Raw genomic sequence first — 144179 nt, forward strand, 5'->3', positions numbered from 1 at the left:
AGAGTCCAATGAAGAAAGGAAGGTGAACCTAGATCTGATAGACGAAGCCAGAGAAGAGGCGAAAATCAAGGCTGAGGCTGTGAAAAGAAGAGTGGAGCGTCAGTACAGCTCTAAGGTGAAGCTGCGAGAATTCCAAGTTGGTGACCTGGTCATGAGGAAGGCTCACCCTTACGAGTTACAAAACAAGTTGTCTCCCAAGTGGACTGGACCGTTCAGGGTAACCGAAGCCAAAGGGAATGCTTCGTATAAGTTAGAGACTCTAGAAGGGGGCCCCATCCCACGTAGTTGGAAAGCGGCGAATTTAAAGTTTTATTTCAGTTGAAATTTTGTAAAGGGGACACTCTTTTTCCCTCCCGGGGGTTTTTTAACGAGGTCACCCAAATAAAGAAAAGAAAAGTTTAAGATATTCCTGCCTTAGTTTTTCCCTTTCATGTAAGATCAAAGATCAAAGATCAAAGAAACAAAGACAAAGATAAGGTGTCCCCAATGATAAGGCATCCCCAAGATGAGGCGTCGCCAAGATAAGGCGTCGCCAAGGCAAGGCGCCGTCAAAGATGAAGCGCCGCCAAGATAAGGCGTCGCCCAGATAGCGTCGCCAAGATAAGGCGTCACCGGAACAAGGCGTCGCCAGAAATAGGCGTCGCCAGATAAAGAAGCGGAGGTCAGATGCAAAGCAAAATAACAGGTATGTTGAGTGTAAGTTAAAAATCCGGGCGCCTAGTCCTTGAGCAGGGGTTAAGGGATTCCTTCGGGACTACCCTTCCTCAAGTATGAATAGCTAGCCCTGGTACCAGATGTTAGTGTAAGTTAAAAATCCGGGTGCCTAGTCCTTGAGCAGGGGTTAAGGGATTCCTTCGAGACGCCCCCTCCTCAAGTATGAATAACTAGCCCTGGTACCAGATGTCAGTGTAAGTTAAAAATCCGGGTGCCTAGTCCTTGAGCAGGGGTTAAGGGATTCCTTCGGGACGCCCCCTCCTCAAGTATGAATAGCTAGCCCCGGTACCAGATGTCAGTGTAAGTTAAAAATTCGGGCGTCTAGCCCTTGAGCAAGGGTTAGGGGATTCCTTCGGGACGCCCCCTCCTCAGGTATGAATAGCTAGCCCCGGTGTTCGGTGTTTTAGAACGATACGGCGCTGCTGTAGTAGGCCTCTCCTCAGGTGTGGACACCAAACGCAAAGAGATAAGGGCTCAGTTGCCCTGGTATTTTAGACACTCCATGGATGATACGGTGCTATCGTATAGGCCTCTCCATGGGTGTGGGCACCAGAGCGCGACTTTTGTCCCAAGTGTCTAGATACGCTGAGGACACCCAGAGCAGGTCCCTCCTCGAGCATGGGCACCCAGTATAGTTGAGATAAGTCCTCCTCGCCCTCGAGCGATGTCGAGGCCACAGGAGAACAGATAAGCCCTCCTCGCCCTTAAGCGATGTCGAGGCCAAAAAGGAAAGATGAGACCCCTTTCATCCTAAATGATGGTAAAGCCAGTGATGCCTTTGGTAGTAAGCGCTTGGGGGCTCAAGAACAAGTAAGTGAAGAGCAAGGAGGAGATGAAGGATGGAAGCACGAGTTACCGAAGATAGGAGAAATATGCGAAGTTAAATCCTCCTTTACCTTTGGGCAATGACGAAAGAGGCGACGCCTTCATGGGGAGGAATAAGTTTCTTAATGGAGAGATCAAGGGAAAGGTACGTGTCACGACGTAGAAAGGGAGAGTAAAAGAGGAAGTTACGTGCTACCTAAAGGGTTAGAAGCAAAGTGGTGAATCACGCATCGGAAGTAGGTACCAATTACGCCTTTGACATGATAAAGAAAACAGGGACAGATAAAGAGTAAGAGAAGCTAAAAGATACAAGAGAAGTTAAAGCAAACAAGGATGCAAAAGTCGAATGAGTATTTAAACAAGAGCCAATTGTCGGAGTTACAAGTAAATTCAAATATATATATACCAAGTTACAGGGAAGGGGTTCAAGATATGCATAAGTTCACTCCCCAAGGTCGAGGGGGACGACCTTCCCATTGACAATATGGTTAAAAGGGCTGCAGTTGGAGGTGTCAATCCCCGGGTTTTCACAGGTGGCCTGAGCTAGGGCCTCCTTGAAACCCACTGCAAAGGTATCGACCATATCGTCGATAAGTTTCCCTTTGGCCTGCTCCAGCTTTTTGATTGTGGAGTCCTGAATCTCCCTCTCCGCAATAAGCCCTTTCTTGGCCCTCTCCAGCTCCTCGATCGCGGAGTCCCCGGAGGCTAGCTGCTTCTCAAGAACCTCCTTCTCCACCTGGAGTCTGTTCAACTCGGTCTGGAACTGGCCATGCTCAGTTTGGAGAAGGTTGAGCTTTTCCATTTTTTCAGCTAGCTTCCCCTCAGTCTTCTCCAACGATTGCTCCCAGGCAGCACATTGGTCGGGAAGTCGTTTTGGTTGTGCCTCGGAAGTTCGCATCGCCGCTTCAAGAGCAGTGATTTTAGATTGTAGGGACGCCACCTGGGTAAGAAGCTCAGTGCCAGCTTGTCCTACGTCATGTAGACGTTTGCAGGCTTCTGCATTGATCTCTCTAGCACTCCTCAAGGAGGCTTTATAGACCTCCTCTTGGCACGCCCAGCCTCGGGATAGGCTCTCCTTCTCCTCCTTCAGGGTAGCTACTTCCCGTTGGAGGGCTTGGATGGCGCCTGCCTCTTCGAATTTAGATTTGGCCTGAGCGCGCCACTCAAGGGCGATGGCCAAGAAGGCACCCAAGTAATAGGGCAATGCCCTCCCTCCTTTCATTAAAGGAGCTCCCCAGTGACGACCTATCGTTGAAGCCCCTCATCAGCTGCTTGATTGGCGGAGGGATCTCCAAGAGCTCTAGAGCGGACGCTGGGGCGGCGGGGGGCGGTGTTGGTGTTGGTAAGGGCGCGGACTCTACCACCCTCTCCTCTTGGACTGTTTGGCGTGGGGGAGATGTGGCGCTGGGGGGGTTGTCACTCATAGACCCCCCATGTGGAGGTGAAGAGGAGCGCGAGTAGACGACCCGGTTGGTCCTTCTTCTTTTATAGGCAGGCCCCGCATCCGAGTCGTCATCCTCGGAGGAAACGGTAAGCACCCTCTTGCCTTTGTCAAGAGGGGCTATGGAAGGAACGCTAGGTACAACCAGTGGGACTGCAGCGATGGAAGGGGTGAGTTAGGTGTTTGGAGTGTTGGAGGAGAGTTGGGTGTTTGGGTTGTGGAAGGTGTTTGCGACGTAAGAAGGGAGTTTGGTGTTTGGTGTTTGGTGGGAATGGGTAGAGCTGGGTGTTTCGGTAGTATGGGGTAGTAGTGATGGTGGCGATGGATTGGACTTGAGGGGGGAGGTGCTGGAGGCGCCAGCCTTTGCGGACGTCGTGCCAAGACGAGCCTTCAAGGACCTGGCCAACTCAATTCGTGTTGCGGAATCCATCACTGATGCTGCACCAAGACAAACCAAGCAATAAAAGTTAGTTAGGTGAGAAGTGTCAAATACGTATGGCGATGCATAGAAACATAGAGTTAAGATTTGAACTCAGGACCAAGTACTGGATGTCAACTCTCCTACTGAGGTAAATTCATAGAGCAACAACACGTGTGGAGATTAGAGAAGATAAACATTGCTTACGATAATTAGAGAAAGCACGACTAAGAATCAGATATGAAGAAGACAAGCAAAGGGCGAGACTCCCTACCAAAATATGCAGAAAGGGCGTTGGCCTTAAATTCACAAGATATAAGTGTCGGGGTGTGGAAAACGACTTTCAGGCCAGCTAACGCCACGCACACCTCCCTATCCGCAGAGGATAACTCGTCCAAAGATTTGGGCTTGGTCGGATTGGGCTTCTTCGTCCAGTACAGAGGAAAGCCATCTAGGGCTGCAGGGTCGTGCTTGGCGCAACACACCCTGAAGAAATTACCTTTCCAAGGGTGAGGAGAATTCTGCTAGCAACCCCGGAAAAGCTCACCCAGAGACTTTTCCCTTGCTTTTTTCACTTCAAAGAAATGAAGGAAAACGTCCACTGACGGTGGGATGCCCAGGTGCCTACACAGGATCTGGAAAGCCCTGACGAAGGCCCAGCCATTGGGGTGTAGTTGGGCAGGGGCTACATTGACCTCGTGAGCAGCTCCCTTTCGAAGGTCGTGAAGGGGAGGCGCAGACCGATGCGCTTAAATACCGCTTTGTAAAGGAAAAAGAAGGGTTTTCCCCCATTGGACCTGTCGTCCATGCAAACTGGCTCCCCAGGGGTGCCATGACGGATGGAGATATGAGAATCATGGGTTTTGCAGAAGGCGTTGAAGTTGTACAACCGCAAGTCACCCAGATGTTTCTCTATGTCTTCAACAGTAGTTAAAGTGGTGCATTCGTCCAAGAGCTCATTAGAAGCCCATGAATAAAGGGCCTTGTAGTGAACCCTTGGGGGAGGGGCATTGGGCGTTGTTTTCGTACGCGCCATAGGTTGGTAGAGAAGCTAGAGAAGGAAGAAAAAGCAAAGGCTTAGTGAAGGAGTTCTGAAGAAGCAAATGGGACAAAACCCTAAGAAAACCCCCACCCACGCGGGAAACCCAGAAAAAGGGGAGAGCGAAAAAATGGGGAGAGAAGGAGAAGAACACAGAGCAATACAAGAAAATGAACAGTCCCAGGCAGTGATGAGATCAATACAATAAAATGTAAGGAAGGTCGGAGTAGAAAAAAGATACCTTTGTGGATGGAAGTGGGAAAGACGCGAGCTTTCGCAGGGAGGAAGAGCGCAAGAGATGCAGAGGAGATGAACAGTAAGAAGAGATGCAAAGAGTGAATGGAACAGTAGTCGAAGCGTGGGATTTCGAAGACTTAAACGTTACGACTGAAGCGCAAGAGGCGCTAGATGGAGACTGTGTGATTGGGCCACGTGGCGAAGGATTAAGCGCTAACTTGAAGCGCAAGAGGCACCAAGCGCTGGTCGTGCAATTGAGCCACGTGCCAAGAGATTAGAGCATGACCCAAAGTGTCACCTTTCCCGCTCAGAGAATGTCACATCGTCAGAACACTCGAGGGAATGTCACATCAGCAGTACGGAGAATGTCACGTCAGCTGATCAGAGAATGACACGCCATCAGAGTGCCACGTAGACAAGAGGGCGAGGCCTTAGTCTTTTCGCTAAGAACAAGTTATCAGCTCAAGACTGGGGGCTTGTGAACCGTCCCGTCCCCGGGTGTTGACCAAAGTCAAAGTCAACATAGGGTGGGACCACTCGAGGGCCCCAAAGAAGGGAAGTCAACAGATTGACCACTGAAGGCGTCGCCAGGACAAGGCGTCGCCAAGATGAGGCGTCGCCCGGGTAAGGCGTCACCAGGAGAGGGCGTCGCCAAGATGAGGCGTCGCCAAGATGAGGCGTCGCCAAGATGAGGCGTCGCCCGGGCAAGGCGTCACCAGGACAAGGCTGATGGAAGAGGCCCAAGCACAAGCCCACATGCAAGCCCACCAAAGGGTAGATTTGGGCCAACCATAGAGTTATGGCCAAGAGGATCCAAGAAGACGTTCTTTTACATGTTCAAATGCCATAAACTCTAGTGTAGAGTAGACTTTAATTTCTTGTCAAAATTAGCATAGGAACTTTATTTGTAATTTTCTTAGAATTAATTTTGGCACCTAAAACACCAACCTAGGTAAACTTAGAGTTTCTAAAAAAACCTCTAAATTTACCAAGGCCGGTCTAGAAAGCCCATGGAGGGGGTAAGCATAAAAACTAGACACACCCCTCCCCATGTGCTCATTTGTGCACCCATGTGCCATGTGCACCCATGTGCTTCACATTTACATTTCATTTGGCTAGCATTAGGGTTGCATTATGGTGCTCCTTAGCCTATAAAAGGAGGAGCCTACACCTTGTATTTTCAAGTTTATTGTGAGTAAAGTTATGCTGCCATTTTGTGCCAAGCTTTGCTTCTCCTAGAATTCTAGGCTCTAAACTTCACTTCCTTCACATCTCCTTGGGCTGGCCGAACCTCCCTATAATCATACCTATCATGCACCTTCAAGATCAACACCAGTCTTAGGAGGATCTTGCACACACACCTTCATAGCTTCCGCACCACTTTCTTACATGATTCAAGAAGACTTTCATGAGAATGCCATCATTTGGTATCATGAGCTTGGGTTCTTCAAGATGAGTTGCTTTTGGTCTTTTCATTTTTAGTTCTTCTTTGTTTTCATGTTGTTCATCTTATTTCCATAATTGTCTTGCTGTTTTTTACATTTTAATTTGTTTTGGTGTGCTATTTGGAAGATCCAACCGAAGCACTTTTGTTCAATTGATCTTGAACAATTTCTTGCGCAAATTGTGATAGGATTCCATACACCTTTGAGTTGCTGTTTTCTTTTAGGCTTTTGAGTCTTTATTGCACTTTTATTTTGGTTCATATTATGCTTTTGAGTCTTTAATTTCTGAATCCATATATGTTTTGTCAAGTCATGTTCATCCACAATGTCAACAATTCTTAGTAGTCCTTTTATTTGGCTTGATTGTTTCTTATTTTGGGTATCTTTAATTACTTTGAATCTGCTGTTCTTTGATATTTTGGTGCCTTTTTAATTTTAGTTTGAGTTCCTATTTGTGTTTAGATCCTACACAAATTCTATTTCACAAATTCCATTGTGTTTAAATTTTGGTATCTTTCTGTTTTTTGTTTCCAGTTTCCAGAATCCCCTGTTTCACATTTTCTGTGCTGGCTGTTTTGTTCCAGAAAAATATTTTCACTCATAGGAAAATTTTGATTCTCTCGAATATGTAAGTTTGAAGTGTTATAGAAAGGACAAAAAAAGAATTAGTCCAAAAGAATCAACAGAAAAAAAATGATAAATCTTTTAAAATCAGTGTGCAAATCTGAGGCGCTACAGCTGGCGTAACTGAACACCAAAATTGCAAAATTTATTAAAAAAATTGGTGCATGCGTTTTGAGTGATTCCATAGCCAGATTTTAGCTAAGATCTTGAATATCTTGCATATCTTAAAAACACAGCTCAGCATAAATTGGGGAAAAACACGTTTCTGGCCCACAACATTTTCCAGTGGTGCTGTTTTTTTATTTGGTCATCTAATTCTAGTGCCATTCTTAGGATTCTTTTGTGTGCCTACCTTTATTTTGGTACCTTTTATTTGCTTGCTTAATATTTCTTGGACCTCTTTCTAGTTGTCATAATCTAACTCCTTTTGGTGGTACTGTTTTATTCAATTAAATTGTTTCTTGCTTTTGTTCCTTGACCTCTAATTTGGTGCTGGAATTTATTTCTCCTTTGGTGCTTAATTGAATGGAAACTTGACTTGGGTAAGGTCTAGTCTTTTGATAGGTGCTGGAATTGGAGAATTAAAACCTTCATTCTAAGGGGAAACAAAGCCAAGGCCGAAACAAGCTTTCTTGAAAAACACTACAAACACTTGGAGGGCCAACAAGCAAAGACAACAAGAAAGTGGATTTAGCAAAAAGAGGATCAACAAAGGGAGTTTTCTTAATTTCCTAGCAACTTAATTTGTGTTAATTACCTCTTAATTACGATTTAGACGGTGAGTGTGTCTTCAAGGGCTCAAAGTGTCCAAGAAGCCTCACCTAGGGCCGACTAATGTAGAACTCTTTAATTAGCAATTGTTAATTGTTTTTAGTTGCTTTTCTATTGTCTAATTAGTGATGCTTTGTATGTGTGGTTTTTCTTTGTTTAAGCTTTTGTTAAAACCGTCTAGCTTTGTTAATTAATTAGCTTGCATTATTTTCTTGCATTAAAATCTGATTTCTCAACTTAATTGTGTCCTAAGTGGTTTACTAAGAGAAAGCTTTGTGTGAAGACATTGGGGGATAGTTTTTGGCTGAGGAAAAGGCTTGGTATTTAAGTATTCCTTTGTGACTCACCTCCCTTACCTGGAAAACTACCTTCTTTGACTTTCCTAAGTTTTCTCAAGGTAAAATACTTGTATACACAAAGCTTTAGCCATGTCTTCTTCTTCTCATTCTACAAAGTCTATTGGAAGTGAATTAAAATCTTTAAAAACTCTTTTGAAAGAAGTTTCACAAACTGTGCAATCAATTGCATATAGACAATTGGAGAGTGAGACTAAACTTAATGTTTTGACTAAAGCAAAGGATGAGAAGTCTCACATTCTAAAAAAATTACCTTCTCATGCATATATCTCTAAAGATCATGATTCTTTTGGGGAGGGAAGCATTAGAGTAAATGATTATTATCAAGCACCCCCTAGAAGACATAGAAGAGATAGAAAAGAACAAGAAAACCCAAGAGAGGTTAGGGTAGAACAACCCCATTTCCATGGAAAAGAAAATATAGAAGCTTGCCTAGATTGGGAAATGAGGGTAGAAAAATTGTTTGCTTCCCATAAAGAAAGAAAGGAAAGAAAAATACAAAAGAAGAGAGGGGAAGTCGAAAGGGAAGCTAAAGAAAAAGAAGAAAAAGAAAAGCATGAGAAGACCCTTGAAGAACAAAAGGCGTGGGAGAAGAGTGTTCCTTCCCACAAGGTCATTCAACAAGACCAAAGATTTAAAGATACCTTTGAAAATATGTGTCTTGTTGAACAACCTCAAAGCCTTACCTTTTGTAAAGGAACACTTGCAAGCCTAAGTGAAAAAGAAGAGTCTTTAAAAGAAGCTTGCATAGATAAAAATGAAATAGATTATTTCTCATATGTGCTAGGATATCACCAAGTGAATGTCAAGTTTTTTATAAGCATCTACAAAAAATTTTATTTGAAGTAGGGCCTAAAGAAACTTGTCATGTCTTATTGAGACAACAATTGCAAAGTGTACAAATCCTTAGAAACAATGGTTGTCACAATGAGACTATCCTTACACATAAGAGAAAAAGTCTTCATGAAGTAGAACTCATGGGACAAATTAGAGTTGATAAAACTCTAGAGCTTTTAAAAGGAAAACTTTTGTCCCCCATGAGAAAAGAAGTTCAAAGACATTACCTTAGGTACAATTCTTGTTTTCAAACTACACCCAAGGCAATGTCTCATGAACTCTATACTCCTTCACCTTTTGCAAATGATCCTTGGGAAGATACAAATTTCATATTAAAACTCCCTAGGACAACAAAAGGTTTTGATTCAATTTTCATGGTTATGGATAAACTCTTCTTTAGAGAAGTGATACATCTTCATGGTTTATCCTCAAGCATAGTGTTGAATAGAGCTTCAAATTTTGCAAACCATGATTTGAGGATTTCCTTTGGAAAACTTGCAACTAAGTTGCACACTTTAAATTCTTATCATCCTCAAATGCATGGTCAAAATACAATTGAAAATCTAGCTCTTTCTATTATGCCTAGAATAATCATAAAGGACAAACACAAGTCTAGAGATGAGCATACATACCATAAAGTAGTTCACAAAACTACTTGTATTTCTACTTTTGAGGTTGTGGGCTAAATCATCTTTCTCCTTTTAAGTTGTTACCATCTCCTATAGGATTTATGCCTAAAGAGAAAGTAACCACAAATGCACATTTCAAAATGCATAAGATGATTAGAGAACACATACAACAATCAAAAGAGAAACATTGTCCAAAGTTGCCAAAAACAAAAGAAAAACAAAAATGGCAACTTCATAAAATTGATTTGTATATAACTGCTTCAACTAACTCATTTGATAATTCCCCTAGGTGGACGTTTGATCCGGGAGGGCAAGCATAGTTGAAGAAGCAAGAGGCTGCTATCCGAGATCAAATCTCTAGATCTGAGGATAGATCTTCTCAAGGAGAAGGAGATGATGGACACCATCCAGCCACATCCATTCCCCTAGCCATGAAGAAGAAGAAGCAATGGATTTGAGGACAAATCCTTTTCAAGAGGGAGGGGATGATGGAAGAGGCCCAAGCACAAGCCCACATGCAAGCCCACCAAAGGGTAGATTTGGGCCAACCATAGAGTTATGGCCAAGAGGATCCAAGAAGACGTTCTTTTACATGTTCAAATGCCATAAACTCTAGTGTAGAGTAGACTTTAATTTCTTGTCAAAATTAGCATAGGAACTTTATTTGTAATTTTCTTAGAATTAATTTTGGCACCTAAAACACCAACCTAGGTAAACTTAGAGTTTCTAAAAAAACCTCTAAATTTACCAAGGCCGGTCTAGAAAGCCCATGGAGGGGGTAAGCATAAAAACTAGACACACCCCTCCCCATGTGCTCATTTGTGCACCCATGTGCCATGTGCACCCATGTGCTTCACATTTACATTTCATTTGGCTAGCATTAGGGTTGCATTATGGTGCTCCTTAGCCTATAAAAGGAGGAGCCTACACCTTGTATTTTCAAGTTTATTGTGAGTAAAGTTATGCTGCCATTTTGTGCCAAGCTTTGCTTCTCCTAGAATTCTAGGCTCTAAACATCACTTCCTTCACATCTCCTTGGGCTGGCCGAACCTCCCTATAATCATACCTATCATGCACCTTCAAGATCAACACCACTCTTAGGAGGATCTTGCACACACACCTTCATAGCTTCCGCACCACTTTCTTACATGATTCAAGAAGACCTTCATGAAAATGCCATCAATAACGATCAAGTCAGAAGAACACGTGGCAATAAGCACGTGTTCATCAATGTTTTAGGGAAAGTTTGCTAAGGTACGCGTTAATTTAGTTTACGTATCAAATGTTTCAAGGCACATTTTTATACGCTTTCAATGCGCTTTAACGCGCTTTAAATGCAGAAGGTGTATAAAAAGAGACCTTGAGGCATTTGAAAAGGATCCGAGTTTTGACCTAATTCTCACAGTTTACATAGGGCACAAACCCTAGTTGTTTCGCAGCGCACCCACTGTGCCCACAAGACAATTAGGGCAACACAGTTTTAGCCACTCAGTCATTTTCGACCACCTTCAGAGCATCCAGTCACGGTGTTCGATACGGGGGTGCGTCACCTTTGATGTTTCTCGCTAGTTGACTTGATCGTCGGAGTGCAAACGGCCGCGAGGGCGCCCCTTTGTTCACTTCTTTCCAGGTACTCACAGACGGACAAGCCACGCATAAAGACGACCCAGGTCAACCGGCGGGAACAATACTTGTTTCAAAGTGATACCTTTCAATCAATTCATTATCTCCTGAAATCCAGCCCTCACAGCCCTAGTTTTAATCTTCTTTGATGTAGAAGAAGTGGAATCCATGAAAGCATAATGAGGAAAAGGCACATACACAAGGAGAAAAAGAGATGTTGCAAGAGATGAGCCAATGGGTTGTTTTTGTGAAGAAAAACAGCTGCAACAGATTTTATAGCAAAGCAGAAACCTTCTTTGATCCTTTGGTGAAAGTGGGTTTCAGTCTTCAAGATAGAAAAACTGGTCCAAGCCTTGCACATAATACGCCTGCCCAGAGCAGAAAATCACATGGTCAGCACATGTGATTTTGACTAGTCATAAAGACACTTGAATTTCCAAGATATGGAATATATTCCTTTTATGACATGATACAACTGCCTCCAGAACCAGATCAGACTTTCAAGATAACTTTATTGACTCAAGATCCCTTTATAATTGAAATCTGTAAAAGACAGAATGCATAGAGAAATTAAATCAATTCTTTATAGTGTTGTCAGAGGAGAAACAAACGGTTGTTTCGAGGAAACAATCGGTTATTTTTCTACAGCAGTTAACAGAATGTGAATTCCAAGCATAAACTGAGAAAGGTTCAAAACAAATGCAATTGCTCATTTGTAAATGAAGAATTTAATCATGAATTAGTAATTTAAAAGCAAAGACAAGGAAGGTCTTATCCTTTTGTTATAAAGTCCCTTCAATGAGTCATTGTTTGTGATCAAGAATGCTTCTTTTGGCTTTTGAAACAACTTGGACTGGTATCAATTTTTAATTCAGTTCCAGACACACTACTTTTCTTCCAAAAGCTTGATCAGCTAACTCAGGACTTCACACTTTACTTAGTATCCTTGCATCATAATGAGTTCAAGCAACAAGATTTGGTCCCTTTAAAAATGTGGATCCTTTTGATTTACCTTTATCATTTGAAACCTCACAACCTTTGGGAATCCATTTCATGATACCTTTAGGAACAAAATATTTCTTAATTTTACAGAATTTGACATAATGGCTTATCTACATGCAGTAAAAGCATGTAACAACTGGTTGTTTCGATTTAACAATCAGTTGTTTTCCTAGCAGTTTTGAAAATGACTTTGAAAATTTATCTTGCTTGTTCTGTGGATTAAAACCTAATCCCGCTTTTCCAAAAACACAATTTTGAGATGCCAAGACATTCTCAAAGTTGGATTTACCCTTTGAAAGCTTGTCCACAGTTCTAACAAGATAATGAACTTTCTTTTCAAGATTTTCACAATTTTCACACACAAGAGAGTCACACACATGAGAAGAGTTTTTGCAATGGTTTTCAAGATTTTCAAAATCATTTTTTGACTTTTCCAGTCCTTCTTCAAGTGTCTTGACCCTTTTTTCAAGCCAGTTGTTCAACCCTTTCAATCGGTTGTTTCAGAGAGCCAATCAGTTAGCTTCTTCATGAGTTTCTTTAAAAGCTTGAAGTAATTTACTATAATTTTCAGCACTTAAGGAAGCACATGAACTTACACTGCTTGAGCTGCTTGAATCATCATCTCCTTCTTCCATTAAATATAGGTTGGCTTTTTCATCTTCACTTGATGAGGAGCTTGATGAAGAGACTTCATTTTCATCCCAAGTAATATATGCTCTTTTTGATTTTCCCTTCTTTTCCTTGTAGCTTGACCTCTTCTCCTTGCCTTCTTTATTTGGGCAATCAGCTTTTATATGCCCTTATTCACCACAACCAAAGCAAGTATAATTGTTAGAATTGAAATCACTAGTTTTCTTGTTTCCGTACCTTTCTTTGTTGGAAGCTTTGTTGCGATTTCTTTTCAAGAACTTACTAAACTTTTTGGACAGCAAGCTAAGGTTTTCTTCCTCACTTTCATCACATGAATCTTGTTTACTTTTGTGCTTGGCAACTTTCAAGGAATTGCTCCTCTCATGCTTGTCTTTACTTTCTTGAAAATTAAGTCTATTTATCCCCAACTCATGTTCTCTAAGCTTACCAAACAATGAGGCCGTAGTCAAGGATGTTAAGTCTTTTGATTCATAGATTGTTGTTACCTTAGGTTGCCAAGATCTATCAAGGCATTTGAGAAACTTGATGTTTAGTTCCTCTTTATCAAAGGTTTTCCCAAGGCTCATTAGATGGCTGATGATGTGAGTGAACCTCTTTTGCACTTCAGCAATAGATTCTCCCTTGAGCATTCTAAAAATCTCATACTCTTGTATTAGAGTATGTTTCCTTGCTCTCTTCACATCATTTGTGTTGAACCAAGTGGTGTTCAAGCTTTGAAGAATCCAAACCCTTTGAAGGATGTTGAAGGCTAGGCTGTGCTTGCTGTTGCTGAGTTGTCTTAGATAGGATCTGGGGTAGATTGAGTTTTGTAATCCACTCTTGATTGAATCCAAAGCATAGGCATTCTCAATCTTTTTAAAAGAAAAGTGTTTTTCAAACTAAGTGAAAAACAACCGATTGTTTTGTCGAAACAACCGATTGTTTTATACTTAGGTGTTTTTAGAAAAGGTTGAAAACTGTTTTTCAAATGGTTGAGCTATTAAAACCAAAAACAACCGATTGATTCGAGGAAACAACCGATTGTTTGTTTTGGTACCATAACAGAAAAATGGTTTGTGCTTTGAGTGAGCATTAAATGATTTTCTAACTGTTTACGCTCCAGTTTTTAATGCTTTGACCAATCTTTAAAGACAATTAATAGTTTGTTAAGATTTGATAACAAACAAAAACTTTGATATAAAACAGTAAAACAGATTTGGGTTTTACAAGAACACAGTTTTTGAGTTTTGAAAGAGTTGAGATTGCTTAGAGATTGAGATTGATCAAAGAGTGTGAGATAGGATTTTTGCTTGTATTGATTTCAGATTTGCTTCTGTAACAAGTGTAATGCTTGTATGTGTTGAAAGGAACTTTGTGTGTTTGCTGAAAAGTGTTGTGTGTTATTGAGGGGATCAAGATCAGCATTCTTAGTGTTGGTGTGTTGACCAAGAGAAGTGTGTGTCTTGAGCGGATCAAGGTCACTTTCTTCGTTGTGTTGTAAGTCATCTAGGTTTGATTGCTTAGTGGAATTCCTCAGTGGTTTCTGAGAAGACTGGATGTAGCTCTAGGTTTAGAGTGAACCAGTATAAACATCTGTGTGCATTCTCTCTCTCCTTAATCTCTTTAAATTCGGTTTTAATATTTGCAAATTGGTATAAACAACTGATTGTTTCTGCGAAACAACCGATTGTTTTTCTGGTGCTGTTGTTTTTGCTTTGTGTTTTGGCAAACTGAATTTCTTATCATTTGTTTCTTGAAGAAATTTTCATTCTTGGCTTAAAAGTTTGCGAAAACCCTCTTTAAACAATTCACCCCCCTCTAGTTTAAAGCCATCCATTCTAACAATTGACATCAAGAGCTTGGTTCTTGAAATTTATTCAAGTGTGATCCTAAAACTGTTTTTAATGGTTGATAGACTACCTTTTGGGGAAGGTGCTTCAATCAAAAGACCACCTCTGTTTTGTGGTTTGAACTACCATTTTTGGAAAGTGAGAATGAAAATCTTTGTAGAATCACTTGACAAAGGAATTTGGGATGCAATTGAAAATGGTCTTTTTGTCCCAAAGTTTGAAAAAGATGGATCTTCCATTGAAAAGCCTTGGTCTCAATGGACTGATTCAGAAAGCAAGAAGGCCAAATTTGATTGCATTGCTAAAAACATAATAACCTCTGGTTTGAATTCAGATGAGTTTTTCAGGGTCTCTCAATGCAAATCTGCAAAAGAAATGTGGGATACCTTGGAGGTAACTCATGAAGGTACAAATGAGGTGTAGTTTTAGGAGGTGCCAAAGAAAGAAACCAAGTCACACCTCCCTTGTGACATGTAATAGGCGCCAAATTCAAATGCTTCTCATTTGAATTTTCTCAATTTAATTTCAGCCCTCTCACACTATAAATAGAGGTGCTATGCTCATGTAAATTCAGATTTGGAATTTTAAGAAAAGTTACTCTACTCAAACTGAGAGAGAATTGTGTGAGATTTGTTCTCCTTCTACTAGTCTTATCTTGTGAGTTTTGGGAGCTCCAAGTGGCGGCATTCATGCACTTATCTTGGATCAATCACCTTCCAAGTAGCGTGTTCTTCCCTTCCATGGATTCAACCACATAAGTCCTTCTTGCTTCATCTTCCATTTCCATTTTCCGCACCATAGAATCAATTGTCATTCGGTTGTTTGTTTTGTTCTTCAATTCTAATCGGTTGATTGTGTTCTTTGTCCATTCTAATTGATTCAATTGCTTTATAATGTGTTTCTATTCAGTTTAATGTCTTGTTCTTGTCTTCTTTAAGCTTACACATCCTTACCTTGTTTTCTTGTTCTTATTTTGTGTTTTTACTATTTTTGTTGTGTAAGGAGATGACACTCATGTTCATGAGTTTGGTTCTTCATTTGGAAGGCATTGAACTCCATTGATGTTTCCTTAAGTCTCCTTGTTGTGCCGCACCTAGTCAATTCATCATCCTGTGGTATCATGAGCTATGGTGTTGTTTTGTTCATCTTATTGAGTTGAATTGACACTTTTATTTCTAGCAATTTATTTTCCAGTACCTTATTTTTGTGCAAAATTTTTTTTTAGGTTCCTTTTTGTGTGTGTTGTTCTGTTTTCATTTTATTTGAGTCTTATTGATCTTTTAATCGGTGCAAATTATTTGTGTTTGAGTCATTTTGATTTTTTAATCCATATAAGTTTCTTCAAGTCATGTTTCTCCTAAAATGTCAACAATTCTATGTAGTACTTTTATTCATAATTTTGGTTGATTGATTTTATTTGTGTAGAGTTTTATAATTCTGTTATTGAAGCCTTTGGTGCATTTTTCTTTTTAGATTTGATTTCATGCTTTTTTGCTAGATCCATACAAGTTCCTATACATCACTTCCATTGTGTCTTTGAAGTTTCAATTCATTTTTTCTTTAAATTCCAGAATAAGTTTCCTCTGCTTTTCCTGAATCTGTGCTGACTGAAATTGTTTATGAAAATTAATTCTGTTGGAGAAAAATTATGACGTTCTGGATCTGAGTAGTTTGAAGTGTTATAAAAACAGTGAATCAAAATTCAAAATACAAAAAAAAATGATAAATCAAACACAATCAGTGTGCAATTCTGGTGCGGAAAAAACGGTGAAGTGGCAGTGATTTTAAAAATTTTATCACAATTAATTAGCGCACTATTTTTATGTGATTCTAGTGCCTATTTTGAGATAATACATTGAGTTTTATGTGGTTTAAATTTCACTTTCACCTTTGCAGTATTTAGTTTATCATAAATCTTTAAAGTCACGCACACTTTATACAACAATTCCAATAGTACTGTTTTTTGTTTTTCTTCATCCAATTCTAGTACTATTCTCTAGGTTCCACTTGTGTGCTATCTTTTATTGAGTGCCTTATTTTCTTTATTGTCTTTTTAATTTGATATTCTTTTCCAAGTTTTGTCATATCTTTTACTTCTATTTTGGTTTAGCTATTTCTTGTTTACACCTTTTCTTGCTTGTCTTTTCTTGTTTCCTCAAGTTTTGTGGTGATTTGTTCTTTGAGTAAGTGTAGTTTGCTTTGGAATCTTTCACTTCAGGCTCATCCAATTCACAAAAGAGGTTTTGTTAAGGAAAGAAAATTTTCTTGGAGTGGTATGAGTGCTCGTTTATTCCTCTTTGCCGCAAGCTTTCTTTGTATTCTAACACGTTTTCTTTAATTGTTTTCTCTTTGTGTTTTGTGTTTCTTTGATATAATGGCTAATCTTTCTAGTGGAGAATCCTCTAATCCTCATTCTCCTAAAAAAGCTTTCCTCATTGGTGAATTAAAGGAACCTAAAAGTGTTGAATAAAGTGTGTTCAAGCTTTGAAGAATCCAAACCATTTGAAGGTTGATGAAAGGCTAGATGTGCTTGTTGTTGCTGAGTTGTCTTTAGATAGGATTTGGGGTAGATTTTATGTGTAAATTCACTCTTGATTGAATCCAAAGCATAAGCATTCTCAAACCTTTTAATTGAAAAGTGTTTTTCAAACTAAGTGAAAAACAACCTGTTGTTTTATCGAAACAACCGATTGTTTTATACTTAGGTGTTTTTAGAAAGGTTGAAAACTATTTTTAATGGTTGACTTGCTGTCAAACCAAAACAACCGATTGATTCGAGCATTCAACCGATTGTTTGTTTTGGGACCATAACAGAAAACTATTTTGTGCTTTGACTGAGCATTAAATGATTTTATAACTGAATATGCTCCAGTTTTAAATGCTTTAACCAAGCTTTGAATCCAATAAATAGTTTGTTAAGATTGAGTAACAAACAACAATTGAGATTTGATAAAAGAAAAACAGATTTGAGTTTTTCACTGATTTTGCTTTTGAAAGAGTTAGAGATTGCTTTGAGGTTGCTTGGATCAAAGAGAGTGTGATATATGATTATCATCTTATATTGATTTCAGATCTTTTTTGTAACAAGTGTAATCCTTTGTACCTTGAAGAAATTATGTGTCTGAAGCTGAGAAGTGTTGTGTGTTCTTGAGGTTGTCAAGATCAACATTCTTAGTGGTGTTGTGCTGAGCCAAAGGAAGTGTGTGTCTTGAGGGGATCAAGGTAACTTCTTTGGTGGTGTTGTAAGTAATCTAGGGTTGATTGCTTAGTGGATTCCCCAGTGATTTCTATGAAGACTGGATGTAGCTCTTGATTAAGAGTGAACCAATATAAACATGTGTGTTCAATCTCTCTATCCCTTAAACTCTTTAATTTCAGTTTGTATTTGTGAACTGGTATAAACAACCGATTGTTTTTCTGGTGTTGTGCTTGTTTGCTTTGTGTTTTGGCAAACTGATTTCTTAATCAAGTTTTTCTCAAAGTAATTTCATTCTAGATTTAAAAGTTTGCGAAAACCCTCTTTAAACCATTCACCCCCCCCCCCCTCTAGTTTAAAGCCATACATTCTTACAATTGGCATCAAGAGCTTGGTACTTGAAAGTTAATCAAGTTTGATCCGAAAATCTTTTTCTATGGCTGGAAAATTATCTTTTGAGGAAGGTGCTTCAATCTACAAACCACCTTTATTCTGTGGATTGAATTGCAAGTATTGGGAAGCTAGAATGAAAATCTTTGTGGAATCTATTGATAAAGGAATTTGGGATTCAATCGAGAATGGTCCTTTCATTCCAAAGCTTAAAAAGAATGGTTCTTTTATTGCAAAACCTTGGTCCCAATGGACCAATGAAGAATGTATGATGGCCAAGCTTGATTGTACTGCTCAAAACATAATAGCTTCTGCACTAGATACTAATGAGTTTTTCAGGATATCAAAATGCAAAACTTCTAAAAAGACGTGGGACACACTCAAAGCTACTCATGGGAACATCAATGAATCAAAGTAAGTAAGGTCAAGAAGTCAAGCACGAAGGAAAAGAAGGCAAAACAGAAAAAAGCCTCAACCTCTGCTTCATGGCCAAAAAGGAAGATGACTCAAGTAGTGTAAGTTCTTCTAACTCCTCAAACTCTAAAAATTACAGTCAATTGCTTCAAGCCTTTCAAGAAACACATGAAGAAGCCAATCAATTGGCCCTCTTGAACAACCGATTAAAGGGAATGAATAGCTGGCTTGAAAACAGAGTCAAAACACTGGAAGAGGAATTGGAAGATTCAAAAACAGATTTTGAAAACCTTGAAATAGTTTACAAAAACTCCTCTTGCAAGTGTGATACTCTTATTTGTGAAAATTGCAAAAATCTTGAAAAGAAAGTCCATTATCTTGTTAAAACTGTGGACAAGCTTTCTAAAGGTCAATTCAACTTTGAGAATGTCTTGGCATCTCAAAACTGTGTTCTTGGAAAAGCTGGATTGGGTTTTAACCCACAGAACAAGCAAGATAGATTTTCAAAGTCATTTTCGAAACTGCCAGAAAAACAACCGATTGGACCATCGAAACAACCGGTTGTTACATGCTTCTATCGCATGAAAAGAGGCCATTCTGTCATATTCTGTAAAATCAGAAAATATGTTGTTCCTAGGGGCTTTATGAAGTGGATTCCTAAGTGTAGTAAAGGTTCAAATGATGAATGTAAACCAAATGGACCCACATTCATAAGGGGACCAAATCTTTGTACTTGAAAATCTTCTTTGTAGGAAAACTTGGAGGAGAGCATGCAATAATGGTACTTGGACAGTGGGTGCTCCAAGCACATGACTGGGAACAAATCAAAGTTTCTGAGCATCTCCTTTAAGCAAGAAGGGCACGTTACCTATGGGGACAACAACAAGGGGAGGATTCTTGGGAGAGGATCCATAGGAGACAAAGATATCTTGGTCATCCATGATGTTCTCTATGTAGAAGGATTAAAGCACAATCTGTTGAGCATTAGTCAATTGTGTAACAAGGGATATCAGGTTATCTTCAAAACAAACACATGTGAAATCTGTCTCCCCAACACTAAAGAGGTAATGTTGATAGGTAAGAGAATCAATAATGTTTATCTTCTAGATATCTCTTCACCATGTTCAATTGGTTGTCTTCTATCCAAGCAAGATGAGTCTTGGCTTTGGCATAGAAGAATTGCCACATTCACATGAATCACTTGAACAAGTTAATTTCAAGAGATCTTGTGATTGGGCTACCAAAGCTCAAGTTTGAGAAGGATCATATTTGTGAAGCTTGCCAAAAGGGGAAACAAGTGAAAAATTCTTTTAAAATAAAAAATGTTGTTTCTTCTTTAAAACCTTTTGAGCTACTTCACATGGATCTTTTTGGACCTTCAAGAACCATGAGGCTTGGTGGAAATTACTATGCTCTTGTTATTGTGGATGATTTTTCTAGGTTCACTTGGACTCTCTTCTTGGAATAAAAAAGTGATGCCTTTTCTGCATTCAAGAAGCTTGCAAGAAGATTGCAAAATATAAAGAACAACAACATAGGCTCAATAAGAGGTGATCATGGAGGTGAATTCCAAAATGAAAAGTTCAGCAAGTTCTGTGAAAAGATGGGGACTCTGCATAATTTCTCTGCTCCAGGAACTCCACAACAAAATGGTGTGGTGGAGAGGAAGAACAGGTCCCTTGAAGAGCTAGCTAGAACAATGCTAAGTGAATCTTCTCTTCCTAAGTATTTTTGGGCTGATGCAGTTAACACTTCTTGTTATGTGATTAATAGAGTGCAAATTAGGCCAATTCTGAAGAAGACTCCTTATGAACTCTTCAATGGAAGGAAGCCAAACATCAATCATCTCAAAGTTTTCGGTTGCAGCAGTTTTGTCCTCAATAATGGAAAGGAAAACCTAGGGAAGTTTGATGAAAAAGCTGATCTTGGTATCTTCATAGGCTATTCATTAACAAGTCATGCATACAGAATCTACAACAAGAGGCTAATGACTGTAGAAGAGTTTGTTCATGTTGTCTTTGATGAGGTAGATCGCAAAAGCATTCAAATCCCGAAGACCAGTGCTGAAGAGGATGAGCAGAACATCAGTTTGGAGAAGCTGGACATCAGTGCAGAAAAACAACCGGTTGATTCCTCGAAACAACCGATTGAAATTATGCAACAGAGTGAGTTGCCCAAAGAATGGAGGATTCCTAGAGATCTGTCAGTGGAAAACATCATTGGGCAGATAAAGGAAGGTGCCTCAACATGTAGCTCCATCTCAAACTTCTGCAGGCACACTGCTTTTGTCTCTCAAATTGAACCAAAGTCAATTGATGAAGCTCTCAAGGATGAAAAATGGGTTGAAGCTATGCATGAAGAGCTGAATCAGTTTGCAAGGAATGAGGTATGGTTTCTTGTCCCTAAAACAGTTGAGATGAACATCATTGGTTCGAAGTGGGTGTTCAGAAACAAACTGGATGAGGATGGTGTGATCACAAGTAACAAAGCAAGGCTAGTTGCCAAAGGCTACAATCAAGAGGAGGATATTGATTATGGTGAAACCTTTGCTCCTGTTGCAAGATTGGAGGTTGTGAGGTTGCTGTTGGCTTTTGCATGTATGAGTGGTTTCAAACTCTTTCAAATGGATGTCAAGAGTGCTTTTTTGAATGGCTACATCAATGAGGAAGTGTATGTGGATCAACCATCGGGCTTTGAAGATCATCAACATCCCAATCATGTTTTCAAGCTGAAAAAGGCTTTGTATGGGCTGAAGCAAGCCCCAAGGCAGTGGTATGAAAGGCTTAGCAACTTCTTGTTGTCTCATGGCTATGAAAGGGGAATGGTTGACAAGACTCTCTTCATCAAAAAGTCAAATTCTGAAATTATCCTTGTGCAAATCTATGTGGATGACATCATCTTTGGTGCTACACAAGATAGTTTGTGTGAAGAATTTGTTGTTACTATGAAAGGTGAGTTTGAAATGTCTATGATGGGAGAATTATCTTTCTTTCTTGGATTGCAGGTTAAGCAAACAAAGGATGGAATCTTTCTATGCCAATCAAAGTATTGTAACGAGATTCTCAAGAAATATGAAATGGAGAGTTGCAAGGAAGCAAGCACACCTATGCCATCAAGTTGCTACATGGATGCAGATGCTGCTGGAAAAGGGGTAGATCAAACTAAATACAGAGGGTTGATTGGCTCTTTGGTATATCTAACAGCAAGTAGACCGGACATTATGTTTGCGGTATGTCTTTGTGCAAGATATCAAGCAAATCCTAAGGAGTCACACTTCAAACTGCAAAGAGAATTCTGAAATATCTCAAAGGAACTTCAACTGTTGGGTTATGGTATCCTTCTCACTCTCCCAATCATTTAATTGGTTATTCAGATTCTGATTTTTCAGGATGCAAGCTAGATAGGAAAAACACAAATGGCACTTGCCACCTTCTTGGTTCAAGCCTCATCTCATGGCATAGCAAGAAGCAAGCATGTGTAGCTCTCTCTACTGCTAATGCTGAGTACATAGTTGCTGGAAGCTGTTGTGCACAAATTCTATGGCTCAAACAGCAACTTGCAGACTTTGGATTGCAAATCAGCAAGGTCCCTTTGATGTGTGATAATACAAGTGCTATCAATCTTACCAAAAATCAGATTCAACACTCAAGAACTAAGCATATTGAGATACGTCATCATTTCATCAGGGATCATGTAAGCAATGGGGATTGTGAAGTGAAGTTTGTTGAGACTAAACTGCAGCTAGCTGATATCTTCACAAAACCATTACCCAAAGAGAGGTTCTTCCTTCTAAGAAATGAGTTAGGTATCCTTGACCTTCATAATCTTTCCTAAATCTATTTTAATACCTGTTAGAGTCTATTTGTGAAGACAAATAGGGGGGAAAATTGATTGGTTCTTGTGTATCTTTCTCTGAAACTATTTAAAACTGCAAAAATCTCTGATATCAAAATTGTTTCTGCTTCTGCTGATAGAAACAACCGATTGTTTCGTGTAAACAACCGATTGCTTTCAATATGTGAAAATCTAACTTGCTGTTGTAGGAAACATTGGATTGTATATATGCTATTTTTGCAGGAACTGCTTCAGATTCAATCAAAACCAACACAAGCAACCAGGGATTTGTCTTCATCAAATAGGGGGAGATTGTTGAATAAAGTGTGTTCAAGCTTTGAAGAATCCAAACCCTTTGAAAGTTGATGAAAGGCTGGATGTGCTTGCTGTTGTTGAGCTGTCTTTAGATAGGATCTGGGGTACATTTTATGTGAAGAGAAATGAGTGAAGAGAACGTTCAAAAGAGTTGAAAAGAAAGCACGAAGAAGAAGAAAGAAAACGCAGTGAACGAAAGTGTAAGAGGCTCGGGGCTTCGAATTAGGGTACTATAACGAGGGTATAGATAGTGGTTGTTAGAGGAACCACTGTCTATTTAAATCACAGAGGGAATTGATAGCGATTGTTGGGTTAGAACAATTTGAACCGGAATGTTCAAGAACAATTTGAACAAAATAAACAGAACAACACTTTCAAAACAACATTATGAACTAAAATTGAAATAAAAAAAAAGACAAATCAAAAATCAAATGAACAACACGGAAATAAAAATAACACAAAAATTAAAAGAAGAGAAGACACTTAGCTCTTGAAGAACCAAAGCTCTATATACCAAATGATGGTGCCTTCATCCACATAGCTTGTTTTTCTTGGAGTTTTTGAATAGGTTGGCGGAGGCTTGGTGTAGGAAATTAAAAACGGATGACTCCAATGGAGCTATGGATTCCTTGAAGGTGCGTGAAGAGTAGGGAAAGGGATTGGTTAGGCCATATCACTTGAAGAGACGAAGAAGAAAACCAAAGGTATCTATCCTAGAGAAGTTTCGACAAGGGAGTGTAAGAGATAACAACTTGGCAGCATAACACTCAAAATTGATCTTATTAATTCATGAGCCAAGCACCTCAATTTATAGGAGAGAGGGCTAAACATTTTGGATCCAGAATTTGAAAATTCAAAATAAAACTCTCCAATGAGAAGGTGTCATGTGGACTCATGCTTTCCATGTTTAACTTACACCTTCCATGCTAAATCATCTCCACTCCTAGGTTGCCATGTGGACGTTGATGTGCTCCATGCCAAGGTAAATTTCATCCTCTAATATACCCTAGATGTTTTAGGGTTACATTGGGCTCAAAGAAACCCAATTGTTACCCTAACTAGTCACTTTTAATCCTAACTAGACTTATTTTATTATTGGCCCAAATACAACCACAAAAACCTATGCTACTTGGCCCAAATATTTGGTCCACTTATTTTATGCTACTAGGCCCAATACATGACCCATGAAATCCTAAACAACTTTATACAATTTATTTAAGCTAAAGCTTGACCCAAAAATAATGTTGACTAGTCAACCAAAACTCATTCTTCTTATGTTCTTCTGGTCAAAGCTCTAGTTTATAGTTTGATGAGTTGGAGGTCTTCTTGGATATGTTTGTACATTCCTTCATCCTAGAGTTGGCCTCTTGATTGGGCCTACAAAAATAAACAAAAGCCCAATTAGACTCATATTTGCAAATAAATCCATAAACAACCTCTAGGTCTTCTTCCTCATTATTATGTGGTTGTGTGTGGCTGGGGGCTCTACCATCATACTAGATGTTGGTAGTAGTGATCCATCACCAAACCAAAACATTGTAGGATCAAGCAGAGGTTGTAAGACAAATTAGGATGTGCTTGTACTGTGCCAAATATGGAACAATTGTTACTTTGAAAATTTTGAGTTATCATTTTCATGAACTTGTAGTTTCATATACTTTTGACATGACATATGAACTTTGATACTTCGATGAATGAATGAAGTCTTTTTTTATTATAAATTTGTGTATATGTTATTCAATTATTACTATTTATGAAGTTTAATTATATTAAGAAATTAATTTGTTTATGAAACCAATTAGTGTTATGAAATTAACCTATGTAAACAAAGTTAATTATATGAAAACACGTTTAATTATATCAAGAACACACAACAGATTTAATTAAATTATAAAAACAATTTTAATAAAAAATAAAAAATTATAATATTTAAACTCGAATTATGATAGTTGTAACTAAGGTACAATAATTGACAATTTAATATAATGATGATTACAAACATCGTAATATAACGTATAAAGTGATGTTTAAAGCGTCATTATTTGTGCTAAAATTGTTTTACCCATTTAGAAAATTATGACATTTATAACTAATATAAATTAAACGCTTAAAATCATCCGTTTATACAAAATATTATATGACGCGTGCTACGACGATTCGTAATAAACTGTCACATTATACTTTGTGGCGGCCAAATCTATAGTGGTACGCGGAACCGCCGCACACTTATATTGTGGCATTTATAAATGCAACTTTATAGAAAAATAATTGTCACCACATATTAATTTTTTATACTGACTCTTGCATTTATAACTAACCACCACAACAAGCACAACAATATTTCATTCCTCCTTCTTCAAGTATTTAACACTTTAATAAAGGTTCACCAACACCCTTTACCAACACCAAAGATCCAGTAAAAAAAAGCTCATGCATGAATCTTACTATTCATCTGCATGCATGGCCAAGAACTCTTGCTTAGGAATCTGTAGTATGGTCACACGACTTTGCTCACTGAAAAGTAAGGGCACCAATGTAAATTATTATTGGTCTACGTGGCTTTCTACTCACTACTTCACACATATGCGCGAATCATATTTTCGATTTTACTCACTTTTATTTGCTCCCAAATTAGCGCAAATCACTGGATTTGAACAACTCAAATCATCACAAATCCATTTGGGTGAATAGTATGTTAGAATGTATAGGCTAAACAAGAGGTGGGTGAATTGTTTTCACAAGACTTTCGCAAAGATTGGAAGTAGAGTGAAAAGATTTGTAAAATCAATTAATTGATCTTTCTATTCAACTAGATTATTTTACATATTAATAGTTCTTTAAGAAATATCAATCAGTTGTTTTATCGAAACAACTGACTGTTTAATACAGTAGAAAACACAAAACTATATAAAGCAGTTTAACCGTGTAAGGAAATAAAGATTCACAAAAAGAAATTTATACTAGTTCATTCATAACCAAGAGTTACATCCATTCCTCAGCTAACCACTGAGAATTTACTATGCAGTCAAAACTAGATTACAAAACCACACAAAGAATGTTGATCTTGAACCCCTCAAGAATACACAACACTCTTGAACAACACCACAGTTTCCATAACCATTTTCTGAAACTGTCATACACACAATTACAATATCAAAAAAAGAAAATAGAATACACCTGAATTTTACAAAGCAGTGGAACAATTGAATAGAAACAGATATTTCAAGTCTTTGATCAACATAGTACTCAACTGGTTGCAAACATAGTGTAAGACATGTTCTTCGTAGTATTGCAAAGACAATGTAAGACAACGTTCTTCCTAGACTGGCAACCTTGAAGTCTGCATCCTGTAACCATCTGTCAAATACTTGATATAATCCAAAATTACACGGACAACCAAACTATAGAACTCTTGGTAAACGAAATAAACAATCAAAGCCAAAACACCCATCCATGCCATGACACTAAACCAAGCAAGGAGTGAAGATATAGTGCTGAAAACCAAAACTGAAGAAACACTTGCAATCACAACCATAAGGCAGACTAAGATTATTAGGAAGTTGACACTACGCTGTGGCAGCATTGTTCCCAGCAACCACAGTAAGAAGTAGAGCACAATCATGAAAATCATAACGATCATCACATTGGGGTGTGCTGTGAATAAAGCTTCTTCCTGTAGTGTAGCTTTGAAGGCTAAAACTCCAAACAACCACACGAAGAATTTTTCAAAGATCTCTCGTAACTCCCTGAATCGATTCACCTCATCATCTCTGAAACATCAGAGAACAATGTTAGAACACCACAACAACAGAAAGTAGAACAGTGTGTGATCAATAACTTACCTCATCGGAATTGGATTCACAGGACTAGAATTCATAGCATCCGTGTATGCCATCCTTTGTTTCTCCTCTAAACGGATATTGTAATAACGGGGCTCTTCTTGTGCTTGGAGAACTTTGATACGAAGAAGTGTAAATATGTACATATATATAAGATATATTAGAATAATTTATGAAACAGATGGGAGAGAAGCTCTTTGCAAATTTGCAATTGCGTGCCAAAACTTAAGTTACTGCACCAATAGTTGAACGTATTAAACGTATAGTACGTATTAATTAACTTGTCAAACTGGGTCCAGTTTATCTGTTGAAAAAGAAAAAGAAATAATAAGAATATGAACAAAAAAAATTATGGGAAAGAGAAATTAAGAACACCCTTTTGTTTTGAAGATGGTTGAAATGCCATGCCACATGACCCGTATTAATTATAGTTAGAAGTATAAAACGCGCGTTGAAATGGAACAACATTGTGTTAATTAAGGTAGAATGAAGGAAGTTCAAGAGTTCTTCTTACTTGTGTTTGGTACCTAGGAATTTCGGTCTTGCAAGTTTAAAACGTGAGTGCATGAAACAATTATTTCGGACTTGCAAGTATAAAACGTGAGTGCGTGAAACAATTGAGCTATTGAATTGGATTACGTACAAATTGAAACCTGAAACAATTTTATACTCATTTTCAATTTTGTGTTAACAAGAATGAGAACTTTTAAATTAATACACCAGAAAATAAAATTTAATGAGTTGATTAGGGTTATATAATGAACATTGAGGGAAAAAAAGCTTTCATGAATTATGGGAGGTTTCTTTGGTTTCTATATATAAAAAAAAAAGGTTTTTTATATTTATTTAAGAATATCATCTAAAAATAGTTAAGTCTGAAAACAAAATTGAATTAAGTATAAATTTAAAATATTTTGTAAATTTATAAGTTTTCTTAGGAAAAAATTGAAATAATTATTTAATAAACAACAAAACGTTTTTATTACAGTTTATTAGTAAAAAAACTTGACTTCCGGCTATCATCAGAGTGAAACGCTTTTAATAAAAAGAAAAGATGAGAAGGGGGAAAGCGAATAATTTAATTAGAATGTAATTATAGTGTGCATATATTTTACATTTTTATTAATAGTAAATTATCACTGTGAGATTCTTCTTATTTTTTTAAAATTATTTTAGATTCATATAGAATCATTTAATATGAACTGAAAGTATAAAATTCTTTGCACTTTCAAAATATAATAAAAATAAAGGAAACACAATTGCTTTCGATTTTCGTTCAATTTAAAACAAAAAAAAAAAAGTAAGAAAATAAAATATACGAGATAAGAAATGGATATTTGTTATCCATAATGCTAAACTAATTTTACTTGAATGTTTCGTAATTGATGAAATACTTGTTTTAATTAATGTGGAAAAATTAGGTTTAGGGTTACTCATATTTTTTGTGAAAGAAATGCGTGTGCTGATAAGTTGGCTAATTTAGAATTTATTTATAAAGAATTTTTTCATTAGTATAATAGGCTACTATGTAGTTTATTTTTAGAATTTTTTATGAATAGATATGGTCTACCTATGTATCGATTTTGTTAACATATGAGTTTTGGTCTATTCCCCCATATTTTTGTATTCTTTTTTTTAATAATATTTTTTTCATGTGATGACAAATGATTGTTGTTACTTGATGTGTGAGCATAACTGAGATGTCAAGTTGTATATTGATGCCTAACATGAAAACTTATATTTAAAAGAATATTATAATCAAGTCATTCAAAGAAAAAGTTTAATTAAATAAAATTACTCTAATAACTATTTGAATATATATTAAATTTTACAAACTCCATAATTAAATATTTATACATAAACTTAACAATCTTGAGCATCAAATTTTACTACCGAAAAATAATTTTTGTGACCGTGTCTATGGCATAAACAAATTCATTAATAGTATGTTTATATAAAAAAACAGAGAAAATAATTATTTTTATAAATAATTTAAAATATTTTATAATAAAATATGTTATCATTGAAATTTTTCAATTTTACAATAGAGAATAAATTACTCAAATTTCTATTAGAATATATGGCTTTAAACTAGAGGGGGAGTGAATTGTTTAAAGAGAGTTTTCGCAAACTTTTAAGCCTTGAATGAAATTACTTCGAGAATACCTTGATTGAGAAATCAGTTTTTCAAAACACAAAGCTAAAAGCACAACACCAGTAAAACAGTCGGTTGTTTCGCAGAAACAATCGGTTGCTTATACCAGTAAACAAATATCAAAACTAAATTTAAAGAGTTAAGGATAGAGAGAATGCACACAGATGTTTATACTGGTTCACTCTAAACCCAGAGCTACATCCAGTCTTCTCAGAAACCACTGAGGAATTCCACTAAGCAATCAAACCTAGATCACTTACAACACAACCAAGAAAGTGACCTTGATCCCCTCAAGACACACACTTCTCTTGGCCAACACACCAACACTAAGAATGCTAATCTTGATCCCCTCAAGAACACACAACACTTCTCAGCAAACACACAAATAATCTTGTTCAACAGAATACAAGGATTACACTTGTTAAAGAAGCAAATTTGAAATCAATACAAGCAAAAATCCTATCTCACACTCTTTTATCAATCTCAATCTCTAAGCAATCTCAACTCTTTGAAAAACTGAAAAACTTGTGTTAAAATCTTATTCCTCAAATATGTTTTTCTGAATATATTCAAAGATATTGTTTGTTATCAAATCTTAACAAACTTATTCATTGCATTTAAAATATTAGTCAAAGCATTAAAGACTGGAGCGTAAATAGTCAAAACATTTAATGCTCAGTCAAAGCACAAAACAGTTTTTTTGTTATGGTACCAAAACAAACAATCGGTTGTTTCTTCGAATCAATCGGTTGTTTTGGTTTTAACAGCTCAACCATTTGAAAAACAGTTTTCAATCTTTTCTAAAAACACCTAAGTATAAAACAATCAGTTGTTTCGACAAAACAATCGATTGTTTTTCACTTAGTTTGAAAAACACTTTTCTTTTAAAAGATTGAGAATGCCTATGCTTTGGATTCAATCTAGAGTGGATTACAAAACTCAAACTACCCCAGATCCTAACTAAGACAGCTCAGCAACAACAAGCACAGCCTAGCCTTCAACATCCTTCAAAGGGTTTGGATTCTTTAAAACTTGAACACCACTTGGTTCAACAATCTCCCCCTATTTGATGAAGACAAATCCCTGGTGCTTGTGTTTGATCTGATTGAATCTGAAGCAGTACCTGCAAAACTAGCATATATACAGTTTAATGCTTCTTACAGCAGCAGGTTAGATTTTCACACAATTAAAGTATAAAACCTGAAAAACAATCAGTTGTTTACTCGAAACAATCGGTTGTTTCTATCAGCAGCAGCAGAAAACATTTTTATATCAAAGATTTTAACATGTTACACAGTTTCAGATAAAGATATACGAACCAATTAATTCTCCCCCTATTTGTCTTCACAAATAAACTTTAGCATGTATCAAAACAGATTTAGGATAGATTATTAAGATCAAGAATACCTAACAAATTTCTTAGGAAGAAAAACCTCTCTTTTGGTAATGGTTTCGTGATGATGTCAGCTAACTGCAGTTTGGTCTCCACAAACTTCACTTCACAGTTCCCATTGTTTACATGATCCCTGATGAAATGATGCCTTATCTCAATATGTTTGGTCCTTGAGTGTTGAATCTGATTTTTGGTAAGATTGATGGCACTTGTGTTATCACACATCAAATGGACCTTGCTGATTTGTAATCCAAAGTCTGCAAGTTATTGTTTGAGCCACCGAATCTGTGCACAACAGCTCTAGCAGCAATATACTCAGCCTCAGCAGTAGAGAGAGCAACACATGCTTGCTTCTTGCTATGCCATGAGATTAGGCTTGAGCCAAGAAGGTGGCAAGTGCCACTTGTGCTCTTTCTATCTAGCTTGCAACCTGCAAAGTCAGAATCTGAATAACCAATTAAATGAATGGGAGAGTGAGAAGGATACCATAACCCAACAGACGATGTTCCTTTGAGATATTTCATAATTCTTTTTGCATCTTTGAAGTGTGACTCTTTAGGATTTGCTTGATATCTTGCACATAGACACACCACAAACATGATGTCCAGCCTACTAGTTGTTAGATAAAGCAAAGAGCCAATCAATTCTCTGTATTTTGTTTGATCTACATTCTTTCCAGCAGCATTAGCATCCATGTAACAGCTTAATGGTATTGGAGTGCTTGCTTCTTTGTAACTCTCCATTTCAAATTTCTTGAGAACTTCCTTGAAATACTTTGATTGACATAGAAAGATCCCATCCGTTGTTTGCTTAACCTGCAATCCAAGAAAGAAAGACAGTTCTCCCATCATAGACATTTTAAACTCACCTTTCATTGCAGCCACAAATTCTTCACACAAACTATCTTGTGTAGCACCAAAGATGATGTCATCAACATATGAGATAGCAGAAAGTTGCTAAGCCTCTCATACCACTGTCTTGGAGCTTGCTTCAGTCCATACAAAGCTTTCTTCAACTTGAAGACATGGTTGGGATACTTATGATCTTCAAAGCCCAGTGGTTGATCTACATAGACTTTCTCATTGATGTATCCATTCAAGAAGGCACTCTTAACATCCATTTGGAAGAGTTTGAAACCATTCATACAAGCAAATGCCAGCAGCAGCCTTACAGCCTCCAATCTAGCAACAGGGGCAAAGGTTTCACCATAATCTATGCCCTCCTCTTGATTGTAGCCCTTGGCAACTAGCCTTGCTTTGTTCCTTGTGATCACACCATCTTCATCTAACTTGTTCCTGAAAACCCATTTCGAACCAATAATGTTCATTTCATCAGTTCTAGGGACAAGAAATCATACCTCATTCCTTGCAAACTGATTCAACTCCTCATGCATAGCTTCAACCCATTTCTCATTCTTGAGAGCTTCATCAATTGACTTTGGCTCAATTTGAGAGACGAAAGTTGTGTGCCTGCAGAAGTTTGAGATGGAGCTACGTGTGGAGACACCTTCCTTTATTTGCCCTATGATGTTTTCCACTAACAGATCTCTAGGAATCCTCCACTCTTTGGGCAGCTCACTCTGTTGCAGAATTTCAATCGGTTGTTTCTGCGAATCAACCGATTGTTTTTCTGCACAGATTTCCAGCTTCTCCAAACTGATGCTTTGTTCATCTTCTTCAGCACTGGTCTTCGGGATTTGGATGTTTTTGTGATCTACCTCATCAAAGACAACGTGAACTAACTCTTCTACTGTCATCAACCTCTTGTTGTAGATTCTGTATGCATGACTTGTGAGAGAATACCCTATGAAGATGCCAAGATCCGCTTTCTCATCAAACTTTCCCAAGTTTTCTTTTCCATTGTTGAGAACGAAGCAACTGCACCCAAAAACTCTGAGATGGTTGATGTTAGGCTTCTTTCCATTGAAGAGTTCATATGGAGTCTTCTTCAGTATAGGCCTAATAAGCACTCTATTCATCACATAACACGAAGTGCTCACTGCATCCGCCCAAAAGTACTTAGGAAGAGATGATTCACTAAGCATTGTCCTTGCTAGCTCTTCAAGAGACCTGTTCTTCCTCTCTACCACACCATTCTGTTGTGGAGTTCTTGGTGTAGAGAAATTGTGCATGATCCCCATCTTCTCACAGAACTTGCTAAACTTCTCATTTTGGAATTCTCCTCCATGATCACTTCTAATTGAGCCTATGTTGCAGTTCTTTGTATTTTGCAGCCTTCTTGCTAGCTTCTTGAATGCAGAAAAGGAATCACTCTTTGATTCCAAGAAAAGAGTCCAAGTGAACCTGGAAAAGTCATCAACAATAACAAGAGCATAATAATTTCCACTAAGGCTCATAGTTCTTGAGGGACCAAAGAGATCCATGTGAAGTAGCTCAAGGGGTTTTAAAGAGGAAACAACATTTTTTATTTTAAAAGAGCTTTTCACTTGTTTCCCTTTTTGGCAAGCTTCACAAACGTCATCCTTCTCAAACTTGAGCTTTGGTAGCCCAATCACAAGATCCTTTGAAATTAACTTGTTCAAGTGATTCATGTGAATATGAGCAATTCTTCTATGCCAAAGCCAAGATTCATCTTGCTTGGATAGAAGACATCCAATTGAACATGGTGAAGAGATAACTAGAAGATACACATTATTGACTCTCTTACCTACCAACATTACCTCTTTGGTGTTGGGTAGACAGATTTCACATGTGTTTGACTTGAACATCACTTGATATCCCTTGTCACATAGTTGGCTAATGCTCAGTAGATTATGCTTTAGGCCTTCTACATAGAGCACATCATGGATGACCAAGATGTCTTTGTCTCCTATGGATCCTCTCCCAAGAATCCATAGGTGACATGTCCTTCTTGCTTAAAGGAGATGCTCAGGAACTTTAATTTATCTCCTATCATGTGCTTGGAACATCCACTGTCCAAGTACCATTGTTGCTTGCTCTCCTCCAAGATTTCCTACAAAGAAAATTTTCAAGTACAAAGATTTGGTCCCTTTATGAATATGGGTCCATTTGGTTTACACTCATCAATAGAACCTTTACTGCATTTAGGAATCCACTTCATAAAGCCCCTAGGAACAACATATTTTCTAATTTTACAGAACCTCACAGAATGGCCTCTTTTCATGCAATAGAAGCATGTAACAATCGGTTGTTTCGATGGTCCAATCGATTGTTTTTCTGGCATTTTCGAAAATGATTTTGAAAATCTATCTTGTTTGTTTTGTGGGTTAAAACCCAATCCAACTTTTCAAAAAACACAGTTTTGAGATGCCAAGACATTCTCAAAGTTGGATTGGCCTTTAGAAAGTTTATCCACAGTTTTAACAAGATAGTGGACCTTCTTTTCAAGATTTTAGCAATTTTCACAAACTAGAGCATCACACTTGCAAGAGGAGTTTGTGTAAATAATTTCAAGGTTTTCAAAATCTGTTTTTGAATTATCTAATTCCTCTTCTAGTGATTTGACTCTGTTTTCAAGCCAGCTATTCTTTTCTTTTAACCGATTGTTCAAGAGGGCCAATCGGTTGGCTTCTTCATGCGTTTCTTGAAAGGCTTGAAGCAATTGACCATAATTTTCAGAGTTTGATGAGTTAGATGAACTTACCCTACTTGAGTCATCTTCCTTTCTGACCATGAAGCAGAGGTTGAGGCTTTTCTTGTTTTGCCTTCTTTTCCTTCTTGCTTGGCTTTTTGACCTTGCCTCCTTTGGTTCATTGTTTCCATGAGCAGCCTTGAGTGTGTCCCACATCTCTTTAGCAGTTTGGTATTTTGACACCCTGAAAAACTCATTAGTATCAAGTGCAGAAGCTATTATGTTTTGAGCAGAACAATCAAGCTTGGCCATTTTACATTCATCATTGGTCCATTGAGACCAAGGTTTTGCAATGAAAGAACCATTCTTTTTAAACTTTGGAATGTAAGGACCATTCTCAATTGAATCCCAAATTCCTTGATCAATAGATTCCACAAAGATTTTCATTATGACTTCTCAATACTTGTAATTCAATCCACAGAATAAAGGTGTTTTGTAGATTGAAGCACCTTCCTCAAAAGATTGTTTTCCAACCATAGAAAAAAGGATTTTTTTTTTATCAACTTGAATAACTTTCAAGAACCAAGCTCTTGATGCCAATTGTTAGAATGTATGGCTTTAAACTAGAGGGGGGTGAGTTGTTTAAAGAGAGTTTTCGCAAACTTTTAAGCCTTGAATGAAATTACTTCGAGAATACCTTGATTGAGAAATCAATTTTTCAAAACACAAAGCTAAAAGCACAACACCAGTAAAACAATCGGTTGTTTCGCAAAAACAATCAGTTGTTTATACCAGTAAACAAATATTAAAACTAAATTTAAAGAGTTAAGGATAGAGAGAATGCACACAGATGTTTATACTGGTTCACTCTAAACTCAGAGCTACATCCAGTCTTCTCAGAAACCATTGAGGAATTCCACTAAGCAATCAAACCTAGATCACTTACAACACAACCAAGAAAGTGACCTTGATCCCCTCAAGACACACAACATAATACAAGGACACACAACACTTCTCAGCAAACACACAAATAATCTTGTTCAACAGAATACAAGGATTACACTTGTTAAAGAAGCAAATTTGAAATCAATACAAGCAAAAATCCTATCTCACACTCTTTTATCAATCTCAATCTCTAAGCAATCTCAACTCTTTGAAAAACTGAAAAACTTGTGTTAAAATCTTATTCCTCAAATCTGTTTTTCTGAATATATTCAAAGATATTGTTTGTTATAAAATCTTAACAAACTTATTCATTGCATTTAAAAGATTAGTCAAAGCATTAAAGACTGGAGCGTAAACAGTCAAAACATTTAATGCTCAGTCAAAGCACAACACAGTTTTTTTGTTATGGTACCAAAACAAACAATCGGTTGTTTCTTCGAATCAATCGGTTGTTTTGGTTTTAACAGCTCAACCATTTGAAAAACAGTTTTCAATCTTTTCTAAAAACACCTAAGTATAAAACAATCGGTTGTTTCGACTTAGTTTGAAAAACACTTTTCTTTTAAAAGATTGAGAATGCCTATGCTTTGGATTCAATCTAGAGTGGATTACAAAACTCAAACTACCCGAGATCCTAACTAAGACAACTCAGCAACAGCAAACACAGCCTAGCCTTCAACATCCTTCAAAGAGTTTGGATTCTTCAAAGCTTGAACACCACTTGATTCAACAATCTCATCTTTTTACAAATTTAAAATTATTTATATTTTTAAATTTCTTCTCCTTCTATTCTCTTATCAACTTTATTTTGGCTGGAATTATTTTATTTGATTAAAATTCAACAGTATTATGATGACTATTTTTTTTATGTTATTAACAAATTTTGTGTGTGATAAAAATAGATTGAGTTCTCATCATAGTTTATTTTAGAAAAATATAAATAAAAAAAATTGCAAAAATGGATTTAAAGTATTTATTTTTTCTTGAAAATAGAAAAAAAAATGTTAATAATACTTTTGAAATTTTTTATTTAGATCCAACAATGATTAGTTTTACTCCTACTTATTATCATTCATAAATGGAATATCAGGGTTTAACATAATTGTAAAAGTCAGATATTTTTCAAAAAAATGAAGTTTGTTTCATTGCGAGCTGGTTTTCCCCGTTGAAACTAAGTTTTTTTTAAGTGAATCCAAAAAGAATTGATATTTCTCCTACCCATTTGAACCCATAATGAAAAAATAGTGATCACATAGTTTTAATAATAAAAAAATATGTTTATGTTGATACTTTTTAATTTTTTAATTTTATATTTTTTAAGATTTTAATTTTTTATAATTCACGTTAATTTAAATATAAGATAGTGGAGTGACTATGCTGTTCTTACGAATCACACATTAAGTGGAGATAGTGTAAGTATACATTGATACTATAAATTGTTTACGTGAATCTATTTAAAAGAAAACTTGTTTTTAATTTTTTCAAAAAGAATATAAAAGTGATATGATCATAGAAATACTCATAGTATTAAATATACAAATATCTAAAATTTATTTGGTAGCGTCAAAAATATATTTGTACTCAATTTTATTTTACTTTTCAAAATATCATTGGTGATTGTGTATAAAAAAAGGTGCAAATAGCAGAAAAATTGGGCCAAACGAACTAGCCCAAGCTTCTTAAAGAAAATAAAAGCTTGTAGGTGTATAAATAATAAGGCAAATTCTTCCTGCACCATATCAATTTTAACCTTCACCATATCAATTTTTTAAATTTCCAAAACTACCCTCCTGCAACATATCAATTTTTTAAATTTCCAAAACTACCCTCCTGCAACATATCAATTTTAACCTTCACCATATAAATTTTTTAAATTTCCAAAACTACCCTTATTCCAAATTAAAAAATCCAAAATAATAATTGTAATTGAGAAATAAAAAAATACATGCTGGAAAAAAATTCTGAACACAAAACTAAAAATACATTCCGGATAAAAAATTTCAGAATTCAAAAATATGTTCCGAAAATTGAAATCTAAAATATTTCACATAAAAGATTCAAAAATAAATTTTCCCATTTTTGTGTAAGGTTATTTTCGTCATTTAGGAGGAGTATTTTTGTCATTTTCTAGAGCTGATTGGGTGCATGCTGAAATTGATATGGTGGAGGGAGAAATTGCCAAATAATAATAGGAGTGGCTAATAGTAAACATGTTCTGCCAGAAGAATAAGCCCACTCTTCCAAACAATATGATGCATATAGAAAAATCGGGCTGCAAATAATAAAATGTTGGGGGGAATGAATGAGCCCGGATTAGAAAAACTGGTGGTGCATGTATAAAAAGCAGAGCTGCAAATAATATTAATGATGGGCTGAATGAACGGGTCCATCCTTTTCAAAAGGGACTGTTTCTTCCTGCACCTCCATACCTTCTTCTCTCACGTCCATAATTTTTCAAATTTCCAAAAATGCCCCTTTATAATATTCCAGATTACGTAATCCGAAAGTCATTTTTCAAATTTGTAATTAGCTACAGGATTACATAATCTGGAAGCCATCTTTCAGATGCATGATTATTCTCCAGATTACATAATCCAGAAGTCTTATTTAACTTCCGGATTATGTAATCTGGAAATCTTTTTTCAAATGAGTTTCCAAATTACATAATCCGGAAACTACTCTAGGGGCGTGACACAAGAAGGACAAAAATGTATTTTCATGTTGTGTATGGAGGTTGCAGAAGAAGATATCGAGGTGCAGGAAGAAACAGTCTTCTAAAGGACATAGTGCCGACATAAAAAACGTTGGCAAATAGGAAATATTATGGGTCAGCCAAATGGGCCTAAATCCTTTTATTTAAAAAAAGGAAAACAGAATTGTAGGTGTGAATATAAAAACAGGTGGTATGAAATTGTTGGGGGTGGATATAGCGGAGGGAGGGGCCCGAAAAGAAAAACCGAACCAAAACTGAAGCAAATAAAAAATAAAAATGTAACTAAAGGGCTTAGTCAGAAACAGGAAATGCATCCTCATATTGTGACAATAGATTTGCAATTTCAGAAGGCAATTTCTCCCTCCACCGTATCATACACCCAATCTACTATTGAAAATGACAAAAATATCCTTTTTAAATGACGAAAATAACCTTACACAAAAGAAGAGTGTAAATAAAAATTACTTCCAAAACCTTTTATTCGAAAATATTCCAGATTTCAATTTCCGAAACACATTTTTTAATTCTGAAAATTTTTATCCAGAATGAATTTTTAACTTTGTGTTCCGGATTTTTTATCGGATATTTTTCTATTTTGAATTTTATTTACCTTTTGGATTTTCAAATTCGAAATAAGAGTAATTTTGGAATTTTAGAAAAATGATAGGGTGGAGTCAAAATTGATATTGATATGGTGGAGGAAGAAATTGTCTTTCAGAATAGTAACACCCAAAGTAATGAACCCCGACTTTTTTTTATATTTTTTGAGATGCCGTGAAACTTGAGTCAATTGATATGGTAGAAAATGGTGAAGCTTTTCAGATTGACCAGAGTGGTTGAAACGAAAAACCAATAAAAGTTCTCTCTAAGATCCACAACACAACATTCTTATCCATGACCAAGCACCCAATTCCAACTTTTCTCTCTGTAAATGTAGTAATACACGATAACATCTCTTCCAATCCCTTTTCTCTCCAATGACGAGTGCGGTAGTATATGGGTGCTAGTAATACAATTAATGTTAAGAAAAATTACCTCTCTAGATCATTATTTTTTTATTATATGAAATATATTAATATTTTTTTACTAAATCAACTATTTATTTTAATTTTTATATTAAATCTGAAAATTAAGGTTTACTCAACACAATATAAAACTAATTTACACATGTTAAATAAAATAAACTAAATTTACCCATTTAACAAATCAATATACAAGTAATTATATTTTACAAAATATTGGTTTCACCTCACTAAACGATCATGACTTTACAAAATTAAAAAACTATTTTGAGATTCATAATTTTAAGATTACATTTTCCTTTCTGAATTTTTCGCACTAAAATATGAATTTCTAAAAATTAAGAAAATTTAATTTGTCCTACTAATATATTCAAGAGTTCACAAATAAAAAAAACACAGTATAGTCAAAATACAAATAAGAGCATATAATTAAAAACAAGCATAACAATATTTATAAAATATAAAATTTTAGAATATAGAATACACCAATTTGGATTTTAAAGTGGAAGGAGGGGTGTTGGTGGCAAGTGGTGGTAGCAACAACAACAAGAGAGAAGTAGATGGCAACAATGATTAAAATAACAATACCCAATTGACAATTACTGATCAGGGCTAATGCAGGAGACGCAAGCAAAGGGATCACCAATAATAGTGGTGAAACCGTAGAGAGCAATTGCAACGAAGAAGAGATGACAAAAACGAGTGCACCCTCAAATAGGGGAAACAACAACAATTCTATGAAAAGTTGGTGTCGTTTCTCACTTTGGATGATAATCCTCGGCCAACCATAGTCAAAGAAGAGATTCTCTCATTGTGATTATAGTAATGCAATGGGTTGGCTTTTTAAGAAGCATTCTCACCAATAACAACTCTCCTTTACAAGAATAATGCCATTTTTCAACACTTTTGAAACATTGAATATTTTTCGTTTTAGGCTCTTTAGAAGAAGACTCTATAATTATATTTTTCAATTTCTTTTTTTCGTTCTCTCTCCCTCTTTTATACTTTTAGATTTGGAGGAATAACCCTCCCTCTTTAGCTCTCTCCTAGAATAGAATGTGTTGGGATAATCTTTCCTAGTGGTAGACCTTCTTCCAATTTGTGGTTCTATCCTAACACACAGTTGAACTAAATTATTTAAATCATTATATGACAAAAGTTCAACTCTATCTAGGATCTCATGATTGAGGTCACCTTGGAACCTCTCCATGGTTATTCTTATTGTTCTCTTATTCCTATCCTCATTAAAAGTAACTCCATTTTCTGCCTCTATATTCCTTTACAATCATGTTCTTTTATTGGATTCTTTGGAGTTGGTACATCAACTCCATATCATAGTAGGAGGGTGATGCAAGAGTGCCTTAATCCTTTGAAGAATTGTTGGTGGAGTTTGCAGAAGCTCAATGAATGCTCACGGTCAAGGCTCTCCTAGGAGATGATGGATGCCTTGGAGCATCTTTGTAAAGTTCTCTTATGTTGTCAAATCCAAGAATTTGGGCTCCAAGTTTTGAAAAGAGCACATGTCTCCTTGAAAGAGCATCGACCACTATGTTTGTACTAAAGATACACATGCTTTAGTACAAAGATGTGACATGTGCCAAAGAATAGAAAGTACTTCTAGAAGACATGAGATGCCATTACAAAATATTCAAGAAATTGAGGTTTTTTATTGTTGGAGCATTCATTTTATAGGGCCCTTGCCATCTTCTTTTTCAAATGAATATATATTAGTGGCAATTGAGTATGTTTCTAGATGGGTGGAAGCAATTCCATCACAGCATGCAGATTCCAAGACAATCATTAAATTTCTTAAAAGAAATATTTTTTGTAGGTTTGGCACTCCAAGAGTATTGATAAGTGATGGTGGGTCTCATTTTTGTAATACTCAGTTAAAGAAAGTGTTAGAGCATTATGGGGTTAGTCATAAGGTGGCATCAGTTTACCCACAAACAAATGAGCAAGCAGAAGTTTCTAATAGAGAAATAAAGAAAATATTATAGAAAATGGTGGTTGCATCAAGGAAAAATTGCTCAATCAAGCTTGATGAAGCTCTGTGGGCATATAGGACTGCATATGAAACTCCTACTGCCCTTTGTCCATTTCTGCTAATTTATTGGAAAGTTTGCCATCTTCCGGTGGAATTGGAGTACAAAGCATATTGGGCATTAAAGACACTAAATTTAAATGCTAAAGTAGCCGGGGAAAAGAGAAAACTTCAAATCCAAGAACTTGAAGAGATGAGATGAAATGCATACAGTTCTTCAAAACTTTATAAAGAACACACAAAGAAACATCTTGACAAGAAGATTGTGGAAAGAAATTTTCACCCTGGTCAATCTATGCTTTTACTCAATTCTAGATTGAGACTTTTTCCTGGGAAGTTAAAATCTAAATGGTCAGGCCCTTATGTTGTGAAAGAGGTAAATCTTTATGGAGCAATAGAGTTAGAAGACCCAATATCACATAGAAGCTTGATTGTAAATGGTTAAAGGGTAAAGCCCTACTTGGGTAATGAACGGGAAAACCTCACTACGGTAATCCTTTTAAATGACCTCTAAAGACACAGGCGTCAAGCTATAGGACGTTAAATGAGCGCTTACTGGGAGGCAACCCATTACAAATTTAAGTTTATGTTGATATTTTATCTTTATTTTGCTTTTATCTTTCAAAACATCATGTTTTCTTGCAGGAATTCTCGCCCAGACGAGCAAATTCTCACTTAAACGAGAAAAAATTTCTAAAAATAAATAAATAAATAAAATTTTCAAAGGCAACCAATCCCTACATGCCTTTTAATCAGTTTGTAGCTTTTATATCTTGGCCTAGGTACATGTACTATTATTCTGGGGGAACAGATCCAACTAATGAAGCAGGACAATCTACGGCTGGTGTAGATGATGAATTTAACACAGAGCTGGATGACTTTTTAAGGGACAACTAATATGGTTATTTCTTTTCAATTTTTATTTTATTTTATTTTATTTTTTTCTTATTTATTTTGTTAGCATTTGTTGGTTACTTGTCTATTTGTATTGGGTTTTGGAATATTTTTTTTGTTTATTTGCTAGTTGCTAGTTTTATTCTTTTCTTGAATTATTGTTAATTTTAATTAAGTTATTTTCTAGTTTATTTTTCTCAAATAAAAAATAACTGGAATATTAATTTGTGGGAAAAAAATTGTGTTTAAATATTAAATAGTGAGATGAATTAGACACATGTTAGAAAAGAAAATATGATTGAATCCCTATTCAAATGTAGTTGAAATTGTGATACATGAAAATTTAACAGGATGATTGATTAGAATAGAGAATGACAAAACAAAAAAGAAATGAGACCAATTAAACCAAGTGAGTGTGTGAACCTTAAACAGTTTTGAGAGTTTTACTCATGAATTGACAGTTGTGGTTGCTTAATTTTTATTTTTTGTTACATCATAAAATAGGATGAAGGTGATTGAGGCATTTGCGTTAATTAGGAACCCAGGGCCAAATAACCAACCTTTATTTTATTAGAATTCCACTTTTTTATATATCCCCTTTGTGCTAAGAATTTTTGTTATTATTGCACCCTAACCTTTGATGATATATTTTCCTACCTTTTAGCATGTTCAAGGAAAGAAAACATAAATACAATATATATAGAAAAGGGAATGGTTGGTTCTAAATATTGAAAGCTCAAAAAGTTGAAAATAGGAATAATCTATACCTATTAATGAAAAAAAAAATGAGAAAAAGAAAAATTCATGTTGAAAATCATGAAAAGATGGAAAAGAAAAATGAGGAAAAGTGTGAACTCAAAAGAAAATGGTGATTAGATAACGTGCCTTATTTCATATTTATTTTTGCGTTCATCCTCATTCCGTGTTGTTCTTTAAGTTTTCCATATTGTCTTGCTGTTTTTTAAATTTTAAATTGATTTAGGTGCTGTTTGGAGAAATCCAATCGGTGCAGTGTTCAAATTGTTCTTGAGCTTCTAATTTTCAGATTTGTTTAGGATTCCATATAGATTTGTGTTGTTGTTCTGTTTTTGGTTTATTTGAGTCTTTATTGCAATTTTAATCGGTTCATATTGTGTTGATTTGAATCATTTTGATTTTTGAATCCAATTGTTTTTGTCAAGTCATGTTTCTCCTAAATTGTTATCAATTCAATGTAGTGTTTTTTATAATTTTGGTTGCTTGATTTACTTTGAGTCCAGTTTTAATCTGAAATTGTTTGATCCTTTGGTGCTTTTTCCTTTTAGATTTGAGTTCATATTTGTGTGTTAGATCCATATAAATTCTTATACATAAATTCCATTGTGTTCTTGAAGTTTCTTCAAACTGTTTTTAATTCCAGGATTAGGATCACTCTGTTTTAATTCTGTTCTGGCTGTTTTTACTTATCAAATTAAAATCTGTTGAAGAAAAATTGTGAAATTATGGATTTACACAGATTGATGTGTTAGAAAACCAAGAAAAACAAGAATCAAGTCAAAATAAAAAATAGAAAAACAATGATAAATCAAATGAAAAAGTGTACATCCTGACGCGAACAGAGACGGTAATTTGATAACATATTTGAAAAATTTATCACAATTAATTGGTGCATTGTTTTGGTGTAATTCCAGCGCCAACATTTTGCTAAGATCGTGAAATTTTTGTGGTTAAAATTTCAAATATCCAGCTCAGCATAAATTTTCTAAGTCACGCATTTTGTGCCTAAAATTTCCAGTAGTACTGTTTTGGTTTTTTTTAATCAATTCTAGTGCCATTCCTTAGGTTCCATCTGTGTGCCACCTTTTATTGAGTGCCTTATTTGATTGCTTGTCAAATTCATTCAACACTCTTTCAAGTTGTGTAATACAAACTACTCCTTTGCTGTTGTCCTATTTTTTAAATTGAATTGTTCTTTGCATTAAATTTATTGACCTCTAATTGTTGGTGAAAGAATTTCGAAGTGGTGCTTGTTAAGTTTGGAATTAACCATTGTGGTGAATCCATCCCTACTTAATAGGTACTGTTTTGAAGATTTAAATCGACTAACCTTAAGAGGTTAAGGCAAAGGGCTGCAGCAAATAAGATTACAAAAACATACAAAGTGTGGAACACAACAAGAAAGAGTACCAAAAGCAAAGGAGTGCATAGTATAGGAAATATGAGTTTTACTTTTGTAATTCAAGTTCTATTGTATTTCCTTTGAATTGTAATTACATTCAACTTTGATTAATTAGTGAAATAATTACGTATTAGGCGGTGAGTGTATCTTCAATGGCTCTAAGTGTCTAGAAGCCTCACCTAAGGATTCGTCTAGTTTTAAAGCTTTTTAGTTAAGTAATCTTTAATTGTGCTTAGTTACTTGTTTTGCTTTAATTACTTGTTTTGTATTGCTAATTGCTTTGAATTGTTTTCTTTGCATAAAAATTGTGTTTTTCATTCCAACTTGTGATCTAAGTAAATTACTTAGAAAAAGGTTTGTGACAAGTCTTGAGGGATAGATTTTGGCAAGGAAAAACTTGGTACTTAAGAGATCCTAGTGATCCACCTCTCTTTCCTGGAAAACTATCTTCATTTCTATCCTTATCTTTTTTGGGGTAAATTACTTATAACACAAAACTTTAGCCATGTCTTCTCCATCTCGTAATTCTATTGAAAGTGAGGTTACAATCCTTAAATCTCTTTTGGAAAAAATTGCACAAGATGTTCAAGCACTTTCATATAGACAATTGCAACATGAGGCCCAACTTAAAGAAAAGGATGCTCAATTTGCTTTGATGCAAGATGAGTTGAAAGTGGTTAAAGAAAGAGATGAATACACCAAATCCAAAAAAAGTTCACATGCATCTAGCTTTAGGGGCAATGAGTCATATGGGGAACAAAGTCTTCAATTCAATGAATACTACCAACCACCCCCTAGGAGAGTTAGAAAGGAAAAGAAAGAAAGCCCAAGAGAGGTTAGGGTAGATCTACCTCATTTCCATGGCAAAGAAAATGTAGAGATCTATCTAGATTGGAAGATGAAAGTAGAACAATTGTTTGCTTGTCACAAAGTGAGTGAAGAAAACAAAGTACCCTTAGCCACTCAAAGTTTTCAAGGCAATGCTATGTATTGGTGGACGAACCTTGAGAGAGATAGGCGTCTTCATAAGAATCCTCCCATAGAATACTGGAATGATCTTAGGGAGCCTTAAGACGCCGCCATATTCCTTCATATTACAATAGGGAGTTAATGGATAAGCTTTAAAGACTCCAACAAAAGTCCATGAGTGTAGAGGAATATAGACAGAAAATGGAACTATACATGGTGAGAGCCTCCATTAGGGAATCCGAATCCACTACCATAGCAAGATTCTTAAGTGGGCTTAATCTTGAGATTAGAGATAGAGTTGAACTCTTACCTTACCAAGACTTGAATGATTTAATTCAATTATGTATCAAGGTTGAACAACAAAATTTGAGGAAAACTTCAAGTCATAGGGAAGGTTCATACCCTAGTTCTTATCCAAGAATAAAGTGTACCTAAGGAAAAACCAAGAGAAACTCCCAATAGTGTAGGAAAAGATATGCTCACTCCACCTATCAGCGCTAGGGATGTCAAGTGATTTAAATGTTATGGAAGAGGTCATGTACAAGCTCAATGCCCAAATCAAAGAACTTTGTTTTTAAGAGGGGTAGATGAGTATAGTAGTTGTGATCATGCACCTAGTGGGAAAGAAGAGGAGAACAATGAGAGAGTATATCAATGTGAGGGGGAATTAATGATGATTAGAAGAACCCTCAGTAACCAAACTAGCGTGAACCTAGAAACACAAAAAGAGAACATCTTTCATACAAGATGCAAAGTTTTCGAAAACATATGTTCTCTCATTGTGGATAGTGGTTCTTGCTGCAATTACTATAGCGCTAGGATGGTTGAAAAGCTAAATCTACAATTAGTCCCTCATCCAAAACCTTACAAACTTCAATGGATCAATGAAGATGGGGAACTAATTGTAGACAAGCAAGTGAAAATCGAGTTTTCTGTGGGTAACATTTTATGTGATGTAGTTCCTATGGAAGCTTGTCACATCTTATTGGGTAGACCTTGGCAATTTGATAAGAAAACTATGCACAATGGTCTAACCAACGAGATTACCTTCACCCATAACGAAAAGAAGTTTATACTTAATCCTTTATCACATTCACAAGTGGGAAAAGATCAAGTACAAATGAAACAAAAGAAAGATGAAGAGAAAAAAAAATATTAGAAAAACAAAAAGGCCTTAGGGAGCCAAAGACGTGGGAGAAGAGTGTTTCTTCCCACAAGGTCATTCAACAAGAAGAAAGAACTTAAAACACATTTGAAAATATGATTCTTGTTGAACAACCTTCAAGCCTTTTAAAAGGAACACATAGAAAAATTCCTAAAGAGGTTAATAACAAAAATTTAGAACAAAAGAGGAAACACTTAGAAAAGAAAATTTTGTACTTTTCTTTAAAGAAATCTTGTGAAAAGTTGCCAAAAACAATAGAAAAACAAGAGGAATGGCAACTTAATAAAATTTATTTTTATACAACTGCTCAAACTAACACATTTGCTTTGTTTGATGATTCCCATAGATGGACATTTGATCCGGGAGGACGAGCATAGTTGTCAAAGCAAGAAAAAGGCTGCTATTCTAGATCGAGCCTGTAGATCTGAGGAGGAGATGATGGACACCATCCAGCCACATACATTCCCCTACTAATGACGAGGACGAAGCCTTGGATTTGAGGACAAATCCTTTTCAAGAGGGAGGGGATGATGGAAGAGGCTCCAGCACCAACTCTATTGAAAGGCCACTAACAAGTCAAATGGAGTCAACCCCTAGAGTTATGGTCAAGAGGATCCAAGAGGACGCATTTTACATGCCATAAACTCTAGTGTAGAGTAGCACTTTAATTCTTGTCCAAATTAGCATAGAATATTTCTTTTGTAATTTTGGTAAAATGAAGATTGGTACCTAAAATGATGACTTTGAGCTCTTGATCTTGTAGTTTTTGTGGTGGAATTTGCGGAAGCTTCAATGGATTGTTGGTGGAACAAGGCTCTTCTAAGAGTTGTGGTAGCCTTGAAGGTGCATGAGAAGTAGGAGAGTGAGAGAGGTTCAGCCAACTCTCTTTGTAGGTGAAAGGTTTGAAGATTAAGACCGAAATCCTAAGAGATTTTAGGCAAGGGAGTAAGAATGGCACATTTTTGCAGCATTTCATTACTCAAAATAATCTTGTGAAAACATGAACCAAGAACCTCCTTATATAGGCTTGGAGGGCTGGAATTGGAAGAGCCAAATACAAATGAAATGAGAGTCAAATTCAAAGTGTTGGCACATGTGAAAAGTGACGCCTATTTTCAGCCCATGTGAGGTAAGATTCTAGAATGCTTCCATGTGCTAATTCATCTAGAACTTACGCTCATCTAGGGTCAAATTGGGCCAGTCCTAAGTTTAATTAGAATTTAGGAAATTCTAATTAAACTTAGGTTAGCTCCTTAGGTACCACTTTGCATGTTTCAACAAAAATACAAAAAGAATTAAACTATGTTAATTTTCACAAAAAATGTAAAAACTATTCTTTACTAGAGTTTATGGCATGAAGAATATGTCCTCTTGGCCCCTCTTTGACCATAACTCTAGTGGTTGCCTCATTTTGATATTTAGGTGGCCTTTCCATGGATTGGTGTTGGGGCCTCTTCCATCATCCCCTTCCTCTTGAAAAGGATTTGTCCTCAAATCCATTGCTTCTTCTTCTTCATGGCTAGGGGGATGGATGTGGCTGGATGGTGTCCATCATCTCCTCCTTCTTGAGAAGATCTATCCTCAGATCTACAAATTTGATCTCGGATAGCAGCCTTTTGCTTCTTCAACTGTGCTTGTCCTCTCGTGTCAAACGTTCATCTAGGGGAATTATCAAATAAAGCAAATGAGTTAGTTCAAGCAGTTATATAAAAATCAATTTTATGAAATTGCCATTTTTGTTTTTGGAAACTTTTTACAATATTTCTCTTTTGGTCGTTGTATGTGTTCTCTAGTCCTCTTATGCATTTTAAAATTTTCAATTTTTGTTACTTTTTCCTTAGGCACAAATCCTTTAGGAAATGGTAACAACTCAAAAAGAGAAAGAGGACTAAGCCCACATACAACCTCAAATGTAGAAATATAAGTAGTTTTGTGAACTACTTTATTGTATGCATGCTTATCTCTAGAGTTGTGTTTGCCTTTTATGATTACTCTAGGCATAGTAGAAAGAGCTATGTTTTCAATTTCATTTTGACCATTCTTTTGAGGATGATAAGAATTTGAGGAGTACAACTTAGTTCCAAGTTTTTCTAAAAGTATCCTCAAAAAATGGTTTTCAAATTTTGGAGCTCTTTTCAATACTATGCTTTGAGATAAACTATGAAGACTTATCACTTCTCTAAAGAAGAGTTTATCCATATCCATAAAAATGGAATCAAAACCTTTTGCTTTCCTAGGAAGCTCTAATATAAAATCTAGGCTTATGTCTTCCCATGGGTCATTTGCAAAAGGTAAATGAGTATAGAGTTCATGAGACATTGCCTTAGATGTATTTTTAAAACAAGAAATGTATCTAGGGTAATGTCTTTGAACATCTTTTCTCATGGGTGACCAAAAAAATTTTCCTTTTAAAAGCTCTAGAGTTTTATCAACTCTAATTTGGCCCATGAGTTCTCCTTCACGAAAAATTTCTCTTTTATATGTGAAGGTAGTCTCGTTGATACGACCATTGATCATGGAAATTTTAACATTTTGCAATGGTTGTCTCAATAAGACATGACAAGTTTCTTTAGGCACTACCTCACGTAAAAAATTATCTTTGTAGATGCCTATAGATAACTTGACCTTCACATAATCAAAATAATCTACTAATAATCTTGCATGTGTTCCTTTACAAAAGGTAAGACTTTGAGGTTGTTCAATAAGAAACATATTTTCAAAGGTATTTTCAACTTTTCCTTCTTGTTGAATGACTTTGTGGAAAGGAACACTCTTCTCCCACGCCTTTTGCTTCCCAAGAGTTTTCTCTTGATTTTCTATTTTTACATTTTCATCAGTCTCACTAGTTTCTTTTTCTTGGCTACTATTCTTATCTTTGTCCCTTAAGATCATAGATCTTTCATTGGGACATTGAGATGCTAATTGATCATTACCAAGGTATGTAAAACATGGAATTTTTCTAGCTTGAGTGTGTGAGATATGCTTTGATAGGTTTTGGGAAAGTTCGAGAGATGTTTCTTTTATATGTTCTTCCCCTCTATGGAACTCATCCTTGTCATAAGATACATAGTATGAACTTTGTTTTCGACTTGATTGTTTTCTCAAAATTTGTTTTTCAACTTTAATGCTAAGTTGAATCAAGTCATTTAAATCTCTATAAGGTAAAAGTTCAACTTTGTTTCTTATCTCAAGTTTGAGACCACTTAAAAACCTAGATATGGTGGTATGCTTTGCTTCATTAATCCTTGCCCTCTTAATATATGACATCATCTTTTGCCAATATTCTTCTACACTCTTATTTCTTTGATGAAGTCTTTGGAGCTTGTCCATTAACTTCCTATTGTAAAGTGAGGGAATATGGCGACATCTCAAGGCTCCCCTAAGGTTAGTGATGGAAAAGTACCTTCATGATTCAGACCAAAGGAAAAATGCACCAAAGGAACAAATAAATTCAGAATTCAAATTAAACACTCAAATCAAAACAAGAAACAAATGAATCAAGAAAAGTACTACTAAGATTTGTTGACATTCTTTGGGATTACATGACTAGACAAAACATATAGATTCAGAAAATAAAATGACTCAAGAACATCATATGAACCGAACAAAAATTCAAACAAGACTCAAGTAACCTAAAATCAAAACAGCAACACAATTCACCATAGATTCCTACACAAAAATTGAAAATAAGGTGTTCAAGAACAAATTGAACAATTTCTACCGATTGAAATGCTTAGAATAGCATCTAAATCAAATTAAAAATGTAAAAACAACAAGACAACATGAACAAGATCCAATACTTCTTCCATCATCCCCTCCCTCTTGAAAAGGATTTGTCCTCAAATCCAATACTTCTTCTTCATCATCATTATGTGGATGTATGTGGTTAGATGGTTTCCATCATCGCCTTCTTCTTGAGTTGATCTGTCCTCAGATTTACAGGTTTGATCTCGAACAACAGCCTTATTCCTGTTTTGAAAACTAGGCTCGTCCTCCAAGATCAAATGTCCATCTTTGGGAGTCATCAAAACAAAGCAAATGAGTTAGTTTGAGCAGTTGTATAAAAATCAGTCTTATTAAGTTGTCATTCTTCTTGTTTTTCTATTGTTTTTGGCAACTTATGATATTTCTCTGTTTGTTGTTGTATTTGTTCTTTAATCCCCTCATGCATTTTTTTTAACAAATTCAGTTTTTGTTACTCTTTCCTTAGGCACAAATTCTTGTGGATTAGGAAGTGGTAACAAGTCTAAAGGAGAAAGAGGATTAAACCCATATACAACTTTAAATGGAGAAATATTAGTAGTCTTGTGAACTACTCTATTGTATGCATACTCATCCCTAGAGTTGTGTTTGTCTCTCATGATTACTCTAGGCATAATAGAAAGAGCTATATTTTCAACTTCATTTTGACCATTCGTTTGAGGATGATAAGAATTTGAAGAGTTCAACTTAGTTCCAAGTTTTTCCAAAAGAATCCTCAAAAAATGGTCTTCAAATTTTGGATCTCTATCTAACACTATGCTTGGAGATAAACCATGAAGTCTTACCACTTCTCTAAAGAAGAGCCTATCCACTACCATAAAAATGGAATCAAAAGCTTTTGTTGTCATAGGAAGTTCTAATATAAAATCTATGCTTATGTCTTCCCATGGAGCACTTGCAAAAGGTGAAGGAGCATAGAGTTCATGAGACATTGCCTTAGAGTTAGTTTTAAAATAAGAAATGCATCTAGGGTAATGTCTTTGAACATCTTTCCTCATGGGTGACCAAAAGAATTTTCCTTTTAAAATCTCTAGAGTTTTTATCAACTCTAAATTGGCCCACGAGTTCTCCTTCATGAAGAATTTCTTTTTTATGTGTGAAGGTAGTCTCGTTGGTACGACCATTAAGCATGGACATTTTAACACTTTGCAATGGTGGTCTCAATAAGTCATGACAAATTTCTTTAGGCACTACCTCACATAAAAAATTATCTTTGTAGATGCCTATAGATAACTTGACCTTCACTTGTTGGTGATATCTTAGCACATGCTCAAAATAATCTATTACATATTGAGACCATTTTTTCACTATGCTTGTAAAGGATTCTTTCTATTTTCACTATGCTTGTAAAGGATGTTGTAGGATATTCCTCATTCTTTCTAGATTCATTTTCTTCTTTTTCAAACAACCCTTCACTTGGCTTTTCTATTTCTTTCTTCTTCTTTTTCTCATTTTCTTCACACTCACTAGTTTCTTTTTCTTAGCTACTATATTCATCTTTGTTCCTTAAGATCATAGATCTTTCATTGGAACAATTAGATGCTAAATGACCCTTACCAAGACATTCTAAACATTGAATTTCTCTAGCTTGAGTGTGTGAGATATGCTTGGCTAGGTTTTGGGAAAGTTTTAGAGATGTTTATTTTATATGTTCTTCCCCTCTTTGGAACTCATCCTTGTCATAAGATACAGAGTATGAACTTTGTTTTTGACTTGATTGTTTTCTCAAAACTTGTTTTTCAACTTTAATGCTAAGTTGAATCAAGTCATTTAAATCTCTATAAGGTAAAAGTTAAACTTTGTTTCTTATCTCAAGTATGAGACCACTTAAAAACCTAGATATGATGGTATGGTTTTCTTCATTAATCCCTGCCCTTTTCATATATAACATCATTTGTTGCCAATATTCTTCTACACTCAGATTTCTTTGATGAAGTCTTTGGAGCTTGTCCATCAATTTCCTATTGTAATGATATGGCGACATCTCAAGACTCCCCTAAGGTCATTCCAATATGTAATGGGAGGGTCCTTGTGGAGATGTCTCTATCTTTTTAGGGCAGTCCACCAATACATAGCATTACTTTGAAAACTTAAGGTGGCTAAGGGTACTTTCTGTTCTTCACTCACATGGTTGCAAGAAAACAATTGTTCGACCTTCATCTCCCAATCTAGATATGTTTCTACATCTTCTTTTCCATAGAAATGAGGTTGCTCTACCCTAACCTCCTTTGGGTTTTCTTTTCTTTCCTTTCTAGCTTTCTTAGGGGATGGTTTGATATGATTCCAATAGCACAATATGAATGATTCTTGACATTCTTAGGAATCATCTTGAGTTGGATATGAGATAGGCACTTTAAGATAGAATTGGATCAAGGTTCTATGATCAAGAACTCACCAAGACTAGTACCAAAACCCAAAATCATATGGAAGTTCCATGTATTGTCAAATTGAACCGAACAAAATGAGTGAAAAGGCAAAGGAACCGAACAAACAAGCTAGAAAATGAAGAAGAAGCAAAGATGAACGGTAGAAAAAGAAAAGAACCGAAGCACAACATAAAGGAATAGAAAATGCCGAATTGAAAATCAAAGGAAGCAAGCTAAGACATGAACATAAAAAGAGAAGGAAGGAAGGAGAAGAGAAAGCTCATGAAGATGGAGGAATGGTTGGATGATCACGCCACTTAGAGGATGGTGACTCCAAGATGAGTGTGCAAGCCGCCACTTGAGGTAACCATAGAACTCTCAAGATAAGACTAAGTGAGGAAGGCACAAAGCTCTCCAATGCTCTCTCAAAAATTGAGTATAGTTTCTCTAATCAAAAATTCAGATCTCCAAAATACAAAGGCAACACCTTAATTTATAGCCTAGAGGTATTGAAATGCAAAGCTAATTAAATTCAAAATTGCCCCCAAATACAAATGAAAGTGGCGCCAATCTAAGTCATGAGGAAGGTGTGACCTCCTCTCTCACTTTGGCACCTCCCTATTACTCCTACACCTATCTACTAACGCACCCCCCCTAAGACTCCTAACTAAAGACCTAAAGATGCTTTAACAAAAGAGGTTTCTAATGTTTCCCTCTAAGCACCTTCAAACAAAGAAATTACAAAAAGAGAAAATAAACGTCCATTAGCTCCTAAAGCTTTGAACATGCTTCTTGTAAGCCTTTGAGGTGGGCTTTGACCTCCATGAGCATCCTCTAGTTGAGCCTCAACCTCTTCTTGCTCTTGATGAATGGCCTCCATGTCCACTTGAGCTTGATCTCCATCATGGTTGATAGTATTCGCTAATTTTAAGGCTTTGTTCCCCAAAAGAATTATCTACCTAGACCTAGATGCATGAGAACTTCTTTTTGATTTGTTGTATTCATCTCTTTCTTTAACCATTTTCCACTCATCTTGTATCAAAGCAAATTGAGCATCCCCTTCTTTGAGTTGGACCTCATGTTGCAATTGTCTATATGAAAGTTCTTGAACATCTTGTGCTATTTTTTCCAAAAGAGATTTGATAGATGTTCCCTCACTTTCATTAGAATTACGAGAATGAGAATACATGGTTAAAGTTTTGTGTTATAAGTATTTTAACTCAAAAAAGATAAGTAGAATAATGAAGGTAGCTTTTCAGGAAAGAGAGATGGATCACTAGGATCTCTTTCACCAACAATTAGAGGTCAACAAATTTAAAGCAAGGAACAATTCAATTTAGAAATAGGACAACAACAAATGGAGTAATTGTATGACACAACATGAAAGAATATTGAATAAATTTGACAAGCAATCAAATAAGGCACTCAATAAAAGGTGGCACACAAATTGAACCTAAGGAATGACACTAGAATTGATTAAGAAAACCAAAACAGTACTAATGGAAATTTTAGGCACAAAATGCGTGACATAGAAAATTTATGTTGAGCTGAATATTTCAAAATTTGAAATTGAAATTTTAACCACAAGCAGTTCAAGATTTTAGCAAATTTTTGGCGCTGGAATCACACGAAAAAAATGCACCAATTAATTGTGATAAACTTTTCAAATATGTTATCAAATTATCGTATCTGTTTGTGTCACAATGCACACTTTTTTCATTTGATTTATCATTTTTTTTTCTATTTTGTATTTTGACTTACTTTTTTTTTTTCTTGTTTATCTAACACATCAACCTGTGTAAATCCAGAATTTCACAATTTTTCTTCAACGAATTTTAATTTGATAAGTAAAAAAAGCCAGTACAGAATTAAAACAGAGTAATCCTAATCCTGGAATTAAAACTAGTTTGAAAAAACTTCAAGAACACAATGTAATTGATGTATAAGAATTTGTATGGATCTAACACACAAATATGAACTCAAATCTAAAAGAAAAATGCACCAAAGGATCAAACAATTTCAGATTAAAATTGGACCCAAAGCAAATCAAGCAACCAAAATTATCAAAAACAGCACTACATAGAATTGATGGCAATTTAGGAGAAACATGACTTGACAAAACATAATTGGATTCAAAAATCAAAATGACTCAAATCAACACAATCTAAACCGATTAAAATTGCAATAAAGACTCAAATAAACCAAAAATAGAACAACAACACAAATCTATATGGAATCCTACACAAATTTGAAAATTAGAAACTCAAGAACAATTTGAACACAATGCACCAATTGGATTTCTCCAAACAGCACCTAAATCAAATTAAAATGTAAAAAAAACAGCAAGACAATATGGAAAACTTGAAGAACAACACAGAATTAGAATGAACACAAAATTAAAAACGAAATAAGGCACTTATCTCTTAAAGACCATGGCTCTGATACCAAATGATGGAGAAGTGCCTTCATCATTTGTGGTGACCTTAAAGGTGCATGCTAGGTAGGGAATGAGAGTGGTGAGGCCATCTCTCTTTGGTAAGGTGAGAATTGAAGATCAATAGCCTAACCTAAGAGGTTTTGGGCAAGAAGTGAAATTGGCTCAAATTTGGCAACAATTCACTATTATATTAATCTTTCAAATACATGAGCCAAACCCTCTTATTTATAGTGTTTAGAGGGATGGAAATTCAAAATAAAGTGGAGGGAAATTCAAATGAGAAGCATTTGAATTTGGAGCCAATTCCTAGTCACAAGGGAAGCGTGACTTGGTTTCTTTTCTTGGTACCTCCTAAATCTACACCTACACTGATGGAGGAGGGCCAAGCACATCCCACCATGAAAGCCAAGACCCAAAGCTAGACCATGATGAGCGTCTAGACCCAAGGAAGGAGCGTCTAGGACGTGAAGATGGGAGGCTACACATGGAGCGTCTAGGGGGAGACCTAGACCGTCTAGGCCCAATTACAAGATCAATGGCTAAGCACATTCATGCCCAATTGAATGAAGCCACGGATGGAAGAGAGAAAGCCTTGTACATGTTACATGGAGGCCCATTAGGGGTGCTTAGTAATTAGAGTAGTGTAGAAAGCATATTTGAGTGAACTTTCTAGAAACTCTTGGTTTTTGGCCGATCATGAGCACATGTGCCATGTGCTTGGTGATTTGCATTTCATTTGGCTTTCATTTCATTAGCTATTAGCTTAGTTTCCACGGCCATGTAGCTTATAAATAGGAAGGCCTACACCTTGTATTTGCAAGTTTATTGTGAGTAAAGTTATGCTGCCATTTTGTGCCAAGCTTTGCTTCTCCTAGAATTCTAGGCTCTAAACTTCACATCCTTCACCTTTCCTTGGGCTGGCCGAACCTCCCTATAATCATACCTATCATGCACCTTCAAGATCAACATCACTCTTAGGAGGATCTTGCACACACACCTTCATAGCTTCCGCACCATTTTCTTACATGATTCAAGAAGACCTTCATGAAAATGCCATCATTTGGTATCATGAGCTTGAGTTCTTCAAGATGAGTTGCTTTTGGTCTTTTCATTTCTAGTTCTTCTTTATTTCATATTGTTCATCTTATTTCCATAATTGTCTTGCTGTTTTTTGCATTTTAATTTGTTTTGGTGTGCTTTGTGGAAGATCCAACCGAAGCACTTTTGTTCAATTGATCTTGAACAATTTCTTGTGCAATTTGTGATAGGATTCCATACACCTTTGAGTTGCTGTTTTCTTTTAGGCTTTTGAGTCTTTATTGCTTTCTTATTTGGTTCATATTATGCTTTTGAGTCTTTAATTTCTGAATCCATACATGTTTTGTCAAGTCATGTTCATCCACATTGTCAACAATTCTTAGTAGTCCTTTTATTTGGCTTGATTGTTTCTTGATTTTGGGTATCTTTAATTGCTTTGAATCTGCTGTTCTTTGATCTTTTGGTGCCTTTTTAATTTTAGTTTGAGTTCCATTTGTGTTTAGATCCTACACAAATTCTATTTCACAAATTCCATTGTGTTTAAATTTTGGTATCTTGCTGTTTTTGTTTCCAGTTTCCAGAATCCCCTGTTTCAAATTTTCTGTGCTGGCTGTTTTGTTCCAGAAAAATATTTTCACTCCTAGGAAAATTTTGATTCTCTGGAATATGCAAGTTTGAAGTGTTATATAAAGGAAAAAAAAAAGAATTAGTCCAAAAGAATCAACAGAAAAAAAATGATAAATCTTTTAAAACCAGTGTGCAAATCTGAGGTGCTACAGCTGGCGTAACTGAACACCAAAATTGCAAAATTTATTAAAAAACATTGGTGCATGCGTTTTGAGTGATTCCAAAGCCAGATTTTAGCTAAGATCTTTAATATCTTGCATATCAAATTTCAGAATCATATCTTAAAAACACAGCTCAGCATAAATTGGGGAAAAACACGTTTCTGGCCCACAACATTTTCCAGTGGTGCTGTTTTTTTTATTTGGTCATCTAATTCTAGTGCCATTCTTAGGATTCTATTGTGTGCCTACCTTTATTTTGGTACCTTTTATTTGCTTGCTTAATATTTCTTGGACCTCTTTCTAGTTGTCATTTTCTAACTCCTTTTGGTGGTACTGTTTTATTCAATTAAATTGTTTCTTGCTTTTGTTCTTTGACCTCCAATTTGGTGTTGGAATTTATTTCTCCTTTGGTGCTTAATTGAATGAAAACTTGACTTGGGTAAGGTCTAGTCTTTTGTTAGGTGCTGGAATTGGAGAATTAAACCTTCATTCTAAGGGGAAACAAAGCCAAGGCCGAAACAAGCATTCTTGAAAAACACTACAAACATTTGGAGGGTCAACAAGCAAAGACAACAAGGAAGTGCATTTAGCAAAAAGAGGGTCAACAAAGGAAGTTTTTCTTAATTTCCTTGCAACTTGATTTGTGTTAATTACCTCTTAATTACGCATTAGACGGTGAGTGTGTCTTCAAGGGCTCCAAGTGTCCAAGAAGCCTCACCTAGGGCCGACTAGTATAGAACTCTTTAATTAGCAATTGTTAATTGTTTTTAGTTGTTTCTATATTGCTTAATTAGTAAAGTTTGGTATGTGTGGTTGATTTAAGCTTTGATAAAACTTGTTAATTAGTAGCATACATTGTTTTCTTCTTGCATTTGTTTTCTCAACTTACTTGTGTTCTAAGTGCTTTACTAAGAGAAAGTTTTGTGTAAAGACATTGGGGGATAGTTTTTGGCAAGGAAAAGGCTTGGTACTTAAGTAGTCCTTTGTGACTCACCTCCCTTACCTGGAAAACTACCTTATTTAACTTTCCTAAAGTTTCTCAAGGTAAAACACCTATATACACAAAGTTTTAGCCATGTCTTCTTCTCCTCACTCTCCAAAGTTTATTGAAAGTGAAGTAAAATCTTTGAAAACTCTTTTGAAAGAAGTATCACAAGCGGTACAATTAATTTCTTTTAGAAAATTGGAGAATGAGAACAAAATCAATGAGTTGGCTAAAGCTCAAGAAGAGAAATCACAAAAATCACAAAAATAAAAAAAAACTCATACTCATGCATCTAGGAGTAATGAGTCTCTAGGGGAGGGAAGCCTTAGAATTAATGATTATTACCAACCACCCCCTAGAAGAAATAGGCAAAGGGAGCAAGAGGTGCCAAGGGAAACTAGAGTAGACCTACCTCACTTTCATGGTAAGGAAAACGTAGAAATCTACCTAGATTGGTAGATGAAGGTAGAACAACTCTTTGCTTGCCATAGGGTGAGTGAAGAACGTAAGGTACCCTTAGCCACCCTTAGCTTCCAAGGGAACGCCATGTATTGGTGGACCTCTCTCGAAAGAGAAAGGCGTCTTCATAGGGAACCTCCCATTACATATTGGAATGACCTTAGGGGAGCCCTAAGACGCCGACACATACCTTCCTACTACCATAGGGAGTTGATGGACAAACTCCAAAGACTCCAACAAAAAAACATGAGTGTGGAAGAGTATAGACAAAAAATGGAGCTCTACATGATGAGAGCATCCATTAGAGAAGAGGAGGAAACCACAATAGCTAGGTTCCTTAGTGGCCTATCACTTGAGATAAGAGATAGAGTGGAGCTCTTACCTTACCAAGACTTGAATGACTTGGTTCAACTTTGCATTAAAGTTGAGCAACAAAATTTACGCGAAACGTCAAGTCAAAAGGTGAGCCCTTACTCTACCTTTTATCCCAAGAAAGAGTTTAGAAGGGAGGGTAGTACATCCAAAGAAAAATCAAAAGAACCTACCAAACCTTTCACCAAAGAAACCTCCACCCCACCCATCCGAGCTAGGGATGTTAAGTGTTTCAAGTGCTATGGTAGAGGGCATGTGCAAGCACAATGTCCAAACCAAAGGACTTTGTTTCTTAAAGGTGTAGATGAGTACACTAGTGGCGAGGATGAGCCTAGTGAGAGAGAGGAGGGGGGAGAGGATGAGAGGGTAGCTCCACTAGAGGGAGAATTGCTTATGATTAGGAGAACCCTCAACAATCACCCTAGCACATCCATTGAAACACAAAGAGAGAACATATTTCATACAAGATGCAATGTTTTAGAAAACATATGCTCTCTCATTGTGGATAGTGGATCTAGTTGCAATTGTTGTAGTGCTAGGATGGTGGAGAAGCTTAAGCTACAAGTAGTTCCTCACCCAAAACCTTATAAACTTCAATGGCTTAATGAAAATGGGGAACTACATGTAGACAAGCAAGTGGAAATCAAGTTTTCCATAGGGAACTACAAAGATAAGGTTTTATGTGATGTAGTACCTATGGAAGTTTGTCATATCTTATTAGGGAGACCATGGCAATTTGATAAGAAAACCTTGCATGATGGTCTCACTAACGAGATTTCCTTCACCCACAAGTATAAAAAGTTTGTACTTAGTCCTTTACCACATTCTCAAGTGGTAAAAGACCAAATACAAATGAAGCAAAAGAGGGATGAGGAAAACAAAAAAAAAGAGCGCTAGAAAAAGAGAAAATCCTTAGGGATAGAAAGGCGTGGGAGAAGAGTGTTCCTTCCCACAAAGTTGGTCAACAAGAAAAGCCTCTTGAAAACGTTTTTGAAAATTTGCTTCTTGTTGAACAACCAAGCCTTATCTTTTGTAAAGGAGCACTTACATGCACTGCCACTAGTAGTGAACTTATGAATTTACCTCCTCAAATCGAAAACCTTTTAAGTGAATTTGAAGATCTATTCTCTAATGAGGGTCCCATTGGGCTTCCTCCCCTTAAAGGTATAGAACATCAAATTGACTTCATTCCGAGGGCAAGCCTACCAAATAGGCCTGCTTATAGAACCAACCCCGAGGAAACAAAGGAGATAGAATCACAAGTTCAAGACTTGTTGGAGAAGGGTTGGGTTCAAAAGAGCCTAAGCCCTTGTGTTGTACCTGTCTTGTTGGTGCCCAAAAAGGATGGAAAATGGCGCATGTGTTGTGATTGTCGAGCAATCAACAACATCACCATCAAGTATAGGCATCCAATCCCAAGGCTTGACGATATGCTTGATGAATTGCATGGGTCAACTCTATTCTCCAAAATTGACCTTAAAAGTGGATATCACCAAATTCGAATCAAGGAAGGTGATGAGTGGAAAACCACTTTTAAGACCAAATTTGGATTATATGAGTGGTTGGTGATGCCCTTTGGGCTTACTAATGCCCCAAGTACATTCATGAGGCTTATGAATCACACCTTGAGGGATTGTATAGGTAAATATGTAGTAGTTTATTTTGATGATATCTTAGTATATAGTAAAACCCTAGAAGACCATCTAAGTCACCTTAGGGAAGTTCTTCTAGTGCTTAGAAAAAATAGTCTTTTTGCAAATAGGGATAAGTGTACCTTTTGTGTAGATAGTGTAGTTTTCTTAGGCTTCATAGTAAACATAAAGGGGGTGCATGTAGATCCCGAGAAAATCAAAGCCATCCGCGAGTGGCCCACTCCACAAAATGTAAGTGATGTAAGAAGTTTTCATGGGTTAGCTAGCTTCTATAGAAGGTTTGTGCCTAATTTTTCTAGTCTAGCTTCTCCTTTGAATGAACTTGTTAAAAAAGATGTTGCATTTTGTTGGAATGAAAAGCATGAGCAAGCCTTCCAAAGGCTAAAAGCTCAACTCACCAATGCACCAATTCTATCTCTCCCAAATTTTTCCAAAACTTTTGAGATAGAGTGTGATGCATCGGGGGTAGGCATAGGTGCGGTTTTGTTGCAAGGTGGACACCCCATTGCTTATTTTAGTGAAAAACTCCATGGTGCCACCCTCAACTACCCCACCTATGACAAAGAGCTCTATGCTCTTGTGCGAGCCCTAAAGACTTGGGAACACTACCTTGTGTCCAAAGAATTTGTCATCCATAGTGATCACGAGTCTTTAAAATATTTAAAGGGCCAACACAAGCTCAACAAGAGACATGCTAAATGGATGGAATTTCTTGAACAATTTCCTTATGTAATCAAATACAAGAAAGGAAGCACCAATATTGTGGCCGATGCTCTTTCAAGACGGCATACACTCTTTTCAAAATTGGGTGCCCAAATTCTTGGATTTGACCACATAAGAGAGTTTTACCAAGAAGATCAAGAACTCTCATCCATCTATGCCCAATGTCTACATAGAGCGCAAGGAGGTTACTATGTGTCCGAGGGATATCTTTTTAAAGAGGGAAAACTTTGCATTCCCCAAGGAACACATAGGAAACTCCTTGTCAAAGAATCACATGAGGGGGGACTCATGGGCCATTTTGGAGTTGATAAGACTCTAGACCTTTTAAAAGCAAAATTTTGTTGGCCACATATGAGGAAAGATGTCCAAAGACATTGTTCTAGATGCATCTCATGTTTAAAAGCAAAGTCTAGAACAATGCCTCATGGACTCTACACCCTTTTGCCGATTGCAAATGCTCCTTGGGAAGACATTAGCATGGATTTCATTTTAGGACTTCCTAGGACTGCAAGAGGCCATGACTCTATCTTTGTGGTAGTGGACCGTTTTAGCAAAATGTCCCATTTTATTCCATGCCACAAGGTAGATGATGCTCAAAATATTTCTAGACTCTTCTTTAGAGAAGTGGTGAGACTTCATGGTCTCCCTAGAAGTATAGTATCCGATAGAGATCCCAAGTTTATCAGCCACTTTTGGAAAACTCTTTGGGGCAAACTTGGAACAAGACTACAATTTTCAACTTCTTGTCATCCTCAAACGGATGGTCAAACCGAAGTAGTCAATAGATCTCTTGGCACTATGCTTAGGGCTATCATGAAGGGCAACCATAAATCTTGGGATGAGTATCTTCCCCACATTGAATTTGCTTACAATAGAGTAGTTCACAAAACTACTAATGCTTCTCCTTTTGAAGTAGTATATGGTTTTAATCCTCTCACACCCATGGATTTGATACCTCTTCCTAATCCACAAGATTTTGTGCATAAGGAAGGAGTAATCAAGGCCGACTTTGTAAAAAAAATGCATGAGAAGATTAAACTCCAAAATACAACAACAAAATGAGAAGTACACAAAATACAACAATAAAGGGAAGAAATAAATAATTTTTGAGGAAGGAGACTTAGTTTGGCTTCACCTTCGCAAAGATAGATTTCCAACTCAAAGGAAGTCCAAACTAAGTCCCCGAGGTGATGGACCCTTTCAAGTCCTCAAGCGAGTCAATAACAATGCATATAAATTGGACCTACCTCTTGAATATGGAGTTCATGACACTTTTAATGTAATTGATCTTTCTCCATTTGTAGGTACCAATGACGATGACGAGCTGGATTTGAGGACAAATCCTTTCCAAGGGGGAGGGGATGATGGGGGAGGGCCAAGCACATCCCACCATGAAAGCCAAGACCCAAAGCTAGACCATGATGAGCGTCTAGACCCAAGGAAGGAGCGTCTAGGACGTGAAGATGGGAGGCTACACATGGAGCGTCTAGGGGGAGACCTAGACCGTCTAGGCCCAATTACAAGATCAATGGGTAAGCACATTCATGCCTAATTGAATGAAGCCACGGATGGAAGAGAGAAAAACTTGTACATGTTACATGGAGGCCCATTACGGGTGCTTAGTAATTAGAGTAGTGTAGAAAGCATATTTGAGTGAACTTTCTAGAAACTCTTGGTTTTTGGCCGGTCATGAGCACATGTGCCATGTGCTTGGTGATTTGCATTTCATTTGGCTTTCATTTCATTAGCTATTAGCTTAGTTTCCACAGCCATGTAGCTTATAAATAGGAAGGCCTACACCTTGTATTTGCAAGTTTATTGTGAGTAAAGTTATGCTGCCATTTTGTGCCAAGCTTTGCTTCTCCTAGAATTCTAGGCTCTAAACTTCACATCCTTCACCTTTCCTTGGGCTGGCCAAACCTCCCTATAATCATACCTATCATGCACCTTCAAGATCAACATCACTCTTAGGAGGATCTTGCACACACACCTTCATAGCTTCCGCACCATTTTCTTACATGATTCAAGAAGACCTTCATGAAAATGCCATCATACACCTACACCTTTTTTTATGTCACATGGAAGGTGTGACTTATCTTTATACATTTACACCTCTTATATCTATATCTACACCTCCCTTTATGATTTACTAAAAATACTCAAAAGTAATTACAAAAAAAGATATCCAATGACGCTTAGTTGGCCCAGATCTTCTATTTGTTGGGCTTGAGCTGAAGCTTGAACTTGTATTTGGGCTTGGGCTTGGGTTTTTTCTATCATGGGCTTGGGCCTCTTCCATCACAAAAGTTTGTGGATTAGGAAGGGGTGACAAATCTAAAGGAGTAAGAGGGTTAAAGTCATATACAACTTCAAATGGAGAAATATTAGTAGTCTTGTGAACTACTCTATTGTATTCATACTCATCCCAAGATTTGTGGCTACTCCTCATGACTGCTCTAAGCATAGTAGAAAGAGATCTATTGACTACTTCCGTTTTTCCATCCGTTTGAGGATGGCAAGATGTGGAAAATTGAAGTTTAGTGCCAAGTTTTTCCCAAAGAGTTTTTCAAAAATGGCTTATGAACTTGGGATCTCTATCCGATACTATGCTTTTAGGTAATCCATGAAGTCTTACCACTTCTCTAAAGAAGTGTTTGGAAACATTTTGAGCATCATCCACCTTGTGGCATGGAATAAAATGTGCCATTTTGCTAAAACGGTCCACAACCACAAAAATGGAGTCAAAACCTCTTACAACCCTAAGGAGTCTTAGAATAAAATCCATGTTAATGCTTTCCCATGGAGCACTTGCAATCGGTAGAGGAGTATAGAGTCCATGAGGCATTGTTTTAGATTTAGGTTTTATACATGAAATGCATCTAAAACAATGTCTTTGAACATCTCGTCTCATGTGAGGCCAAAATAATTTTCCTTTTAAAAGATCAAGAGTTTTATCAACTCCAAAGTGGCCCATGAGATTCCTTTACAAGAAGTTTTCTATGTGAGCCTTGAGGTATACAAAGTTTTCCTTCTTTAAAAAGATACCCCTCAGACACATAAAATCCTTCTTGTTCTCTATGTTCACACTTAGCAAAGAGGGATGCGAAATCTTGATCTTCTTTGTATAGTTCTCTTATGTTGTCAAATCCAAGAATTTAGGCTCCAAGTTTTGAAAAGAGCACATGTCTCCTTGAGATAGCATCGACTACTATATTTGTTATACCCTTCTTGTATTTGATGACATAAGGAAATTGTTCAAGAAATTCCATCCATTTTTCATGGTGTTTGTTCAACTTATGTTGACCTTTCAAATATTTCTAAGACTCATGATCACTATGAATGACAAATTCTTTAGAAATTAGATAGTGTTCCCAAGTCTTTAAGGCCCTCACAAGTGCATAGAGCTCTGTGTCATAGGTGAGATAGTTAAGGGTGGCTCCATGAAGTTTTTCACTAAAATAAACAATACGATGCCCACCTTGTAACATAACCGCACCTATGCGAACTCCCGATGCATCACACTCTAGCTCAAAAGTTTTTGCAAAATTTGGTAAATCTAGAATGGGTTCATTAGTGAGTTGAGCTTTTAGCCTCTTGAAGGCTTGTTCATGCTTCTCATTCCAACAAAATGGAGTGTCCTTCACCAACTCATTGAGTGGTGAAGCTAGACTTGAGAAGTTAGGCACAAAATGTCTATAAAAGCTTGCCAAACCATGAAAGCTCCTAACATCTCCTACATTTTGTTGTGTTGGGCATTCTTGGATGGCTTTGATTTTATCGGGGTCAACATGTACCCCATTTTTGTTAACTACAAAAACCAACAACACTACACTATCAACACAAAAAGTACATTTTTCACTATTAGCAAACAAAGTATTAACTCTCAGCACTAGGAGAACTTAAAACATGATTTATGAGCCTCATGAAGGTGCTAGGTGCATTAGTGAGACCAAAAGGCATCACCAACCACTCATATAGTCCAAATTTGGTTTTAAAAGTGGTTTTCCACTCATCACCTTCTTTGATTCGAATTTGGTGATATCCACTTTTAAGGTCAATTTTAGAAAATATAATGGACCCATGCAACTCATCAAGCATATCGTCTAGTTTTGGAATTGGATTCCTATACTTGATGGTGATGTTATTGATGGCTCTACAATCACAACACATTCTCCACTTGCCATCTTTTTTTGGCATCAACAAGACAGGTACAACACCAGGGCTTAAGCTCTTTTGAATCCAACCCTTCTCCAACAAATCTTGTACTTGCGATTCTATATCCTTAGTTTCCTCGGAATTAGTTCTATAGGATGGTCTATTAGGTAGACTAGCCCCCGGAACTAAATCAATTTGATGTTCTATACCTCTAAAAGGGGGAAGTTCTATGGGGCCTTCCTTAGAGAATATATCATCAAACTCTTTTAAAAGCTCTTTCACTTGAGGAGGTAGAACAAAAGACTCAAGATTAGTGGCAGTGCATGTAAGTGCTCCTTTACAAAAGATAGGGCTTGGAGGTTGTTCAACAAGAAACATATTTTCAAAGGTATTTTCAATTTTTTTGTCTTGTTGAATGACCTTGTGGGAAGGAACACTCTTCTCCCACGCCTTCTGCTCCCTAAGGGCTTTTTGTTTTTCTAATTTGACTTTTTTTTTCTCTCCATCCCTCTTTTGTTTCATTTGTACTTGATCTTTTACCACTTGTGAATGTGATAAAGGATTAAGTATAAACTTCTTTTCATTATGGGTGAAGGTAATCTCGTTGGTTAGACCATTGTGCATGGTTTTCTTGTCAAATTTCCAAGGTCTACCCAATAAGATGTGACAAGCTTCGATGAGAACTACATCACATAAAACGTTATCTTTGTAGTTACCCATAGAAAACTCGACTTTCACTTGCTTGTCTACAATTAGTTCCCCATATTCATTGATCCAATGAAGTTTGTAAGGTTTTGGATGAGGAACTAATTGTAAATTTAGCTTTTCAACCATCCTAGTGCTACAACAATTGCAGCAAGAGCCACTATCCACAATGAGAGAACATATATTTTCTGAAACCTTGCATCTTGTATGAAAGATGTTCTCTCTTTGTGTTTCTAGGTTCACGCTAGTTTGGTTGTTGAGGGTTCTTCTAATCATCATCAATTCCCCCTCACATTGATATACTCTCTCTTTTTTTCCTCTTCTTTCCCACTAGGTTCGTCATCACAACTACTATACTTGATGTGATTCCACTAGCACAATTAGAATGATTCTTGACATTCTTAGGAATCACCTTGAGTTGGACATTATAGAGGCACTTTTCTTAGAGTTGGATCATTGTTCTAAGACAAGAACTCACCAAAAACTAGTATCAAATCCCAAACTCATTTGGATGAACCAATTATAGTCAAATTGAACCGAACAATTGAGCAAGAAAAACAAAGGAACAAGATGAATGGACAGAATTATAAAACTGCCGAACCAAAAACTCATAAAAACAGCAAGAACATCAAACCAAAACTCAAGAACACAAACTAACAAAACAATAGAAAGAGGAGAAGGGAAGGAGAGAAGAATTGCTCATGAAGATGGAAGGATGTTGGATGATCTCGCCACTAGAAGTGTGGAATGCTCCTAGATAAGAGTTGTTGCCGCCACTTGAGGACTCCATGGATCCATCAAGATAAGACTAGAGAAGAAGGCTCAAAAGCTCTCCAATGTTCACTCAAAATTTGAGTAGAGTTTTCTTAGATTAATTCCAATCTGAAAAATACAAAGAGAGCACCTCTATTTATAGCCTAAGGTGCTGAAATGTAAGCTACACAAATTCAAAAACTCCCTCCTAAAAAGCTTCTAGAATTTGCGCCTAAAACAAAGCGTGAGGAAGGTGTGATCCCTTCTCTCACTTTGGCACCTCCTTATTTACTCCTACACCTATCTACTAACACACCCCCCCTAAGACTCTTAACTAAAGACTAAAAGATGCTTTATCAATAAAGGTTTCTAATGTTTCCCTCTAAGCACCTTCAACAATATTCTTTATTATTTAATACTTGGCCTTGCCCTTCATGAGATGAACTTGGGCTTTTTGGGCTTTGGCCTTCTTGGGCTTGGGCTTTGGGCCTCATCTTTTGCAAAGAATAATAAGAAGAACTTTAAATGTGAGGGCGAATGATCTTGTCCTTCATTATTAAAAGCCTTCTTTATTTGATTCGCATCAATACTCATCTACCCCTCTTAAGTTTGGGAATTGAGCTTGTACATGACCTTTTCCATAACATTTAAAGCATTTGACATCCCTAGCACGGATAGGTGGAGTGAGCATATCTTTTTCTACATTTTTGGGAGTTTCTTTTGGTTTTTCCTTAGGTACTCTTTCCTCCCTTTTAAACTCTCTTTTTGGATTAGAATTAGGGTATGAACCTTCCCTACGACTTGAAGTTTTCCTCAAATTTTGTTGTTCAACCTTGATACACAATTGAACTAAATCATTCAAGTCTTGGTAGGGTAAGAGTTCAACTCTATCTCTAATCTCAAGATTAAGCCCACTTAAGAATCTTGTTATGGTAGTGGATTCGGATTTCCTAATGGAGGCTCTCATCATGTATAGTTCCATTTTATGCCTATATTCCTCTACACTCATGGTCTTTTGTTGGAGTCTTTAGAGCTTGTCCATTAACTCCCTATTATAGTAGGAGGGAATATGGCGGCGTCTTAAGGCTCCCCTAAGATCATTCCAATATTTTATGGGAGGGTCCTTATGAAGGCGCCTATCTCTCTCAAGGGTCGTTCACCAATACATAGCATTGCCTTGAAAACTTAAAGTGGTGAGGGGTACTTTCCTCTCCTCACTTACCCTTGGGCAAGCAAACAATTGTTCGACCTTCATCTCCCAATCTAAATATACTTCTACATTTTCTTTTCCATGGAAATGAGGCAAATCTACCTTAACCTCTTTTAGGATTTCTCTTTCTTGTCTTTCTCTTCTAGTTCGTCTAGGGGATGGTTGGTAATATTCATTGATCTTAAGACTTTCTTCCCCAAAAGATTCATGAAGTTTAGAACAAGATGCATGGGAACTTTTTTTAGATTTGCTAGATTTTTATCCTTTCCTTTAGCCATTTTCAGCTCTTTAAGTTGCTCCTCATGTTCTAAGTATCTATATGTGAGTTATTGAAAGTCCTTTGATAATTGTTTTAAAAGGGTTTTAATGGACTTTAGATCACTTTCCCTAGATCTAGAAGAATGAGTTGACATGGTTAAAGTTTTGTGTTAAAAGTATTTTACCTCAAGAAAGAAAAGGAGAGTAATAAAGGTAGCTTTCCAGGGAAGAGAGGTGGATCACTAAGATCTCTTAAGTACCAAGTCTTCATTGCCAAAATCTATCCCTAAAGACTTCTCACAAATCTTTTTCTAAGTAATTTACTTATATCACAATTAAGAATGAGAAACACAATTTTATGCAAAAGAAAACAATGCAAAGCAACTAAGCAAACAAAGCAAATAAGCAATGCAAAACAATTAACAAAACACAATTAAAAATCTACTAACTAGAAAGCTTTTAAAACTAGGTGTATCCTAAGGTGAGGCTTCTAGACACTTAGAGCCATTGAAGACACACTCACCGTCTAATGCGTAATTATTCCACTAATTAATCAAAGTTGATTGTAATTACAATTCAAAGGAAATACAATAGAACTTGAATTACAAAAGTAAAATTCAGATTTCCTATACTATGCACTCCTTTGCTTTTGGTACTCTTTCTTGTTGTGTTCCACACTTTTTATGTTTTTGTATTCTTATTTGTTTCAGCCCCTTGCTTAACCTTTTAAGATTACTCAATTTAAATCTTCAAAACAGTACCTACTAAGTTGGGATGGACTCACCACAAAGGTTAATTCCAAACTTAACAAGCACCACTTCAAAATTCTTTCACCAACAATTAGAGGTCAACAAATTTAAAGCAAAGAACAATTAAATTTAGAATAGGACAACAACAAATGAAGTAATTTGTATGACACAACTTGAAATAATTTTGAATAAATTTGACAAGCAATCAAATAAGACACTAAATAAAAGGTGGCACACAAATTAAACCTAAGGAATGGCACTAGAATTGATTAAGAAAACCAAAACAGTACTAATGGAAATTTTAGGCACAGAATGCGTGACTTAGAAAATTTATGCTGAGCTTTTTATGTTTTTGTAATCACACCAAATTTATGTTGAAATTTTAACCACAACCAGTTCAAGATCTTAGCAAAATTTTGGCATCGGAATCACACCAAAACAATGCACCAATTAATTGTGATAAATTTTTCAAATATGTTGTCAAATTACCATCGATGTTCGCACTAGAATGCACATTTTTTTCATTTGATTTATCATTGTTTTCTATTTTTTTATTTTGACTTACTTTTTTTTTTCTAACACATCAACCTGTGTAAATCCAGAATTTCACAATTTTTCTTCAACAGATTTTAATTTGATAAGTAAAAAAAGCCAGTATAGAAATAAAACAGGGTAATCCTAATCATGAAATTAAAAACAATTTGAAGAAACTTCAAGAACACAATGGAATCGATATATAAGAATTTGTATGGATCTATCACATAAATATGAACTCAAATCTAAAAGAAAAATGCACCAAAGGATCAAACAATTTCAGGTTAAAACTGGACTCAAAGCAAATCAAGCAACCAAAATTATCAAAGACAACACTACAAAGAATTGATGACAATTTAGGAGAAACGTGACTTGACAAAACACAATTGAATTCAAAAATCAAAATGACTCAAATCAACACAATATAAACCGATTAAAATCGCAATAAAGACTCAAATAAACCAAAAACAGAATAACAACACAAATCTATATGGAATCCTACACAACTGTGAAAATTAGAAGCTCAAGAACAATTTGAACACAATGCACCGATTGGATTTCTCCAAACAGCATCTAAATCAAATTAAAATGTAAAAAACAAGACAATCAAGAATTCATGAAGAACAACACGGGATTGACATGAACACAAAAACAAAAGCAAGATAAGGCACTTATCTCTTGAAGACCATGGCTCTAGATACCAAATGATGGAGAAGTGCCTTCATAATTTGGAAATTTAGTTGGTGATCGGCGGAAGCACAATGGATTGTAAGCGAACAAGGCCCTCCTAAGAGGTGTGGTGGCCTTGGAGGTGCATGCTAGGTAGGGATGAGAGTTGTGAGGTCATCTCTCTTTGGTAAGGTGAGAATTGAAGATCAATAGCCTAACCTAAAAGGTTTTGGGCAAGAAGTGAAATTGGCTCAAATTTGGTAGCAATTCACTAAGTATATTAATCTTGTAAAATCATGAGCCAAGGCACTCCTTAAATAGCAAAGGAGGCCAGCTTACATCAAGGTAAAAGAGAGGGAAATTCAAACTATCCTAATTGAATATTGGCGCCTAGAATTGAGCACGTGGGAGGCATGTTCAAGGATCTAGAATGTCCAATTGATTCTAGAACTTGCGCTCCAATTGGGCTAGCTTGGACCGGCCTAAGTTTAATTGAAAGTTTAGGAAACTCTAATTAAACTTAGGTTGGTATTTTAGGCACCAATCTTCATTTTAACAAAATTACAAAAGCAATATCCTATGTTAATTTTGACAAGAATTTAAATGCTACTCTACACTAGAGTCCATGGCGTCTTGAGCATGTATAGATAGGTTTCTCTGCCATCAGTGACAGTATTCCAATCGTCTTGAAGTTTCCTAGCCATGGCTATGGTGATTGGCCCAATTTGACATGTTGGTGAGCTTTCATTGGAGATGGTGTTTGGGCCTCTTCCATCATAGGTGACATTAATTGTTCCGTTACGAATGTCCGATATGTCAAGTCACTGTCAAATCATGACACTAGGACTGTTATAATTTTAAGTAAAAGGAGTTGCATCTTAACTCAATTATAACTTTTTTGCCTTGTAGACAACACTCGATCTAACAATTGGTATCAGAATCAAGGTAACAAGTTCGTTTTTACATTGACAACTGAAAAATAGGAGTTCATTGTGTTTTAAGATAACCTAAATAAAAAACTTGAGGCCCCTCTTTTACTTTTTATGGATCGAGTTCACACTTCAGAGATGTCTTAAAGTTTCAATATGGCGTTGGTTATAAAAGCCATTAAATGCAGTCTTATCAGTGTACAAAACAGAAAAAGAGAAATCTATGTGCAAACATTTTCAACTGGACATAATAGCAAGAATAATATGAATTGGTACCTCAATCTTTTTCCTTAAATCATCGTTTCCTTTTAGGAGGCAGTGCACTGGAATGAAGGATGAAAGAAATATAATTCATCCTAATGTAAATTGTTGAACCAAGTGGTGTTCAAGCTTTGAAGAATCCAAACCCTTTGAAGGATGATGAAAGGCTGGTTGTGCTTGCTGTTGCTGAGCTATCATTTAGATAGGATATGGGGTAGATTTATTATGTAATCCACTCTTGATTGAATCCAAAGCATAGGCATTCTCAATCTTTTTAAAAGAAAAGTGTTTTTTCAAACTAAGTGAAAAACAACCTGTTTTTTTGTCGAAACAACCGATTGTTTTACACTTAGGTGTTTTAGAAAAGGTTGAAAACTGTTTTTATGGTTGACTTGCTGTCAAAACCAAAACAACCGATTGATTCGTGGAAACAACCGATTGTTTGTTTTGGCACCATAACAGAAAACTATTTTGTGCTTTGACTGAGCATTAAATGATTTTCTAACTGTTTACGCTCCAGTTTTTAATGCTTTGACCAATCTTTAAATGCAATGAATAGTTTGTTAAGATTTGATAACAAACAACAACTTTGAATATAAAACAGTAAAACGGATTTGAGTTTTACAACAACAACACAAGTTTTGAGATTTTGAAAAAGTTGAGATTGCTTACAGATTGAGTTTGATCAAAGAGTGTGAGATAGGATTTTCTCTTGTATTGATTTCAGATTTGTTCTGTAACAAGTGTAATCCTTGTATCTCTTGAAAGAAACTTTCTGTGTGTTGCTGAGAAGTGTTGTGTATTCTTGAGGGGATCAAGATCAGCATTCTTAGTGTTGGTGTGGTTGACCAAGAGAAGTGATATGAATCCACTAGAAAAGAAGAGATGATTCTTTGACATTCTATGGACTCAACTTGAGTTGGAGATAGCTTAGGCACTTATAATAGAATTGGATCAAGGTTCTATGTTTTAAGAACTCACCAAGACTTGCACCAAACACCAAACTGATATGGAGGAGCCATCTATTGTCAATTGAACCGAACAAATTGTGTAAAAAGGCAAAAGCACCGAATAAAATGATCAAGAACAGAAATGCACCGAACAATTAATCTAGAATTGAAGAAGAAACAACTATAAACAACCAAAGAACTAAGAACCGAAGCAAAATTGGAAAATAGACTGAAATGCCGAACCAAAAAGGAAGCTAAACATGTTTTAGGAATTTCATATGAATATGGAGATGAAAGAAAGAAGAACTTATGGAGATGGAAGCTTTGGTTTGATTGTCACGCCACTTAGAGGATGAAGACTCCAAGATGAGTGAGCTAGTGCCGCCACTTGAGAGAACCAAATGCACTCAAGATAAGACAAGGTGAAGGAGAAGCAAGCTCTCACAAATTCTCTCTCAAATTGAGTAGAGTTTCTCTAATACTAATTTCCAATCTGATTTTTACAAAGGCAAACACCTTTATTTATAGTGTGAGGGTGCTGGAAAATAGGTGGGAAAATTCAAATAAAACTTATTTGAAATTCCCACCAAAAACAAGTCACATGGGAGGTGTGACCTTTTTCTACTATGACACCTCCTAAAAACTACACCTACACCACTCTCCTAAGTCACATGGATAATGTGACTTTATTTTACATTTTCACACTTCTATATTTAATAACCACACCTCCTACAAGAGTAAATCAAATGATGCTCTTTTATTTAATGCTTGGCCTTGGCCCTCATGGGATGGACTTGGGATTTTTGGGCTTTGGCCTTCTTGGGCTTGGGCTTGGGCTTTCGGCTTGGGCCTCATCTTTATTTTATGTCTTCTTTTAATTTTGAGAAGACTAAAAGGAAAAACTTCAAATGTGAAGGCGAATGTCCTCTTCCTTCTTTAATAAAAGCCTCCTTTACTTGGTGTGGTTGACCAAGAGAAGTGTGTGTCTTGAAGGGATCAAGGTCACTTCTTTGGTTGTGTTGTAAGTGATCTAGGTTTGATTGCTTAGTGGATTTCCTCAGTGGTTTCTGAGAAGACTGGATGTAGCTCTGGGTTTAGAGTGAACCAATATAAACCTTTGTGTGCATTCTCTCTATCCTTAATCTCTTTAAGTTCAGTTTTAATATTTGCAAACTGGTATAAACAACTGATTGTTTCTGTGAAACAACCGATTGTTTTTCTGGTGCTTTTGTTTTTGCTTTGTGTTTTGGAAAACTGAATTTCTTATCATTTGTTTCTCGAAGTAATTTCATTATTGGCTTAAAAGTTTGCGAAAACCCTCTTTAAACCATTCACCCCCCTCTAGTTTAAAGCCATCCATTCTAACAATTGGCATCAAAAGCTTGGTTCTTGAAATTTATTCAAGTGTGATCCTAAAACTTTTTTTTATGGTTGATAGACTACCTTTTGGGAAGGGGCTTCAATCAACAGACCACCTCTGTTTTGTGGTTTGAACTACCAATTTTGGAAAGTGAGAATGAAAATCTTTGTGGAATCACTTGACAAAGGTATTTGGGATGCAATTGAAAATGGTCCTTTTGTCCCAAAGTTTGAAAAAGATGGATCTTCCATTGAAAAGCCTTGGTCTCAATGGACTGATTCTGAAAGCAAGAAGGCCAAATTCGATTGCATTGCTAAAAACATAATAACCTCTGCTTTGAATTCATATGAGTTTTTCAGGGTCTCTCAATGCAAATCAGCAAAAGAAATGTGGGACACCTTGGAGGTAACTCATGAAGGTACAAATGAGGTGAAGAAACCTAGGAAGCATACTCTAATCCAAGAGTATGAGATGTTCAGAATGCTCAAAGGTGAAACAATTGCTGAAATGCAGAAAAGATTCACACACATCATCAATCATCTCATGAGCCTTGTCAAGACCTTTGAGAAGGAAGAGCTACACATCAAGATTTTGAAATGTCTTGATAGAGCATGACAACCTAAGGTAACTGCTATATTCGAATCTAAAGATCTAACATCCTTGAGTATGGCTTCTTTGTTTGGAAAGCTAAGGGAACATGAGTTAGAGATGAATCGACTCAATGTTCAAGAAAGCGAAGATAAGCACGTAAGGAGTAGCCTTAAAAGCTTCCAAGCACAAAGGCAAACAAGAATCCAGTGATGATAGTGATGAAGAAAACCTTAGCTTGCTATCAAGAAAGTTTAGCAAATTCTTGAAGAGGAATCGCAACAAGTGTTGAACCAAGTGGTGTTCAAGCTTTGAAGAATCCAAACCCTTTGAAGGATGTTGAAGGCTTGGTTGTGCTTGCTGTTGCTGAGCTGTCTTACTTAGGATATGGGGTAGTTTGAGTTTTGTAATCCACTCTACATTGAATCCAAAGCATAGGCATTCTCAATCTTTTAAAAGAAAAAGTGTTTTTCAAACTAAGTGAAAAACAATCGATTGTTTTGTCGAAACAACCGATTGTTTTATACTTAGATGTTTTGAGAAAATGTTGAAAACCGTTTTTCAAATGGTTGAGCTGTTAAAACCAAAACAACCGATTATTTCGAGGAAATAACCGATTGTTTGTTTTGGTACCATAACAGAAAAACTGTTTTAGCTTTGACTGAGCTTTAAATGCTTTAACTGTTTACGCTCCAGTCTTTAAATGTTTTGACCAATCATTAAATGCAATGAATAAGTTTGTTAAGATTTGATAACAAACAATATCTTTGAATGAGTAATAAGATTTTGAACACAAGTTTTTGAGTTTTTCAAAGAGTTGAGATTGCTTAGAGATTGTGATTGATCAAAGAGTGTGAGATAGGATTTCTGCTTGTATTGATTTCATATTTGCTTATGTAACAAGTGTAATCCTTGTATTATGTAAAAAAAAGTTGTTTGTGTGTTTGCTAAGAAGTGTTGTGTGTTCTTGAGGGGATCAAGATCAGCATTCTTAGTGTTGGTGTGGTTGACCAAGAGAAGTGTGTGTCTTGAGGGGATCAAGGTCACTTTCTTGGTTGTGGTGTAAGTGATTTAGGTTTGATTGCTTAGTGGATTTCCTCAGTGGTTTCTGAGAAGACTGGATGTAGCTCTGGGTTTAGAGTGAACTAGTATAAACATCTGTATGCATTCTCTCTATCTTTAATCTCTTTTAATTCAGTTTTAATATTTGCAAACTGGTATAAACAACCGATTGTTTCTGCGAAACAACTGATTATTTTTCTAGTGTTGTTGTTTTTGCTTGTTGTTTTGGCAAACTGGATTCTTTATCAATTGTTTCTTGAAGTAATTTCATTGTTGACTTAAAAGTTTGCGAAAACCCTCTTTAAACCATTTACCCCCCTCTAGTTTAAAGCCATATATTCTAACAATTGGCATCAAGAGCTTGGTTCTTGAAAGTTATTCAAGTTTGATCCGAAAATCTTTTTCAATGGCTGAAAAGTTTTCTTTTGGGGAAGGTGCATGTTTAAACAAACCATCTTTGTTTTGTGGTATGAAATATGATTTATGGTGCATAAGAATGAAATTCTTTGTTGAATCTTTAGATAGGAAAATCTGGAATGTCATTACAAAGAACTATCTCATGCCTATATCTGAAAATGATTCCTTTGAAACTGAACATCTTAATTGTATAGCTATGAACATCATTGTATCTGCACTTGATTCTAATGAATTGCTCAAGGTTTCAGAATGTAGTTCTGCCAAAGAAATGTGGAATACCCTTGAAGAGCATCACAAGAATCCAAGGAGTGCATTGATGGAAAAAGAAGAATCTTCTGCTGAATCTCTCTCTTCAGAATCCAAAAAGAAGGGTCATGTTAAAACTAAATGTCCCAACAGAAGGAAGAGAAACTTCAAGAAGCACAAGAAGAAAGGTAAATCAAGAAGAGCTTATAATGATAAAAGCTCATCATCAAGTAAGGAAGAAAAGGCAAACTTATGCTTAGTTGCTGAAGATGATGATGAATCATGTAGCTCAAGTAAGGTAAGTTCATGTGCTTCTTTAAATGAACAAAATTATAGTGAATTGCTTGAAGCTTTTCAAGAAATTCATGATGAAGCTAATCGATTGGTTCTTTCAAACAACCGATTGAAAGATCTTAACAGCTGGCTGGAAAAGAGAGTGAAATCACTTGAAGATGAGATTGAAAATCTAAAAATGATTTCAAAATTCTGAAAAATCATTTAAAAAATTCTTCTTGCAAGTGTGACACTCTCATTTGCGAAAATTGTGAAAATCTTGAGAAAAAGGTTTATTATCTTGTTGACACTGTGGACAAGCTTTCAAAAGGGAAATCTAACTTGGAGAATGTCTTGGCATCTCAAAGTTGTGTTTTTGGAAAGGCTGGTTTAGGTTTCAATCCACAGAATCAACAAGATAAGTTTTCAATTTTTTTTTAAGAAAGCCAGTAAAACAACCGATTGTTAAATCTAAACAACCGGTTGTTACATGCTTTTATTGCATGAAAAAGGGTCATTCGATTAGATTCTGCAAAATAAGAAAGTTCTCTGTTCCTAGAGGCTACATGAAATGGATTGCTAAAGGATGTGAGGTTCTAAATGAGAAAAACAAATCTATTGGACCAACATTTGTGAAGGGACCAAATCTTGTTGCTTGAACTCATGCTTGTGCAGGAATTCTAAAGAAGTGTGAAGGACTGAGTCATCTGATCAAGTTCTTGAAAAGAAAAAGACCAACATTGAAGCTGAATCAATGTTCTACATCTGTCCAAAATCCCTCAACAGTTAAAAGAGGCTTCTTAATCACAAAGCACATGGCTCATTGAAAGAACAACATAAAGGGTAAGACCTTCCTTTCTCTACTCTTAATTTCTGTTTTTAAGCTCTTAACTTCATTTGCTTTAAACCCTTTCTGCTCATGGTTAAAATTCAAAATCAGTTTTAACTGCCGCAGAAAAACAACCGATTGTTTCTTCGAAACAACCGATTGTTTTGAGTCTGACAGCACTGTAAAGAAATCAATTTAATTTCTATTTTGAATTTCTATCCGTTGCAGATCAATTTAAAGAGAGAATCATTGGTCAATGAACCTGTGTTGAAAGCTGATCACGTTCAGAAAGAAGTTACAACAGTCATAAAGGAATATATTCCAAAATCTTGGAAATTCAAGAGCCTTAATGACTAGTCAAAGATCACATGTGAAGACCATGTGATTTTCAGCTTTTTCTGACGTTTTTCTGTTCAGTGCAGGGTCAAGTCCTCTCTCTTTGAAAATCTGGTACCCACTCATAACATTGAATGCTTTTTGATTCTATAACAGCTATAAAATCTGTTGCAGCTGATCTCTTCCACAAGAACAACCAATTGCAAAATCTGTGAGTGAGATTTTCTCTGTTTTCTTCTCTGCCATCATGGACTCAACTCCTCCCACCTTAAAGAGAGTCAAAACTAGAGCTGTAAGGTCTGGAGGAAGGCTAGAAGTATGGTTTTCTGGAAACAATGATCTAATTGAGAGATATAGGTTTGAAACAAGCACCAAAGTGATAAACAACCCCAAGGTTGTGTGCTTTGATTGGCTGAAAAGCCAAATGCTTGATAATGTAAGGAGGCTACTCAAAGATCAATCTCTCATAAAGTTCCTGGAGATGAAGGGAAACATCTACCCAGATTATATAAGGGTGTTCTACACAAATCTCAAGTTTGAGGGAAACAACCTAGTTTCTCATGTAAAAGGTGTAGAAATGGAGATAACCCATGAGGTATGGGCTGCTGTTGCTGGTCTTAAGTTCTTTGGTCTCAAGATTAACAAGGGAAACCTTGGAGTAGTGGAGGATTTCAACAAAATCCAATACTACAAAAGTTGCTTGAATAACCAACATGCTCAAGTTAAGACTTGCTCGGTTGAAGGCCTAAAGTTTGATGAAAGGTTGCTAGCCCTCATTGTGACTTGGATTCTAACACCAAGGGGGAGTAATCATTTTGTTCTTACTGAGGAAGATCTGGTGTACATCTTCTGCATCATGAAGAAGATCAAAGTCAATTGGATTCACATCATCAAAGAGCACATGCAAAAGGCAATAAGGTTAAGTGACTATCTCTATCCATATGCTGTTTTGGTATCTAAATTTCTACTCTATTTTGAAGTGAACCTAGAAGATAAAACATTTGAGTTGGTCAAATCAACTCAAGAGTTGAACAATTGATCACTCAGCAAAATGGGTTTTACCAAAGTAGGTGGCAAATGGATTAGCAAAGATGGTGACTTTGGTGCCTCAACTAGTGTTGCTGCTGATCATGAACAAGATGAACCTGCTGATATGGATTTTCAACATGAAGATCTACCTGAAGCACATCAAGATGATGGACCTAGTGCTGGTACTGGGAATCAAGAAGAAAGGATGCAAACCATGTCTCCTTTTGAGAGACTCATGGTTAATAGGCTTGATAGCTTTGCGGAGAATCAAAGGAATCTCCATGATCTTTGTGTCAGCAATTTTCAGAGGATTGACAACAGGTTTGACAGCATGGATGCACGCTTCATGACTCTAGATGAACAGATCGAGGTTGTCCAGAACCAAATCTTTGACCTTCAGTTTGTTAATGATGATGAATGAAGAAAAACAACCGGTTGATGTACCGAAACAACCGATTGTTTTTGGTGAATGCATTAGTTTTATCTTTTTGCTGTTTTTGATGTTTAATTCTGATGTAATCAAAACAATTATCTTGTTTTATCTCTTCTCTTTGTCTATTTGTGAAGACAAATAGGGGGAGATTTATATGTTGTGTTTGATTTCAGTTTTTATGTTTTTCTGCAAAACAGTTTGGATAAGTGAAACCTTATAGGTTTTTGCTCCTATACTTGGCTGTTGTTTACTCTGATATTATGCTCTGAATTTCTGTATTTGTTTCTGTGTTAACCAAATATCATAAGTTTTATGTTTTGCTTAAAACTGTATCTTGCAGCAACTGCTTCAGATTCAATCAGGTACAACACAAGCATCAGGGATTTGTCTTCATCAAATAGGGGGAGATTGTTGAACCAAGTGGTGTTCAAGCTTGAAGAATCCAAACCCTTTGAAGGATGTTGAAGGCTTGACTGTACTTGTTGTTGATGAGCTGTCTTAGTTAGGATCTGGGGTAGTTTGAGTTTTGTAATCCACTCTAGATTGAATCCAAAGCTTAGGCATTCTCAATCTTTTAAAAGAAAAAGTGTTTTTCAAACTGTACCGTCCCGTACCCGGGCGTTGACTAAGACAAGGTCAAAGTCAACACCAGGGGCCAAAGTCAACACAAGGCGTCGCCTAGGTGAAGAGACGCTAAGTGCCAGCGTCGTCGAGAAAGAGGCGTCGCCTAACCAGGGCATTGCCAGATCAAACGTTACTAAAGCAAGGCAATCACAGTGTGGTTCCCCGATACCCATGGGTAGGAAAGACCATGGAGGGAGCGACGCCGTGGGGAGGCCTCAGGTCCCGATAACCCGGGGCAGTGATAAAGAGAAAGGAAAGGTAGCTTCAAGGCCATAGTGATAGCACCAGTGTAGGGCAGCCTGACTCGTGAAGTACCCCTGCCGCCCCAGAGACGCCTTTGGGACAGATACGACTCGAGAGGAAGGTCACGCCCAGGGTAGCCGGGTGCAGTGTACGAGAGGAAGGCAGATACGCTCTCAAAGTAAGTGACTAGATGATTGGGGGCATGAGTTGGCACCCAAAAAGTCACCCCTTGCGCAGTAGCACTCCCAGGCAGGAGGACTCACACGTAGAAACGTCCCCAACTGGGCAGAAACGCCCCCAGATGGGGTCAAGGCGTCGTGAGGCCCTCCACGTGTACAACAGCCAGGTCAGAATAGAAACACCCTTTAGTCAGGTACCAGGTAATTAAAGTCATTTAGCACAGTTTCTATTTTGAGCGTTTAAAGTACTATGATGGCTCTCGAGCGTTTCAACGTCTTAAATGCGCTACTTCTAATTAGACGCCTTAATTGAGCGCGTTACGTTTGTGATTAAAGGCGCTTTAAGGCGCTTTAAATGCTTGAGTAGTTTAAATAGCGCTGAGAATGTTTGGAACAGGGTTGGAACTTTTGGCAAATTTACCAGAACTCTCTAGTTGCTTGCTCGTGCCTTGAGGTTACGTACAAGGGACTGGGGGAAAGATCTTTGCCTGAGGGAGAAAACATACACACAATACACAGTTCTTTTTACCACCTTCAGAGTACCATACGCGGTGCTCAGAGACGGCGGTGCATAGGGCGCCTCTTTGTCCTCTTTTTTTGCAGGAATCCACAGGTAACCAGTGGGAAGGACTCCCTAGCTGACGGTTGAGGTCGCGCACGAAGACGTCCCGGTCAACCGGACGGAACATTTGGCGCCCACCGTGGGGCCGATATAAAACATCAGTCCCATCACAAGTTCGAGAAAATCTACCAAGTTACAGTAACGTTGGAGGAGGTTGGAGTTACAATGGCCCCCACCAGACGAGGCACAGCATGCGCAGCCCCAGCAGAACTATCCATGCAACGGGTCCTGGAGATAATGAGGGGGCTGCAGCAAGATATGGCGGAGTCGAAACTGGAACAGGAACGCATGCAGGCAGATCTCGATGCCTCACATGAGAGGAATGAAGAGCTCCACCGCGTAAATGAGGAGTTGCGCTAGGGCCTGAGAAATGATCGGGGACGGCATGGCCATGACGAGATGGAGAACCATTCCCCCCCAAGGGAGTTTTCCACTCCCTTCTCGCAGGAGATTCTAGATGCAGTGATCCCGAACACGTTCGCGGGACCCAAGGTGATCTTCACCGGGATGGATAAATGTGTCAGAGACACCATGAAGCAAGACATGCACAGTTAGAAAGCAATAAAGGCCGAAGTTTCTAGGGCAGTGACTCTTACATATGTACTTTTCGAGAGTTCCAGCGTTGAACTCCAAGCTGATCAAAGTGGCAGAGTCAAAACCTCCCGCCTCAGCAAGAATCCGGCAAGCTATTTGATCACTTGGAGCCAGCTTCTTGAAGGGTTTGGTTTTGAGGGCCCTCGCCTCTCTCACCCAGTACAGCGGAAACCCATCCAGAGCGTCAGGAACAAGGTCAGTGCAGCAGATCTTGAAGAACCGGCCTTTCCACCCGGTGAACGAGTTTTGGAAGGGTGTGAGGAGAACTCTCCCAGGAACGTTACTAAGAGTTACCCAGAGGTTGTGCCTCTGCCTCTTCACCTCAAAGAAGTGAAGAAAGAGGTCAACCGAGGGCGCACAACCCAAAAACCCGAAGAGGATGTCGAAGGCTTTGACAAAGGCCCAGCTGTTGGGGTATAACTGTGCCGGAGAGACATTGATCTCCGTCAGCAGTTCCTTCTCGAACCGGGAGAAGGGTAGGCGCACGCCGATGGTCTTGAAAACCACCTGGTACAGGTAAAAGAAGGGGACCCCTTCGTTGGCCCGTTTGTCTCCACATACTGGCTCCCCTAGAGTGCAAGGGAGCACAACAATGTCGTCGTCATGCCTCCTCGCGAAGGCCCGGTGATCATAGGAACATGAATCCCCTTTGTGTTCCCTTATGGCCCTGGTAGCGAGTAAGCATGAACATTCGTCAAGAAGTTCACTCGAAGCCCAAGGGTACAAGTCCTTGGGATTGACCCTGGGGGAAGCAACATGAGAAGACATTCTTTAACAAGATCAGGGATTGTCAAGGGCGTATGGCCCGCCGGAAATGCAAGAGTCGAGCAAGGGGAGTGAATGCTGGAAGAACCCTTCGTGAGAGAAGAAAGGGTGCAAGAAGAGAGAGCGTAAGTAGGTTACGAAGAGTGCAGAAATGATGAGAACGGTTTCAGAGTTTGAAGGGTTAAATAAAGCGGTTAGAGCGCCAAACGACGCGAATGGATGCACCGCACGATCGAGCCACGTGGCAGAAGATGAAAGGATGGCCCTGGCACCGCTGGTTAAACTCAGAAAACGTCGTATCAACAGAATACCCAGTGGTATGATGCGCCGTCGAAAGTGGATCAGGGGCACAGTAGGAGTCAGGATCAAATCGAATGACTGAACGTCCCATCAGCCATACAAGGAGCGCCACGTGGATCAAGTCGAATGACTGAACGTCCCATCAGCCATACAAGAAGCGCCACGTGGATGGCACGGGCAAAACCTTGAGCTCTTCGCTGTCCTCAAGCGTCGACCAAGGCCAAGGCCAAAGTCAATGTCAAGGTAAAGATAACGCCCGAGGCGTCGCCTGTAAGGACGCCAAGGGCGACGCCAGCGTGAGACGTCGCGGGCGTCGCCAACCAAAATATCAGCAGGGTCGCCTCCCCGATACCCACAGGTAGGAAAGACTGTGGAGGGAGACGAAATCGAAGAGGGCAAAGGTAGTTACTGGCGTCGCCTCCCCGAGACCCACAGGTAGGAAAGACTGTGGAGGGAGGCGGGACCACCAAAACGCCAGCGAATCACTGGCAGGGCGTTCCCCGATACCTATGGGAAGGAAAGACCATGGAGGGAACGACCCCCTCTCAAAGCACTCGGCATTTCAGACACCCGAGGACGATACGGCGCTGCTGTAGCAGGCCTCTCCTTAGGCGTGGGCGTCGGGCGTTAGGGATAAAGGGAAGGACCGTTTGGGTGTTAGAAACACCCCGTGGACGATACGGCTCCATTAAGTGAGCCTCTCCATGGACGTGGGCATTGGCGCGTGACCTTTCCCAGGCCTACAAGGCCGCCCAACGAAGTGAAAGAAGCGAATATAATACAAACAAAACAACCGAAGCACGCGAAGGCAAAAAATGAGGATAAGATCACACATGCAGAATTTTGTGTCGCGAGGACACGAAAGTAATCATAACAAAATTCTAGAGTTGTAGCAAGAGTGCAGATGATTCAAAGAATTACAAATTTGTCAGAGAAGGTTAAAACAAGTATAAAGGAATGGGCTGATGATCTAGGGGGGCGGCTCAATCGTCTATCTCCAAGGGCACGACCTTTCCATCAACAATGTGGTGAGTGGAATCGCAGCTGGAAATGTCAATCCCCGGATTCGTGCAGACTGCTTGAGCCAAAGCTTCGTGGAATCCCTCCTCGAAAGTACCCGCCATCTCCTGGATGAGGGCCTTTTTGTCCTTCTCTAGCTCCTCAATGGCGGCGTCCCCAGAGGCTACCTGCTTCTCCAAAGCCTCCTTTTCCACGCGAAGCCGACTGACCTCGACCTGTAGTTTGTCGTAGTCAGCGCGGAGAAGGCCCATAGCCTTGGCCTGGGTGGCCATTTCCCCCTCCATCAGCTCCATCTTGTCAGCCTGCTCACAGCAACGGTCCTTCAAGTCCTTTTGAACTTCTGCGTCAGCTTCGACCATTTCTTGCAGGCCCGTTAACTGAACTTGGAGGGCGACTTCTCGAGTATAAAAGTCAGCCTGGAGCTCCAATGCCTCTGCCAGTTGTCTCTCGGCTTCTGCTTTGGACTCTTGCGCCTGCTTCAGGGAGGTTTGGTAAGTTTCGTTCTGGCATCCCAGGGTTTTCTTCTCCTCCTCCAAAGCAGTTACCTTCGTTTCCAGGGCCTGGAGAGTTTGAGTTTGCAGGACAGCATTCCTGGCCTGGGCGCGCCATTCAAGGGCCACCGCCAAGAAGGCCCCCAAGTAGAAAGGCATGCCTTCCTTCCTGTCAGTGCCCTCTGGCATAGTCCCGCCACTGAAGCCCCTTATCAGATGCATGATTGGAGGAGGGATGGCGATGAGATCGGGGGCGGCAGCGGCAGCGACGGGAGCAGGGGAAGCAGAGACGTCTACCGGTGGCGGGGCGGGGCAGACTCGGCACCTTCTCCCCCTTCCTCTTGGACTGTTGTGGGTGGAAGTGAAGTCGCGCTTGGAGGGTCATCCATGAAGGGATTCCCTCCCTGGGGCAACGCCTCTAGCAGAAGAGGAACCCGCGCAGATTTTCTCCTCTTGAAGGGTACCACACCTTCTGAGTCCTCATCATCCGATAAAATTTCCAAGACCCGTTTCCCTTTGTCAATGGGTGTTGGAGCCAGAGATGAGGCTGCGGCTAGGGGAACGGCGGCGATGGGTGGAGGAGAGCTGGGAGTCTGAAGTGCGTCGGGGCTATGTGGAGATGACGGAGAGGGGAGCTTCGGCAGTGATCGGAGGTGGCGGTGACAAAGTTTGTGGGGGGATCGGAGCAGCAGCAGGGGCGGAGGAGGCGCTCGCCTTGGCGGCACGAGCCTCCTTCATCGCTTTCGCCAGCATCATTCTCTTAGAGGCGTCCATCACCGATCCTACACCAAAACAGACCAAACAGCAGAAATTAGGGCCAAATCAACTATGCAAAATTACAAAACGCCTAGAGGCGTGAGATGCAAGTAACATGGCACCATGAGAAACAGGGGAGGAAGCAGTGGGAACAAACACCCGGTAGCAGGGTGTTCACAGCAAAGGGGACAAGGGAAAAGTCTCCTTACCAAAGTATGTTGTCAGGGCGTGAGCATTGTACTCGCTAGCAACAAGCTTCAAAGTATCAAAAACGATCCCCAGCCCAGCCAAGGCCTTGCTTACTTCCCTGTCAGCAGGAGATAGCTCTTCCAGGGCTTTGGCCCTAAGCAGCTTAGGGCGCTCCGTCCAATAGAGGGGAAAGCCGTCCAAGGCTGTGGGGTCGTGCTTGGCACTGCACACTCTAAAGAATTTCCCCTTCCAGTTTTTGTAAGAGTTTTGGAAGAGGGAGAGGAGGATTCTGCCCGCGATCCCGGAAAAGCTTACCCAGAAGCTTTTCCCCTGCTTTTTCACCTCAAAGAAATGCAGGAAAACGTCTACGGAAGGGAGGATGCCTAGGTGTCCGCAAAGAATTTGAAAACCCCTTACAAATGCTCAGCTGTTGGGGTGGAGCTGGGCGGGGGCGGTATTAATTTCGATAAGGAGTTCTCTTTCAAAGGGGGTGAGGGGAAGACGCACTCCTACGCGTTTGAACACGGTCTGGTACATGAAGAAGAAGGCTTTCCCCTTTCTAGGTCTGTCGTCCAAACAAACAGGTTCCCCAGGCCTGCCGGGACGGACGGATATGTGGGCGTCGTGAGTGCGGCAGAAAGCGTTAAAGTTGTACAAATGGGGATCCCAACGGTGAGCTTCCAGGTCCTGGAAGGTAGTGAGGCTGGTACACTCGTTCAAGAGCTCGTCGGGGGCCCATGGGTAGTAGGCTTTGTAGTTGGACTTGGGGGTCTTGGGGGAGGAATCAGGCTCCGCGTTCGTGCGCGTCATGGTGTAAATAAATAGCTGGAGAAAGAAGAGAGGAAAAAGGTTTTAACAAGTGTAGCCATGACAGGAAGGGGAGCGAACCCCAGGAAACATCACCCACGCGAGAAAACCCAGAAAGAAGGAGAAGGGAACAGAGAAGGAAGGAGAAGCGGAATAACGCAGTAATGCATGAATGTCAACAGTCCCAGGCAGTTCAATAAATCATACAATGCGACGAAAGGGAAGAGTCGTGAGTATTCGAAAATCATACCTTTGCAATCAAAGTGAAGGCGGAAGAAGAGCACAGGAAGGAGAGAACAGCAATTGCAGAGAAAAGGGGTTTGAAGACGACGAACAGTGCAGAGACGCAGAGGGAATGAATGTAACAGTGGGGTGAGCGCGGGGTTTGGGGGTAACTTAAACGTTACATTTCGCAACCCAAGAGGCGCTAACTAAGAGTCGTGAGATCGTGCCACGTGTCAAAGGATCAATCGCCCAAGGGAAACGCAAGGGTCTCTAGAGGCTGGCCGTGCGATGGGCTACGTGGCGCGCAATCAAGGGTAGCCCCGAAAGGTGTTATCATCCCTGTTTCAGAGGATGTCCAATCAGTCATTAAGAGCGCTCCTATGGTTCAGAGAGTGTCACGTCAATAATTCGAGAATTGTTGAGTCAGCAGGGAGCGACACGTCATCAGGATGGCACGTGGACGGCGTGGGCGAGGCCTTAGTCTTTGCGCTGAAGACAAGTCTTCGGCTTAAGACTGGGGGGCTTGTGTACCGTCCCGTACCCGGGCGTTGACTAAGTCAAGGTCAAAGTCAACACCAGGGGCCAAAGTCAACACAAGGCGTCGCCTAGGTGAAGAGACGCTAAGTGCCAGCGTCGTCGAGAAAGAGGCGTCACCAAGGCAAGGCGTCGCCTAGGTGAAGGCGTCGCCTAACCAGGGCGTCGCCAGATCAAACGTTACTAAAGCAAGGCAATCACAGTGTGGTTCCCCGATACCCATGGGTAGGAAAGACCATGGAGGGAGCGACGCCGTGGGGAGGCCTCAGGTCCCGATAACCCGGGGCAGTGATAAAGAGAAAGGAAAGGTGGCTTCAAGGCCATAGTGATAGCACCAGTGTAGGGCAGCCTGACTCGTGAAGTACCCCTGCCGCCCCAGAGACGCCTTTGGGACAGATACGACTCAAGAGGAAGGTCACGCCCAGGGTAGCCGGGTGCAGGGTACGAAAGGAAGGCAGATACGCTCTCAAAGTAAGTGACTAGATGATTGGGGGCATGAGTTGGCATTCAAAAAGTCACCCCTTGCGCAGTAGCACTCCCAGGCAGGAGGACTCACACGTAGAAACGTCCCCAACTGGGCAGAAACGCCCCCAGATGGGGTCAAGGCGTCGTGAGGCCCTCCACGTGTACAACAACCAGGTCAGAATAGAAACACCCTTTAGTCAGGTACCAGGTAATTAAAGTCATTTAGCACAGTTTCTGTTTTGAGCGTTTAAAGTACTATGATGGCTCTCGAGCGTTTCAACGTCTTAAATGCGCTACTTCTAATTAGACGCCTTAATTGAGCGCGTTACGTTTGTGATTAAAGGCGCTTTAAGGCGCTTTAAATGCTTGAGTAGTTTAAATAGCGCTGAGAATGTTTGGAACAGGGTTGGAACTTTTGGCAAATTTACCAGAACTCTCTAATTGTTTGCTCGTGCCTTGAGGTTACGTACAAGGGACTGGGGGAAAGATCTTTGCTTGAGGGAGAAAACATACACACAATACACAGTTCTTTTTACCACCTTCAGAGTACCATACGCGGTGCTCAGAGACGGAGGTGCACAATTTCGGTGTTTCTTGTTGGCTGGCTTGAGCGTCGGAGTGCAAACGGCCGCTAGGGCGCCTCTTTGTCCTCTTTTTTGCAGGAATCCACAGGTAACCAGTGGGAAGGACTCCCTAGCTGACGGTTGAGGTCGCGCACGAAGACGTCCCGGTCAACCGGACGGAACACAAACTAAGTGAAAAACAACCGATTGTTTTGTCGAAACAACCGATTGTTTTGTCGAAACAACCGATTGTTTTATACTTAGATGTTTTGAGAAAATGTTGAAAACTGTTTTTCAAATGGTTGAGCTGTTAAAACCAAAACAACTGATTGATTCGAGGAAACAACCGATTGTTTGTTTTGGTACCATAACAAAAAAACTGTTTTAGCTTTGACTCAGCTTTAAATGCTTTAACTGTTTACGCTCCATTCTTTAAATGCTTTGACCAATCATTAAATGCAATGAATAAGTTTGTTAAGATTTGATAACAAACAATATCTTTGAATATATTCAGAAAAACAGATTTGAGTAATAAGATTTTGAATACAAGTTTTTGAGTTTTTCAAAGAGTTGAGATTGCTTAGAGATTGTGATTGATCAAAGAGTGTGAGATAGGATTTCTGCTTGTATTGATTTCATATTTGCTTTTGTAACAAGTGTAATCCTTGTATTATGTAAAACAAGTTGTTTGTGTGTTTGCTGAGAAGTGTTGTGTGTTCTTGAGGGGATCAAGATCAGCATTCTTAGTGTTGGTGTGGTTGACCAAGAGAAGTGTGTGTCTTGAGGGGATCAAGGTCACTTTCTTGGTTGTGGTGTAAGTGATCTAGGTTTGATTGCTTAGTGGATTTCCTCAGTGGTTTCTGAGAAGATTGCATGTAGCTCTGGGTTTATAGTGAACCAGTATAAACATCTGTATGCATTCTCTCTATCTTTAATCTCTTTAAATTCAGTTTTAATATTTGCAAACTGGTATAAACAACCGATTGTTTTTCTGGTGTTGTTGTTTTTGCTTGTTGTTTTGGTAAACTGGATTCCTTATCAATTGTTTCTTGAAGTAATTTCATTCTTGACTTAAAAGTTTGCGAAAACCCTCTTTAAACCATTCACCCCCCTCTAGTTTAAAGCCATATATTCTAACAACAAGGACAGCAACAAAGATAGGTATGGAAACAAGAAATCTAATGATTTTAATTCCAATAACTATACTTGTTTTGGTTGTGGTGAGCAAGGTCACATAAAGGCAGATTGCCCAAACAAAAGCAAGGAGAAAAAGCCTAGCTACAAGGAAAAGAAGAGCAAGACAAAGAGAGCCTACATAGCTTGGGATGAGAATGAGGTATCATCATCAAGCTCTTCATCAAGTGAAGATGAGAAAGCAAACATTTGTTTGATTGCTGAAGATGATGATGAATCTTGCAGCTCAAGTGAAGTAAGTTCTTGTGCTTCTTTAAATGAACAAAATTATAGTGAATTGCTTGAAGCTTTTCAAGAAACCCACGATGAAGCTAATCGATTAGTTCTTTCAAACAACCGATTGAAAGAACTTAACAGCTGGCTGGAAAAGAGAGTGAAGGCACTTGAAGAAGAGATTGAAAAATCTAAAAAGGATTTCAAAAATCTAGAAACGCATTTCAAAAATTATTCTTGCAAGTGTGACACTCTCATTTGCGAAAATTGTGAAAATCTTGAGAAGAAAGTGCATTATCTTGTTAATATTGTGGACAAGCTTTCGAAAGGGAAATCTAACTTTGAGAATGTCTTAGCATCTCAAAGTTGTGTTTTCGGAAAGGTTGGTTTAGGTTTTAATCCACAAAACAAACAAGATAAGTTTTCAAAAAGTTTTCAAGAAAGCCAGAAAAACAACCGATTGTTAAGTCGAAACAACCGGTTGTTACATGTTTTTACTGCATGAAAAAGGGCCATTCGGTTAGATTCTGCAAAATAAGAAAGTTTTATGTTCCCAGGGGCTTCATGAAATGGATTCCTAAAGGATGTAAGGTTCCAAATGAGAAAAGAAATCAATTGGACCCACATTTGTGAAGGAGCCAAATCTTGTTGCTTGAACTCATGTTTGTGCAGGAAATCTAAAGTGTGAAGGACTGAGTCATCTGATCAAGTTCTTGGAAGAAAAAGACCAACATTGAAGCTGAATCAATGTCCTGTATCTGTCCAAAGGCCCTCAATAGTTAAATGAGGGTTCTTGATCACAAAGCACATGGCTCATTGAAAAAACAACATAAAGGATAAGACCTTCCTTATCTCTGTTCTTAATTACTGTTTTTAAGTTCATTTTCATGATTAAATATCCTCTTTAAAATGTTCGTTTTCTGTGCAGGGCTTGGTCTAGTTTTTTCTCTCTGAAAATGTGGTACCCATTCATGTCATTGAATGCTTTATGTTTCTATTATTGCTATAAAATCTATTGCAGCTGATCTCTTCCACAAGAATAACCAATTACAACATCTCTTGCAATTCTTGTGTGAGCTTCTCTCTGTTTCTTCTCTGGCATCATGGAATCAACTCCTCCCACCTCAAAGAGAGTCAAAACCAGAGCAGTAAGGTCTGGAGAAAGGCTAGAAGGATGGTTTTCTAGTGATAATGATCAAATTGAGAGGTATAGGTTTGAGACTAGCACCAAAGTGATAAACAACCCCAAAGTTGTTTGCTTTGATTGGCTGAAAAGTCAAAAGCTGGATAATGTCAAAAGGCTACTCAAACATCTACCCACATTTGATAAGAGTATTCTACACAAATCTCAAGTTTGAGGGAAACAACCTTGTTTCTCATGTAAAGGGTGTGGATATGGAGATCACATATGATGTGTGGACTGCAGCAGCTGGTCTAAAGTACTGTGGCCTCAAAATCAATAAGGGGAACCTTGGTGTAGTGGAGGATTTCAACAAAGTCCAATACTACAAGAGCTGCTTGAAGAACCAAAATGCTCAAGTTAGGACTTGTTCGGTTGGTGGCTTGAGGCTTGATGAAAGGTTGTTGGCCCTTATTGTAACTTGGATTCTAACTCCAAGGGGGAGCAATCATTTTGTTCTTACAGAGGAGGATCTGGTGTACATATACTACATTATGAAGAAGATCAAAATAAATTGGATCCACATCATCAAAGAGCACATGCAAAAGGCAATGAGGTTAAGTGACTATCACTATCCATATGCTGTTTTGATTTCTAAATTTCTTCTATATTTTGAAGTGAACCTAGAGGATGAAACATCTAAGTTGGTCAAGTCAACTCAAGAGTTGAACAATGGATCTCTCAGCAAAATGGGATTCATCAAAATAGGTGGCAAATGGATTACCTTGGTGCCTCATCAAGTGCTGCTGCTGATCTTGAAGAAGGTGAACATGCTGTTGATATGGATTTTCAACATGAAGATCAACCTGAAACAAATCAAGATGTTGGACCCAGTGCTAGTGCTGGAAATCAGGAAGATGGAATGCAAACCATGTTTCCTTTTGAGAAATTCATGGTCAGTAGGCTTGATGGCTTTGCGGAGAACCAAAGGAATCTCCATGATCTATGTGTCAGCAATTTCCAGAGCATTGACAACAGGTTTAGAAGCATGGATGCACGCTTCATGACCTTAGATGAACAGATTGAGGCAGTCCAGAACCAGATCTTTGATCTTCAAAATGCTGATGATGAATGAAGAGGAAAAACAACCAATTGATATCTCGAAACAACCGATTGTTTTTGGTGTTTGTATCAGTTTTTCTTGTTTTCTGCTTCTGCTTTTTAATTCTGATGTATTAAGAACAATTATCTTTTTTATCTCTTCTTTTTGTCTATTTGTGAAGACAAATAGGGGGAGATTTATGCTGTATTTGGTTTTTCGTTTTCAATTTCTGCAAAACAGTTGTATGGGTGTAACCTTATAAGTTTTTGCTCTAATATTTTTGCTCTGATATTATGCTCTGAATTTCTGTTTTTGTTTCTGTGCTAACCAAATATCAGAAGTTCTATGCTTTGCTTAAAACTGTGTCTTGCAGGAACTGCTTCAGATTCAATCAAATATAACACAAGCATCAGGGATTTGTCTTCATCAAATAGGGGGAGATTGTTGAACCAAGTGTTGTTCAAGCTTTGAAGAATCCAAACCCTTTTAAGGATGATGAAAGACTAGTTGTGCTTGTTGTTGCTGAGTTGTCTTTTAGATAGGATATGGGGTAGATTTAATATGTAATCCACTCTTGATTGAATCCAAAGCATAGGCATTCTCAATATTTTTAAAAGAAAAGTGTTTTTTCAAACTAAGTGAAAAATAACCTGTTGTTTTGTCGAAACAACCGATTGTTTTACACTTAGGTGTTTTAGAAAAGGTCAAAAACTGTTTTTATGGTTGACTTGCTGTCAAAACCAAAACAACCGATTGTTTGTTTTGGTACCATAACAGAAAACTGTTTTGTGCTTTGACTGAGAATTAAATGATTTTCTAACTAGTTACGCTCCAGTTTTTAATGTTTTGACCAATCTTTAAATGCAATGAATAGTTTGTTAAGATTTGATAACAAACAACAACTTTGAATATAAAACAGTAAAACAAATTTGGGTTTTACAACAACAACACAAGTTTTGAGATTTTGAAAAAGTTGAGATTGCTTAGAGATTGAGTTTGATCAAAGAGTGTGAGATAGGATTTTCTCTTGTATTGATTTCAGATTTGTTCTATAACAAGTGTAATCCTTGTATCTGTTGAAAGAAACTTTTTGTGTGTTGCTGAGAAGTGTTGTGTGTTCTTGAGGGGATCAAGATCAGCATTCTTAGTGTTGGTGTGGTTGACTAAGAGAAGTGTGTGTCTTGAGGGGATCAAGGTCACTTCTTTGGTTGTGTTGTAAGTGATCTAGGTTTGATTGCTTAGTGGATTTCCTCAGTGGTTTCTGAGAAGATTGGATGTAGCTCTGGGTTTAGAGTGGACTAGTATAAACCTCTGTGTGCATTCTCTCTATCCTTAGTCTCTTTAAATTCAGTTTTAATATTTTCAAATTGGTATAAATAACTGATTGTTTAGGCGAAACCGATTATTTTGATTTTGAAATCTTTGTGATTAGTTGTGCACATGCAAAAGTCTGCTAAATTTTGGTGGGATTTAATTTTAGTTTTAATTTGTTAAACTGACAGCATTGCCCTTATTATACTTTGAGAGAGAAATCATATAATTTCATTAGACATGGGAATCAATTTTTAAATCAAATTGGTTTTATTTTTTTGTTAATTAAAATGCAGGGAAATAAAAATTTAATTTAATTAAATCTTAAGTTCGAATCATATCCTAATAGAGTTTTCCTAAAATGCGTCCAGTCTCGATGCATCTCTACAAGCAAATGTAGCATTGAAAATTAGCTTGGAAAACCCTAGGATTGAATGAATTCCAAAGTACTATTGCATCATCATGCGTAACATATAAGTATATAAAGAAAAGCAATAACCTAACCTAATAGGGAAAATAATCAAATATCGAATCACAAATCCACAGCACCACAAAGGAAACAAATAAACGCTCGAGGATGAAAAACAAAACCTGTCTTATTCCCTCACTCGTGAACTCCTCTCTGCCTGTTAGTAACCCTTCTTTGCACTCTCTAACCTATCCAGCTCCCTCACTTTTCGGTCTTGCCTCTGCCTTATGTTTATGCACTTAGAATTCTGCCTTCATTGACTATATTGTGCTGCATAATCTGTGTTGGTAGTGGGCAGTTTTCTTTCAATTTTATTTGTGTTTTGTTCTTTCAGTTATGCTGTCAAAAAAATCATGTTATGATATATCAATTATGGACTGGCTATATGTTAAGAATTTTGAATTATTGTTAAATATCGTGATTTAGATGTCATTTTTGTTATCTAAGTTATTTTTTATATATATGTATCTATTTACAGTATAGTTTTATGTTGTAGCTAGGAACTTATTATACATGTTATGATCCTGCAACTTACCATCATCCATTCTCTTCCTGATTCTTGGTAGGATCTCAATTTTGGCAGCATTGGGAGATGGTCTATTGCATTGCAGCAGGTCAAGATTTAGTTTTAGAAAATGTTTAACACATCATGTTTGCCGTTAAATTCTCTCCATAACTATTCCATCATCAGAAGTTTTCCAAACGATAATAATTGACATACCAAAACCAAAAAGCAGAAGAACTGCATATGAAGACAAGGTCAAAACCTCACATCTACAATGGCACCTTCTGCCTCAGACAGACTAGGTGAAATATTGAGCAAATCACACCTGAAATGACAACTTTAATTCAGAACATAATCATCATGCAAACAGAAAACTACTCCATTTTCATTGCCCCTTATTTTGGAGCATCTAAACAACAGTAAAAGCATAACATGAAAATGAAGAAAAAAAATAGCGAGAAGACACATACAGGCGGAGCTTCCCTTGCCGTTCATGTTGAACAGTGAATCCAGAGGGTAGGTAATCCTCAATGTTGGGCCGATCAAGGTCCAATTCAGAACTCGACGATTTGAGTTTCCCAGTCCTATTCATCTTTGTTACGCTTCCACAACAACCAAAATGGCGTGACTAAACTAGACCCTTAGATCCTGAAACACGCACGGTGAAAAAATAACTGATTCAATAAAATCTTCAAAGAGTTAGTCAACAAATTTCACCATAATTCTATAATTTAATTCCATCAAACAGCTTCAATGCAATGAAGTAAAAAAGAAGAAAAAAACCCTACTGTAGGAGATGGCATTGGGAGGAAATCCCGAGAAAGAGCTCAGGATCTAGGGAATAGAAAAGGGATGGGAAATTGCGGAAACCAACTGTAACGAGATGATGGAACCAAGAGTGTCATGGGCATGGCTGACTGTAATTTCCGGGATGAATGAAGGGAAATTTTGTCCTAACCAAATACCATCTCATTCGAAGTCGCAGGGGGAACATTCTAATTTTTCAGGTCTTTTATATATATATATATATATATATATATATATATATTTTGCTTCCCTATACAATTTTGCAATGTAATACTTTTTCTTTTCTCTAACTTCTCTTCCTTTCTCTTCTTTCAAAACTTTCTTTTCCATAAAATATCAATATTTTTTTAAGAAAAATATAAATAATTTAAATAAAATATTTTTTATTTAGTATTATTTAAAATATCAAAATATAATTATATATTAAATCATTAACACTTACAAATTATTTCTAATTATTAATTATAATAAAATAATTTAACAAATAAATACTTTAATTTATTTAATTAATTATCAATTAGAAATTTAAAATTATTTATATAATTAAATATGATTTAATATATATATAATTAAAAAATAAAAATAAATAAATTGGCAGACCAAAATCAAACTATTAAATTATATCAGGTGAGTTGTTTGTTTTATTTTTAATTATAACGGTAAATCACACTAAAACAAGTCGTACTGTCCCATATACTTATTATTAGGTAACATTTATTTAAGAAAGCAAAATAAATAAGTTTTCCATTATATTGATTTATTCCATCACAACATAAATGTTACTTTATTCATAAGAAAATGTTAAGCATTACAATATTGTTTTTGGTATATTATTTGTTTGATTGAAATTAATTTTTTAATAAAAATGCTAATAAACATATATTTATTTACCAATGTTAAATTGTTTGATTTTGTTAATTATTATATAAAATAAAAATAAAATTAAAAATATTAAACAAAAGGATAGTACAATGGCGAAGCCATCTAATTTGCGATTATTAGTATTACGAGAGAAGAAATATAAGGGTGGAAAAGAGAAAAGAGAAAGTAGGATAAAATGAAGTGATATGTATTATTGTAGAATTTGGAAATTACATTGTCCTGAAAAGGGAAGAAAGATGGTAAAAAAGGAAAATTAAGGTATCTTTAAGCCATAGAGAGCATCTGCATGTTTTGGCAAGTCAAACTTTGTATGAAAGTAGAGAGTTAGTTTTATTAAAAACATGGAGAGTGACTAAACTATTGGACCCTGCATGATGACTTCTTATGCCACTATTATCCAAACCTAGGGACTCAGAAACTTTATCTAAACCACCATGAAAGTTGGGAAAAAATCTGATTAGATGTTTAACATCGTATACTTTATATCCAAAGAAGAATTTAACTAGTTGAAGAAAGTCACACAAGTTGGTAGATAGAAATGGTTGCATATAAAAAAAGCGTTGACTCATTATCTTTACCATGTACCCAAAATCTTAGGCACTATGGAAAGAAATCCATTGAATATTATTGTTGCAAGGGAGTCCTGAAAGCATCATCAGCTCAGCGAATCGCACAATGCTCACTCCAAACTTTCGATTCTTATCAAAACTCATGGATGCATTTGATATTCATCTTCATCCCTTTTAATTGTTTGTTGCGTCCTCTTCTAATTCCATGGTTCATTTTTATGGTGAACATTAAAAGATATCTCCTTTTTACGGTTAATTTTTATTTTGATATATTTCCAAATCCACTGTATATTCAATCACCGATTGAAGATTTTTTTCCTTTTTTGCATTCTAGGGTTTTCGAGGGTTTAATCGTAAAAGGTACTGAATTTTGACCTCCTCTTTGGATGCATTTGATATTCATGTTCATCCCATTTAATTGTTTGTTGCATGCTATTCTCATTCCATGGTTCATTCATTTCATATTGATGTTCATATTTATTTTCATTTTGATTTTGTCCTCTTTCATATTGATGTTCATCAACATTTTTGGGTAAACTCTAATATTTATGCCAAGGCATTTTTTGTTTTTTTGTTTCTAGGCTTCTCTGTTCTAAATTTCTAGGTTTGTTTCCTGCTATTCTGATTTCATTGTTTATTTAATTTCATATTGATGTTCATTCTAATTTTGTCCTCTTTCATATTGATGTTCATATTGATTATGGTAAGAATGTTATATGCTTATGGGATGAGAATTTCTTTTTTGCTTACTTGATGCATTCAACTACTTCCATAGTCTTTGTTCTCTGTTTCTTATTACTTTTTCAGTTTTGTTGATATAAAGGTTTCTTAGATAGGAAGTTTTCTTAGACATTTACAAGATCTTCATTTCTTCTCCTCTTTCAGATTTCTCAGATATTTACTTCAGCAAGTAATCATTATCATATATTATTATTATTAATTATACTGTGAATGTTCTCTATTCTTTATACACTGCCTTCAGCATATTAATTTATTTTTTCAATGCAAATTTTTTAGATATTTGTTGCAGCAAGTAATCATTATGAGAACATTAAATTATTGGGATTATGAGAATTTTGAAATTTTTATATATTCTTTATTTTTTTTCTTTTCCCATATATTGTGACAATACTCTGTGCTTTATACACGACTTTCAAGATCATTATTTCTTCTTTTCAGATTTAGTGCAGCAATTAATCATTATATATTATATTTTATACGGTAGCCTTTTTCTATTCTTTAAACCCTGATTTGAACACATTCATTTATTGTTAATGATTTTCTTTATTTAGTTCTTCTTTGTGTCACAGTACTCATTGTTTTTCTAAATTTTAATTATTTTTTACTTTTTCAAAATAAATAAGAACCAATTCTTCTATATAAATAGATGTGTGGTATGTTCTTCGGAGTCGCATTTAGTATCAGCATTTGCAGTCTACATTTTCCTTTTACTTAAAAAGTCAGGCTTACAATGTATTTGTTATTCAATCAGAGATATCAATCTAGAGAATGAAAATTGGATTCTGATAGCAAGAGTAATTCGATTCTGGTTTGTGTCGGACTTCAAGAAAAGAAAGTTTCCATTCTCAATGGAAATGGTGATTCAAGATAAAGAGGTCAATTGTTTTATCATTTCCTTTCTTATTGTTTTGTACTAAATATATCAATATCAATTATTCTAATCATGGTTAATCTTGAATCTTCTTTTCCAGGGCGATAGAATTCATGTTTTTGTTAGAAAAACACTAATTTATAAATTTTAAAATAATATTTTTGAGGATAAGGTTTATTCCTTCAATTTCTTTAGTGTGACAACTAATTCAGGATCTTATAGAACAACCCATCACAAGTACAAGATTAATTTCCAGTTTGGAACTAAGGTAAGCTGTGTATGTAATGATCTGGTATCATGTGCAATACCTCAGTACACCCCAATGTCTGTGATAAGAGTCCCTGGTTTTGATACTGATTATTTAGTTGGTAAGTTTACTTATAATGGTTTTGGTTCAACATATTTGTTTCCATATGTTATTGGTTTACTGACTGGTGTAGGCATTGAGAGGGAGATTAATAGAACAGGCTCATCAACAAAGTTAAATGTGATTTCCATTGAAGTTGATGGGTAAGCTAAAATTTCGTAGTACAACCATTCCAAAATTTGTTTTACACAATTCAAATTTTATTTGCAACAGCTTGCGCATGGAGTGTACATTATTTGGCAATTATGTTGATGAGCTCAATGCATTTTTGTCATCTGGAGAGTTGCAAAATGTGGTCATCAGTTTGCAGTTTGCTAAAGTCAAGATTTCCTAGGGTATGTTTACTCATGAAACTTATTTTTTTTATTATGCTACTTAAATTTATGTACTTATAACATAATGTATTTTATTTTGATTGTAGACAAGGTTTGTTTGCAAAATTGCTTGGATTGTACAAAATTAATATATAACTTACAGTCTAAAGAGGCAAACGAACTTAAAAAAAGGTTACTTCAATACGTACTTTGTCATTCAGTACTTGAAAATTATGACACGTTCTAACTACAAATTTAACATTTGTAGGATGATGGAAAATACAGATTCTCCTACTCAAGGACTCAGTCAGTTGTGTGATTCTGGAAAACAGAATGTTGATGATGAATTTATCCACTTGATTCCAAGAAACATTATTCAAGGCCTGAAAGATTGCAAGGAAGTATCATTATATTTTTTTTATCAAAATTTAATTAAATTAATTATGTATGCTTTAACTGCAGAACCTCTTTTTTGTTTTCAGGAAAACACTTTTGTTGTTTTAGCTACTATAAAACATATTGTAGTTGATGATGAATGGTGGTACACGACTTGCTTATGCAATAAAATCGTTTACTCGGATTCGAAAATGTTTTTTTGTGAGAAATGTAATAAGCATGTTATGAAAGTGCAACCAAGGTATTCTTTGTAAACGCCATCCTTTTTTTTTCATTACTTTCTATATTAGTAATATCTATTGTATTATATTTCTTAACCTTTTATTTATATTTTATATTTCAGGTATAAGCTGAAGGTACGAGTAATGGATGAGACAGACTCCACCACTTTTGTTCTTTTTGACAGGGATGCAACTACATTGATCAATAATTATTTGAAAGTAATGACAAGGTAATTTTCCAATAGTGTATATGTCTATTGATGCATATATGAAAAGGTTATTGTATAAATTAATATACTAATATTTTATTTTATTTTTAATTTCTAGAACGCTGACTCTAGTGTATTACTCAAAGAATTTGGTCTTTTGATAGACAAAGTCATGTTGTATAAAGTTGGTTGTGTTAAAGATCAAGCTAACAGGTTTGACCAATCATTCCGTGTCAAAAAAAATTTACTAATGAGAGTATTATCCAAAGATTTTCTCATGGTGGTTCTGAAAGTGTGGTATGTATTTTATTATATTTTGTGTTGCATTTTATTTCTAAATTAATTATGTATATCTTTTAATTTAATTTTTATGTTGACAAGGAACCTCATACTCAGAGGAAAAGACTATGCAGTATTAAAGATGTCGAACAAAACAATTTCTCTATAGAAGTTCCTCAGGTATTTTATATTTAAATGATTAGTTTAAAAAACTAAATCTTACTAATATTTCTACTTCATGTTGTAGGATTTGTTTAAAAAAAATTTCAATGAAATTGTTGATTTGCATTCTGAAACTGTTGACTTAGCAAGTGACAGTCAGTTAAGTGTTGAAGTGGTTCATCCAGGGCTTACCCTCGCACACAGCCGATGATGATGTTCCATTAAGGGTATTAAGGAAAATATAAAGATCGAAAAGGGAGTACTATGAAAGATGATTTTTTATGTATTTCTGTCACTCTTGGACAGTTTTAGTTTGTATTTGTAATTTTGTTTACTCTTTCTAATTTCTATTCACAATATTTTATGATGTATGAGTACAATTACTTTTTAAAGTCTATTTATTTAATATTGTTGATTTCATCATCGAACCTTATCTTTAAGGTACGTAATTACTTTATAGTTAATTTTGGCCTTCTACTTAAGAATTTCACTTAGTTTGTGTGTAATTAATATAATGACTTATTTTTTTGGAAGAATGTTAGGCACATAATCTTACAGTTTGTCAATTATGTTATAATTATTCCAGATATTATTTATCAACGACTATAACTTATCTGTTCTTCCATTTTTTTTTGAGATTATTACAATAACATTTTGCTTTCATAGGAAGTATTATTACATGTATGTATATTTGCTTACAAAAGTTATTTATACATGCTTCAAAATTAATGTGCTCGTTCAATTATTTTGCACATTTATCTTTTATATGTGTTTTTAATCATTTTTTTAGAAGTCATAATGATTTTACTCTTTTTAATCCTTATTTTATATTTATGATTGTACTCACATTTTTGTGTAAACTAAGTTATTTTTAATTAATAATGTGCATTAAATAGCTGTCAGAATTGTGGTCGTTCCCTATCCCTTATACACTCTTTTCAACGTAGACTTTTAGTCTTCCTAGGTATTTCTCTTATATATGGCAACAAGTAATCATTTCAATATATAGATAAAGTAGTTAAAAATTATAAGTATATTTGTTTTATTATTAAATTATTAGATAGTAAAAATTATATAGATATATTATTATTTTCAATTATGTTAAGTGTTTGTTTTTTTCATATAAATACTAATTATTAGTAAATAAAATTACACTATTGACTAATATTATTATCATTTGTTTTAAAAATTAGAATAATTGTAATAATTATTATTTCATTATTGTTTAATAAGATACTTGAACGACAAGTATTCTGTTGTATAATGCAGTGGAAAATTGAAAGGTCATAAAATACAATGGTGTAACAATAATTACAGTTAACATACTTATCTTATCTTCTATTCATGATTGACTATTTTATTATTTATTAATTTTTAAATAATAATTTTTTATTTTTTTATTTAGCCTTATTATTCATTATTAATTATGTATTGATTTTCTTGAACTGAAACGACATGTTGATTGAGGCAATGGATATCAAAGGGTCACAACTTATATTTGGCTATAAATATGTAAGAAACTTGGCTTTTCATTACTCAGAATAATACTCTTTTCTTCCATCTACGTTTCTATATTACTGTTGCCTAATTCCTTCACTCTCCACTGTTTATTATTCACTTAGATGGCTTATACTGCTAAAGAAATTCATGAACTTGATACACGAGGTCTTTTTTGTTCAATGTACATCCGCGGGCAAGTATGTAGTTTATTTTATTTTTCTTCAATACCTACTTTTTTCATCAATGCATTTTGTTGACTTCTTTTATTTTTCACAATGGATAGAATGGTTATGTTGATCGTGCATTCGCTGTTGAGTTTCAAGGAGAACTTGCTAAGGAGTGGACCCTCGCAGATAGTGCAGGGAACGTCCATTCAGTATATTATAACCAAGATCTATTGTCTCCCCAAATTTTGGATGGATGGTTGACTTTGAGTTCCATTTATGGCTTTAAAGGCGATCACTCTATACTCATCCGTTACGGCGGTCAAAGTTGTTTCAAAATAACTGTTTTTATGGGAGAGATCTGTGAAATTGGTGTTAATCGTTATTTGAAGGAAGTTCAAGGAAGGGAACCGCTGACCAAGGGTCCCTTTGAACATTTTGACATTATGTTGTCTTCTTTTTATATCAAAGGAAATTATCTAGTAAGTTTAAGAATCCTTTCTTTTAAATGCTTTGATTTATATTGTATTGCTTTTCTTCAATACTTACTCTCATTTTGTTGAAGGATCTGCACGGTGCATTTGCGGAATATCTTCTAAAAACGAAATTCAGAAATGTTACGCTACATGAACTGCTACATGATGTTCAATGCAACGTGTTAAGAGGAAGGTTTCCTTCAACAAACATCAAGCTTAGTAGGGGCTGGAAAAAATTTTGTAGTCTTCATTCCTTCCGTGAAGACGACAAAATTATATTTGAATGTCATATGATGATGCCTTCTTCTGATATTAGGGTTCTGCTACTCATGAAAAGTCACTATAAAAGACAGGTCAAACTCTATAATTAGATTTCTTAATGTTTTTGGATAATCCTTTCTATTGTTTTGGAAGGAGAAAAACTATTTACTTTTTGTGGTTTACTTAAGTTTCCCTTTGTTAGAAACCTGAACAATTTATTATTATTAATGTTTATGTTTATTTTATTGTTATTATGTTTAATGTTTATCTGATTTCATTTGATTTTATTTGTTTTATGCTTTACTTCAAACTTTCATTCATTATCAGGCGTCTCTATAATGTGTTAGCATTGTTACATATGCTAAACACTATAACAGTTGCCAGTACATTAAACACAGAAATCTTTCATTACTTTTTACCTGGTATTCATTTGGTTTTAATATATTGTGCAATTGTGATTATTATTATATTGTTCATTATTAATAACTCAGTGGTGTATTAAATCCTTTGATTGTTTTGACGTGTTTTGACATACATTTTGATTTCTATTATATGGACTTTTAAATTTTTTTGTTTCTATGAGCACTATATGTTTTTATTAATATTTGATCATTTTTCATTCTATATTTCATATATTTGATTTCAATTTATATCAAAGAAGGTGGTCGCATAATTTAATATACTTTTCACCTAAAACATGTTTTTGTTAAAGAACAAACATTTTCTCTTTTATCCGTTTTACTTCAAATGTGTTTGTATAATGTAATTAATTATAGTTTTTACATAATTTTTTTTAATTGCATAAATTAGTGCAAGATATTTTTGGAGATGTACCTACATGATGAAGTTCGTGGCCAACAATCAAATTTACATATATCATTTTTATTGGAATCTCAAATTAGCAAATAATTGTACTGTAATTATCATTTTTTCTTTTATAATTCCTGTACTATTTACAATGTAAACTAATGTAATCTGATCATGAATTGTTTAATGTTTATCTACTATATTTAATATTTAATTTGAATTATTCACATTTGAAGTAAATTTGTCTTTATGAACAATTTCTAATTTATATTAATTATTATAATTATAATAATGATAATTAAATATAGTAAATTGTGTATGAAATTTTAGGTTAAATTTTTTTTTATCTATGAAATTTTATATACCATCAAAGTATTGTTTGAAATTTCGAATTACTTAAACAAATTACTTTTTAAAAATTTATTTCCAAAAATTATAATAATATTACAGACACTTTAAAAAGTAACAAAATTAATCGTCAAAATCAAAATGAAAACAATTTCGAAATTTTCAAATTAAAATAAAATTAATTTGAAAATTATTTTACTTAAAATAATAATGAAAATAAAAAAGATAGACATTGGAACTTTCTGGAAACACCAGATAAACCATTGGGTGTCCTAACCTTACTTCCCAATTCATTATTCACTTTTCATCTCTTGGAATTTCTTTATTGAAAGCAAAGTTATGTTTTTTCCAGCAGAGAAATAACTTTTGTTGCAAATGTCTGAGCTTCCATCCTTTGTTTCAGATTGGCTTACTTCCTTTCTCCATCTAAGCAGAATCTGGTGGGTTTAGGGTTTTACATTTCTAACTTGTTAATGCTTTATTCTTGAGCTCTACAACATAAGACCCTCTTTCTCTTTTATTTTGATTAAAGTTCTGTTTCTTACATGCATTTAGTTCATAGATTTAAGGTTAAAGCATTTCATTAAAAAAATCAACCCTATTTTATTTACAATTTACTTATCCATGATTTTTGTTTGTTCATTTATCTTTTCTTGGAATTAGGCATTACAACACATTTATTGAAACCGACAATGTAAGAAAATGGTAACTTTTATGGGTCATTGACAAATTTTAGGGTTTCTTGCAAGGGTTCTGATGGAGATCAAGATCAAGAAGAAATGGAAGCCAATAATCAAGGACAAGAAGAGGTGGAGGCCCAAGTGGTAGACGCTCAAGGAGTCAATAACCCACCTCATAGGCTTACAAGAAGCAAATTCAAGGAATTAGGAAATAGTGGAAGATTGTTTTTTTCTTTTGATAGTTTCTTGTGTAATAAAAGGTGCTTAGAGGGAAACATTAGACACCTCTTTTGTAAAAGCATCTTTAGACTTTAGTTTAGGAAATTCTAGAAGCTTGGGAGTGAGCTTAGTAGGGGGGGCGTGAGCTTAGGAGCTTTTTGGGTAGCTTAGGGAATAAGCTATGTAATGACCGGCCCTTGCTCCTATATAAGGAGGGCTTAGGTCCTTCATATTTCAGATTGGAATTTGGCTATAGAGAAACTCTACTCAAACTGAGAGAGAATTGTGTGAGAACTTTGTCTTCTCCTCTACCTTGTCTTATCTTGAGTGCCTTGGTTCTCTCAAGTGGCGGCATTTGCTCACTTATCTTGGAGCCTTCACACTTCAAGTGGCGTGACCATTAACCAAGCTCTCCATCCTCATAAGTTCTTCTCTCCTTCATCTTTTCATTTCATTTCCAAGTTCATTCAATTTCAAAAGCATGTCTAGGTTCTTTCTATTCGGTGTTTTGAGCTTAAATTCTTGTAGTGTTCGGTTCTTATGCTCTTTTGCTGGATTCAGTGGTTTCTTCTTCATTTCTTCTTAATTTGTTCGGTACATTTCATTCCTTAAGCTTTTTAAACGGTGCATGTGCTTTCTTGTTCAATTTAATGGGTTAATTGGCAAGAGATGGATCTTCCATGTGAGTTTGGTGTTTGGTGCAAGTTTTGGTGAGTTCTTGAAATATAGAACATTGATCCAATTCTATTAAAAATGCCTATTCATTCTCCAACTCAAGTTGATTCCATAAAATGTCACAGAATCAAGTATATCTTGCTAGTGGAATCATATCATGTGGTATCTAGAGTTTAGGTTTGTTCTTGTTTCAATTTGAGTTGTGTTGCACTTTTAATTCAAGAGCTCTATAATTCTTGTTGTTTATCTTTCTGTTTTTAGGCTTATTTTGAGTTTTATTGCTGTTTTCTTAATTGTGCCTATCATGTGTTTGTGTCTTTTCCTTTTTGAATCCATACAAGTTTTGTCATAGTCATGTTTTTCCAAGAATGTCATCACTTCTTGTAGTACTTTGTTGTATTTTTTTGTTTCTTGCTTTGGTGTAATACAGTTTTTCTGAACTTGTGTCTTGATCCTTTGTGCATTTTATGTTTTAGTATTGAGTTCATACTTGTATTTTAGATCTATACAAGTTCTTATACATCATTTCTATTGTGTCTTTGCTAGTTCTTAATTCTGTTTTTCATTCCTGTTAGGATTCCTCTGTTTTTCTGAAAACGTGCTCACTGTTTCGATTTATTTCAATTGATTTACTCACTGGAAATTTCTGAAATTCTGGATTTGTGTTCTTTAAAGTGTTATAAAACAGTAGAAAAAAGAATTACTTCAAAATTCAAAGTAAAAAAAAATGATAAATCAAAAACAAAAAGTGTGCAATTCTACCCAAAAAAAATACAGTAATCTGGCAGCGATTTTAGAAAATTTATCTCAATTAATTGGCTTACTGTTTTTAAGTAATTACAGCGCCATTGTTGAGATAAGATGTTGAACTTTCTGTGGTTACAATTTCATAATCCAGTTCGCTTTATATCATTCCAGATAAATCGGTGAACATCAAGCACAGTTTGCATAAAAAAAAAATTCAGTAGTTCTGTTTTTGTTTTCTTCATCTATTCTAGTGCTTTTCTTTAGGTTTCTTTTGTGTGTCTTCTTTTTCATTGAGTACCTTATTTTCTTGCTTGTCTTTTATTCATTACTCTTTGAGTTTGTCATACATCTAGTTTTCCTTTTGTTATAGCCTTTTCTTGCTTATACCTTTTCTTGCTTGTCTTTCATTATTCATTGGTTTTGTGGTGATTGGCTTTGAAGATTGTGTGCTCTTGCTTTGACATCTTTCATTTGAGGATACTAAAGGCCTCAAGATCAGATTGGTAAAGAGGATTATTCTTTCTTTGGAGTGATTTAAGTGACACTTCATTTCGGCATTTTGGTTCCAACTTCTTTTTGCTAACCTTGTTTTCTTAACTTTGTTTGCTGTTTTCTTTTATAAATGGCTTCATATTCCAGTGGTGAGTCTTACAAACAGCATTCTCCTAGCAAAGCTTCTGTTCTTGGTGAATTAAAAGAGGAAAAGCGAACCATTACACTCCAAGATGAAGCTATTAGACGGTTGGAGGAAAAATTGCAAAGCATTGAAATGAAGCAAGCCAGGTCCTCTCATTCTATCCATGGAGAGCGTCATAATCATAGACCTTCATCTAGAGGCTCTTCCAATGATCATGGCCGTGAAGAGGAACATAGAAGAAGGCGACCTCAACCACACTTTCATGGATATAGACCTCATGCTCATGGAGATAGACATCACCGTGAAGATGACTACTACCAAGACGCAAAGGCTAAGCTTCCTTCGGTAAAAATTCCTAGTTTCAATAGGGATAGTGATCCTAATGTGTACCTAGATTGGGAGGCTAAATTTGAAAAAAATATTTAGATCCATGAGGTCCAAGATGACCACAAGTTTAAGCTAGCCACCTTAGAGTTTAGTGATTATGCCATGAAATGGTGGCATAGTGTTGTAAAGGACATTATCTATCACAAGGGTCCTCCCGTGGACTCTTGGAACTCTTTAAAGGATCAAATGCACCTTAGGTTTGAGCCACCACACTTTAGGAAAGACCTCATGTTGAGACTCCAACGGTTTCAACAAGGCACGCTAAGTGTGGATGCTTATTTCAAAGAATTAGAAATGCTTTTGCTTAAGGTAAATATGCGTGAGAGTGAGGAAGCTTTGATAGCTAGGTTTGTGAGTGGTCTAAGGAAGGATATTCAAGATATTGTTGAGCTTCAAGAGTATTCATCATTGGGTTCTTTGGTTCATATTGCAATAAAGGTGGAAGCCCAACTTGCTAAGAAAAATACTTTCAAAAATGCTCCCAATGATGGTTACTACAACAATTCTTGGAAGAACAAAAAGTCTTTTTCTAAATTTCCTTCTAAAGATTCTTCTTTCAAACCAAAGGAATCTAAGTCTTCTACTTCTATGCCTAAATCACCAACTAAATCGTCTAGTAAGAAATGCTTTAAGTGTATGGGTTATGGTCAAATTGCGGCTAATTGTCCTTCTAAAAGGAATATGTTTGTGCATAATGGCATTGTCATGAGTGAGCATGATTCGGATTCACCTAGGCATTCTTCACATTCTAGAGCATCTAGTGAGAATGAGAGTGAGAGTCCACTTGAAGGAGATTTGTTAGTTGTGAGAAGACTTCTTGGACAAGTTTCACAACCTTTTGATGAAAGTCAAAGGGAAAATATTTTCCATACAAGATGTCTTATTCAAAACAACATTTGTTCCTTAATAGTGGATGTGGGTAGTTGTGCTAATGTGGCTAGTACAAGAGTAGTAGATAAACTTGGATTGCCTACTATCTCTCATACAAAGCCCTACAAATTGCAATGGCTTAGTGAAGTAGGAGAAATTATTGTGAATAAACAAGTCCTCATCCATTTCTCTATTGGAAAATACAAAGATGAGGTATTATGTGATGTTGTGCCCATGGAAGCAACACATGTTCTTTTGGGAAGGCCTTGGCAATATGATAGAAAAGTTTTTCATAATGGCTTTACCAACAAACTTTCTTTTGATTTCCATGGTCACAAGGTTACTTTGAAATCTCTCTCTCCAAGAGAAGTCCATGAGGACCAAATTCTTATGAAGAAAAAGAGGGAGAGTGAAAAAGAAAAGAGTCCTAAGCTTACGCTTCTTGTGTCTAGGCATGAGGTTCAAAGGGAGATAGTGGCTCACAATCCTATTTTCTTAGCTATCCCTAGACCTCTTAAGATAGAACCACTTGTTGATAGTCCTCATTGTTTGGATAATTTGGTAAAGGAATTTCAAGATGTGTTTCAAGATCCTCCAAACGGCCTTCCACCTTTGAGAGGGATTGAGCACCAAATTGATTTGATTCCAGGATCTTCTTTACTAAATCGTCCGGCCTATAGGACCAATCCAAGTGAAACCAAGGAAATTCGCGAACAAATTGAGGCTTTGATTGAAAAAGGTTGGGTCCAAGATAGCATGAGCCCTTGTGCTATGCCTATTATCCTTGTCCCTAAGAAAGATGGCACATGGAGGATGTGTTCGGATTGTAGGGCTATCAATAACATTACAATTAAGTATAGGCATCCCATACCTAGGCTTGATGATTTGTTGGATGAATTGCATGGTTCCAAAATTTTTACAAAGATTGATCTTAAGAGCGGCTACAATCAAATCCGTATCAAACCGGGTGATGAATGGAAGACGGCTTTTAAGACCAACTTTGGTTAATATGAGTGGTTAGTTATGCCTTTTGGTTTAACTAATGCTCCAAGTACTTTCATGCGCCTCATGCATCATGTTTTGAGACCTTTCATTGGTAAGTTTGTTGTTGTTTATTTTGATGATATCCTCATTTATAGCTTATCTTTGAAAGACCATAGGATGCATGTTAGACCTTAATTGCTTTCATTTCCTACAAGGAATCCATAGCTCCATTGTAGTCATCCTTTTTTAATTTCCTACACCAAGCCTCCGCCAACCTATTCAAAAACTCCAAGAAAAACAAGCTATGTGGATGAAGGCACCATCATTTGGTATATAGAGCTTTGGTTCTTCAAGAGCTAAGTGTCTTCTTGATGGATATCCACTAGAAGAGGATTTTATTAATGAAGGAAGAGGATTTTCACCTACACATTTGAAGTTCTTCCTTCTAGTCTTCTCACAAATTAAAAGAAGTCAAAGAGAAGATCAAGCCTAAAGATAAAGAAGTCTACAAACTCTCAAATAATAGGCTTCATATTAAATATCTCTCTTTATAGTTTCTTTTAAATTGTAAATAATATAGAATAATGTTTAGAAAGGTGCTTAGAGGGAAACATGAGACACCTCTTTTGTAAAAGCATCTTTAGGTTGAGTGAACTTAGTAAGGGGGGTGTGATCTTAGGAGTTTTTTGGGTAGCTTAGGGAATAAGCTATGTAAATGACCAGCCCTTACTCCTATAAAAGGAGGGCTTAGGTCCTTCACAATTCAGATTGGAATTTTGAAGTAGAGAGACTATACTCAAATTTAGAGAGAAATTGTGAGTTTGGAGTCTTCTTCTTCCTTTGCCTTATCTTGTGTGCAATGGTGAGCTTCAAGTGGCGGCACTCCTTCACTTATCTTGGATCAAGGCTCCAAGTGGCGTGAATTGTTCTTCCAAGTCTCAAATTCAGCAAGTTCCATTCTATAAGTGCTCCTTCTTCCTTTTCTTCAATTTTCATTCAGTAGTTCTTAATTTCTAGTGTTTACTTTCATTTCTACCGTTTGAATTTCTGTTTTCCAGCTTTGCTTCTAGTTTCTGTTCGGTGCAGTAGTTTATTATTTCAATTCTGTCCAGCTTTCAATTCTTGTTCTTGATTCCTTGTTGTTTGATTCCATTTGACAATATATGGACTTCCATATGAGCTTTGGTTGGTGCAAAGTCTTGGTGAGTTCTTGAATTAGAACATTGATCCAATTCTAAAGTAAGGTGCCATTTATGACCAGCTCAAGTTGCTCCTAAGAATGTCAAAGAATCATGTATTCTTGTTATTGCATTCACATCATGTGGTATCTAGAGTCTAGGCTTGTTTTTGCTTAAATTTTGAGTTGTATTGCACTTTACTTTCAAGAGCTCTTTAATTCAAGTTGTTTACCATTCTGTTTTAGGATTTATTTTGAGTTTGCTTGCTGTTTTCTTTTGTTACACCATGTGTTTGTGAAAAGGACTCTAGCACTCATTGTTCATATGAGTATGGCTGCTCTTTTGGAATGGCATTCTCCTTCCTAGAGCTGACCTTAAGCTTCCTTTCACTTGTGGTTATCTCTTGTTATATGTCTTTTACTTTTGTAATCATGTCAAGTTTTGTCTTAGTCATATTATTCCATAATTGTCATTACTTCTTGTAGTACTTTTATTGCTTTGATTGTTTCTTGCTTTGGTTTACTTTCTGTTTTTTGAGTTTATTGCTTGATCCTTTGTGCATTTTCATTTTTAGATTTGAGTTCATGCTTGTATCTTCATTCTATACAAGTTCCTTTACACAAATTCCATTATGTCTTTGTTAGTTCATCATACTGTTTTTCATTCCTAAATAGGCTCCTCTGTTTTCTTACAAATGTGCTACTGTTTTCAATTTACTGCAATTAATTGGCTCATAGGAAATTTGTGAAAATTTGGATTTACATTCTTCAAAGTGTTAAAAAATCATAGAGAAAAGAATTACTCAAAAATTCCAAGTACACAAAAAATGATAAATAAAATACGAACAGTGTACAATTCTGCCAAAAAAAATACGGTAATCTGGCAGCGATTTTGAAAAATTTATTTCTCTCAATTGGCTTACTGGTTTTACCTCATTCCAGTGCCATTTTTTAGTTAAGAAATTGAAGTTTCTGTGGTTAATTTTTCACATTCCAGTTCGCTTTCAATCGTTACAGTTAAATCTGTAAACATAGCACAGTTTGCATTTTAAAAAAAAAAATTCCAGTAGCTGTTTTCTGTTTTTATTTCCGTGTTGTTCATTTGATTTTTGATTTGTCTTTTTTTTTATTTCAATTTTAGTTCATAATGTTGTTTAGAAAGTGTTGTTCTGTTTATTTTGTTCAAATTGTTCTTGAACATTCCGGTTCAAATTGTTCTAACCCAACAATCGCTATCAATTCCCTCTATGATTTAAATAGACAGTGGTTCCTCTAACAACCACTATCTATACCCTCGTTAGTACCCTAATTCGAAGCCCCGAGCCTCTTACACTTTCGTTCACTGCGTTTTCTTTCTTCTTCTTCGTGCTTTCTTTTCAACTCTTTTGAACGTTCTCTTCACTCATTTCTCTTCACATAAAATCTACCCCAGATCCTATCTAAAGACAACTCAGCAACAGCAAGCACATCCAGCCTTTCATCAACCTTCAAAGGGTTTGGATTCTTCAAAGCTTGAACACACTTTATTCAACAATCTCCCCTTATTTGATGAAGACAAATCCCTGGTTGCTTGTGTTGGTTTTGATTGAATCTGAAGCAGTTCCTGCAAAAACAGCATATATACAATCCAATGCTTCCTACAGTAGCAGGTTAGATTTTCACATATTGAATGCAATCGGTTGTTTACACGAAACAATCGGTTGTTTCTATCAGCAGAAACAGTTTTGATATCAGAGATTTCAGCATTTTTAAATAGTTTTAGAGAAAGATACACAAGAACCAATCAATTTTCCCCCTATTTGTCCTCACAAATAGACTCTAACAGGTATTAAAATAGATTTAGGAAAGATTATGAAGGTCAAGGATACCTAACTCATTTCTTAGAAGGAAGAACCTCTCTTTTGGTAATGGTTTTGTGAAGATATCAGCTAACTGCAGTTTAGTCTCAACAAACTTCACTTCACAGTCCCCATTGCTTACATGATCCCTGATGAAATGATGACGTATCTCAATATGCTTAGTTCTTGAGTGTTGAATCTGATTTTTGGTAAGATTGATAGCACTTGTATTGTCACATATCAAAGGGACCTTGCTGATTTGCAATCCAAAGTCTGCAAGTTGTTGTTTGAGCCATAGAATCTGTGTACAACAGCTTCCAGCAACTATGTACTCAGCCTTAGCAGTAGAGAGAGCTACACATGCTTGCTTCTTGCTATGCCATGAGATGAGGCTTGAACCAAGAAGGTGGCAAGTGCCACTTGTGTTTTTCCTATCTAGCTTGCATCCTGCAAAATCAGAATCTGAATAACCAATTAAATGAATGGGAGAGTGAGAAGGATACCATAACCCAACAGTTGAAGTTCCTTTGAGATATTTCAGAATTCTCTTTGCAGTTTGAAGTGTGACTCCTTAGGATTTGCTTGATATCTTGCACAAAGACATACCGCAAACATAATGTCCGGTCTACTTGCTGTTAGATATAGCAAAGAGCCAATCAACCCTCTGTATTTAGTTTGATCTACCCCTTTTCCAGCAGCATCTGCATCCATGTAGCAACTTGATGGCATAGGTGTGTTTGCTTCCTTGCAACTCTCCATTTCAAATTTCTTGAGAATCTCGTTACAATACTTTGATTGGCATAGAAAGATTCCATCCTTTGTTTGCTTAACTTGCAATCCAAGAAAGAAAGACAATTCTCCCATCATAGACATTTCAAACTCACCTTTCATAGCAGCCACAAATTCTTCACACAAACTATCTTGTGTAGCACCAAAGATGATGCCATCAACATAGATTTGCACAAGGATAATTTCAGAATTTGACTTTTTGATGAAGAGAGTCTTATCAATCATTCCCCTTTCATAGCCATGAGATAGCAAGAAGTTGCTAAGCCTTTCATACCACTGCCTTGGAGCTTGCTTCAGCCCATACAAAGCCTTTTTCAGCTTGAAGACATGATTGGGATATTGATGATCTTCAAAGCCCGGTGGTTGATCCACATACATTTCCTCATTGATGTAGCCATTCAAAAAAAGCACTTTTGACATCCATTTGAAAGAGTTTAAAACCACTCATACATGCAAAAGCCAACAGCAACCTCACAACCTCCAATCTTGCAACAGGAGCAAAGGTTTCACCATAGTCAATTCCCTCCTTTTGATTGTAGCCTTTGGCAACTAGCCTTGCTTTGTTCCTTGTGATCACACCATCCTCATCCAGTTTCTTTCTGAACACCCACTTCGAACCAATGATATTCATCTCAGTTTTTTTAGGGACAAGAAACTATACCTCATTCCTTGCAAACTGATTCAGCTCTTCATGCATAGCTTCAACCCATTTTTCATCCTTGAGAGCTTCATCAATTGACTTTGGTTCAATTTGAGAGACAAAAGTAGTGTGCCTGCAGAAGTTTGAGATGGAGCTACATGTTGAGAAACCTTCCTTTATCTGTCCAATGATGTTCTCCACTAACAGATCTCTATGAATCCTCCATTCTTTGGGCAACTCACTCTGCTGCAGAATTTCAATCGGTTGTTTCGAGGAATCAACTGGTTGTTTTTTGCACAGATGTCCAGCTTCTCTAAACTGATGTTCTGCTTATCCTCTTCAGCAACGTTCTTCTAGAAAATGCTTTTGCGATCCACTTCATCAAAGACAACATAAACAGACTTTTCTACAGTCATTAGCCTATTGTTGTAGATTCTGTATGCATGACTAGTTAGAGAATAGCCTATGAAGATACCATGATAAGCTTTTTCATCAAACTTCCCTAGGTTTTCCTTTCCATTGTTGAGAACATAACAGCTGCAACCAAAAACTCTGAGGTGATTGATATTTGGCTTCCTTCCATTGAAGAGTTCATAGGGAGTCTTCTTCAGAGTATACAATGTAAAGTTTTCAACTAAAATATAACTTGAGGTTTGCTGCGTTCCAAGGGCGAGGGATGGCGCCTCCCTCCAGAGTCTCGAGCTTGTACGATCCGTTCCCCCGAGCCTCGGTTACCCTGAAAGGACCAGTCCACTTGGGGGATAGCTTGTTCTCCAGCTCGTACGGATGAGCCTTCCGCATTACCAGATCAGCAACTTGGAACTGTCGGGGCTTTACCTTGGAACTGTACTGGTGCTCCATTCTTCTCTTCACCGCCTCAACTTTGATTCTCGCCTCCTCTTTGGCTTCGTCTAGCAGATCTAAATTCACCCTCCTCACTTCGTTGAACTCTTCGGCCACAAAACTTTGGAAATGTGGCGAGCTCTCATGGATCTCCACCGGGATCATCGCATCCGATCCATACACCAGGCTAAAGGGCGTCTCCATGGTGGAGGATTGGGGCGTGGTGTGGTAAGCCCACACTCTCCTGGGCACCTCTTTCGCCCAGGTCCCCCTAGCTTTCTCGAGCCTTCTCTTCAACCCCCTAAGCAAGATTCTGTTAGCGGACTCCACCTGTCCGTTCATCTGGGGGGTGCTCGACAAACGCGAACACCTGCTTTATGCCGACCTCCGTGCACAGCTTGCCAACCTACTGGCTGGCGAACTGTGTGTCGTTGTCAGAGACAAGACGCCTTGGTACGCCAAAGCGACATACGATATTCTTCCATACGAAATGCTGCACCTTGGGAGCCGTGATCTGTGCCACTGGCTCGGCTTCAATCCACTTTGTGAAGTATTCGATGGTTACTATCAAATACTTCATCTACCTTATCGTCAATGGGAAGGGCCCCAGAATGTCGATTCCCCACGTATGAAAGGGTCACGGGCTATAGATGGACATCAACTCTTCTGGTGGCGCCTTGTGCCAATCGGCGTGCTGCTGGCACTGCTTGCATCGTTGGGCGTACCTTATGCAATCTTCCCTTATCGTCGGCCAGTAAAACCCTGCGCTTACGACCTTCGACGCTAGAGACCTCCCCCCAACATGGATCCCACAAATCTCCTCGTGGAGCTCAGCCATTAATCTCGTACATTCATCTCCACTCACGCACGTCAAGATCGGGTGTGTGAACCTGTGTCTGAACAGTGCTCCGTCCACGAGGGTGTACCTTGCGGAGTTTCTCTTTATTTTCTTGCCCTCCTCGGGCTCTAATGGGAGTATCCCATCAGCAGGTAGCGCCTATAGGGCGTCATCCACGTGTCCCCCTCCTCCAGCACACACACCTGCATAGGGTCCTTCCCTCCAGGTGAGACCGGGTAAACGCTTACGCTGGGCGCCTTAAACATGCCCTGAGTCAACGACCGATGACTCTTCGCCCTTCCTTTAGATGTGCTGATCTGGAGGACGCTCACCCTGTTATCTGCGACAAACGTTCGCGGCGTTTTGAGGGTCTTCTGTATGACCGTCCTCTGCCTTCCCCCCCCCCCTTGCCTGAGCTGGCCAGCGTGGTGAGCAGGTCAACACGGACATTCTGCTCTCTTGGGACATGTACCAGCTCGAACGTCGGGAACGCCCCCCTCAAGACTTGGACATAACCCAAGTATGCAGCCATCTGTGGGTCCTTCGCTTGGTACTCCCCGGTCACCTGACCCATAACTAACTGGGAATCGCTCTTCGCCACCAAACTCCGTGCGCCCATCTCCTTGGCCAACAGCATTCCAACTATTAGGGCCTCGTACTCCACCTGGTTATTACTCGCCTTGAAGGAAAACCTCAGGTCCTGTTCGATTAACAGCCTGTTCGGCCCCTCCAAGATTACGCTGACTCCACTTCCCTACTGATTCGAGGACCCATCCACCGAGAGTACCCACTTGAAACTAACCTCCTCCTCCTGTTGTGCACTCCCTGGCAAAAGCTCCGCCACGAAGTCCGCGTAGACTTGTCCCTTTATTGGTCCTCGGGGCTCATACTGGACATCGAACTTTGACAGCTCCACCGCCTAGCGAACCATCCTCCCTGCCACGTCTGGCTTTTGCAGCACTTTTCGGATAGGGAGGTCCGTCATCACCACCACCGTGAAGCTTTGGAAGTAGTGACGGAGCCTCCTGGCCGAGAACACCATGGCCAGTGCTGCCTTCTCTAAAGTTTGATACCTCGCTTCTAGCCCTTGCAGGACCTTGCTCACGAAGTACATCAACTTCTGCATCTGATCCTGCTCCTGAACAAGTACTGAATTGATCGCCCGCTCGGTCACTGCGAAATACAACCAGAAGGGCACGCCCGTTTGCGGCTTACACAGCACGAGAGGAGCGACCAGGTACTCCTTAAGCTTGAGGAATGTCACCTCACACTCTTCCGTCCACATGAACCGACTGTTTCTTTTTAGACATTGGAAGTTGGGGTGCCCCTTATCTCCTCCAGCGGATACGAATCTGGACAGGGCCGCCATCCGCCCTGTCAGCTGTTGTACCTCTTTCCCCGAGGCGGGGCTCCTCATGGCAAGGATCGTCGCACACTTGTCTGGGTTCGCCTCTATCCCACGCTCGGTGAGCAGGAACCCTTAGAATTTACCCGCCTCGACCCCGAATACACACTTTTCGGGGTTCAGCTTCAAACGATACTTGGCTATGGTGGCGAACAGCTCTTCCAAATCAGCTATGTGCTGTCCTCTTTCCTGGGAGGTCACCACCATATCGTCCACATAGGTCTGCACGTTTCTTCCGAACATAGGTGCTAGAACCTTGTCCATCAACCTATGATAGGTGGCGCTTGCGTTTTTCAGGCCGAACGACATCACTGTGTAGTAGTAACAGAATGTTTGGTCATGAACGCTGTTTTGCACTCGTCACGGGGGTGCATCTTAATCTGGTTGTACCCAGAGAACGCGTCCAAAAAGCTACGCATATTGCAGCCCAATGCGCTATCTACCAACGCGTTGATGCTTGGCAATGGGTACGAGTCCTTTAGGCACGTCTTGTTGAGGTCAGTGAAGTCCACGCACATCCTCCACTTCCCGTTAGCCAACCACTCGGGATACTGAATCTCCCGGATGTGGCCGGCGTTTAACAACTTCTTCGTCTCTTCCTGCACGACCAGTCGCCTTTCTTCGTTGAACTTCCTTCTTCTATGGCGCACTGGTTGGACCTTAGGGTCCATGGTGAGACGGTGGCATAGAAAGTCCGGGTCGATGCCTGGCATATCCGAGGCGGACCACGCGAAGGCGTCCAGGTGGTGCGATATTACTTCCACCACCTGGTTCTGTTCCTCTTGGTCTAATGATCTGCCCAGCCTGAACGTCTTACCACTTATCTGTTTTTCCACCACATTCTCGGTCGGCTCAGGCCGCCTCTCTCGAGCGTTCTCTGCGTGATCTGTGCAAGATACGCTTATGCGGTCCTCCTCCATGGGTATTGCCTCAGCAGGCATCTCCTCCATGGGTGGGCACTCCACCGCCATGAATATGCCCCTCTTCGTCTTAAGGCTATTCTCATAGCACTTCTTTACTTCTTTCTTATCGAATTTGATCACGATCACCTTTCCACTGAGATCGAGCAACTTCAACTTCATGTAGTGGGTGGACGACACCCCTCTCAGCCGATTCAAGGCTGGCCTTCCCAGCAAGATGTTGTACGACGAGTCGGCGTTCACAACCATGCTTTCGGTACGAGACGTGGTGCCATCTGTGAAAGTAGTCCTCAGCTCCAGATAGCCACGCACTTCCACTTGATCTCTGGCAAAACCATACAAACATCCCGTGTATGGCCTCAGCTGATCAGGAGACAACTGCAACTTTTTAAACGTAGACCAGAACATCACGTCCGCCGAGCTGCCCTGGTCTACCAGCACTCGGTGTACTTTCCTTCCCGCAGTTATGACCGAAACCACCACGGGGTCATGTGGGACGACATCACGTAGATCCTCCTTCGTAAATGTCAAATCGACGTTAAGCGTGTCGTCCTCCACCTGCTCTGCTACAAACATTACCGAGCGTACGTACCTCTTGCGCTAGAAGGCAGTGCACCCTCCACCCTAGAATCCACCAGAGATGGTGTGGATTTCCCCGTGGATGGGCATCTCGTGAGCCTGATCCTCCGCTGATGCTGTCAAGGCCTCGTTTCCTGATGACCCCTCCAGGTAGTCATTTAGGAAACCGCTCTTTACGAGCTCATCCAACTGATGGCCCAACGCTAAGCAGCTATTGATCGGATGTCCGAACGCCTGATGGAACTCGCACCACGCATCCTTGTTCGGTCCCAATACCTTATCCGTCTTCACCGGCATCTTCAACCTATCTGCTATGTTGGGCACAACGATCAGGTCTTTCAGCTCCACGACGAAGTTGTGCCTTAGTAGCTTATTCCTCCCTGGGCGCCTCTTGGCCTGGGGCTTTTCGGCCTCGTAAGGCTGCTTCCTTCCCCGAGGCTTCTTACCCGTCGTGGCCTCATGCACCCTTATGGGTTGCGCTCGCGGCCTCATGCACCCTTATGGGTTACGCTCACGGCGGCGCACGAGGGCGCGCCAGGACCATGCACGCGCGCTTTTCGACTACCTCTCCTTCTGTTGCGATGTGCGTCAACGCACAACGCCTGATTTTAGCGAAAGACTTGGGGCAACATCTAATGAGCGATTCGCTGAACGGTCCAGGGCAAATTCCCTTCTTAAATGCATGTACTATCATCGAATCTTCAGTGGTGTCGACCCTCACCACTTGTGCCCCAAAGCGATTAACAAATTCTTTCAAAGTTTCCCCCTGATACTGCTTCACATCGAAAAGATCATACGAAACGAGCGGGGGTGCGCAGTTCGCCATGTATTGTTCCCTGAACAGTTGCGAAAGCTGCGCAAACAAAGTCACGTGGTCGTCTAGGAGACTGATGAACCAGTCCATCGCCACCCCCACCAGCGTGCTCAAAAACAGCTTACATCTCACGGCGTCAGAACCGCCGACCAGCATCATCTGCGTGTGAAACGCAGTGAGGTGCGCCTCTGGATCTTCCATTCTAGTGAACGTAGCTTTCGGCCCTACGAACGTGGGTGGTATTACCGCCTCCATGATTTCCTGCGAGAAGGGCATGGGGAACTCTCTGGGAGGCGTGAAGACTTCTCAATCCTCCGTTTCACGACTTCCAAACTGGTTGCGCAACCCACGACGTAACTTTTCGTTAGTGCGGTGCAGCTCTTCGTTTCTAGCCTGCGAAGTCGCAAGATCTTGCTGGATGCGCTCTTGCTCCACCCTCGACGCCGCCATTGCCTCTTGAAGGCCCTGCATCACCCCCATCACCTGCTGTAGGGTCAAAGCCTCATTCCCAGCACGCGCGGTAGCACTTTGCCTGGTATTCCTCATTCTTGGATGTTTCTTGGACTGTCTTTGTAAATCTTGGAGCTTTCTATCATGAACCTTTCAAGAATCTTGAAAGACCTTCAAGAACTTCCACAACTATCGTTGGATCTTCTACTTCCTACGGTAGGACAAATGTTTTAGATCAGGCCCCACGGTGTGAGCGCCAAATGTTCCTGTCGCTTGGACTTGGACACCTTCGCACGTCTCTACGAGCTTCACTTTACGAACGCCTTTGCTTCTATTCCAACATTGTTCTTCCTCCGCTGCTAACACCTGAAACAGAGAGACAAATGGGCGCCCTCGTAGCCGTTTGCGCTCCGACGCTCAAGTCAGCTATGGCAGAAAACATCGTAACACTTCCCGTCGCAGAACACCACCAGCTCAGTGCTCAGAGAAGTGCGTAACTGAATCATAACTAAATTCTTTCTCACTTAGTTCACTTGTGCGTAAAATGTGAAAAGCGTACCTTCATATGTTTATTGTAAAACCTTATATACCTTCCCCGTGTTTTTGTACACGTGTCAACCTGATACTTGCGTATTCTTAGGGGCGCTCCTTAGCAACACTGTTCCCAGTCTTAGGGCCTTCTCAGTGTGTAAGGTTGCCTCGCCGAAGTGCAACTCGCGTGGGGATGACTACTTGGGTGCCAACTCGTGTGCCAAATCTCCTAGTCATTTGCCCTGGGAGCCCCTCACCTTCCTCACGTGCCATGCATGCAAATAACCCTCTGGGATGTGACCTTCTCACGGGTCATCTCTGTCCCAGTGGCTTTCCAGCGGTGGTGCGTATTGTCGCGTTCCTACACCTCATGCACGAATCCCTCGTGAGTTGGGTCTCAACCTACTGGAACTGGGGTTGTGGCTTGGAAACCACCTTTCTTTATCTATCATCACTATCTGGGTGCCGAGGCCCGAGGCCTCCACGCCCCACCGTGCCGCCTCCTCCACGGTCATTGCTACACGTGGGTATCAAGAGGGGACACCCTTCTAGCATAGGCGCATTCATGGTGCTAAACCTGGGCGACACCCGAGGTCGGTCAACGCCCGAGGCCGTGGACCTTAACGAAACTCCCTCTCTTGCTTCGCAGTACCTCTGGTGGATTCCTCGCTCTGGGTCCCACCATGTTGACTTTGGTCAACACTCGAGGACCATTCGGTACAGTCTCACAAGCTATAGAACCAGCAAATGACCCAACCACAAATGTTATATAAGAAACTATTACTAGAACACAAATTAGCTATAGAATCCACCACCTAAAAGCATTAAAAAACATAGCAGGGGAAGTAGATTCCACTTGTGGAACTACAAGAGCTATACCATTAGTTCTGCCTCTCCTCAACTTACCAAGCCCTCCTCCCTTACCTACACCAGAAAAAGGCCTTAATACTATATACTTCATTTGGTCTACAGAGCAAGGTACCCCCTAAAGCCAAGAACAAGTCCTTAATCTGAAATGTAACCAGTCACAGTCCGGTCCAGTACTTGCACACTTCCTTATTCCTTACAACAACCTAACACCTCCAAAACTATAGCCATAAAACCATCTTGGATCTTTGGTTAAACCAATAGAGATGGATGCAACTACCTTCCTTAGACTTTCAAAAGAGAACCTTCAATCTAAATAATATAGGTAATAATTTTCCTGGAGAGTTTACTAACCGATCCATCCATTGAGCTTGCTAGACAGTCGCTCATCAAACTGAAATGACACCAAACTAGTGTCAAACCCACAAAAAATTATAAAAAATAATCAACAATCAACCATATTCAAATGAAGATACATGTCAAGTAGATAACTGAACAGAGAAAAAGGATGACCAACAAAGATATAGACGAAGGCATCCTAATTGTATGAGAAGCATATATGTCACCTTTAAGCTGCAATTAAGGTGAAACATAAGCACGTCAACTATAGACAAAGCTAATAGTGCAAAGAGAATGATAAAGTCGATCATTAGACATAGAATAACAAATTTTGAACATAACAAAATAAATAATTAGTCCATCAAATAAAAAATATGTACGGGAACTTGAACGGTTTCACATAAAACAGAGGGAGCTACTAATGCCAATAATAACTAAATTATGAAAAAAAGTTCATTTGTTAAACAAGTAAATGGGAAAACTATTGAAACATGTAAAAGTCATCCAAGAACTTGTTTACAAAGATAAAGTTCACCCAATCTTTTACCCATATTGTAACACAGTCTATAATACTTTTAATTTTTACAGTTTCAATTTACCATTCCTCCCTTTTTAAGGTTTTTTCAACAGAATTGCTCAAATTTGAGTAAACCACTCATTTGAGCCTTAAAATGGTAACACGAGCCAATATTGTTCCTGATATAATGAAACAAAAAGTAATGTCAATGAAAACCATCCGACCTCGAAATTTTCGGTTAAGAAGATAGATGAAAATCGAGACTTACTGGAGATATTGTAAAATATTTTTCTTTTTCTTAGCCTTGTAAAAATTGTATAGAGTAGTTAGGAAGTTTTGGGCCTTGTATTTTGGGCCAAAGTAAAGAAGGATGTAAATAGGAAAGAAAGTAGAGTGTAAAATAGTAAAAGAGGGGTGCAAATAGAAATGTAGGCAAGGAAGGCATGAGATAGGCAAGGAAGGCATGATGCTCCATATGTCTTTTCCTCAATGGAGAGGATTTGCACCAATAAGGTGGTGACACTTGTCACACTCTCATTTGAGAGGTTTTGAGAGACTTTCTCCTATAAATAGGAGTTTCTTATACATGATTTTTAACTTTGATTTGAGTAATGAAATGTTGTCCAATTTAGAAACTTTTACTTGTTCAAAGTTCTCTCTAGAGTTGTCTTCTTGCTAGACAAATTTCTAGAGTCCTCACTTAGATTCACAATATATAATAATTTTCATCTCTTAAATTTCTACAATTCTTCATGCTTCCGCAATAGTCTTCATCATCCATAAAAGATATTTAAAGCAAAACAATGAAGAAGAAGATCTACAAATGAAGATGCAACCTAGGATTGCATCAAATGTACCATGACAACCATCAACTAATTAGTTTGCTTTTGCTTAATGATGCAATTGACATGTGACATGTACTTGCAGGAGAATGAAGACAATAAATTTTAAATAAATTTCTCAACTAATAATATCAAAGAGTCAAATACATTTCCTTGTAAACCTAAGAGATTCAAATAAAAAAAAAAATTAAGCTATAGTAAGATAATGTTAAAATTGGGTGCCATGAAACTACTACTCTATAAAGATGAATTCAAAAATCCAAAACAAAACCCTATTTGAATATGAAAAGATGACCATATTTTATATTTATACAACTAGTCCGCAATACTAAATAGAGAACTCTAAATTACATATTAAATACAATTTATGGAATTATTTTTTCAATCACTAATATAGTGAGAAGAGTAGTTTAAGGACATGCATAAAACCTTGATTGTGTGTTATGTGACTAGTCCGGAAATGAGCTTTGAAAGTATCACCAAGCATGCATCATTCGGCACATACTAAGAAATCTTAGTTTTCACCTTTTTTTCTATTTATAGATTTTAATTTTAAAATCAAGGTTTACATTATATATTTTGAACCTCTCTACAATACTTTATTATGCTATGTTTTGCTTGTTTCTTGAAATCTTTTGCTTCTCTAGCCTCTTCTCAATTCTAATTTCCATTAAAAAAAATTCCTTGAACCATTCCCTTTTAGAACCTCCAACTTTAGTATCTGAAGTGTAAGAATTATCTGACGGGTAATAAGCCTACGAGAAAACCTTTCTCTTTTCTCACGAAAATCTGCAGTAACAATTGCCCACATAAAATCACATTTCCCTGCAACAATAATTAGAAAATATATTGAGAATAATAATCACAAAATATGCACAAAGGATATGTCACAGTGATTTAGTAAAGCGCAACCAATATATATCACATTTCGTTCCACATAAATGAATTTTTTTTTATTAAAAGAAAGGAAGAAAGAATAACATTAAACCAGGGGATAAGATATTTTCCTGGACAAAGATAATAGAAGAGATCACAAACAAATAAATAAGATCATCAATGTAATAAAACTCCCAAGTTCCTCTGCAAAACTAAATCTCAAGAAAATTAAAAATAGGAAAGAAGGAATAGAAGTAAATCAGAGGATAAGATATTTCCCAGAGTGAAAATATTGGAAGAGAACACAAACAAACAAATAAATAGGATCATCAGTGTATTAAAACTCCAAAGTGTAACTTATTCCAACTAACTCCCAGATGTTCAATTACTGACTGTTATCAGTAGTTCTACAACAGAACAACTGATCCCTTAGACTCTTACTTCCCTCTCTATTTTACCTAACATATACGTCAATTATATACACTATAAAGACCATGACAATATTAAGACACCAAATACTCAGAACACGGGCCGTCAACCAGGCAAACACACATTAACAAGAACAAAAAAAAATCTTAAACATTCTTAGTTAATATTTTGGTGAACTAATTTGAGAGAAGGTAACAATATCTCATTACCCAAAATTTCTTTCCATTGAGTAGTGAATTGTTCTTCAAACTCCTCTGCTCTCATATTTGCACAACGGAAACAAAAGATAAGCATAAGATGAAACAATGGCACAAGAAAACGAACATAAACAAATGTGATCAACCCCATAAATCGTGTTTTCCAAGATGTTTTCAAAGTAGGGGATGCGGTCGTATGCGTACTTAAATGCCACAGAAACCTTCAACCAGAAAATGTTGGTTAGAGAGAGGCGTTTGAGGGGAATGGTGAGGGTTGAGAGCGTAGCAAACCTATGAAGGTGAAAGGTCTGAAAGAGTCGACACAAGCAACAAGAAGGAAGAAGGATCCGCGGTGGTTGCATCTTTCTCCATCGCAACATCGTTGATACCTTAAGAAATCTCGAACGCTATTATTAAGTGGACTTCAAGCCTAACTCAACCCCATAAAACCGGTTCATGGGTGAGGTTTGCACTCACTTATATACAATGAAATATTCTCATCTCTAGTCGATGTGGGATCTCCAACACAAACTTTGACTACGGCTTCGCCCAAAGCTATTCAAGTCGGTAGGTAACTGTGTCTTCATGATAATGGTGGCAATAGAACCAATGGCAGCGTCATGTTGGCATGGATGTGTATGGTGTGGGATATGAGAGTGAGAAAAGTTGGGTTAGGGTTAGGGTTGTTATGAGCAGAGTTGACGATTACAAAGTGATAAAAAATGAAAGGGTTAAGTTTGTGTTTTCAAATGAGAGGGTTTCCAAAGAAGGAATGAGAGGTTTCTAGAGGAAAAATTATTTTGTCAAAAAATAAAAGGAATGTCGTGGAGGGAATGAAGAAATTATTTTTGGAAAAAAGAGAATGTTATGGAGGGAATGGGGAATTTTTTTTTGGAAAAAGATTAATGCTATAGGGGGGACGAAAATGCATACATTTTTTGTAGTGTTTTTTAAAATCCGTATGTAACACATTGTCTACAAATATGATTTGTATGTAAATATTTCAAAAATTTTAATTAAATATGTAATATCTTACATATGGATAAAATCTGTATGTAATTATTTCTATTTTTTAATCAAATATGTAATACGTTATATACGGATAGAATCCGTATGTAATCATTTTTGCTTTCTTTAATTAAAAATATAATGTTGTATATATGGATATGATTTGTATGTAATTATTCTCGCATCATGGCGCCAAAATTACATATGAATTATGTCCGTATATAATTATTTTGGGTTTACATATAGAAAAATCCGTATGTAATGTGTATTTACATACTGAAATAAATCTGTATGTAAATATGAGTATGTAATGCTCAATTTACATATGGATTTGTATCTGTATGTAATAATCAGTATGTAAATAAATAGTTTCTTGTAGTGTCAATCGTTTGCGTTTATTTTTAGCCGACGAAAAAAGCGTTTTTTTCTTATAGTGAATTAATATCTTGAGTCATACATAAAGAAATGATAAGTGTGATTATAAGATTTATCTTTTATAAGAAGTGTGTGTGTGATTTGGGCTATAAAAGTAGTGTAGTGAGGAGAATTAGTGTGGTTCTTTTGTTGTTCTTGATGGGAAGAGAAACAGAGATTGGAAGAGAAAGGAGCAGCATGGCCCTCCCTTGCAGTTCCGTGATAACAAGATGCCCTCCTTGCAGTTTTGTAATGACAAAATCAATGTGGTATTACAACCTTGAATCAGAGTTCAAATTGATTTGTTCTGTAATTGTGTTATACTCTTTCATCTCTATGGTCACGGAGTTCCCCAACATCGTCTTTAAGTCACATTTAACATTCCGCCAACCAAAAATAACTATACAGTGGTGAAATCTAACGTGGACGGTGTGCACCTCATCCAAGTGGGTCTCACCCTTTCAGATGACCATGACAACCTTCCAACCTTTGGAACCTCCATCACTTCATTTGAGAATTCAATTTATGTGAGTTCGATGTGACACACCATCCTCATGCTCCTCACTCCATCGCCCTCCTTCGACGTTAAGGCATGTATTTTGATAAGAATCGAAATTTTGGATTGAGCATTACGCAATTCGTTGAGTTGATGATGCTCTCAAGACTCCTCTGCAACAATAATATTCAATGGATTGCTTAATGCCTATGATTTTGGGTACATGGTAAAGATATTGAGTAAGGGTTTTTTTTATATGCAATTGTATCGACCCGTCCTCGGGCGTTGACCAAAGTCAACACTTGGTAGGACCGATCAGGGGGGCAATGAGGTGAGAAGGGGGGTCGATCAGGCCTCGGGCGTTGACCGGCCTCGGGCGTTGACTGGGTTCGGACCAAGAAGTGCCTATAGTTGGGTGGTGCCACCCCCCGATACCCACGGGTGGGAATGACCGTGGAGGAGGCGGCACAGTAAGGGCGTGGAGGCCTCGGGCCTCGGTACCCCGAAAGAGTAATAATAGAAGAGGAAGGTGGTTTCCAAGCCACACCCCCAGTACCAGCAAGGAGAGACCCAACTCGCGGAGTATTTGTGCATGAGGCGGGGGAACGCGACAGTACACGCCACCGTTAGAGAACCACTAGGACAGATACGACCCATGAGAGGGCCACGTCCCAGGGGGTAATCTGCATGCATGGTACGTGAGGAGGGCAGAAACACTCCCAGGGCGAGTGACTAGAAGCTAGGGCACATGAGTTGGCACCCATATAGTCACCCCCGCGCGAGATGCACTTCGAGAAGGGAAACTTACACACTGGGATTTCCCTAAGTTGGGTTGCAGTGTCGTAAGGCCACCCACACAGAGTTACGCTTAAGTCAGAAGGAGACACGTGGCAGAAGCACCGGAAAGGTATATAAGCTCTCGTTGTCAGCAGACTAAGGTACATTTTAGACATTTGATGTTTTACACAATCTCACACTTTACGCACAAGTGACTTGAGAACGAGAGAGAATTCAGCTACAATTCAGTTACGCGCTTCCTGAACACGGTGTCTGTGGTGTTCTGTTACGGAGGTGCAACGGTGTTTTCTGCCAGTACTGACTTGAGCATCGGAGTGCAAACGGCCGCGAGGGCGCCCTTTTGTCTCTTTGTTGCAGGTTTCGGAGGCGAAGGGTGAAGATTGGAACGAAGACGAAGGAGTCCTTGATACGCAGCTCGTAGCTACCACGAAGACAATTTGGTCAACCGGCAGGAACAACAACCATTCTACCTCCCAACTTTTGCGACTTTCTTCAACTCGTTAAATTCCTATTTGGATATAGAGTATACAATGTTAAGCATCTCATCAGATTTTTGTCCCAACCTCCATGACGGTTTAGACAGAGTTTTTGAGTCACTGTATTTGGATAACAGTGCCAAAAAAAACCATCATGCTGGCTTTGATAGCTTAAACTCTCCATGTTTTTAATAAAATCAAAACTTTGTATTTTCATACGTTGTTTGACTTGTCAAAACATGCAAGTGTTGTATATCACTTATAGATGTCTTGATTTTTCTTTTTTACCATTTTTCTAGTTCTATTCTCTTTTCAATACAATACAATTTTCAGATTCAACAATAATATATATCACTGCATTTTATAACTTTCTTTAATTTTATCTCACCTATCTCTCTTCGTTTTTCCACCCTTATATATGTTTCTTCTTTAATAATACATTTATGTTGTGATGGAATAAATCAAAAAATATATTCGCTTTTGGAAACTCATTGTACAGTGACTAAGTAATTCAAATCAGTGTTGGTTCTGTCCCTCTCTTCTAAATACCCTAAACCAACTTATGTAATTGATTGCTTTTAGGTATATGACCATTTAATATATCATCTTTTATTTCTATTTCTCAATTAAATTTTAATTTTTTTTATTGATTTGAAAATATTATAGTATAATTTAATTTGGTTATGAAATACTAGTATACTTATTTACTATACATTTTAATCACTTAGTTATACGTAGAAAATTGTAATAATTTAAGTAAACTAAGACGGGTTCGATGTATAATATGAATTATGTCAGTCCTAAAAGATTAAACACACATCTTTCCACTTTCACGTAAATTTCTAATTCTTTTAATCCTTATAGTGGATTTAGTATTAAAAAATATAAAATATAAATTAAAATTTTATACTTTAAAAAGTCAATAAACAAATTAACAGATGTATTCATTACTGTGTATAAACAAGATAATTAACCATAATTTATTTTTTATTTTTAATTTGTTATGAAAAATTAGATTTTTATAAATGATTATTTTTTTAGTCTTCTACAAACAGACTTTGCTTATCAGAGCATAATTATTAGTATGATCCATTGATTAATCACCAAAGCTTAACTCAACCCATAAAATCGGTTCATGGATTGAGTTTTGCACAAGCATTGACCACTAGACCAGACAAGTTCTTTGGTCATATTATCATTTTTATTATACTTATACATATTAATATAATTTATACATATTAATATAATTATTAATAATAATAATAATAATAAAATAAATTATATTTATATTATTAATATTATTCATATTATTAATATTTATTAATATTATAATTAATATTATTATTAACATTATATTCATATTAGTAATATTTATTAATATTATTATTCATATTATTAATATTTATTAATGTTATAATTAATATTATTATTAAAATTATATTCATATTATTAATATTTATTAATATTATTATTAATATTATTATTAACATTATTATTAATATTATTATTAACATTATTATTAATATTATTATTAACATTATTATTAACATTATTATTAATATTATTAGTATTAATATTCAAATTATTATTAATATTTATTAATATTATTAGTATTAATATTCATATTATTAATATTATATTCATATTATCAATATTATATTCATATTATTAATATTAATTTTGATATAAATATACATTTAGATATTTATTGTGTGTGTATAGTAGTTTTATTTGACTTGAGTAATATTACTTTTATCCGGATATAGATAGATAGAGAGAAAAAGGAAGAAATTATATAATATTAATATAACTTTAATACTATAAATACATATATATTGATTAATATATTTCTTTATTTAATCATTAATTTTTTAAAACTCATGGTTAAATTTAAATTTACTTTCATATTATATATATATATATATTAATATAAAATTATTTGATATCTTATTTTCAAATATAGGTTATTATAGGTAGTTGTGAAGTTTTTGTTAGATGGCTATATAGGTGCTTGTATCTTACACTTCTTTTCTGATTTGAGATTCTTGTATAAGGATTGAAATATCCTTAAAATGTTTTGTTTAATTTTTTTTATTCTTTGTCGATAAAAACAATCTTATTTTCAAATATTTACTTACATAGATTAAAATTGATATAATGTATAATTTTTAAAATATTTTAAATTATAAATTATTTAATCACTTTGTCATTATGATTTATATTATATATTAGTAGAAAGGGTTATTTAGTAACAACCTTTTACATAGATTTATGGAATAATTAATATAGTTTAAACTATAATGATATGCTAACTAGTAATATGTATTAGAGATTTAATTAATAGTTAATGTAAAAGTCATCATTTTATGTTAAAAGATAATATTGTTTGTTGACAATATTCTTTACTATAACACACAAGTAAAACCAACTACCTATAATGAACTTAATTAAGTCAATATGATCGTAAAATAATAATTAATATGATAGTTGATTTTAATGTAATAGGTAATATGATGACTATGAGTATGACATATATTAAATTTGATTCATACTAATAGATAATATAATAAATTATGTTTAGATTCAAGTAGATTATAGATAAATTAAATGTGATTCATATGTTAATATTGTTAGTATCATTAATATTGTTAGTATTATTATTATTGTTAGTATTATTATATTGTTAGTATTATTAATATTGTTAGTATTATTAATATTGTTAGTATTATTAATATTATTAATATTGTTAGTATTATTAATATTATTAATATTGTTAGTATTATTAATATTATTAATATTGTTAGTATTATTAATATTATTAATATTGTTAGTATTATTAATAATAATAAGTATAATAAAAATCATAATAAAACTAAAGAATTTGCTTAGTGTAGTGGTTAAATTTTACTTGGTTGCTGAAGGATTGTTGAAGGAACCGTAATACCTGTTTACATACGGATTTTGATCCGTATGTAAAAATCCGTATATAATGTTGATTTTACATACGGATGTAATAATCTGTATGTAATTCGCGTTTTTCTTGTAGTGATAAACCACATATCATATATGATATCCTATATTTCTAGACATAAATATTGATAAATTATAATCACATATTCAACAATTAAAAAAATATAAACAATTGAATATAAGATAAACTGAATAAAAACTATATATGTGATAGTTATTCTAGTCAGAATTTCAACAACAACTAACAAATTGATTCCTTGGACCTTCAAAAAAAGCTTCTAATTCAACCTTGATCATACAACAATAATCTGTCTCGTAATGTAACAAAATGATATGAAATCATTTTGTGCTTCTAGCGAAAACCTGTTGGATAGTGGGCAACTTAGTTCCAGTGGTTGGAGGTTTGGATTTAGGAGGTGGCCTTGTTGTAGGAGCAAGAACATTCTGAATGCTTATCTTCTGTGAACTCATTCTGCGAAACACACCTTCAAACTTGGTTTTGGTTTTGGTTTTAATTTGTGTATGGAATATGAAACATGGGAATGTGGGTGTTATGTATTTATAGACATTATATTATAGAAGAAGCATGCATTTAACTTTCCAAGAGATTGATGGTAATATACTAAGGATTTCCTCTTATTTTTCATGTCTAATTTACAAACTTTGAAATATAATTAAGGGTTTGTGTGATGATATGTGATCTCGCAGGGGATTCGAACGTCGAATGATTCACCACGTCAAACTCTGTCTTCCGCAAGAACGCTCCAAGCACTCCACAAGAACTCCAAGCAAACCTGCGAAACACAACAAACGGCGCCTCTAGCGGCCGATTGCACTCCGACGCTCAAGTCAGCCTCGCAAAACCACCAAAGAACTAAGAACTAAGAATCTCAGCGAGACTCGTGTGCACTCTGTAATTCTCTCTCTCTCTCTCTCTCTCTGTAAACTAGTAACTTGCAAGAATGAATCTTACCCCCTTCTGTATGAGCGTGGAATGCCTTTATATACTCTGTTGCGCGCCTAAGTTATTCGTGTATGAAGTAACTTAGTGCGTTTCTTTCACTAGGTGTCTCGTGCAACCTCAGTGTGAATACCAAGTGTGGCTTGGCTAAGCGCACGCACCAAACATCACCTATTGTGTAAACGATCACCTCTGCTTTGCTCCATGCACGCTATGGGTTAGGAGAGCACCAATCACCGACTGGCGACTAGCTCTCTTAGGCCACTCTCGTGCACGACACCACAAAGCACATAACTTCTCCTTTCTCTGATACCCTGCCGCACAAGGTTCGTATGCAACGCTCTCGCTGGGAAACGTCCTTCGTTTCCAGCTTAACTGCGTGCAACACGAAAACTCGATGATCATCGCTCACACCAGATGACCGATCGGTGCACCATAGCGCCACGCCCTCGGCTTCCGGGCGCTTATCTAGGCGCTGATCGCGCACCCTCTCTGACCGCCATCCCCTGACGACCGATCACCCCCCTGGGTGACTTTCTCAATGACTCATCTGCTTCCCTGGCCCATATGTTCCACTAAGAACGGTCCACGTGGCTATCCTTTGCTGACGTCACCGACTACCGATGACCGACCGGATCACAAGCCCCCCAGCCTCGAGCTGTAAACTTGTTTTCAGCGAAGAGGCTAAGTGATCGTCCTCAGTGGCCACGTGGCAAGTGATGCCACGTCACGTGCCACATCACATGTTGTGTTTTAAATGACGTTACGCCTTCCTTCCTCAATCTTGCGACACGTGTACGCATCAACGGCTAGCATGAAACGTTGTTTGCGCTTCTCATATTCAAAACTTACGTGCCTCCACTGTTCCATCACCTTCTCCAACACTTCTTCTCTGAAACTCTCGAACTCCCTCTCTGCGATTCGTCTCCCCCAACTTCAGGCTTCCAGAAACCGCTTGCAATCAACAAAAGGTACCCTTTTTCTTTATCTATGGCATATTTGAATACTTTCTACCGATTGCATCATCCAATAACTGCATTGTGCATACGTTGTGGGTTGTTTTCCCTTTCCCTGCACTGTACCAGGGTTTCTTCTGGTTTTTCTGTGTTTTCACTTCTTCTTCTTCGTCACTTTCGCTTCTCCACGCCCTTCAAACCATAGCATTTCCGTTCTCCTCACCTTCCTCTTGTTTTTCGCTGAACCTTGTTTTTCATTGGTCCCTCACTCCTTCTTTTCTTTCTCCATTGTAGTTACTGAGCAATGGCTCGCACAAAAACCACCGCGCGTCTCACTTCCTCCTCCGGTGCACAGCCTTCCGCAAGTGCACCACCACCGCCCTCGACGAGCACGCCCCCCTCAACGGGTGCGCACCCCCAAACGGCGCCTCCTCAGCGCGACTATGCGCCGGTGTACCAGTGGGCTCCCCTCCACCTGCTCGCCAAGACGTCTACACAACTCCCCAACGACCATCTCGCCAACCTACTGAGCAGCGACACCGACGAACCCACCTGTGCCCTTGACAGGGAGGATGACTCACACTTGAACGTGTGCATCCCCCCTCGAGGCATGCCAATATGCGTGGACGATAGGGCCAACAACGGAGTGCCCTTCACCTTCATCTACTCTGCCATCTTCAAGAGACTGCGCCTCTGCCTCCCCTTCACCTTCTTTGAGAAGGACCTACTCACCGAGCTGAACGTGGCTCCCTGCCAACTCCATCCAAACGCTTGGGCCTTCATCCGAGCGTTTGAGATTCTCTGCAACCACTTCGGCCACCCTCCCTCAACCGACGTCTTCCTCCACTTCTTCGAGGCCAAGAACCCAGGCAATCGGTCATGGGTGAGCCTGAATGGCGTGACAGGGAGAGTGATCTTGGGCCTATACCAACAATCCTTCAAGGACTGGAAGGGTAGGTTCTACATGATCACCTCCAATGAGCATAGCCCGACTCTACTTGAGGGTTTCCCACTCTACTGGGTTCCCAAGGTAGAGTTCAAAAAACCTCGGGGCTTGGAGGTTATGGCTCCTTACGAGCGCGAGCTGTGCAGCCTACTCTCGAGCTTGGGCGCTAAGTTCGGCTCCTCCACCCTTATCAAGCACGAGTTTGACGCGAAGACGCTCAAAAAATACATTGGTTTGCACTCTCTTCCTTCTTCTTCGACTTGTCATACTTGCACATGTTAACCCCCTTTCTGCATGCTACCACTGAGCTGATTAGCTTAATTCACTCTTTTGCACCTTGTTTGCTTTCTTTGGCTCTTTGTGTACTAACCCTTTGCCATGTTTCACTAGTGCAGATATGACTTCCACCAAAGAACGACGACAAAAGCTGATCGCGCTAGCCAAGAGCCGACGAGCTGTCGGGTCGTCCTCGGGGACTGAGGCCACCTTCGAGCCTATCTCTGCCTCCCCCATCTCCGTCGCGCCAGCTGAAGGCCCCGAGACCAGGGGTGAAAGGAAAAGGAAACGGTTGGTGAAGGCTCCCACCACCGTCATATCCATTGAGTAGGAGAGCTCGGGGTCTCCTTTAGTTCAACGAAGGAGAAGGGGAGCCGAGGGCGATGAGGGAGATGCCTCTCCAATCCCTACAGCACAGGTTTCTCCTATACACCTTCCTTCTCCAGCCCCTCTTCCTTCCCCTGCACAACTTCTTTCCCCGCCCCCCAGCCAGCCAACCCCCTACCTTACCATCTCAAACTGCTGGGAGCGGGGCTGCTCGCTCAAAGGGAACCTCTCACCCCTCAACTTCACCACGCCCTCAAGCTTCCGCCGCCACGACCGAGGGTGGTAGTGAGAGTTCCCACTGAGCCTCGGGGTCCAGCACTGAAGGGCTCACCAGGGTCATCCAGCTGACCAGGCAACTGCTCTAAAACCACGAGCTGGTCAAGTGGAGCAGGGGCGAGGTGGACCTTCATCTGGCTCGCCAGCTGGTGCTCTCCTTGGAATTCTCCACCCAGCATCGCCGCATCGAGAAGCTGGAGGGAAAGATGGGCGAGCTGATCAACCAAAAGGAGTCGCTTCAAAGCGACTACGAGGCCCTGCAGAGCACCAATGAGATGGTGAGGGATATGGTGGAAGAAGCCAAGAGAGGGCGCGCCGCTCTTGACGCCGAGCTGATGGGGGACGCCGTCGTCGCTCTTAACGCCGAGCTGGTCAAGACCACAGGTAGGGCCATCCAGCTTGAAAATGAGAATGCCTTCCTGCGCCAACAGATCGCAAATCTGGCGGAGGCTCTCGCTGCGAACGAGAGGCGTGCCAATGATCAAGGGTCCAAGCTTAAGGAGGCCGAGTCCACCATCGCCACCCTTGTCACTGAGAAGGTCGTGCTCGAGACCGACAAGGCTGAGCTCGAGGCTGAGAAGACCAAGCTTTGGGAAGAGGCTGCTGACACCTTTGCTGAGGGTTTCGACTTGGCCCTTGAGCAAGTTAAGTGCGTCTTCCCGGAGGCTGACTACTCTCAGTTCGCCATGGACTTCGAGGTGGTGGACGGCGAGATCATTCGCCCTTGATCATTTACTGTTTTGCCTTTATCCCCTTGTACATAAATTTTGCATGTAAAAACTCTTATGCATATATAAAATGCCACTTTCCTCTTACTGTTTCTTCTGCTGTGTATCTCTTAGTTTTTATCTCTTGCCCTGCACGATTAACTGCTAACCCGCTCGAACTGGGCACAAATCTTCGTTGTGTTTGACTTCTTTGCTTCTAACTTTGATCACAACTAACAACACTTGATAACTGTTCTGGCGTGGCTTTGCTTGCTCAGGCCTATCGCGTAAGAACTTGTCTAAAACTTCTTAAACAATGCTCTAACCACCGATAACCGATCAGAATGCTACAGCCACCCACTCATCAGTCATCGCGCCTCTGCTTCTACCTTATATCTTTCTAGATTGCTTGTCGCTCCAGCGCTAAGTGCATAGAGGACCCCTACACCGATTGGTCAAGGATGATGTCTCGTTTTGGGGATGAAGAGTGTTTCTCGATAACCCCTCTTGCCTGCTCCAAGATCATCGACCCTTAACACATCGGGTCGTGCTTCCACCTTCTCACTCCTGGGGTGAGAAGGGTTTTGACTAAGAGTTCTACTGCGCCAATATTGATGCTATGCCACTTGGGTAAAGGCGTTTCTCGAAATCCTTCCTTTCCCTTCTTGGGCTTACTAGCACCCCTGGCTTTTCGAACCTTAGCTGCCTGCACTCACACCTGGGGTGAGGAGGACTTTAAACTGGTTGCCATGCTCGCGCCTGGGGCGAGGAAGGCCTAACCGATTACCTGCACTCGCGCCTGGGGCGAGGAGGATTTTAACTTTAAAACTTTGCAAACTCTTATATTGATAACTTCTTTTTTATTGGGTGGCCTCATTAAAACCCCCTTCTGGGAAAAAGAGTGCCCCTGAACTGCTCAAACTGTTTATACTAGCGCGAAAGCGCGACTACTTTACATTTTCAACTAAAATAGAACTTCAAGTGTGTGGCGTTCCACGTTCTGGGGATCGCCGGTCTCTTCCCAGCACTGCGATCGCCTCTCGTCCACACCCGGCGGTGGTGTCGAGGTAACATGGCACACACTCCTTTGCTGCTTGAGGCTGTTCTCATAGCAGCGCCTAGCCTCCTTCTGGTTCGACTTAATGGTGATCACCACCCCTTCCATCGATGGCAACTTCAGCTTCATGTGCCTCGTCGACGACACTACTCCCAACATGTTGAGCGTCAGTCTTCCGAACAGTATGTTGTAGGCCGATGGGGCATTAACCACTAAGTACTTGATCTTTTCAGTGCGAGCCACGGCTCCATCTGTGAACGTGGTCCTCAGCTCTATGTAGCCTCGCACCTCCACCTGGTCCCCTGCAAAGCCATACAAGCACCCCGGGTATGGCCTCAGATGATCAAGGGGCAACTGCAGCTTGTTGAACGTCGGCCAGAACATCACGTCCGCCGAGCTTCCCTGGTCCACAAGGACCCTGTGCACTTTTCTCCCTGCCGTGACAAGGGAGATGACAATAGGATCGTTGTCGTGAGGCACAACGTCCCGGAGATCCGCCTTTGTGAATGTGATGTCAGCATCGAGGGAATGATCTTCGACCGAGTCGACAGTCATCACCGACCGAGCGTACCTCTTCCTCTGAGAGGCTATACACCCTCCTCCAGAGAAGCCCCCCGCGATCATGTGCACCTCCCCGTGCACAGGTACCTCGTGCTGCGGATTCTGCTGGTGGCCCCGACTCCCGATCACCTTGCGTCTCCCGCAAGTAATCGCTCAGAAAGCCACTTTTTACCAACTCCACGAGTTGGTGTCCCAACGCCAAGCAAGTGTGGAGTGAGTGGTCATAAGCCTGGTGAAACTCACACAACACGTTCTTCTTCCTTCCGAGCACCTTGTCAGTCTTCTCTGGTGCTCGCAACCTTGCCGCTATGGCTGGAATGGCGATCAGCTCCGCCAACTCCACCACGAAGTCAAACCTGGGGGGCACGTTGCTCTCCCTCGCGCACCCCCTGCCCTGGTCCTTCCTAGGCTCGTAAGGGCGAGGCTTCCCCTAAGCCTTCTTTCCTTCTTTGGCCTCATGCACCCTCATCGGCTGCTGAGACCTACTCGGTCCTCCGCGCGACTTGGTCGGGGCCGTGCTTCCCCTCTTCTCAGAAACCTCCATTTCTGCCACGATGTGCACCACAACACGACGCCTAATCTCCGCGAAGGTGCTGGGGTGATTTCTGATCAAAGATTCACTGAAAGGGCCCGGCAGAACCCCTTTCTTGAACGCACCAGCATATCTTCATCTTTGTTGGGCAGCCTCACCACCTGGGCTCCAAAACGACTAAGGTAGTCCCTGAGGGACTCACCTTGGTTTTGTCATACGTCGAAAATCATACGACACCACTGGGGGTGCCCTGTTCACGATATACTTCTCCATGAACAACTTAGAGAACTGCTGAAACGAAGTGATGTGGCCATCTGGTAGGCTCACGAACCACTCCAGAGCAATCCCGCTCAGGGTGCTCATGAACAGCTTGCAATACACCGCATTCGAACCCCCAGAGAGCATCATCTGGGTGTGAAACGCCGTCAGATGCGTCTCTGGATCCTCCACCCCGGTAAACGAGGCTTTCACCCCCACCAAGTTTAGTGGCACCACTGCACTCACGATCTCAGATGAGAAAGGCATGGGGAAAGTCCTGGGGGGAGATGGCGGCGGCACCACTCTTTCCTCCGCTGCGCGTTCCTTCTACGCCTGCAGCGCCTTGCGCAACTCTTCATTCACTCTGTCCAACTCCTCGTTTCTGCTCTATGATGCAGCTAAATCCGCTTGCATCCTTTCTTGTTCCATTCTTGACGCTGCCACATTGTCTTGCAGCGTTCGCATCATTTCCAAGACCTGCGCCATCGTCACAGCTCCTTCTTCAGCTGATGGCGCGGGTGAAGTTTGCCTTGTCTTTCTCATTTTTTCAGCAAAGAATCTCAAGAACAAACGAAGTCTGACAGCAAAGTGTGGATGGGATCACAAATTCGCACGAGCCCCACGGTGGGCGCCAAATGATCTCGCAGGGGATTCGAACGTCGAAGGATTCGCCACGTCAAACTCTGTCTTCCGCAAGAACGCTCCAAGCACTCCACAAGAACTCCAAGCAAACCTGTGAAACACAACAAACGGCGCCTCTAGCGGCCGATTGCACTCCGACGCTCAAGTCAGCCTCGCAAAACCACCAAAGAACTAAGAACTAAGAATCTCAGCGAGACTCGTGTGCACTCTGTAATTCTCTCTCTCTCTGTGTGTGTAAACTAGTAACTTGCAAGAATGAATCTTACCCCCTTCTGTATGAGCGTGGAATGCCTTTATATACTCTGTTGCGCGCCTAAGTTATTCGTGTATGAAGTAACTTAGTGCGTTTCTTTCACTAGGTGTCTCGTGCAACCTCAGTGTGAATACCAAGTGTGGCTTGGCTAAGTGCACGCACCAGGCATCACCTACTGTGTGAACGATCACCTCTGCTTTGCTCCATGCACGCTATGGGTTAGGAGAGCACCAATCACCGACTGGCGACTAGCTCTCTTAGGCCACTCTCGTGCACGACACCACAAAGCACATAACTTCTCCTTTCTCTGATACCCTGCCGCACAAGGTTCGAATGCGACGCTCTCGCTGGGAAACGTCCTTCGTTTCCAGCTTAACTGCGTGCAACACGAAAATCCGATGATCATCGCTCACACCAGATGACCGATCGGTGCACCATAGCGCCACGCCCTCGGCTTCCGAGCGCTTATCTAGGCGCTGATCGCGCACCCTCTCTGACCGCCATCCCCTGACGACCGATCACCCCCCTGTGTGACTTTCTCAATGACTCATCTGCTTCCCTGGCCCACATGTTCCACTAAGAACGGTCCACGTGGCTATCCTTTGCTGACGTCACCGACTACCGATGACCGACCGGATCAATATGTATATGAAAGTAGCTTGAGTGAAGAAGGATATGAAAGTAGTTAAGTAATTAATAATAGGTATATGAAAGTAGAAACGGTGACGAAAATTCTTATTGCCAAGTGTTCAAAGTGTTAGACTTTGAACACGCGCCATGCATGTACACACAGCAACATACATTTTTCTGCCCTTTCCTCTTGCTGTGTGTGGCCCTCTTATATCTCTCTGCATTTGCATCTTCATTTCCCATTATTTTCACTTTCACGTTAATTAACTCTTTCACGCAAGTAAGAGACTAAGTCACCTACGTTAATAGATCACAATATTAGTATCTTCTTTTTCAATCACCTTTTCTTACGTATAACCATATATTTACAATTTAAATACACTCTAATACATCATTCATCAACTTCATGCGGTTGGAGATATCAATTTTTCATGGGTTAATCTTTGTTCACTCTTCATATCTAAGTACAAATATTTGTCACATGCCACTACAACCAAACATTAAATTAGTTTTTAAACATCCCTCAAATTACAACTCTAATGCAATATAAAAGAATTTTTTTTAAAAGAAATTAAAAACTGTAAAATTATTTATATTTTTTTAATTAAATAAATATTTCTATTAACATCGGTTTAGTCAATCTTAAGAAAGTCTGTTTAATGTATTGATTTTTTTTTTCAAAATATACGAGTTCCACAATATATGTCCGATTTGTATTTTATATTTATTTAGATAAGTGTTGACTATGCTATGAATCTATGCACATCTATGCACGTTCATGACAACGAATAAAAATCATGAATTATTTTTAATTTAAAAAGATCCAAATTTAAAGATGATAAATTTTCTCACCCACAATTTTTTTGTTTACAGTTTATTTATTTAAAGATGAGGCCTTTTACAAAAATCTTTTTTTCAAATTACTCTCATTAGTCGATCATATCGATGCAATTTAAATTAATATTAAAAATAGATCTTATATAACATTGACTAAATTGACGCTAAATTAATAAATTATAAAATAAGACCGATGCAAAATTAAATAATTTTTTAAATAAAAACAGTGTCGATCAAGCTAACTCTAAATTATTTTAATTAAAAAAATTAATTTAAAATCAGTTACAAATCAGTGTTGGCTAAGTCGACGCTAATGAATTAGCGTCAATGGTTTTAGAGTCGCACATACATGTGATGCAAGTTCAATACTATTGACTAATTAGTGTCGGTTTTTGCTTGTTAACGTCAGCTAAACCAATGCTAAACAACTATGTTCTTGTAGTGTCCACTAACTACAATTGGACCATAGATGATGAAACATATGATTACTCTAAGATGTTATAACACTTATAACACATATGATATGTTGCAGGTGACATCAATTATTCTGTGGCAAAAGTCTGGTAGGCCAAATCATTGTCAAATCATAACGTTTAGATTGTTATGCTCTTAAGTTAAAGGAATTATGTCCCGTCTATCAGTTGTAATAGGTTAAAACTTATTTAAGTTCTATTCGTGGATACGGAGAAGTCGGTCAAACATATCCTTATTGGTTGGAATGAACATTAATCTCTTTTTATTTAATATTTTTTATTTTATATAATAATAAATAAAATCAAATAATTTAACATTGGTGAAATAGACGTATGATTCCACAGATTTATTAGGATTTTTATTTAAAAATAAATATCAATCAAACAAATATCTAGTTTGTGGCAGAAGCTGAAACCGGCATGAATTGGCACCAAGAACTGTTCCAACCTTCCTATGGTAGTCATTTTTCTTGTAAGTGCCTTCATAAACACGTTACAGTTTCTAATGTGTAGAAATAAAGGGTGAGGAAACTCTTATTGTCAAATATCAGAAGTTTGAAAACGCGTCAAGGACATGGCAAAATACCACTTTTGACCATTTATTCATCCTTCTCTGTATTTGCATTTTCTTCTCTCTTATTTTCACTATTCACATTAACTTTTTCCATGCTTAGGAAAAACTTATTGTCATATGAAGAACCAACATAAAGTGAGATTTGAAAAGTTAAATTAAAAGCCAAAACATTTAAAATTATAAAAAATACATAATTACAGAAGATAAATTCATCATTTTCGTTTCTTTTCTCCTGTTTTCTAAATACACTCAACCAACCAACCTATGTAATTGATTTCGCTTATGAAAATACTATATAGTATATTTATTTATTTATTAGACATTTTAATTGTATAAAAACCAAACAGTTATATATATATATATATTTATAAATAGTAATATTTTGACTAAAATTAAAACTGAGTTGGTGTATAAGATGAATTACGCGGTCCAGGGAGGCAGATTCTCCCTGCACCCAATCAAAAATGACTGGCACCCAATTACTTTTGTGAAAAGACTAAACTAATCCTAATGAAATAAAAATTAGGGTTTTTTTTAGTCTCTTAGTTTTCCCTACACCCAACACACTGCAACCCCTTCGTTTTCAATTTTTTTGCCGCTTTCTTCTCTGTGCCGTTTTCCGTTCAGTAGCAGCGTTTATCTGTGCCGAAGACCAACTGAACGGCGACGTTGATTATGGTGGTGGTGGTCAGTGAGGCGGCATCGAATGTAACGGAGTTGGACGGCAAGAGAGAACGAAGCTACCGGGAGAGACAACACGCAAAAAAAGTGAGTTTTCTCATTGACATTGCCTTCTGGATATAGCGGAATGCCTTTATGCGCTGCGGATAATTTTATCTAGAATTGGTTTTTTTGGTTTTTTTTTCCGGATGGATTATCGGAAGTGTGAGTTTGTGCTGCGAATATCTATGTCTGGAAATTTTTTCGCTGTTTTGGATGTGGGTTATCGGGAAGTGCAATTTTGTATTGTGGATGCGTATGTTCTGAAGTTTTTCCAGAATTCTTAGTGTATTACACTGAAAACGGCACGTCCCCTGCCAGCACCAACCAAAGAGAAGAGGAAAACTAAGTTGTTTTTGCACCTTACACCCTTTTTAAAATAAAGAAGATAAGGGTAAAATTGGATTTTAAAATGTTAGTCGGGTGCTAGAAAGGGTGCAGGAATGAATTGCCGTCCAGGGATTGTCTTCCCACTTTCGTATAAATTATATTTCGAAATTATTTTAAAAATTACACATATATTCACTTTCACGTCATTCCTTTAACAACTAACTAATGTTTTATTCTAAGTAATTATTTTAAAATGGAATAAATAAGGCTTAAATATATTCTAAGTGGATATTATAACTTTTTAATATTATTTTAACTAATGTTATGAACAATTGTATTATTTTTTATCAAATGTTCGTTGCTTTGTATATCACTATATACATTTTAAAAAAAGGTATATACTTATCATTTTATAAGTAAACAATAGTTAATAACAAAAATATAGTTAATGTATTATGAAAAAGTTATTGTATATTAGTTTTGAATTATGTAATACAAAATTAATAGACTATTATTTGTTATATTATATAATTTTAATATATTTTAATCAATAATTCTTGAAATAAATAAAAAATCTTATTTTATTAATTTTGATATTGAAAATAAAATAAAATGCTGATGTAATAGAAAATGAATTATATTACCGTCATTCAAAATTATAAAATAAAAAATAATATATGAAAATGAAGTATATATAATTTAAGTAAGTTATTAAATGAAAAAAGTCACAGTGTCTCCAATATTCAGAATTAATATTTGTTTAATCCAGCTAGTGTATAGTTGTTGATTGAAAGGTAAATTTTATGCCTTTAAATTTTAATTTTATCGTTAAACTTTATATTTAAATTACAAGGTAAACTATGTAATACAATTATAATTGATGAATAATTTTATTTAAAAAGTTAATAATATTGTTAACAATTTCTATATTATAAATATATAAAAAATAAAATCGCCTAGTTGTTATAGGTGATGCAAGAGTAATATCAAAAGTAAGTATGTTTTATCAAGATAATACTGTAAATAATTTTTTAAAAACCATTTTGAAATAAATTAGTAAATTATAAAAGATTTTAGTTGATTATATTGTTATTTTATTATATTTAGAAACACAATTGGAACAATTTAATTTATTATTATATCATATAATTAATTAAATATGCATTATAAATATTGAGATAATTGATTATTATTTCTCTTAATGGATTATTTTCTTGAGTAGTTTTAGAAATCAACTAAAAATAATTTAATCGATTATTTCAGCTTATAATCGATTAATTGTATGTATATGTTTTCAAAATAATTTAAAAATAATTGATTATTTTAATAATAAATAATTATTTTAAGTTAGAGTAGATTATTTTGTATTTAAAAATCTTTTCAATATCAATTATAATAATATTACTAATAATAATAATATTATTCTTATTAATGAATAATAATATAAATATTGATAATCATAATAATAATAATATTAATATTAATAAAAATATTATTATTATTATAATTATATTTTTTATTGTTTTCAAAGTATACTGGAGTTTTCAGAACATAATTTCTGCAACTTTTTTCCTTAAATAATAATAATTTCATTTTTATTTTCTCATCCAGTAATTTTATTATTTTTTTTATCTAGTACCGTTTTTTTTTCATCATATTATTTTGTATTTTTTTAAAAAAAAACTCTCTTAGAATTTGGTATCCGGCCATAGTATTTTTAGAATTTTTTATTTCTTTGTCTAGAGTTAATGTAAAAGAAAAAAGAAATATAAAATAAAATAAAACTAAATTTAAAACCAATAAAAAAAATTAAAAAAAAATATGTAAAAAATGTTTTGAAAATTTTAATTAAAAATGGGGAGAATAAATTTTAAATATTTATAAAATTATAGTGAATTTAAATATTTATAAAATTGAAATAGAAGAAAATTTGAAATTTTAAAATTTAAAATTTAAAATTAAATATATAAAAATTTATGAAGAAATATCAAGATAATGAAATAAAATATTTTATAGGTATTTTGATGTAAGTAAATATTATGGGTAAAATAAATATAAAATTGTAACATTATTTTGTCTTTTTGTATTTTTATGGTAAATTTGAATTGGGGAGAATAAATTATAATACATTTGTAAATATACTTTTATAATAAAATTCTGATGAAAAAATTATAATAAATTATAATGTTCTTACCAAATTAAATGTTTTAAAAAGATATCAAAATAAGTAATAGTAAAAATTAAATAAAATTGTTTGGATATTTTATAAAAAAAATTAACTGAGTGGTTTAAAAAAATATAAATAAAATTAAGTTATTTATTGATGATATGTATGTATTAATAAAAAAATTAAGTGAATAAATTTATTATTAGGTTTAATAAAAAAGTAAATGTATAAATTATAATTTTAAAATAAAAATTAAGAAAAAAAATTATATTTAAATTGAAAGATTATGTAAATAATTAGTTATATATAAATATATATCATAAGTTATAATAACAAATATGATTATATAATATTTTTTATCATTTTTTAGGATTTATGGTTTATTAGGGTTTATGATTTACATTTATTTTATCCATGATATTTACTTACATCAAAATACCTATAAAATGTTTTATTTCATTCTCTTTGTATTGATATTTCTTCATAAATTCTTAAATATTTAATTTTAAAATTTCAATTTCAATTTTCAATTTTTTTTCTATTTCAATTTTATAAATATTTAAATTCACTATAATTTTATAAATATTTAAAAGTGGAAATAGTGTTATCAGAGGAAATAAAAGCAAAATGGTGTTAGACAAGAAAATAAAAACAAAAGGGTGCTAGATGGGGAAATAAAAGTAAAAATAATGCTATTTGAGAAAGAAAAAGTCAAGCACTTAAAGAACTCTAAATAATGGTTTTTGCTTTTTTTATAGCTTTAGGGTCTGACAATTGTACACATAATTTGGTGGGAAATTCAAATGGAAAAGTGTTTGAAAATAGGCACCTATTTAAGCTCACAAGGGGGCATGACATGGTGGTATGCATCATATGACTCAAATTAGGTCTAAAGAACTGTTCAAGGTTTAATTAGGAGTTTCTAGAAACCCTAATTTCACCTAGGTTTGTTTTTAGATGTCTAAATTTAACCCTAATTACATTTAAGAAAAATTACAAGTAAAATTCCTATTCTACTTTTGACAAAAATAAATTCTACTCTGCATTAGGTTTATGGAATTTCTTAACATATATAGGAAAATTTCTCTACCATCAGTAGCAGAGTCCCAGTCTTCTTGGATCTTCTTTGCCATTGACCTAGTTGTTTGGCCTGAGCTTGGCCTTCTTCCATCATTTAGGGTTGGGGGAAGGAAGGGAAGAAAATAGCTTGGGTGGCCTGGGACAAAGTTTGTTCCCAAAGAGGATGTGGACTATGTATAAAAGAAATAAGGTTGTTAAATGATGCATTGCTAGACAAATGGATTTGGCGGCGACTGTAGTTTGAAGAGGGTGGCTTGTGGAAAGAGGTACTTGATTCAAAGTACGACGGGTGGAGGAAACTAAGAGGTGTTGGGAGTAATCCTAAGTATTCTATTTGGTGTAGGGATCTAAAGAAAGTTTCGGCGAGAGGAATGGGGGAATAACTTCAAGGATAACGTCACTTGGAGGCTAGGCCGCGAGGCCTTAGGCGTAAAATTTTCAAGGTTGTTTTCTATTACCACTGATAATATTGCTAATGTGTCACAAGTAGGATTTTAGAATAATGACAATTGGCAATGGAAAGTGGCTTGGAGATGTATTTTGTTCGATTCGGAGGCGGAAGAAGAAAACCATTTTATGTCTTGTTCCTGCCGGTTGACTCGAAATGCCTTTGTGCGCCTACGTCACCCTCACGTCCACTATCCTTGCGTTTGCGTGTGCCTTTCCTGTGATGAACACCTGAAAACACAAAGACAAAGGGCACCCTAGCGGTCGTTTGCACTCCGACGCTCAAGTCAGTACTAGGGTTAGGAAACACCGAAAACTGTATAATCTTGCTACTGTGTGTGTGTTTAGCGACGTAAGAGAATTCTCCTCTTGCCAAGTTTGTTAACTTACTATTTATAGACTGAAACTAGGGTTTCCTCTTTACCTGAAATGGGTCTTTCTGATGGACGGGCCCAACACTGTTGTTACCTTACTCTCAAGATAACCTAGCGCGTGGGGTCCCTAACTAAAGTGCAACCTCTGACGGGATGACCACCTGGGTGCCTCCTCGTGCACCTGATCTCTGGGGTCACCCGTCTTTGGGAGTGCCCTAGCTGTTCACGTGCCATGCATGCAGCTCACCCCTGACCGTGACTCTCGTGGGTCATACCCTTCCAGTGGCTCTATACTTTGTGTTATGCATGAACGCGTCATCCACTCTACACGCATGAGCCCTCGTGATCTAGGCTTCTCCCTTACTGATAACTGGCGTGTGATATGGGATCCACCTCTCGTGGCCCATCTCTATTGTTTGGGTTTCCGATGTTCGACCTCTCCACACTGTCTAGTGGCACGTCTGTACATCCTGATGACCGATGTCTGACCACTCTAGGCTCCTTAGCGCACGTGCTTTGCGAGGTTATTGGCCCACGCCGCTCGTGGGACCCGCTTACGTGGCACCAACATTACCAATGGTCATTCAACGCCCAGGGACTGGTCGGTACATGTCTCTATTAGATGACAAAGTCCCCTGCATTGGGTCTGAGGACCTCTAGGTTTGGAAGGTGGGTAAAGATCAAACTTATATAGTTAGTTTGGCTTATAGGTGTTTAAGGTCGAAAGAAAAGGGATCATTTAGAACATTGTATGAGGCTTTTTGGAGCATTAAAGTGTTGCCCTCATCAATGGCAACTGCCTGTCGAGTTATGGTAGATAGATTACCGACACGTGGTAACTTCAAGAAAATAGGGGTTGTTCTTACAACTAGGACAAAGAACACTAGAATCAGGTTGATAAGATTAACTCTTTTACAAATCTTCCAATCTTGAGCTGAACTCTCGACTTCAACTAGGGCTGAATGTTCTTGGCTTCTCCTCAAGCTGGGTGCTTTCGGGTTCTCCTCACGTTGGGTGCTCTCGGCTTCTCCTCACGTTGGGTGCTCTCGGCTTCTCCTCCAACTAGGTGCTCTCGGCTTCTCCTTCACACAGATGGGGGGGTGTACCTGCA

The 144179-nt window shown here is 37.5% G+C and overlaps 3 protein-coding genes and 2 pseudogenes across 4 annotated transcripts; 2 read left to right on the top strand and 3 right to left on the bottom strand.

Annotated features, from left to right (window-relative positions):
• Nucleotides 1–25909: 25909 nt before the first annotated feature.
• LOC150027537 (uncharacterized) lies at nucleotides 25910–26488 on the bottom strand. Its single transcript, XM_090302028.1, has 2 exons — nucleotides 26433–26488; nucleotides 25910–26360 (listed from the first exon to the last, which is right to left on the bottom strand). Exons 1-2 carry the CDS (start codon nucleotides 26483–26485, stop codon nucleotides 25910–25912), a joined length of 504 nt encoding a protein of 167 aa, XP_090158154.1. The 5' UTR covers nucleotides 26486–26488.
• A 14974-nt stretch (nucleotides 26489–41462) lies between these two features.
• Nucleotides 41463–93052, bottom strand: LOC137817358 (uncharacterized). 2 transcript variants are annotated; one of them, XM_090302729.1, is made up of 4 exons: nucleotides 92847–93052; nucleotides 92529–92706; nucleotides 92326–92383; nucleotides 41463–49451 (listed from the first exon to the last, which is right to left on the bottom strand). In XM_090302729.1, exon 4 carries the CDS (start codon nucleotides 48767–48769, stop codon nucleotides 47159–47161), a length of 1611 nt encoding a protein of 536 aa, XP_090158855.1. In that variant the 5' UTR covers nucleotides 48770–49451; nucleotides 92326–92383; nucleotides 92529–92706; nucleotides 92847–93052; the 3' UTR covers nucleotides 41463–47158. The 2 variants fall into 2 exon arrangements, 1 of the variants encoding a protein (XP_090158855.1); XR_011081954.2 differs by lacking the exon at nucleotides 41463–49451 and adding an exon at nucleotides 91305–91892 and having other exon boundaries at nucleotides 92089–92383.
• LOC150027538 (uncharacterized) lies at nucleotides 54000–61781 on the top strand (annotated as a pseudogene).
• LOC137817350 (uncharacterized) lies at nucleotides 74938–98087 on the top strand (annotated as a pseudogene).
• A 16382-nt stretch (nucleotides 98088–114469) lies between these two features.
• Nucleotides 114470–115657, bottom strand: LOC150027539 (uncharacterized). Its single transcript, XM_090302901.1, has one exon. The coding sequence runs from the start codon at nucleotides 115655–115657 to the stop codon at nucleotides 114470–114472; it is 1188 nt and encodes a 395-aa protein (XP_090159027.1).
• Between the last annotated feature and the right edge of the window lie 28522 nt (nucleotides 115658–144179).

The sequence above is a fragment of the Phaseolus vulgaris genome, chromosome 5 (assembly GCF_051622355.1).
Source record: "Phaseolus vulgaris cultivar YP4 chromosome 5, ASM5162235v1, whole genome shotgun sequence".
Taxonomy (NCBI): domain Eukaryota; kingdom Viridiplantae; phylum Streptophyta; class Magnoliopsida; order Fabales; family Fabaceae; genus Phaseolus; species Phaseolus vulgaris.

Excerpts from the sequence above, each read along its gene's own strand:
- LOC150027537 (XM_090302028.1), bottom strand. The coding sequence starts at position 26,485 with ATGGCATACACGGATGCTATGAATTCTAGTCCTGTGAATCCAATTCCG. Across the intron at positions 26,361-26,432 it reads GTGAATCCAATTCCGATGAG|AGATGATGAGGTGAATCGAT; the intron begins GTAAGTTATTGA and ends CTGATGTTTCAG.
- LOC137817358 (XM_090302729.1), bottom strand. The coding sequence starts at position 48,769 with ATGGACAAGCTCCAAAGACTTCATCAAAGAAATAAGAGTGTAGAAGAA.
- LOC150027539 (XM_090302901.1), bottom strand. The coding sequence starts at position 115,657 with ATGTTTGTAGCAGAGCAGGTGGAGGACGACACGCTTAACGTCGATTTG.